This window comes from Engystomops pustulosus, chromosome 6, assembly GCF_040894005.1.
Source record: "Engystomops pustulosus chromosome 6, aEngPut4.maternal, whole genome shotgun sequence".
NCBI classification, from domain to species: Eukaryota; Metazoa; Chordata; class Amphibia; order Anura; family Leptodactylidae; genus Engystomops; species Engystomops pustulosus.
This window is the reverse complement of record NC_092416.1, coordinates 335309-479487: the sequence shown is the minus strand read 5'-3', so window position 1 is coordinate 479487 and position 144179 is coordinate 335309. Positions and strand designations below refer to the sequence as shown.

The following is a 144179-nucleotide window of genomic DNA, read 5'->3' as shown; positions in this document are numbered from 1 at the left end:
CTGCATCACATTTATTACTGACTGCTCCACATTTATTACTGACTGCTCCACATTTATTACTGACTGCATCACATTTATTACTGACTGCTCCACATTTATTACTGACTGTATCACATTTATTACTGACTGCATCACATTTATTACTGACTGCTCCACATTTTTTACTGACTGCTCCACATTTATTACTGACTGCTCCACATTTATTACTGACTGCTGCATATTTATTACTGACTGTATCACATTTATTACTGACTGCTTCGCATTTATTACTGACTGCTCCACATTTATTACTGACTACTCCACATTTATTACTGACTGCTCCACATTTATTACTGGCTGCTCCACATTTATTACTGACTGCATCACATTTATTACTGACTATATCACATTTCTTACTGACTGCTTCACATTTATTACTGACTGTATCACATTTATTACTGACTGCTTCACATTTATTACTGACTTCTCCACATTTATTACTGACTGCATCACATTTGTTACTGACTGCTTCACATTTATTACTGACTGTATCACATTTATTACTGACTGCATCACATTTGTTACTGACTGCTTCACATTTATTACTGACTGTATCACATTTCTTACTGACTGCTTCACATTTATTACTGACTGTATCACATTTATTACTGACTTCTCCACATTTATTACTGACTGCATCACATTTTTTACTGACTGCTCTAAATTTATTACTGACTGTATCACATTTATTACTGACTGCATCACATTTATTACTGACTGTATCACATTTATTACTGACTGCTTTACATTTATTACTGACTGCTTTACATTTATTACGGACTGCATCACATTTATTACTGACTGCTTCACATTTATTACTGACTGTATCACATTTATTACTGAATGCTCCACATTTATTACTGACTGTATCACATTTATTATTGACTGTATCACATTTATTACTGACTGCTTCACATTGATTACTGACTGCTCCACATTTATTACTGACTGCTCCACATTTATTACTGACTGCTCCACATTTATTACTGACTGCTTCACATTTATTACTGACTGCTCCACATTTATTACTGACTGCTCCACATTTATTACTGACTGCATCACATTTATTACTGACTGCTCCACAATTATTACTGACTGCTTCACATTTATTACTGACTGCTCCACATTTATTACTGACTGCTCCACATTTATTACTGACTGCATCACATTTATTACTGACTGCTCCACATTTATTACTGACTGCTCCACATTTATTACTGACTGCATCACATTTATTACTGACTGCTCCACATTTATTACTGACTGTATCACATTTATTACTGACTGCATCACATTTATTACTGACTGCTCCACATTTTTTACTGACTGCTCCACATTTATTACTGACTGCTCCACATTTATTACTGACTGCTGCATATTTATTACTGACTGTATCACATTTATTACTGACTGCTTCGCATTTATTACTGACTGCTCCACATTTATTACTGACTACTCCACATTTTTTACTGACTGCTCCATATTTATTACTGACTGCTCTACGTTTTTTACTGACTGCTCCACATTTATTACTGACTGCTCCACATTTATTACTGACTGTATCACATTTATTACTGACTGCTTCACATTTATTACTGACTGCTCCACATTTATTAATGACTGCATCACATTTATTACTGACTGCTCCACATTTATTTTTGACTGCTCCACATTTATTACTGACTGCATCACATTTATTACTGACTGCTCCACATTTAATACTGACTGCTCCATATTTATTACTGACTGCTCCATATTTATTACTGACTGCTCCACATTTATTACTGACTGCATCACATTTACTACTGACTGCTCCACATTTATTACTGACTGCTCCACATTTATTACTGACTGTATCACATTTATTACTGACTGCTTCACATTTATTACTGACTGCTCCACATTTATTACTGACTGTATCACATTTATTACTGACTGCTCCACATTTATTACTGACTGCATCACATTTATTACTGACTGCATCACATTTATTACTGACTGCTTCACATTTATTACTGACTGCATCACATTTATTAATGACTGCTCCACATTTATTACTGACTGCTCCACATTTATTAATGAGTACTCCACATTTTTTACTGACTTCTCCACATTTATTACTGACTGTAACACATTTATCACTGACTGCTCCACATTTATTACTGACTGCTCCACATTTATTCTGACTGTATCACATTTATTACTGACTGCTTCACATTTATTACTGACTGCTCCACATTTATTACTGACTGTATCACATTTATTACTGACTGCTTCACATTGATTACTGACTGCTCCACATTTATTACTGACTGCTCCACATTTATTACTGACTGCTCCACATTTATTACTGACTGCATCACATTTATTACTGACTGTATCACATTTATTACTGACTGCTCCACATTTATTACTGACTGCACCACATTTATTACTGGCTGCTCCACCTTTATTACTGACTGCTCCACATTTTTTACTGACTGCTCCACATTTATTACTGACTGCTCCACATTTATTACTGACTGCTTCACATTTATTACTGACTGCTCCACATTTATTACTGACTGCTTCACATTTATTACTGACTGCTCCACATTTATTACTGACTGCTCCACATTTATTACTGAATGCTACACATTTATTACTGACTGCATCACATTTATTACTGACTGCTCCACATTTATTACTGACTGCTCCACATTTATTACTGACTGCTCCACATTTATTACTGACTGCTCCACATTTATTACTGACTGCATCACATTTATTACTGACTGCTCCACATTTTTTACTGACTGCTCTACATTTATTACTGACTGTATCACATTTATTACTGAATGCTCCACATTTATTACTGACTGTATCACATTTATTACTGACTGCTCAACATTTATTACTGACTGCTCCACATTTATTACTGACTACTCCACATTTTTTACTGACTCCTCCACATTTATTACTGACTGTATCACATTTAACACTGACTGCTCCACATTTAACACTGACTGCTCCACATTTATTACTGAATGCTACACATTTATTACTGACTGCATCACATTTATTACTGACTGCTCCACATTTATTACTGACTGTATCACATTTATTACTGACTGCTCCACATTTATTACTGACTGCTCCACATTTATTACTGACTGCTCCACATTTATTACTGACTGCATCACATTTATTACTGACTGCTCCACATGTATTACTGACTGCATCACATTTATTACTGACTGTATCACATTTATTACTGACTACATCACATTTATTACTGACTGCTCCACATTTATTACTGACTGTATCACATTTATTACTGACTGCCCCACATTTATTACTGACTGTATCACATTTATTACTGACTGCATCACATTTATTACTGACTGCTCCACATTTATTACTGACTGCATCACATTTATTACTGACTGCTTCACATTTATTACTGACTGCTTCACATTTATTACTGACTGCTCCACATTTATTACTGACTGCATCACATTTATTACTGACTGCTCCACATTTATTACTGACTGCTCCACATTTATTACTGACTGCTTCACATTTATTACTGACTGCTACACATTTATTACTGACTGCCCCACATTTATTACTGACTGCATCACATTTATTACTGACTGCACCACATTTATTACTGACTGTATCACATTTATTACTGACTGCTCCACATTTATTACTGACTTCACCACATTTATTACTGACTGCTCCACATTTATTACTGACTGCATCACATTTATTACTGACTGCTCCACATTTATTACTGACTGCATCACATTTATTACTGACTGTATCACATTTATTACTGACTACATCACATTTATTACTGACTGCTCCACATTTATTACTGACTGTATCACATTTATTACTGACTGCCCCACATTTATTACTGACTGTATCACATTTATTACTGACTGTATCACATTTATTACTGACTGTATCACATTTATTACTGACTGCCCCACATTTATTACTGACTGTATCACATTTATTACTGACTGCATCACATTTATTACTGACTGCTCCACATTTATTACTGACTGCATCACATTTATTACTGACTGCTCCACATTTATTACTGACTGCTTCACATTTATTACTGACTGCTTCACATTTATTACTGACTGCTCCACATTTATTACTGACTGCATCACATTTATTACTGACTGCTCCACATTTATTACTGACTGCTCCACATTTATTACTGACTGTATCACATTTATTACTGACTGCTCCACATTTATTACTGACTGCATCACATTTATTACTGACTGCTCCACATTTATTACTGACTGCTTCACATTTATTACTGACTGCTTCACATTTATTACTGACTGCCCCACATTTATTACTGACTGCTCCACATTTATTACTGACTGCTCCACATTTATTACTGACTGCTCCACATTTATTACTGACTGCATCACATTTATTACTGACTGTATCACATTTATTACTGACTGCTCCACATTTATTACTGACTGTATCACATTTATTACTGACTGCTCCACATTTATTACTGACTGCATCACATTTATTACTGACTGCACCACATTTATTACTGACTGTATCACATTTATTACTGACTGCTCCACATTTATTACTGACTGCTCCACATTTATTACTGACTGCTCCACATTTATTACTGACTACTCCACATTTATTACTGACTGGGCCATGATTTTGTCCTGGGTCCTAGATACATATGTCAGCTGCTGCAGAACTTCATATTATTGCAGAAATGCATTGGTGGGGTAAGATAAGAGGGGATGATGCAAAGCGGTCTGCAAGTGTTTAAGGGACACACTGGGAGAGGTGAGGAGAGCTTCTTAGCTGCTCCTGCACACAGGAGACTAAGGGGGACATTAATCATAGTCTGTTAGACTGTTTTGAGCGTCTTTTAGCGCAAAAATCTCGCATCTCTTTAATTAGGCGCATTTATGAGCCATTTTCTGGCGCACGGCAAAGTTCGGCACTTAGTGGTTTTGAGTCCCTGCGCCTTATCTGACATATTGGGGCAGATTTATCAAGCTGTCTGAAAGTCAGAATATTTCTAGTTGCCCATGGCAACCAATCACAGCTCAGCTTTTATTTTACCAGTGCTCATGAATATTTTAAAGGGAAGCTGTGATTGGTTGCCATGGGCAACTAGAAATATTCTGACTTTCAGACAGCTTGATAAATCTGCCCCAGTGAGTGCGTCCTAAACAGATGTTTGCACGGGATCTATCACTATTTGGGGCCTTAAAAGGCACAAAATAGGCGCAGAAAATGCACCTCCTCTTAGCAGCTGCACTTCCAAAAAACTTCCCTTTTCATTACTAAAAACATAAATTTTAGGTTCCCTAATGAAGAATAACCTCTATGCAACATGGAAAATCCTTCGGAGCAGTTTTAAAATGTAAAATTTCTCCAGTAACGACTTCATCATTGTCTATGGGATCATCTCTGGGAGTGATTATTGTCTTATTGTACAGATCTGAGAATATTATCAGTCTCCATTTACTGTAAATTATAATAAAAAAGGAAAAGACTCATTTCAGCAAGAATTTTTTTTTTTTTTTTACATCTCTGTCACTTTTAGTCCCTGCAGTTACATCACAATGATAGGTTTTGTGCAGAGATGACGCCCTGAACGTTCTGTCACATTTTCTCAGTCTCCTTTCATTATTAGTCACAAATGAGATCCAACAATTGTGCAAATGAATCGGACAAGCGACAATTCCAGTGCATTTACTAAGCCAGAACTAGATCCATCATAGATCAGGAGCCAAAAAGAAGAGCAAACCAGGCGCAAAAACAGGCGAACCTGAGACCCACTATGATTAATGTCCCCCTATGTTGTTAAGGCAGAGTGTTAGGAGACACTGAGGGGAGGGTGGACTTATCTCTGGCTGATTCTGGCTCTGCCATGGATGAGGCTGCTGCTTCTTTGCAGCTGCTGGATGCTCTCCCTCCCGTGCTGCTGACATGCAGAGCGTGGATTGGCTGCAGGCAGGCTCCTCCCCTCCCTCTCTCCCTCCTGATAGCCTGCAGGAGCTTGCTACAAGGAGCAAGAGGATGGTGCCCAACCCTAAATCCTACCCTGCACTCAGCGGTACCGCTGCGCTTCTCATTACATGGAGGGGCGTAACTACAGCAAGGGGGAAAGTGGAGCCCGGGTCACACAGAGGAGTACGGGCCCATGACCCTGCCGGGGCTGGCAACTGATACGTCTGCTCCGGCTGTAGTTACGCCCCTGCTCTGTTGCTTCTCAACAGTTGGATCCCTAGTCTCTGTTGCTTCTTGGCACTCGGTGCCCCAGAGTCCTTTGGTTCCTGGCACTTGGTGCCGCAGTCCATGTTGGTTCCTGGCACTTGGTGCCCCAGTCCCTGTTGGTTCCTGGCACTTGGTGCCCCAGTCTCTGTTACTTCTCAGCAGTTGGAGCCCCAGTCTCTGTTGCTTCTCGGAAGTGGGTGCCCCAATCTCTGTTGCATCTCAGCAGTGGGTGTCCCAGTCTATGTCGCTTCTCGGCACTTGGTGCCCCAGTCGCTGTTGCTTCTCAGCAGATGGTTCCCCAGTCTCCATTGCGTCTTAGCACTTGGTACCCCAGTCACTGTTACTTCTCAGCAGTTGGAGCCCCAGTCTCTGTTGCTTCTCGGAACTTGGTGCCCTAGTCTCTGTTGCATCTCAGCAGTGGGTGTCCCAGTCTATGTCGCTTCTCGGCACTTGGTTCCCCAGTCTCCATTGCGTCTTAGCACTTGTTACCCCAGTCTCTATTACTTCTCAGCAGTTGGAGCCCCAGTCTCTGTTGGTTCCTGGCACTTGGTGCCCCAGTCTCTGTCGCTTCTCGGCACTTGGTGCCCCAGTCGCTGTTGTTTTCAGCAGTTGGTGCCCCAGTCTCTTTTGGTTCCTGGCACTTGGTGCCCCAGTCTCTGTCGCTTCTCGGCACTTGGTGCCCCAGTCTGTGTTACTTCTCAGCAGTTGGTGCCCCCGTCTCCATTGCGTCTTAGCACTCGGTGCTCCATTCTCTGTTTTTCCTAAGCAATTGGTGTCCTAAGGTGTCCCAGTCTCTGTTGCGTCTCAGCAGTGGGTGCCCCAGTCTCTTTTGCTTCTCAGCAGTTGGTGTCCCAGCAGTCTCTTTTGCTTCTCAGCAGTTGGTGTCCCAGTCTCTGTTGCTTCTTAGCAGTGGGTGCTCCAGTCTCTTCTGCTTCTCAGCAGTTGGTACCCAATTGTCTCTGTTGTTTCTCATTACTTGGTGCCCCAGTCTCATTTGCTTCTCAGCAGTTGGTGCCCCAGTCTCATTTTCTTCTCAGCACATGGTGGCCCTACCTCTGTTGCTTTTCAGCAGTTGGTGCCCCAGTCTCTGTTGCTTCGCAACGCTCGGTGCCCCAATCTCTGATGCTTCTCAGCAGTTGGAGCCCAAGTCTCTGTTGCATCTCAGCAGTGGGTGTCCCAGTCTCTGTTGCTTCTTAGCACTCAGTTCCCCAATCTCTGTTGATTCTCAGCAGTCGGTGCCCCAGTTTTTGTTGCGTCTCAGCAGTTGTTGCCCCAGTCTCTGTTGCTTCTCAACACTCGGTGCCCCATTCTCTGTTTCTTCTCAGCAGTTGGAGCCCCAGTCTCTGTTACTTCTCAGCAGTTGGTGCCCCAGTCTCTGTTGCTTCTCTGCAGTGGGTGTCCCAGTCTCTGTTGCGTCTCAGCAGTGGGTTTCCCAGTCTCTGTTGCTTTTTAGCACTCGGTGCCCCAATCTCTGTTGATTCTCAGCAGTCGGTGCCCCAGTTTTTGTTGCGTCTCAGCAGTTGTTGCCCCAGTCTCTGTTGCTTCTCAACACTCGGTGCCCAATTCTCTGTTACTTCTCAGCAGTTGGTGCCCCAGTCTCTGTTGCATCTCAGCAGTGGGTGTCCCAGTCTCTGTTGCGTCTCAGCAGTGGGTGTCCCAGTCTCTGTTGCGTCTCAGCAGTGGGTGTCCCAGTCTCTGTTGCTTCTCTGCAGTGGGTGTCCCAGTCTCTGTTGCTTCTTAGCAGTGGGTGTTCCAGTCTCTGTTGCTTCTCTGCAGTGGGTGTCCCAGTCTCTGTTGCTTTTTAGCACTCGGTGCTCCAATCTCTGTTGATTCTCAGCAGTCGGTGCCCCAGTTTTTGTTGCGTCTCAGCAGTTGTTTCCCCAGTCTCTGTTGCTTCTCAACACTCGGTGCCACATTCTCTGTTACTTCTCAGCAGTTGGAGCCCCAGTCTCTGTTGCTTCTCAGTAGTTGGTGCCCCAGTCTCTGTTGCGTCTCAGCAGTGGGTGTCCCAGTCTCTGCTGCTTTCCAGCAGTCGGTGGCCCAGTTTCTGTTGCATCTTAGCAGTTCTTTCCTTAATCTCTGTTGCTTCTCAGCAGTTGGTGCCCCTGTCTCTGTTGCTTCACAGTAGTTGGTGCCCCAGTCTCTGTTGCTTCTCAGCAGTGGGTGTCCCAGTCTCTTTTGCTACTCAGCAGTTGGTGCCCCAGTCTCTGTTACTTCTTAACAGTGCTGGCCCCAGTCTTAGTTGCTTCACACGACTCAGTGCCCCAGTCTCTGTTGCTTCTCGGCACTTAGTGCCCCAGTCTCTGTTGCTTCTCGCCACTTAGTGCCCCAGTCTTTGTTGCGTCCCAGCAGTTGGTGTTCCAGTCTCTGTTGCTTCTCAGCAGTTGGTGCCCCAGTCTCTGTTGCTTCTCAGCAGTGGGTGTCCCAGTCTCTTTTGCTACTCAGCAGTTGGTGCCCCAGTCTCTGTTACTTCTTAACAGTGCTGGCCCCAGTCTTAGTTGCTTCTCACGACTCAGTGCCCCAGTCTCTGTTGCTTCACGGCACTTAGTGCCCCAGTCTCTGTTGCTTCTCAGCAGTTGGTGCCAAATGTCTCTGTTGTTTCTCATCACTTGGTGCCCCAGTCTCATTTGCTTCTCAGCAGTTGGTGCCCCAGTCTCATTGGCTTCTCAGCACTTGGTGGCCCTACCTCTGTTGCTTTTCAGCAGTTGGTGCCCCAGTCTCTGTTGCTTCGCAACGCTCGGTGCCCCAATCTCTGTTGCTTCTCAGCAGTTGGAGCCCAAGTCTCTGTTGCGTCTCAGCAGTGGGTGCCCCAGTCTCTGTTGCGTCCCAGCAGTGGGTGTCCCAGTCTCTGTTGCTTCTTAGCACTCGTGCCCCAATCTCTGTTGATTCTCAGCAGTCGGTGCCCCAGTTTTGGTTGCGTCTCAGCAGTTGTTGCCCCAGTCTCTGTTGCTTCTCAACACTCGGTGCCCCATTCTCTGTTACTTCTCAGCAGTTGGAGCCCCAGTCTCTGTTACTTCTCAGCAGTTGGTGCCCCAGTCTCTGTTGCGTCTCAGCAGTGGGTGTCCCAGTCTCTGTTGCTTCTCTGCAGTGGGTGTCCCAGTCTCTGTTGCTTCTCTGCAGTGGGTGTCCCAGTCTCTGTTGTGTCTCAGCAGTGGGTTTCCCAGTCTCTGTTGCTTTTTAGCACTCGGTGCCCCAATCTCTGTTGATTCTCATCGGTCGGTGCCCCAGTTTTTGTTGCGTCTCAGCAGTTGTTGCCCCAGTCTCTGTTGCTTCTCAACACTCGGTGCCCAATTCTCTGTTACTTCTCAGCAGTTGGAGCCCCAGTCTCTGTTACTTCTCAGCAGTCGGTGCCCCAGTCTCTGTTGCTTCTCTGCAGTGGGTGTCTCAGTCTCTGTTGCGTCTCAGCAGTGGGTGTCCCAGTCTCTGTTGCTTCTCTGGAGTGGTTGTCCCAGTCTCTGTTGCATCTCAGCAGTGGGTTTCCCAGTCTCTGTTTCTTTTTAGCACTCGGTGCCCCAATCTCTGTTGATTCTCAGCAGTCGGTGCCCCAGTTTTTGTTGCGTCTCAGCAGTTGTTGCCCCACTCTCTGTTGCTTCTCAACACTCGGTGCCACATTCTCTGTTACTTCTCAGCAGTTGGAGCCCCAGTCTCTGTTGCTTCTCAGCAGTTGGTGCCCCAGTCTCTGTTGCGTCTCAGCAGTGGGTGTCCCAGTCTCTGCTGCTTCCCAGCAGTCGGTGCCCCAGTTTCTGTTGCGTCTTAGCAGTTTTTCCCTTAATCTCTGTTGCTTCTCAGCAGTTGGTGCCCCTGTCTCTGTTGCTTCACAGCAGTGGGTGTCCCAGTCTCTTTTTCTACTCAGCAGTTGGTGCCCCAGTCTCTCTTGCTTCTAAACAGTTGGTGCCCCAGTCTCTGTTGCTTCTCAGTAGTTGGGGCCCCAGTCTTTGTTGCGTCCCAGCAGTTGGTGCTCCAGTCTCTGTTGCTTCTCAGCAGTTGGTGCCCCAGTCTCTGTTGCTTCTCCGCAGTGGGTGTCCCAGTCTCTTTTGCTACTCAGCAGTTGGTGCCCCACTCTCTGTTACTTCTTAACAGTGCTGGCCCCAGTCTTAGTTGCTTCTCACGACTCAGTGCCCCAGTCTCTGTTGCTTCTCGGCACTTCGTGCCCCAGTCTCTGTTGCTTCTCAGCAGTTGGTGCCCCAGTCTCTCTAGCTTCTTGGTACTTGGTGCCCCAGTCTCTGTAACTTCTCAGCACTCAGTGCCCCAGTCTCTGTTGCTTCCCAGCACTCAGTGCCCCAGTCTCTGTTTCTTCTCAGCACTCAGTGCACCAGTCTCTGTTTTTTCTCAGCACTCAGTGCACCAGTCTCTGTTGCTTCTCAGCATTCGGTGTCCCAGTCTCTGTTGCTTCTCAGTAGTTGGAGCCCCAGTCTCTGTTTCTTCTCAGCAGTTGGAGCCCCAGTCTCTGTTGCTTTTCAGTAATTGGTGCCCCAGTCTCGGTTACATCTCACTAGTGGGTGTTCTAGTCTCTTTTGCTTCTTAACAGCTGGTGCCAGAGTCTCTGTTGCTTCCTGGCACTTGGTGCCCCAGTCTTTGTTGCTTCTCAACAGTTGGTGCTACACCTTGGGATTGAGTTTGTGCAGTTTCCTTTATTTTTCAGTAGTACCACTGACACAGATATAACATGGATACACATAACATGAGTGACCAGTTTATTATACCAACTACAGACAAGTAAGTGCCCCTCTGTGTGTACCCTGGTTTAACACATTGGGGCTTAATTAACAAACATCTATTCTTGCAAATTAATATCACACAGCAGAATCCAGTAGGTCATTATTTATCGGGGAGGAATAAAGTGTCCCCCATTACTCTGTAGGACATCTGTGTATTACTCACAGGATAGTCATAGTTTTCTGCAGCTTCTGTTGTGTCCTGATGATACAACCCATTACACTCCTAATGCATTGAGTAATTACAGTGACACACGTGAGGATTTGGGAAAGTCACAGATGATTTCATGTTACAAATAGTAAACTTCAAGATTCTCCAAGTCTTGCTCATAGTCCAGGATTAATGCTCAGCTTGATGAGCAAATATTACAGCAGATAATCCTGCAGTGAAAGGGATGAGTAACCAGCCCTGATGTCAAGTTATAGGGGAGGCAGAGGGTGACTTACCCCTGGGGGAGCGGGAACCAGGCAGCTGCTTTATTACATGACTTTACAATCACTGGATGAAAGCAGAGAAGTGGAGAAAGAAAAAAAAAGAAGAGAGAAAAGAAAGAAGAGAGAAGAGAGAGAGGAGAGAGAAGAGAAGAGAGAGAGGAGAGAGAAGAGAGTAAAGATAGGAGAGAAAAGAGAGAAGGGAGAAGAGAGAGGAGAGAGAAAAGAGAGGAGAGAGAAGAAAGAGAAGAGAGAGAGGAGAGAGAAGAAAGAGAAGAGAGAGAGGAGAGAGAAGAAAGAGAAGAGAGAGGGGAGTAAGAAGAGAAAGAGAAGAGAGAGGAGAGAGAGAACAGAGAGAGGAGAGAGAAGAAAGAGAAGAGAGAGAGGAGAGAGAAGAGAGAGAGAAGAGAGAGGAGAAAAAAGAGAGAGGAGAAAAAAGAGAGAGGAGAAAGAGGAGAGAGAGGAGAAAGAGGAGAGAGAGGAGAAAGAGGAGAAGAGAGAAGATGAGAAAGAAGAGAGAGAAGAGAGAGAAGAGAAAGAGGAGAAGAGAGAGGAGAGAGAGAAGAGAGAAGAGGAGAGAGAGAGAGAGAGAGAGAGAGAGAGAGAGAAGAGGAGAAGAGAGAGAAGGGAGAGGAGAAAGAAGAGAGAGGAGAGAGAGAAGGGAGAAGAGAGAGCAGGCGGCTGCTGGTGGTTGTAGTCCTGTGGGGGGGGGGGGGGGGGTTAGTTCTAAAGTTTCCTTATACACTCAGAAATTTTCTATAGATGAAATCTTCTTATCTCATCAGGATGAAGCTGGAGACCCTTCTGTACCCAAGAGATGAAGGAGGGCTCCCCTACACGATAACAGAGTTGATTAAACAATGGACACTATTCAATAAATGGACATTTATCCAAAATATCAAGAAAGACTCGGGGTTGAAAAATGTACATATAATTTTTTGAAGACAGAGGTTCTAGTGACAGCCTATGTATGACAGGGGGGTCCGGCCCACCAGAGACAGAGGTTCTAGTGACAGCCTATGTATGACAGGGGGGTCCGGCCCACCAGAGACAGAGGTTCTAGTGACAGCCTATGTATGACAGGGGGGTCCGGCCCACCAGAGACAGAGGTTCTAGTGACAGCCTATGTATGACAGGGGGGTCGGGGGCACCGGAGACAGAGGTTCTAGTGACAGCCTATGTATGACAGGGGGGACCGGGCCACCGGAGACAGAGGTTCTAGTGACAGCCTATGTATGACAGGGGGGTCCGGGCCACCGGAGACAGAGGTTCTAGTGACAGCCTATGTATGACAGGGGGGACCGGGCCACCGGAGACAGAGGTTCTAGTGACAGCCTATGTATGACAGGGGGGACCGGGCCACCGGAGACAGAGGTTCTAGTGACAGCCTATGTATGACAGGGGGGTCCGGGCCACCGGAGACAGAGGTTCTAGTGACAGCCTATGTATGACAGGGGGGTCCGGCCCACCAGAGACAGAGGTTCTAGTGACAGCCTATGTATGACAGGGGGGTCCGGGCCACCGGAGACAGAGGTTCTAGTGACAGCCTATGTATGACAGGGGGTCCGGGCCACCAGAGACAGAGGTTCTAGTGACAGCCTATGTATGACAGGGGGGTCCGGGCCACCGGAGACAGAGGTTCTAGTGACAGCCTATGTATGACAGGGGGTCCGGGCCACCAGAGACAGAGGTTCTAGTGACAGCCTATGTATGACAGGGGGGTCCGGGCCACCGGAGACAGAGGTTCTAGTGACAGCCTATGTATGACAGGGGGGTCCGGGCCACCGGAGACAGAGGTTCTAGTGACAGCCTATGTATGACAGGGGGTCCGGGCCACCAGAGACAGAGGTTCTAGTGACAGCCTATGTATGACAGGGGGGTCCGGGCCACCGGAGACAGAGGTTCTAGTGACAGCCTATGTATGACAGGGGGGACCGGGCCACCGGAGACAGAGGTTCTAGTGACAGCCTATGTATGACAGGGGGGACCGGGCCACCGGAGACAGAGGTTCTAGTGACAGCCTATGTAAGACAGGGGGGACCGGGCCACCGGAGACAGAGGTTCTAGTGACAGCCTATGTATGACAGGGGGTCCGGGCCACCGGAGACAGAGGTTCTAGTGACAGCCTATGTATGACAGGGGGGACCGGGCCACCGGAGACAGAGGTTCTAGTGACAGCCTATGTATGACAGGGGGGTCCGGCCCACCAGAGACAGAGGTTCTAGTGACAGCCTATGTATGACAGGGGGGTCCAGGCCACCGGAGAGAGGTTCTAGTGACAGCCTATGTATGACAGGGGGGACTGGGCCACCGGAGACAGAGGTTCTAGTGACAGCCTATGTATGACAGGGGGGTCCGGGCCACCGGAGAGAGGTTCTAGTGACAGCCTATGTATGACAGGGGGGTCCAGGCCACCGGAGAGAGGTTCTAGTGACAGCCTATGTATGACAGGGGGGACTGGGCCACCGGAGACAGAGGTTCTAGTGACAGCCTATGTATGACAGGGGGGTCTGGGCCACCAGAGACAGAGGTTCTAGTGACAGCCTATGTATGACAGGGGGGTTTGGGCCACCGGAGACAGAGGTTCTAGTGACAGCCTATGTATGACAGGGGGGACCGGGCCACCGGAGACAGAGGTTCTAGTGACAGCCTATGTATGACAGGGGGGTCCGGGCCACCAGAGAAAGAGGTTCTAGTGACAGCCTATGTATGACAGGGGGGTCCGGGCCACCGGAGACAGAGGTTCTAGTGACAGCCTATGTATGACAGGGGGGACCGGGCCACCAGAGACAGAGGTTCTAGTGACAGCCTATGTATGACAGGGGGGTCCGGGCCACCAGAGACAGAGGTTCTAGTGGCAGCCTATGTATGACAGGGGGGACCGGGCCACCAGAGACAGAGGTTCTAGTGACAGCCTATGTATGACAGGGGGGTCCGGGCCACCAGAGACAGAGGTTCTAGTGACAGCCTATGTATGACAGGGGGGACTGGGCCACCGGAGAGAGGTTCTAGTGACAGCCTATGTATGACAGGGGGGTCCGGGCCACCGGAGAGAGGTTCTAGTGACAGCCTATGTATGACGGGGGGACTGGGCCACCGGAGAGAGGTTCTAGTGACAGCCTATGTATGACAGGGGGGACCGGGCCACCGGAGACAGAGGTTCTAGTGACAGCCTATGTATGACAGGGGGGACCGGGCCACCGGAGACAGAGGTTCTAGTGACAGCCTATGTATGACAGGGGGGACCGGGCCACCGGAGACAGAGGTTCTAGTGACAGCCTATGTAAGACAGGGGGGACCGGGCCACCGGAGACAGAGGTTCTAGTGACAGCCTATGTATGACAGGGGGTCCGGGCCACCGGAGACAGAGGTTCTAGTGACAGCCTATGTATGACAGGGGGGACCGGGCCACCGGAGACAGAGGTTCTAGTGACAGCCTATGTATGACAGGGGGGTCCGGCCCACCAGAGACAGAGGTTCTAGTGACAGCCTATGTATGACAGGGGGGTCCAGGCCACCGGAGAGAGGTTCTAGTGACAGCCTATGTATGACAGGGGGGACTGGGCCACCGGAGACAGAGGTTCTAGTGACAGCCTATGTATGACAGGGGGGTCCGGGCCACCGGAGAGAGGTTCTAGTGACAGCCTATGTATGACAGGGGGGTCCAGGCCACCGGAGAGAGGTTCTAGTGACAGCCTATGTATGACAGGGGGGACCGGGCCACCGGAGACAGAGGTTCTAGTGACAGCCTATGTATGACAGGGGGGTCCGGGCCACCAGAGAAAGAGGTTCTAGTGACAGCCTATGTATGACAGGGGGGTCCGGGCCACCGGAGACAGAGGTTCTAGTGACAGCCTATGTATGACAGGGGGGTCCGGGCCACCGGAGACAGAGGTTCTAGTGACAGCCTATGTATGACAGGGGGGTCCGGGCCACCAGAGACAGAGGTTCTAGTGACAGCCTATGTATGACAGGGGGTCCGGGCCACCGGAGACAGAGGTTCTAGTGACAGCCTATGTATGACAGGGGGGACCGGGCCACCAGAGACAGAGGTTCTAGTGACAGCCTATGTATGACAGGGGGGACTGGGCCACCGGAGAGAGGTTCTAGTGACAGCCTATGTATGACAGGGGGGTCCGGGCCACCGGAGAGAGGTTCTAGTGACAGCCTATGTATGACAGGGGGGACTGGGCCACCGGAGAGAGGTTCTAGTGACAGCCTATGTATGACAGGGGGGACCGGGCCACCGGAGACAGAGGTTCTAGTGACAGCCTATGTATGACAGGGGGGACCGGGCCACCGGAGACAGAGGTTCTAGTGACAGCCTATGTATGACAGGGGGGTCCGGGCCACCAGAGAAAGAGGTTCTAGTGACAGCCTATGTATGACAGGGGGGTCCGGGCCACCGGAGACAGAGGTTCTAGTGACAGCCTATGTATGACAGGGGGTCCGGGCCACCGGAGACAGAGGTTCTATTGACAGCCTATGTATGACAGGGGGGTCCGGGCCACCGGAGACAGAGGTTCTAGTGACAGCCTATGTATGACAGTGTGTCTGGGCCACCGGAGACAGAGGTTCTAGTGACAGCCTATGTATGACAGGGGGTCCGGGCCACCGGAGACAGAGGTTCTATTGACAGCCTATGTATGACAGGGGGGACTGGGCCACCGGAGAGAGGTTCTAGTGACAGCCTATGTATGACAGGGGGGACCGGGCCACCAGAGACAGAGGTTCTAGTGACAGCCTATGTATGACAGGGGGGTCCGGGCCACCAGAGAAAGAGGTTCTAGTGACAGCCTATGTATGACAGGGGGGTCTGGGCCACCGGAGACAGAGGTTCTAGTGACAGCCTATGTATGACAGGGGGGACCGGGCCACCGGAGACAGAGGTTCTAGTGACAGCCTATGTATGACAGGGGGGACCGGGCCACCGGAGACAGAGGTTCTAGTGACAGCCTATGTATGACAGGGGGGACCGGGCCACCGGAGACAGAGGTTCTAGTGACAGCCTATGTATGACAGGGGGGTCCGGGCCACCGGAGACAGAGGTTCTAGTGACAGCCTATGTATGACAGGGGGTCCGGGCCACCGGAGACAGAGGTTCTGGTCACAGCCTATGAATGACAGGGGGGTCCGGGCCACCGGAGACAGAGGTTCTAGTGACAGCCTATGTATGACAGGGGGTCCGGGCCACCGGAGACAGAGGTTCTAGTGACAGCCTATGTATGACAGGGGGGTCCGGGCCTCCGGAGACAGAGGTTCTAGTGACAGCCTATGTATGACAGGTGGTCCGGGCCACCGGAGACAGAGGTTCTAGTGACAGCCTTGGTCTGGGCCCACTCCTTCTGACGGGCCCGGTCGCAATAGCACCCCCCAAGACTGCAATCGTTATGTTCCTGTCTATAGAACATTGTCCTATAAACAGAGAAATCTGCTGCTCATACATTGAGCAAATATGTGTCACATCCATGATTATCCAATTCACTGGGGGTCATTTACTAAGGGCCCGATCCGCGTTTTCCCCGACGTGTTACCTGAATATTTCCGATTTGCGCTGATTTTCCATGAATTGCCCCGGGATTTTGGCGCACGCGATCGGATTGTGGCGCATCGGCGCTGTCATGCACGCAACGAAAATCGGGGGGCGTGGCCGAACGAAAACCCGACGGATTCAGAAAAACCGCCGCATTTAAAACAAAAAATTGGTCGCACGGGCCATACTCACATGCACCAGGAAGAGATCAGCGAACTCCGACGCAACGAGTGGACCACGCCGCAGCCGAGACACCTGGTGGACATCGGGCGCAGGACCTTCATGAATTGCCGGAAGACCCAACGCTCAACCGAGAAGCCGCCGCTGGAACGCGAATGGACCGGGTAAGTAAATCTGCCCCAAAGTGTCACCAGACTCCAACCAGAGTCCTGCCCCAGAGTGAACATCTGTAAAGAGACCCCCAGTATCTGTCTGTGTGCCAGGGCCCTGGAGGTTCCGTCCATACGACCGTCCAGGTATCACCCGTCTCTCATGATAATATGATCGCTCAGAACGTGCCAGGAATGTGCTCAGTAGGAACATCCCGATGCCTCATGGCAGGGTGAGGTCCACATCAGTAAATAAAAGGACCTCATCCATGTCATGCAATGTCATCATTCACACCCACAGGCTCAGGGCGTCCATATCCTGAAATCTGTTGTGTTTGTTTATGTGGGACATGTTTATCTGATGACGCGTCCAGGTCCCTGACATTTCCACCTCTCACAGCATCTTCCACTGGGTCCTAAAACTCATTGGACAAGGACACAAAACTACAAACTCTTCTCCACCAGTGATGACGCTCTGGTCTGTGGTCTTCATGGTTATTACTGGTTTTATGGTGAGTTTCGTAGATTCCTCCTCCAGAACATCGATCTGAGATGATTGAGCCCCTGATCAGCAGCTTCTTCTCTGGTGGACTTCAATATATTGTCCCAACAATAAGGGTCAAATTGTAAGATCAGTCAACAGGTAGACAAAGCCTCCACCATGTCCTTGTATTTGTGCCGTCCAGCGGCTTCATGTCTGTCTCCTCCTGGATCAGAACCAGCTGGATCTGAACGCTGAGCAGATTCTAGGATCTCTCTTAGGATTTTGCTTCTCTCAGATCTGTGGACACCCGTGAGGAATCGCCAGTAGAAGAGTAAATGACCTGAACCCCCGGCTGACTGCATGTGTCACGTCCATGGCTGTACTCAGTGTAGCGGCTGTTATCCTCAAGCAAATGCCTCTACCCCCCCTCCCCCCCCCCCCCCCAGTGATCAGTGTCCAGCATGTGGGGGAATGAGGCAAACGACATAAGAGCCGGGCCCTATTGTTAGCCAATGAAAAAGACTTTCACTAACCCACTTACCATTAAGCCAGTACTCACCGCAACCAGAAGAGATCGGTACAATCCAGACACCGACCATCCATCAATCGGGGTAGCTGAAGGTTGGGATTGTCAGTCAAAACGAAGGGCTTCCCCACATCAGTAATATCAGCCTCCTGCTGCAGTATTATTCTATCTGACTGCTTATAGGTGGGCTTCCCCACATCAGTAATATCAGCCTCCTGCTGCAGTATTATTCTATCTGACTGCTTATAGGTGGGCTTCCCCACATCAGTAATATCAGCCTCCTGCTGCAGTATTATTCTATCTGACTGCTTATAGATGGGTTTCCCCACATCAGTAATATCAGCCTCCTGCTGCAGCATTATTCTATCTGACTGCTTATAGGTGGGCTTCCCCACATCAGTAATATCAGCCTCCTGCTGCAGTATTATTCTATCTGACTGCTTATAGGTGGGCTTCCCCACATCAGTAATACCAGCCTCCTGCTGCAGCATTATTCTATCTGACTGCTTATAGATGGGTTTCCCCACATCAGTAATATCAGCCTCCTGCTGCAGCATTATTCTATCTGACTGCTTATAGATGGGTGTCCCCACATCAGTAATATCAGCCTCCTGCTGCAGTATTATTCTATCTGACTGCTTATAGATGGGTTTCCCCACATCAGTAATATCAGCCTCCTGCTGCAGTATTATTCTATCTGACTGCTTATAGATGGGTTTCCCCACATCAGTGATATCAGCCTCCTGCTGCAGCATTATTCTATCTCACTGCTTATAGATGGGCTTCCCCACATCAGTAATATCAGCCTCCTGCTGCAGTATTATTCTATCTGACTGCTTATAGATGGGTTTCCCCACATCAGTAATATCAGCCTCCTGCTGCAGCATTATTCTATCTGACTGCTTATAGGTGGGCTTCCCCACATCAGTAATATCAGCCTCCTGCTGCAGTATTATTCTATCTGACTGCTTATAGGTGGGCTTCCCCACATCAGTAATACCAGCCTCCTGCTGCAGCATTATTCTATCTGACTGCTTATAGATGGGTTTCCCCACATCAGTAATATCAGCCTCCTGCTGCAGCATTATTCTATCTCACTGCTTATAGATGGGCTTCCCCACATCAGTGATATCAGCCTCCTGCTGCAGCATTATTCTATCTGACTGCTTATAGAAGGGCTTCCCCACATCAGTAATATCAGCCTCCTGCTGCAGCATTATTCTATCTGACTGCTTATAGATGGGTTTCCCCACATCAGTAATATCAGCCTCCTGCTGCAGTATTATTATATCTGACTGCTTATAGATGGGTTTCCCCACATCAGTAATATCAGCCTCCTGCTGCAGCATTATTCTATCTGACTGCTTATAGATGGGTTTCCCCACATCAGTAATATCAGCCTCCTGCTGCAGTATTATTATATCTGACTGCTTATAGAAGGGTTTCCCCACATCAGTAATATCAGCCTCCTGCTGCAGCATTATTCTATCTGACTGCTTATAGATCGGTTTCCCCACATCAGTAATATCAGCCTCCTGCTGCAGCATTATTCTATCTGACTGCTTATAGGTGGGCTTCCCCACATCAGTAATATCAGCCTCCTGCTGCAGCATTATTCTATCTGACTGCTTATAGGTGGGCTTCCCCACATCAGTAATATCAGCCTCCTGCTGCAGTATTATTCTATATGACTGCTTATAGATGGGTTTCCCCACATCAGTAATATCAGCCTCCTGCTGCAGCATTATTCTATCTGACTGCTTATAGATGGGTTTCCCCACATCAGTAATATCAGCCTCCTGCTGCAGCATTATTCTATCTGACTGCTTATAGATGGGTTTCCCCACATCAGTAATATCAGCCTCCTGCTGCAGCATTATTCTATCTGACTGCTTATAGGTGGGCTTCCCCACATCAGTAATATCAGCCTCCTGCTGCAGCATTATTCTATCTGACTGCTTATAGGTGGGCTTCCCCACATCAGTAATATCAGCCTCCTGCTGCAGCATTATTCTATCTGACTTCTTATAGATGGGTTTCCCCACATCAGTAATATCAGCCTCCTGCTGCAGCATTATTCCATCTGACTGCTTATAGATGGGTTTCCCCACATCAGTAATATCAGCCTCCTGCTGCAGCATTATTCTATCTGACTGCTTATAGATGGGTTTCCCCACATCAGTAATATCAGCCTCCTGCTGCAGCATTATTCTATCTGACTGCTTATAGGTGGGCTTCCCCACATCAGTAATATCAGCCTCCTGCTGCAGCATTATTCTATCTGACTGCTTATAGATGGGCTTCCCCACATCAGTAATATCAGCCTCCTGCTGCAGCATTATTCTATCTGACTGCTTATAGGTGGGCTTCCCCACATCAGTAATATCAGCCTCCTGCTGTAGTATTATTCTATCTGACTGCTTATAGGTGGGCTTCCCCACATCAGTGATATCAGCCTCCTGCTGCAGTATTATTCTATCTGACTGCTTATAGGTGGGCTTCCCCACATCAGTAATATCAGCCTCCTGCTGCAGCATTATTCTATCTGACTGCTTATAGATGGGCTTCCCCACATCAGTGATATCAGCCTCCTGCTGCAGCATTATTCTATCTGACTGCTTATAGATGGGTTTCCCCACATCAGTAATATCAGCCTCCTGCTGCAGTATTATTCTATCTGACTGCTTATAGATGGGCTTCCCCACATCAGTAATATCAGCCTCCTGCTGCAGTATTATTATATCTGACTGCTTATAGATGGGTTTCCCCACATCAGTAATATCAGCCTCCTGCTGCAGCATTATTCTATCTGACTGCTTATAGGTGGGCTTCCCCACATCAGTAATATCAGCCTCCTGCTGTAGTATTATTCTATCTGACTGCTTATAGATGGGTTTCCCCACATCAGTAATATCAGCCTCCTGCTGCAGCATTATTCTATCTGACTGCTTATAGATGGGCTTCCCCACATCAGTAATATCAGCCTCCTGCTGCAGCATTATTCTATCTGACTGCTTATAGATGGGTTTCCCCACATCAGTGATATCAGCCTCCTGCTGCAGCATTATTCTATCTGACTGCTTATAGATGGGCTTCCCCACATCAGTAATATCAGCCTCCTGCTGCAGCATTATTCTATCTGACTGCTTATAGGTGGGCTTCCCCACATCAGTAATATCAGCCTCCTGCTGCAGCATTATTCTATCTGACTGCTTATAGATGGGCTTCCCCACATCAGTAATATCAGCCTCCTGCTGCAGCATTATTCTATCTGACTGCTTATAGATGGGCTAGCCCACATCAGTAATATCAGCCTCCTGCTGCAGCATTATTCTATCTGACTGCTTATAGATGGGCTTCCCCACATCAGTGATATCAGCCTCCTGCTGCAGCATTATTCTATCTGACTGCTTATAGATGGGCTTCCCCACATCAGTAATATCAGCCTCCTGCTGCAGCATTATTCTATCTGACTGCTTATAGGTGGGCTTCCCCACATCAGTAATATCAGCCTCCTGCTGCAGCATTATTCTATCTGACTGCTTATAGATGGGCTTCCCCACATCAGTGATATCAGCCTCCTGCTGCAGCATTATTCTATCTGACTGCTTATAGATGGGTTTCCCCACATCAGTGATATCAGCCTCCTGCTGCAGCATTATTCTATCTGACTGCTTATAGATGGGCTTCCCCACATCAGTAATATCAGCCTCCTGCTGCAGCATTATTCTATCTGACTGCTTATAGGTGGGCTTCCCCACATCAGTAATATCAGCCTCCTGCTGCAGCATTATTCTATCTGACTGCTTATAGATGGGCTTCCCCACATCAGTAATATCAGCCTCCTGCTGCAGCATTATTCTATCTGACTGCTTATAGATGGGTTTCCCCACATCAGTGATATCAGCCTCCTGCTGCAGCATTATTCTATCTGACTGCTTATAGATGGGTTTCCCCACATCAGTAATATCAGCCTCCTGCTGCAGAATTATTCTATATGACTGCTTATAGATGGGTTTCCCCACATCAGTAATATCAGCCTCCTGCTGCAGTATTATTCTATATGACTGCTTATAGATGGGTTTCCCCACATCAGTAATATCAGCCTCCTGCTGCAGTATTATTCTATCTGACTGCTTATAGGTGGGCTTCCCCACATCAGTAATATCAGCCTCCTGCTGCAGCATTATTCTATCTGACTGCTTATAGGTGGGCTTCCCCACATCAGTAATATCAGCCTCCTGCTGCAGCATTATTCTATCTGACTGCTTATAGATGGGCTTCCCCACATCAGTGATATCAGCCTCCTGCTGCAGCATTATTCTATCTGACTGCTTATAGATGAGTTTCCCCACATCAGTGATATCAGCCTCCTGCTGCAGCATTATTCTATCTGACTGCTTATAGATGGGTTTCCCCACATCAGTAATATCAGCCTCCTGCTGCAGCATTATTCTATCTGACTGCTTATAGATGGGCTTCCCCACATCAGTGATATCAGCCTCCTGCTGCAGCATTATTCTATCTGACTGCTTATAGATGGGTTTCCCCACATCAGTGATATCAGCCTCCTGCTTCAGTATTATTCTATCTGACTGCTTATAGAAGGGCTTCCCCACATCAGTAATATCAGCCTCCTGCTGCAGTATTATTCTATATGACTGCTTATAGATGGGTTTCCCCACATCAGTAATATCAGCCTCCTGCTGCAGTATTATTCTATCTGACTGCTTATAGATGGGTTTCCCCACATCAGTGATATCAGCCTCCTGCTGCAGCATTATTCTATCTGACTGCTTATAGGTGGGTTTCCCCACATCAGTAATATCAGCCTCCTGCTGCAGCATTATTCTATCTGACTGCTTATAGGTGGGTTTCCCCACATCAGTAATATCAGCCTCCTGCTGCAGTATTATTCTATCTGACTGCTTATAGATGGGCTTCCCCACATCAGTAATATCCGGCTGCTGCAGCATTATTCTATCTGACTGCTTATAGATGGGTTTCCCCACATCAGTAATATCAGCCTCCTGCTGCAGCATTATTCTATCTGACTGCTTATAGATGGGTTTCCCCACATCAGTAATATCAGCCTCCTGCTGCAGTATTATTCTATCTGACTGCTTATAGGTGGGCTTCCCCACATCAGTAATATCAGCCTCCTGCTGCAGCATTATTCTATCTGACTGCTTATAGATGGTTGTGATCATGTCCCAATTGTTCAATAAAAAAAAATGTCAATCGAGCCCCCAAATTTCTGGTGGGGGGTTCTGGGCTGTATCTGGCACCTCCGCTGGTTGGGGGTTCTGGGCTGTTCCTGCCACCTCCGCTGGTTGGGGGTTTGGGGCTGTACCCGGCACCTCCACTGGTTGGGGGTTCGGGGCTGTACCCGGCACCTCCGCTGGTTGGGGGTTCGGGGCTGTACCCGGCACCTCCACTGGTTGGGGGTTTGGGGGTGATGGTAAAGTTATTGTCTGCCTCTATTCCGGAATCACTTATTATTGGATGCTGTGTATCATTAGGGGAAATCCGAGTCATAAAAACGCACATTTATTTAAGTAAAATCTCCCTAACCCCCTGATTAACCCTTTAAACAAATCCTGGTGACTGTCCACTGATTTACTCATCTGTTATAGAAGAAATTGTGACCTTTATTGCGAGACGTTTAATTCTCCTGGAATATTCTCCGTCTCCGGGATTTCTTATGGAGTTTTCAAAGCCAAAACCAGCGAATGATACGACGGATCCGGAGAAGCGGCCGATCCATCAATCATCTCCTCATCCCCCTCGGCTGTGGTCACTCCGTGTGTCTTCTTCGTGTTCTGAATCTCTTTAAGCGAAATCCGTCATCACACGGAGATACATTTTCTATTTTGCCGCCACCGATGGGATCCGTCACTTTTTTCTCCTTTTTTACCAAGTGTCTGGTGATGTGTTACCCCAATGCGGAACTTATACAGACACAACATCACACCCCCCCCCCCCGCTTCTGCTCACTTCCTGCAACTCGAGCACCGGGGGCGGAGCTTCTCCTGATCACGTCCATGTTTAAGGCGTTTTCTTCCCATCAGTGAATTGTCACTGGGCCCTTTGTGGCTTATTTACTAAGAGTCCACGGATCGCATTTTCGCCAGATTGTTCACAGTTTTCAGGATTTGCGCCGCCGTGACAGGGATTTGGGAGGGGATTGTATCACAAGCAATCAAATTTCATATAATGGGGCAGATTTACTTACCTGGTCCATTAGCGATCCAGTGGCGTGTTCTGTGCGGTGGATTTGGGTCATCCACCGATTCACTAAGGTAGTTCCTCCGACGTCCACCGGGTGTCGCTGCTGCACTGAAGTCCGCCAAGGTCCGCCGGAGTACACGCTCCTATACTTGGTGAAGGTAAGTGCAAGTCCAGCGACACATTTTTTTCTTGTGGCGGTTTCTCCAAATCCATCGGGTTATTGTTAGGCCACGCCCCCTTATTTCCGTTGTGTGCATGCCGGCGCCGATGCTCCACAATCCGATCTCATGCGCCAAAAACCCGGGGCACTACATGGAAAATTGGCGCAAATCGGAAATATTCGGGTAACATGTCAGGAAAACACGAATCGGGCTCTTAGTAAATGACGCCCAAAGTGTTGGCTTTAATGGAACAGAAATGGGGGGGGGGGGGGGGGCGTGCCGCCGTATAATCCCACTGATTCAGAGTGAGGGCAGTATTTAATATTCAAATTGTGTCGCATCCAGGAAGAAGAAGGTGAACTCCAGGGACCTGAGCGGGGAAGTGACACATGCAAGATATCGGGTGCAGGATCTCAGTGACTCCCCGCACAGCGCATTATACACAGACAATGCACTTACATGCACCAGGAAGAAGAAGGTGAACTCCAGGGACCTGAGCGGGGAAGCGACACATGCAGGATATCGGGTGCAGGATCTCAGTGACTCCCCGCACAGCGCATTATACACGGACAATGCACTTACATGCACCAGGAAGAAGAAGGTGAACTCCAGGGACCTGAGCGGGGAAGCGACACATGCAGGATATCGGATTCAGGATCTTAGTGAATCCCCGCACAGCACATTATACACGGACAATGCACTTACATGCACCAGGAAGAAGAAGGTGAACTCCAGGGACCTGAGCGGGGAAGCGACACATGCAGGATATCGGATTCAGGATCTTAGTGACTCCCCGCACAGCGCATTATACACGGACAATGCACTACATGCACCAGGAAGATGAAGGTGAACTCCGGGGATCTGAGCGGGGAAGCGACACATGCAGGATATCGGGCGCAGGATCTTAGTGACTCCCCGCACAGCGCATTATACACGGACAATGCACTTACATGCACCAGGAAGAAGAAGGTGAACTCCAGGGACCTGAGCGGGGAAGCGACACAGGCAGGATATCGGGTGCAGGATCTTAGTGACTCCCTGCACAGCGCATTATACATGGACAATGCACTTACATGCACCAGGAAGAAGAAGGTGAACTCCAGGGACCTGAGCGGGGAAGTGACACATGCAGGATATCGGGGGCAGGATCTTAGTGACTCCCCGCACAGCGCATTATACACGGACAATGCACTTACATGCACCAGGAAGAAGAAGGTGAACTCCAGGGACCTGAGCGGGGAAACGACACATGCAGGATATCGGGTGCAGGATCTTAGTGACTCCCCGCACAGCACATTATACACGGACAACGCACTTACATGCACCAGGAAGAAGAAGGTGAACTCCAGGGACCTGAGCGGGGAAACGACACATGCAGGATATCGGACGCAGGATCTTAGTGACTCCCTGCACAGTGCATTATACACAGACAATACACTTACATGCACCAGGAAGAAGAAGGTGAACTCCGGGGACCTGAGCGAGGAAGTGACACATGCAGGATATCGGGTGCAGGATCTTAGTGACTCCCCGCACAGCGCATTATACACAGACAATGCACTTACATGCACCAGGAAGAAGAAGGTGAACTCCAGGGACCTGAGCGGGGAAGAGACACATGCAGGATATCGGGTGCAGGATCTTAGTGACTCCCCACACAGCACATTATACACGGACAATGCACTTACATGCACCAGGAAGAAGAAGGTGAACTCCGGGGACCTGAGCGGGGAAGCGACACATGCAGGATATCGGGGGCAGGATCTTAGTGACTCCCCGCACAGCGCATTATACACGGACAATGCACTTACATGCACCAGGAAGAAGAAGGTGAACTCCAGGGACCTGAGTGGGGAAGCGACACATGCAGGATATCGGGCGCAGGATCTTAGTGACTCCCCACACAGCGCATTATACACGGACAATGCACTTACATGCACCAGGAAGAAGAAGGTGAACTCCAGGGACCTGAGCGGGGAAGTGACACATGCAGGATATCGGATGCAGGATCTTAGTGACTCCCCGCACAGCGCATTATACACGGACAATGCACTTACCAGGAAGAAGAAGGTGAACTCCAGGGACCTGAGCGGGGAAGAGACACATGCAGGATATCGGGCGCAGGATCTTAGTGACTCCTCGCTTAGCACATTATACACGGACAATGCATTTACATGTACCAGGAAGAAAAAGGTGAACTCCAGGGACCTGAGCGGGGAAGCGACACATGCAGGATATCGGGCGCAGGATCTTAGTGACTCCTCGCTTAGCACATTATACACGGACAATGCACTTACATGTACCAGGAAGAAGATGGTGAACTCCGGGGACCTGAGCGGGGAAGCGACACATGCAGGATATCGGGCACAGGATCTAAGTGACTCCCCGCATAGCGCATTATACACGGACAATGCACTTACATGCACCAGGAAGAAGAAGGAAAACTCCAGGGACCTGAGCGGGGAAGTGACACATGCAGGATATCGGATGCAGGATCTTAGTGACTCCCTGCACATCACATTATACACGGACAATGCACTTACATGCACCAGGAAGAAGAAGGTGAACTCCGGGGACCTGAGCGGGGAAGCGACACATGCAGGATATCGGGTGCACGATCTTAGTGACTCCCTGCACATCACATTATACACGGACAATGCACTTACATGCACCAGGAAGAAGAAGGTGAACTCCGGGGACCTGAGCGGGGAAGTGACACATGCAGGATATCAGGAGCACGATCTTAGTGACTCCCTGCACAGCGCATTATACATGGACAATGCACTTACATGCACCAGGAAGAAGAAGGTGAACTCCAGGGACCTGAGCGGGGAAGTGACACCTGCAGGATATCGGGTGCAGGATCTTAGTGACTCCCTGCACAGCGCATTATACACGGACAATGCTCTGACATGCACCAGGAAGAAGAAGGTGAACTCCAGGGACCTGAACGGGGAAGTGACACATGCAGGATATCGGGTGCAGGATCTTAGTGACTCCCTGCACAGCGCATTATACACGGACAATGCTCTGACATGCACCAGGAAGAAGAAGGTGAACTCCGGGGACCTGAGCGGGGAAGTGACACATGCAGGATATCGGGTGCAGGATCTTAGTGACTCCCTGCACAGCGCATTATACACGGACAATGCTCTGACATGCACCAGGAAGAAGAAGGTGAACTCCAGGGACCTGAACGGGGAAGCGACACATGCAGGATATCGGGTGCAGGATCTTAGTGACTCCCCGCACAGCGCATTATACACGGACAATGCACTTACATGCACCAGGAAGAAGAAGGTGAACTCCAGGGACCTGAGCGGGGAAGTGACACATGCAGGATATCGGGCGCACGATCTTAGTGACTCCCCGCACAGCGCATTATACACGGGCAATGCTCTTACATGCACCAGGAAGAAGAAGGAGAACTCCAGGGACCTGAGCGGGGAAACAACACATGCAGGATATCGGGCACAGGATCTTAGTGACTCCCCGCACAGCGCATTATACACGGACACTGCACTTACATGCACCAGGAAGAAGAAGGTGAACTCCGGAGACCTGAGCGGGGAAGTGACACATGCAGGATATCGGGCGCAGGATCTTAGTGACTCCCCGCACAGCGCATTATACATGGATAATGCACTTACATGCACCAGGAAGAAGAAGGTGAACTCCGGGGACCTGAGCGGGGAAGCGAGACATGCAGGATATCGGGTGCACGATCTTAGTGACTCCCCGCACAGCACATTATACACGGACAATGCACTTACATGCACCAGGAAGAAGAAGGTGAACTCCGGGGATCTGAGCGGGGAAGCGACACATGCAGGATATCGGGCGCAGGATCTTAGTGACTCCCCGCACAGCGCATTATACACGGACAATGCACTTACATGCACCAGGAAGAAGAAGGTGAACTCCGGGGACCTGAGCGGGGAAGCGACACATGCAGGATATCGGGCGCAGGATCTTAGTGACTCCCCGCACAGCGCATTATACACAGACAATGCACTTACATGCACCAGGAAGAAGAAAGTGAACTCCGGGGACCTGAGCGGGGAAGCAACACATGCAGGATATCGGGTGCAGGATCTTAGTGACTCCCCGCACAGCGCATTATACATGGACAATGCACTTACATGCACCAGGAAGAAGAAGGTGAACTCCAGGGACCTGAGCGGGGAAGCGACACATGCAGGATATCGGGCGCAGGATCTTAGTGACTCCCCGCACAGCACATTATACACGGACAATGCACTTACATGCACCAGGAAGAAGAAGGAGAACTCCAGGGACCTGAGCGGGGAAACGACACATGCAGGATATCGGGCGCAGGATCTTAGTGACTCCCCGCACAGCGCATTATACACGGACAATGCACTTACATGCACCAGGAAGAAGAAGGTGAACTCCAGGGACCTGAGCGGGGAAGAGACACATGCAGGATATCGGGTGCAGGATCTTAGTGACTCCCCGCACAGCGCATTATACACGGACAATGCACTTACATGCACCAGGAAGAAGAAGGTGAACTTCTGGGACCTGAGCGGGGAAGCGACACATGCAGGATATCGGGTGCAGGATCTTAGTGACTCCCCGCACAGCGCATTATACACGGACAATGCACTTACATGCACCAGGAAGAAGAAGGTGAACTCCAGGGACCTAAACGGGGAAGAGACACATGCAGGATATCGGGCGCACGATCTTAGTGACTCCCTGCACAGCGCATTATACACGGACAATGCTCTTCTAAACTCACCAGGAAGAAGAAGGTGAACTCCAGGGACCTGAGCGGGGAAGCGACACATGCAGGATATCGGGCGCAGGATCTTAGTGACTCCCCGCACAGTGCATTATACATGGACACTGCACTTACATGCACCAGGAAGAAGAAGGTGAACTCCGGGGACCTAAGCGGGGAAGCGACATATGCAGGATATCGGGTGCAGGATCTTAGTGACTCCCCGCACAGCGCATTATACACGGACAATGCACTTACATGCACCAGGAAGAAGAAGGTGAACTCCGGGGACCTGAGCGGGGAAGTGACACATGCAGGATATCGGGTGCAGGATCTTATTGACTCCCCGCACAGCACATTATACACGGACAATGCACTTACATGCACCAGGAAGAAGAAGGTGAACCCCGGGGACCTGAGCGGGGAAGTGACACATGCAGGATATCGGGCGCAGGATCTTAGTGACTCCCCGCACAGCGCATTATACACGGACAATGCACTTACATGCACCAGGAAGAAGAAGGTGAACTCCAGGGACCTGAGCGGGGAAGTGACACATTCAGGATATCGGGCACAGGATCTTAGTGACTCCCTGCACAGCGCATTATACACGGACAATGCACTTACATGCACCAGGAAGAAGAAGGTGAACTCCAGGGACCTGAGCGGGGAAGCGACACATGCAGGATATCGGGTGCAGGATGTTAGTGACTCCCCGCACAGCGCATTATACACGGACAATGCACTTACATGCACCAGGAAGAAGAAGGTGAACTCCGGGGACCTGAGCGGGGAAGCGACACATGCAGGATATCGGGTGCAGGATCTTAGTGACTCCCCCGCACAGCGCATTATACACGGACAATGCACTTACATGCACCAGGAAGAAGAAGGTGAACTCCAGGGACCTGAACGGGGAAGCGACACATGCAGGATATCGGGTGCAGGATCTTAGTGACTCCCCGCACAGCACATTATACACGGACAATGCACTTACATGCACCAGGAAGAAGAAGGTGAACTCCAGGGACCTGAGCGGGGAAGTGACACATGCAGGATATCGGGCGCAGGATCTTAGTGACTCCCCGCACAGCGCATTATACACAGACACTGCACTTACATGCACCAGGAAGAAGAAGGTGAACTCCAGGGACCTGAGCGGGGAAGCGACACATGCAGGATATCGGGCGCAGGATCTTAGTGACTCCCCGCACAGCGCATTATACACGGACAATGCACTTACATGCACCAGGAAGAAGAAGGTGAACTCCAGGGACCTGAGCGGGGAAGTGACACATGCAGGATATCGGGCGCAGGATCTTAGTGACTCCCCGCACAGCGCATTATACACAGACACTGCACTTACATGCACCAGGAAGAAGAAGGTGAACTCCAGGGACCTGAGTGGGGAAGTGACACATGCAGGATATCGGGCTCAGGATCTTAGTGACTCCCCGCACATCGCATTATACACGGACAATGCACTTACATGCACCAGGAAGAAGAAGGTTTACTCCGGGGACCTGAGCGGGGAAGCGACACAAGCAGGATATTGGGCGCACGATCTTATTGACTCCCCGCACAGCGCATTATACACGGACAATGCACTTACATGCACCAGGAAGAAGAAGGTGAACTCCGGGGACCTGAGCGGGGAAGTGACACATGCAGGATATCGGGCGCAGGATCTTAGTGACTTCCCGCACAGCGCATTATACACGGACAATGTACTTACATGCACCAGGAAGAAGAAGGAGAACTCCGGGGACCTGAGCGGGGAAGTGACACATGCAGGATATCGGGTGCAGGATCTTAGTGACTCCCCGCACAGCACATTATACACGGACAATGCACTTACATGCACCAGGAAGAAGAAGGTGAACTCCAGGGACCTGAGCAGGGAAGGGGCACATGCAGGATATCGGGTGTAGGATCTTAGTGACTCCCCGCACAGCACATTATACACGGACAATGCACTTACATGCACCAGGAAGAAGAAGGTGAACTCCAGGAACCTGAGCGGGAGGCGACACATGCATGATATTGGGTTCAGGATCTTAGTAACTCCCCACACAGTACATTATGCAGGAAGAAGAAGGAGAACTCCAGGGACCTGAGCGGGGAAGCGACACATGCAGGATATCGGGTACAGGATCTTAGTGACTCCCCGCACAGCACATTATACACAGACAATGCACTGTTCGGTGAACTCCTCCGGACGGGTAAGTAAATGTGCCTTTCTGTGTGTATCTGCTGTATGTGTGTATATATGATGCGTATATGTTTAGGTTTATAAGTCTTATCTCCATCTCATTAGAGCAGAGAATCTTATTCCTCATAGTCAGGATCCTTCATGTGTGTTGCACCCTGTATGCGGCTTTCATTTGTCTTGCACTGAGGAGAAGCTTCCAGACTCTGCCATAAAGCCCCGACTACTAGAGGCTGCAGTGATAGGTGACTCCTATCTCCCTCCTGCATCTCTGAAGCACAGAAACAGGGATCTTGGTGTCTTTTTAACCTCTCACCAAGGCTCCAAGAGTTGTGGTCATTACAAACTTCTTCCATGTAAGGATTATAGAGGCCACTGTGCTCTTAGGAACCTTTAGTGCTAAAGATTATTTTGTAACCTTGGCCAGATCTGGACCTTGCCACAATTATGTCTCTGAGCTCCTTGGGCAGTTCCTTGACCTCTGTGATTCTCATGTGCTCTGACATGTACTGTGAGCTTTGAAACCTTGATAAAGACAGGTGTGGCCTTTCCAAATCAAGTCTAATCAGTTTAAGTACACACAACTGGACTCCAATGAAGTAGTAGAACCATCTCAGGGAGGATCATAATGTACGTTAATAGATTACTAAAAATACCTACATTTTTGTTTTTTTTTCTGTCAAGATGGGGCACTGTGCACATTACTGGGGGGAAGAGTGCACATTACTGGGGGGGATGAAGGCACATTACTGGGGGGCAGAGGGCACATTACTGGGGGGCAGAGGGCACATTACTGAGGGGCAGAGGGCACATTACTGTGGGGGGCAGAGAGCACACATTACTGGAGGGCAGAATGCACATTACTGGGGAGGCAGAGTGTACAATACTGGGGGAGGGCACATTACTGGGGACAGAGTGCACATTACTGGGGGACAGAGGGCACATTACTGGGGGTTTAGTGGACATTACTGGGGGCAGAGTGCACATTACTGGGGGACAGAGAGCACATTACTGGGGGTTTAGTGGACATTACTGGGGGCAGAGTGCACATTACTGGGGGGGGGCTGAGCACACATTACTGTGGGCGAGAGGGAACATTACTGGGAGGCCGAGGACACATTACTGGGAAGAGGCAGAGTGCACATTACATGGGGGGCAGAGTGCACATTACTGGGGGCAGAGTGCACTTTAGGGGGGGGCAGAGGGCACATTACTGGAGGGGTCGAGTGCTCATTGCTGGAGGGGCACAGGGCACATTACTGGGGGGAGGCAGAGGCCACATTACTGGGGGGGAGGCAGAGGCCACATTACTGGGGGGGGCAGAGGGCACATTACTGGGGGGGAGGCAGAGGGCACATTACTGGGGGGAGGCAGAGGCCACATTACTGTGGGGGGCAGAGAGCACATTACCGGGGCAGATAGCACATTACTGAGGGGCAGAGTGCACATTACAGGAGGGGCAGAGGGCACATTACTGTGGGGGGCAGAAAGCTTAATACTGGGGGCAGAGAGCACATTACTGGGGGGGCAGAGTGCACAATACTGGATGGCAGAGTGCTCATTACTGGGGGGGTGAGCAGAGGGCACATTACTGGGGGGCAGAGGGCACATTATTGGGGAGCAGAGGGCACATTACTGGGGAGGGCAGTGGGCACATTACTGGGGAGGGCAGTGGGCACATTACTGGGGAGTGCAGTGGGCACATTATTGGGAGGCAGAGGGCATATTACATATAGTTACGTTCCCACTGTATATGTGTGAGTATTTGATGTGTAGCTAATGTGTGTGTGTATATAATGTGTGTATATTTTTTGTAGAAATGTATGTATGTGTGTAGGAGAGTATAAGTCTGTATGTTTGTATAAACCTGAGTGTACAGATGTGTATGATTTTTAAGGGGATTGACTTTGGGGCCCCATCTTTCCTTGTTACGCCCCTGTGGCAGCCTCCATGTATCTAGTCATTCTCAGCAATGTGGTTGATGTGAGGAGAAGCTTCTACGTGGTGGATTCTTCTCCATCTGTAGTCACTGCAACTTCTCTACAGCAGATCAGAAGAACCACAGAGGAGACATAGGGGCAGATTTACTTACCCGGTCCTGTCGCGATCCTGCGGTGCGTTGTCCGATGAGGATTCGGGTCTGGCGTAATTCACGTAGCTTGTGCGCCCGATTTCCTGCATCGGTCTCTTCTGCGCTGAGGTCCGCCGCAGTTCACCTGCTTCTTCCTGGTGCTTGATCTTGCGACACAATTAGCTTTTTAAATTCGGCGGTTTGTCCAAATCCTTTGGGTTGTCCGACGGCCAGGCCCCCGATTTCTGTTGCATGCAAGCCGGTGCCGATGTGGCACAATCTGTCCGCATGCGCCAAAAATCCAGGGCAATTCAGCCCAAACCGGAAATAATCGCGAAACCCAACGAAAGTGCGGCGTTTGAACCCTTAGTAAATAAGTCCTATTATATTGTAGACCTTATATCCAGAGAAAGTAAACCTTGATTGTAGACTTTATATACAGAGAGAGGAGACATTGGGGGGTCATTTACTAAGGGCCCGATTTGCGTTTTCTCGATGTGTTACCCGAATCCGATTTGCGCCGATTTTCCCTGTATTGCCCTGGGATTTTGGCGCACGCGGTCGGATTGTGGCGCAAAAAAAAAGTGTTGCGGAGCTTGCACTTACCTTCACTAGGAATAGGCCGGTGAACTTCAGTGCATTCCGGGGAACTTTAGCGCAGCAGCGCCACCTGGTGGACGTCAGAGGAACTGCCTTAATGAATCCCGGCCGGACCTGAATCCACCGCAGAGAACGTGCCGCTGGATCGCAAATGGACCGGGTAAGTAAATTTGCCCCATTATATTGTAGACCTTATATACAGAGAGAGGAGACATTATATTGTAGACCTTATATGCTGTAGGCTGCAGACCGTCCTATAGCTAGAGTGTCCTATAGATCGAGTGTCACACAATACTTTGAGAATGGCAATTATAAAAGCGGCAATTAGAAAGGGCAAGAGAAAGGTAAACTTGCAAAGAAATGCAAACAAATCATCGATTTTCAAAGCTGTTATGTCTGTCTACCTCTTCAATGGCTTTGTACTATTGCTACCTGTTCTTCTCCTCTCCTTTCATCCATCCCATCAGTGTCCTCCGTGCTAACCTCATCAATATCCAATGCATCCCCTCTACTATCTCCCCTTCCCGTCTTACAACTCCTTTCACATGTGCCCTCTGGAACGCCCGCTCTGTGTGCAATAAACTGGAGTCCATTCACGACCTGTTTCTTTCCAAGTCCTTTGACCTGCTGGCTATCACCGAAACATGGATCCAGCAGGATGACACTGCCTCCCCCGCTGCACTGGGCTATGATGGTTTGCACTTCTCGCACTTCTCCAGACCTGAGAATAGGCAGGGAGGAGGGGTAGGCATACTGCTCTCTCCGCCTTGCACCTTCCAGGTCATTCCTCCTGTCTCCTCTCTTACTTTCCCATCTCTTGAGGTTCACACCCTCAGAATTTTCCGCCCATTCTCTCTTCGTGTGGCTGTAGTATACCGTCCTCCTGGATCACCCTATCAGTTCCTTGACAACTTTGCTTCCTGGCTCCCTCACTTTCTATTGTGTGAGATCCCAACACTCATCATGGGAGACTTTAACATCCCTATGAACACCCCCATCTCCTCTTCAGCCTCTCAGCTTTTATCACTGATTCTCCTACTGCTCAACATCCTTGACTTGGTCTTTGCCCGACTCTCTTCTGTCTCTGACTTTACTAAAAATGACTTTCCACTTTCAGACCATAACCTTCTCTCTTTTACTGTAAATGGTTCTTGTCCTGGACAGAATAAGTCCATTTATCACACATACTGGAACCCACGTGCCACGTGCCATCAGTCGCACCTCGCAGAAACTGTGCAGCCATCGCTGTCCCCCATCTGCTCTCTCTCCTGTCCTAACCTGGCTACTAATCATTATAATCATGTTCTCAAAAGTGCCCTAGATAAGATGGCACCACCATCAGTTCGAGCCTTTCGACACAAATGTAGGCAACCTTGGCAGGAGTGCCGAACGTCTGTGGAGAAAATCGGGCACTTCCTCTGACTTTCTTCACTTTAAATTTATGCTGAAATCCTATAACTCCGCTCTCCATCTTGCTAAACAGGTCTATTTACTAATCTAATATCTCCCTTTCTAACAACCCCAAAAGGCTCTTCAATACTCTTCACTCCTTACTAACACCAGAAGTACAGCCACCGGGCACAGACATTGGGGCTGAAGATCTGGCCACCTACTTTAAAGATAAAATCGACTGCATTCACCAGGAAATAATTTCTCAGGCCACTAACTCCATAATTCCCCTTTACTCTCTTCCTTAGAGCCAGTCACAGAGGAAGAAGTGTCTAGGCTCCTTTCCTCTGCTCGCCCCACTACCTGCATCAGTGACCCCATCCCCTCTCCCCACTACCTGCATCAGTGACCCCATCCCCTCGCCCCACTACCTGCATCAGTAACCCTATCCCCTCACCCCACTACCTGCATCAGTGACTCCATCCCCTCGCCCCACTACCTGCATCAGTGACCCCATCCCCTCGCCCCACTACCTGCATCAGTGACCCCATCCCCTCGCCCCACCACCTGTATCAGTGACCCCATCCCCTCGCCCCACTACCTGCATCAGTGAACCCATCCCCTCGCCCCACTACCTGTATCAGTGACCCCATCCCCTCGCCCCACTACCTGTATCAGTGACCCCATCCCCTCGCCCCACTACCTGCATCAGTGACCCCATCCCCTCGCCCCACTACCTGCATCAGTGACCCCGTTCCCTCACATCTTGTACAGTCTCTCTCCCCAGCAGTCACTTTTCACCTCGCTAAAATCTTCAACCTCTCTCTCTCTTCTGGTGTCTTTCCCTCATCTTTCAAGCTGTTACCCCATTACTAAAGACCCTTCCCTGGACCCATCCAGTGCTGCTAACTACAGACCAGTCTCTAATCTCACTTTCCCGTTTTCTCTCAGCTAACTCCCTCCTTGACCCCCTGCAATCTGGTTTCCGCTCTATGTATTCTACTGAAACTGCACTTTCTAAAGTCTCCAATGATCTCCTCACTGCAAAATCCAAAGGTGACTCTTCTCTCCTCATTCTCCTGGATCTATCGGCAGCGTTCAATACTGTGGACCACCAGCTCCTCCTCAGGGGGCTTCGCTCCATTGGCCTGAAGGACCTTATATACAGAGAGAGGAGACCTTTTATCGTAGACCTTATATCCAGAGAGGGGAGACATTATATTGTAGACCTTATATACAGAGAGAGGAGACATTATATTGTAGACCTTATATCCAGACGTTATGTCCAGGAAAAGAAGTTTAATGATGCTGATATAATTAAATAATGAGAGTTCTGGTGTCCATATAACAATCCAGTTTATATCCTATAAATACCAGTCCCGGGGTCACCCAGAGACCATGGATGAGATCCTGACCACAGCAAGTGTCCTACATGTTCTTCTCCTTTATACATAACCAGTAGAAGTTGCCGTTCTGGATCTTTGTACCCATTGGGTCGGGATGGGGTCGGGATGGGGTCGGGATGGGGTCGGGATGATGCCGGGATGGGGTCGGGATGGGGTAGGGTTTGGTTCAGGAAGTGCTCAGGTTACAGATGAGCTGCTGATCTTCGATTTGCTGAAATGATTGGATATTTTCTCTCCTCTGATGAATCTGAGGCTCCTGGTAGAGAACAAAGTGCAGTTATTAGTCCTACAGAACAGTCCTGGTCCCCTAACAGCTGCTGTGGTGGAGCTTTGTCCTCCATGATGGTTCATTTATGGAGACATTACTGGTTGGACAATTGTCTCCAGAGTAACATTCCCACAAGATGGGGGATATTCAGACGCCAGGTAGTCCTGAAGTCTGCGGTGTCGGGGGGTTTGCACAGTGAAGGAGCTCGTAGAGGAGTCAGGACTGAAGGCTCCATCACTGATTCCAGGACCACTGGATGTTTTAGGGTTTTCACTTACCGAGTATTAGAGCACAGGACAAGGTCTCCCCGAAGTATTCTCCGATGCAGGTCAGGTTTGATCCAAGGCTGGTTTGCTCTAGTGACACATTTCTGGTAACTTTGGTCTTTCCCTTCTCTGTGATGTCATCAAATATCATGGTGACATTGGGGGCCGGTCGTCCTCCGGGCCAGGAGCAGTCCAGCTGCAAGACCCCATCATGCCCCCGTTCAGTACAGGAAATCTGCCCTTCTGGACGCCCTGTCACATGGGAGGAGCCAATGTTTAGGTCCAGACAGGACTATGTTTACATTCTTGTCATTATTATCCTATTGTCTATTAGCAGCGAGATACAAAGGAGACAAAGAAATCAGTCATGTTACTCACAGTTCATATTGAGGCTGAGCTCATTGCTGGTCTCTGTATTGAGCAGGTTGGTGGCTGTACAGGTGAAGGGTCCGGTGTCCCCCCTAGAGACAGGGCTGATGGTGAGAGTGGAGCTTGGAGGAGAATCGCTCTGGGTGATGGAATATGAAGGATGTGGGGACAATGGTTCTCCTTTAAGGCTCCAGGAGAAGGTGACGGCTGAACCCCGAGCGGAGCAATAGAGAGACACCGAGTCCTGTCCTGCCCAGAGCGCGGCCGATGTGTTACTGGTCAGTGTCACCGCCGAGACTCCAACTGTGAACCAGAACACAACCCTATGTCAGTCACCTTCCCCAAGAAGAATACGAGGAGATGCAGTTTATCATCACTTAAAGGAATTGTCCAGGAATTCTATAAAAGAAATTGGCTCCCGATTTAAACATCACACTGGACCTCTGCAGAACATTGACCACCGGAGAATCTCAGACACTTACTGCAGAGCATTGACCACTGGAGGATCTCATACACTTACTGCAGAACATTGACCACTGGAGGATCTCAGACACTTACTGCAGAGCATTGACCACTGGAGGATCTCAGACACTTACTGCAGAGCATTGACCACTGGAGGATCTCAGACACTTACTGTAGAGCATTGACCACTGGAGGATCTCATACACTTACTGTAGAGCATTGACCACTAGAGGATCTCAGACACTTACTGCAGAGCATTGACCACTGGAGGATCTCAGACACTTACTGTAGAGCATTGACCACTGGAGGATCTCAGACACTTACTGCAGAACATTGACCACTGGAGTATCTCATACACTTTCTGCAGAACATTGATCACTAGAGGATCTCATACACTTACTGCAGAACTTTGACCACTGGAGGATCTCAGACACTTACTGCAAAACATTGACCACTGGAGGATCTCAGACACTTACTGCAGAACATTGACCACTAGAGGATCTCAGACACTTACTGCAGAACATTGACCACTAGAGGATCTCAGACACTTACTGTAGAGCATTGACCACTGGAGGATCTCATACACTTACTGTAGAGCATTGACCACTGGAGGATCTCATACACTTACTAAAGAGCATTGACCACTCCTACACTTACTAAAGAGCATTGACCACTAGAGGATCTCATACACTTACTGCAGAACATTGACCACTGGAGGATCTCATACACTTACTGCAGAACATTGACCACTGGAGGATCTCATACACTTACTGCAGAAAATTGACCACTAGAGGATCTCATACACTTACTGCAGAACATTAATCTCTGGAGGATCCCAGACACTTACTGCAGAACATTGACCACTAGAGGATCTCAGACACTTACTGCAGAACATTGACCACTGGAGGATCTCATACACTTACTGCAGAACATTAATCTCTGGAGGATCTCAGACACTTACTGCAGAACATTGACCACCGGAGAATCTCAGACACTTACTAAAGAGCATTGACCACTGGAGGATCTCATACACTTACTGTAGAGCATTGACCACTGGAGGATCTCATACACTTACTAAAGAGCATTGATCACTAGAGGATCTCATACACTTACTGCAGAACATTGACCACTGGAGGATCTCATACACTTAATGCAGAACATTGACCACTGGAGGATCTCATACACTTACTGCAGAACATTGACCACTGGAGGATCTCATACACTTAATGCAGAACATTGACCACTGGAGGATCTCATACACTTACTGCAGAACATTGACCACTAGAGGATCTCATACACTTACTGCAGAGCATTGATCACTGGAGGATCTCAGACACTTACTGCAGAGCATTGACCAATTGATGATCTCATACACTTACTGTAGAGCATTGACCACTGGAGGATCTCAGACACTTACCGCAGAGCATTGACCACTGGAGGATCTCATACACTTACTGCAGAACATTGATCACTGGAGGATCTCATACACTTTCTGCAGAACATTGATCACTAGAGGATCTCATACACTTACTGCAGAACTTTGACCACTGGAGGATCTCAGACACTTACTGCAAAACATTGACCACTGGAGGATCTCAGACACTTACTGCAGAACATTGACCACTAGAGGATCTCAGACACTTACTGCAGAACATTGACCACTAGAGGATCTCAGACACTTACTGTAGAGCATTGACCACTGGAGGATCTCATACACTTACTGTAGAGCATTGACCACTGGAGGATCTCAGACACTTACTGCAGAACATTGACCACTGGAGTATCTCATACACTTACTGCAGAACATTGATCACTGGAGGATCTCATACACTTACTGTAGAGCATTGACCACTGGAGTATCTCATACACTTACTGCAGGACATTGACCACTGAAGGATCTCAGACACTTACTGCAGAACATTGACCACTGGAGGATCTCATACACTTACTGCAGAACATTGACCACTAGAGAATCTCATACACTTACTGCAGAACATTGACCACTGGAGTATCTCATACACTTACTGCAGAACATTGACCACTGGAGGATCTCATACACTTACTGCAGAACATTGACCACTGGAGGATCTCATACACTTACTGCAGAACATTGACCACTGGAGGATCTCATACACTTTCTGCAGAACATTGATCACTAGTGGATCTCATACACTTACTAAAGAGCATTGATCACTAGAGAATCTCATACACTTACTGCAGAACATTGACCACTGGAGGATCTCAGACACTTTCAGCAGAACATTGATCACTAGAGGATCTCAGACACTTACTAAAGAGCATTGATCACTAGAGAATCTCAGACACTTACTGCAGAACATTGACCACTGGAGGATCTCATACACTTACTGCAGAACATTAATCTCTGGAGGATCTCAGACACTTTCAGCAGAACATTGATCACTAGAGGATCTCAGACACTTACTAAAGAGCATTGATCACTAGAGAATCTCAGACACTTACTGCAGAACATTGACCACTGGAGGATCTCAGACACTTTCAGCAGAACATTGACCACTGGAGGATCTCATACACTTACTGTAGAGCATTGATCACTGGAGGATCTCAGACACTTACTGTAGAGCATTGATCACTAGAGGATCTCAGACACTTACTGCAGAACACTGACCACTGGAGGATCTCATACACTTACTGTAGAGCATTGATCACTACAGGATCTCATACACTTACTGTAGAGCATTGATCACTGGAGGATCTCAGACACTTACTGCAGAACACTGACCACTGGAGGATCTCATACACTTACTGTAGAGCATTGATCACTAGGAGACCACAGACATCTTCTAGCTTCCCTGGTGGTGGCTGCTTCTGTTACTTGTGATGTGTGTATACGGTACAGTGGTAGTGGTAGTAGTATTATTATTAGTAGTGGTAGTAGTAGTAGTGGTAATAGTAGTAGAAGTAGTAATAGTAGTAGTAGAAATAGCAGTAGTGGTAGCAGTAATACTACTACTAATACTACTACTACTAGTAGTAGTAGTAGTAGTAGTAGTAGTAGTAGTAGTGGTGGTGGTAGTAGTAGTAGTAGTAATGGTAATAGTAGTAATAGTAGTATTAGTAGTAGTGGCAGTGGTGGTGGTGGTAGTAATAGTAGTTGCAGTAGTGGTAGTAATAGTAGTAGCAGTAGTAATAGAAGTAGTAATAGTGGTAGTAATATTAGTAGTAGTAGTGGTAGTAGTAGTAGTAATAGTAGTAGTAGTAGTGGTAGTGGTAATGGTAGTAGTAATAGTAGAAGTAGTAGTAGTAGTAGTATTGGTAGTAGCAGAGGTAGTGTGGTAGTATTTGTTGTAACAATGGTATCATCATCATTGAAGCTACTTAATGGCCAGGTAGAGTCTGTAGTAGTAGTAGGGGTGGTGTGGTAGTATTTATAGTAGCAGTAGTATCATTATCATTATTGATACTTACCGTCCAGGTAGAGTCTGTAGTAGTAGTGGGGGTAGTGTGGTAGTATTTGTAGTAACAATGGTATCATTATCATTGCAGCTAATTACCGGCCAGGTAGAGTCTGTAGTAGTAGTGGTAGAATTTGTAGTAACAGTAGTATCATTATCATCACAGCTACTTACCAGCTAGGTAGAGTCTGTAGTAGTAGTAGGGGTGGTGTGGTAGTATTTGTAGTAACAGTAGTATAATTATAATAGAGGCTACTTACCAGCCAGGTAGAGGTTGTAGTAGTAGTAGGGTTAGTGTGGTAGTATTTGTATTAACAGTAGTATAATTATCATAAAAGCTACTTACCGCCCGGGTAGAGTCTGTAGTAGTAGTGGGGGTAGTGTGGTAGTATTTGCAGTAACAATGGAATAATTATCATCACAGCTACTTACCGGCCAGGTAGAGCCTGTAGTAGTAGTGGGGGGGGGGGGTAGTGTGGTAGTATTTGCTGTAACAATGGAATCATTATCATCACAGCTACTTACTGGCCAGGTAGAGCCTGTAGTAGTAGTGGGGGTAGTGTGGTAATATTTGTAGTAACAATGGTATCATTATCATCGCAGCTACTTACCGGCCAGGGTGAGGTGTAGTCCAGAGCTGTTCTCACTGTTGATCCGGTTTCTCGCTGAGCAGATGAAATGTCCATCATCATTAGAGGAGATGGGTTTGATGCTGAGCGTGGAGCCACTGGTGGAGAGCTGGTACCGGGGGTCCGGAGGTACTGGTGCTCCATCCAGACTCCAGGAGTATCTGACATCAGTACCAGTAGATGAACACTGTAAGGACACCGAGTCCCTTCCCGGCCACAATAACCGGTCAGAAATGTTACTGGTCAGGGTCACCGCAGATACAGGAACTGCCAATACAAGACACCAGGTCAGTATCTCATGGAGGTCGTTACATGGAGGTCGTTATATGGAGGTCGTTACATGGAGGTCGTCACATGGAGGTTGTCACATGGAGGTTGTCACATGATGGATATTACATGGAGGTCGTCAAATGAAAGTTGTGACATGGAGGTCATCACATGGAGGTCATTACATGTTGGTCGTCACATGAAGGTCATCACATGGAGGTCATTACATGTTGGCCGTCACATGGAGGTCATCACATGGAGGTCGTCACATGGAGGCCATCACATGGAGGTCATTACACCTTGGTCGTCACATGGAGGTCAATACATGGAGGTTATTACATGGAGGTCATTACATGTTGGTCCTCACATGGAGGTCATTACATGTTGGTCACCACATGGAGGTCATTACATGAAGGTCGTCACATGGAGGTCATTACATGTTGGTCACCACATGGAGGTCATTACATGAAGGTCGTCACATGGAGGTCGTCACATGGAGGTCATCACGTGGAGGTAATTACATGTTGGTCGTCACATGGAGGTCATTACATGTTGGTCGTCACATGGAGGTCATTACTTGGAGGTCATTACATGTTGGCTGTCACATGGAGGTCGTCACATGGAGGTCATTACATGGAGGTCATCACATGTTGGCCGTCACATGGAGGTCATCACATGGAGGCCGTCACATGGAGGTCGTCACATGGAGGTCATTACATGTTGGCCATCACATGGAGGTCATTACATAGAGGTCACCACATGGAGGTTGTCACATGGAGGTCATCACATGGGTCCCTGTTCTCCAGTGACAGTACCTGCTCTATAATGTTCTCTCTCTGTACAGTTCTGGTCACTGATGCTGCATTTTGTCATCTGGTCATGTCCTGTAGCTCAGTCCTGGCTCATTGTTGGTTTTTAGAGGTTCCCAGGCCCCATATAAGACATGGACTATTCTCAGGAGAACATCCCATGTTGGGATCCCAGTGTGTAGATGTCAAGGAAAACTCTTTACATTACTTCTATTTTATGTAATTAACTGGATTATTATTTTTTCTTTTAGAAACTTTCATGTGATGAGTTTTATTTTTATCATGTATTTGCCTTCTGTACAGGGTGGAATGGAGGAAGCCTATCGTGTAGAGCAGCACCTGCTGATCTTGTGTAGTCCTTGGGCTACTCTGCATATAATATGTGGCATATGGAGGAACATATGTGGACTCGGATACACATGTTGGTCCATATGTGGGAGTTGTGAGGACAAGATGATCCTCGTCTCTAAGAATGAGCTTTTGAGGGTGGCGCATTGAGTGACTGGTCCCATTAGTGGACGTTTGGTGTCTCTATTGTTATTCTTGTGTCTGATGAAGGGTCTGAGTGAATAAGGTGAGAGAATCCACACCATGGCCCATCCCCTCCAGCATCAGTCATATCATTGTGTAGAGACTTTGTCCAAAATACAATCATAAAGTTCTTTCTCATGTGTGAGAAGGAAAAATAAAGCAAACACAAGCAAAGTTCAGAACGTACTCACCAGATACGGTCACATTCAGGAAGTTGCTGGAGCTGGAGCTGACCGGGTTCTGGATGGAGCAGGTGTAGATCCCATTATCATTCTCAGTTATTGGGGTGAAGTCCAGGTATCGCCCCCTGCAGGTCACATGGGGCTCGGAGCAGATCGTCTTCTCATCACGGTAGAAAGTGTAAGAAGTCACATTCTGGCTCCCGGTCTCACATTCGATGGTCAATTTGGTTCCATCAACAGCAGGTCCAGAGATGATGGTGAGAGATGGTGGCTGGAGGATGTCTACACACAGGAGATAGAAGTGGTGATTATATTATACAGATATAATGGAGGGAATTTATAATGACTGACTCATGCCAAACCCTGATCTACTAGGAGGGTCAGGACACTCTAGCAAAGACTTCAACTATAATAACTGCTGGACCATGGATGAAGGGGGAGGTCATCATGTAGAGGCATTTCACCAGCAGGGTAGACAATTCTAGAAAAGTTCTGAATAATTAACATTCAAGATGTGATATAAACGTTCATAATAAAAATGATCCACATGGTCCCAGTCAGATGTGGAATGTACAACAAGAAGAAGGATGAAGAACATTTGTATAGTCAACATTTATATAAAATCTTTTCTGTCCTCAAGGAAAATGGTGTTTCCGGATGAATATGATGTAGAATAAGAAACAAGTAGAAGAACTTTTTGAAGATCTTCATTTCATCCCGTAAACAACATTTTTAGAAGATCTTTTCATCCTGTGGAGACGCAACTTTACAAGATGAGATGAGCCACAACACGAGATGGGACCTTCACTCCCTACAGTATAAAGTGTTTGGTCAGATTTGTGTGGTAAGGAAATGATGGCTCATGTTATAGTAATGAGATGTGGCTCCTAAATGTCCCTACGACAACTGAAAATCCACGAGGACAGTGATTTAAGAAGAAGATTCACGTCCTCAAAGAAGATGCCACCATCCTAGTCCCTGGAAGAAGATACTAAGTAAACAAGAAAGAATCTACAAAGAACTTCTCCAAAAAGGAGACACAAGGGGGAAGATTTATTAAGGTGTCACGTAATAGACCAGAGCAGAGTCACATCCCACCACATATCTGGAGGAGTTCAAGACTATGGAGTCTCTCTAGTTTACAGATCAATTTTCTGCCCTTCTTTTTGGACAACTCAGAAAACTGCCTAAAAGCGGTCTGAAATGTGATTCAAGGTATTGAGGTGCAAATTATTCGAGAATTCTGATGTAGACACTTTGATAAATCTCCCCCAATAAGTGTAAACAGTGAAGTAAGTGCAGTAAATCACTTACATGCTGCAAAGATTAACTCTCATGGTCAATTGAGACCATGAGACCAGAAATGTATCCACGACAAGTACCGAGTGTCCAGTGACCCTGCTTCTCATTGGCCTCATTAGATACATGTGACCTGATAGCGTGGTTACAATGTATTCCTTACCTGTTATTGGTTGTCTACAGATGCTACAAATCTGATTGGCCATTACTTGTGTGGTTTTCTAGTATTTACAATTGATGACTTCTCCTCAGGACAGACCATCAATGTCAGTGGAAGATCTGATTCCCTTCCTATGCACCAAGCAGACTGTTTCTATGATGGTTCCACCTACCTTAAGGTTTGTGACCCTGGGGAGGTGGAACATCTGCTCTACCCCAGTGACCAGGACTATTGTCCCCACACCACAAAGTCTCTTACCGTAGACATTCAGCTGATAGGGTACGATAGTAGTGGTGAAGTGTTCATCATCATACACATAGAGGCAGTAATGTCCTCCATCTGCGTACGTCAGGTTCCTCAGTATTAGGGTCCCGTTATGAAGCAGGTCACTTCGGCCCCGGTATTGGAAGTTGTAGATAGGATCACTAACATTGGAGCCAAACATAACCACGGTGACATTTCCAATCTCTCCAAAGTTCCACATGATGCGATAATCTTCTGGGAGGGGAACAGAGACATCGAAGTGTCCAAGTCCTGCAAGAGGTCCATTCACGACCTCCGTAGATGATGCCAGAGCTGTGAGAGGGAGATAAGTAGTAGAAGAGAGACCATACAGATTATACTAAGCCTATGATATAATATAACAATGCATTCTCCAGCTCCGTCCTCTCACCCAGGCTGAGGAGGATCAGCATCCAGCACAGAGGCTCCCGGCCGCTCTCCATGTCTCTGTGATGTTCCTCTAAGATGATCTGCACCAGGTAGCTGTGTACACACTGAGGACCGTGCACCTGTGCCGCAGGATTATATCACTGCCTCCAGATCCCGCCAGCAGGGGAGTGGTGGTACTGCAGCAGATCCACCAATAGTCACCTTTATCTCTGCAAATCCCTTCCTATTGTAGGATAAATTCTTATATAACACTATTTCTATGTTCTCCAAGATTTATAAGATGTACAGCTCCCTTATGGTCTTTGTGGGATGGGTGCAAATACATTTTCCAAGGTGTAAAATGTAAAACAATGCCTCCTTTAGCTACCTTGAAAGGAAGCCTCCTTACCACCAAGTATGACCTACAAGAAGTCTCAGAACCTAGAATTACCTGGTGGAGCATCTATAGCTTTTAGTCTCCACACGCCTATAATGCGGCCATAATTGACAACCTCTCCATAAGGAGAACTCTTACCTTCCGGCCCTAGTTAATATCCTCTCACACAGCCAAACGAGTTCCCTACCTGTACTGGGAAGATTCTGCCAGGGTGATACAGCGGTGTCTACAGTTGGGAGTCTGTTCCTTCTGGAATTGATAGACTGGTTTTGCTTAATCCCACATCATGTTATTAGACTTCTTGTAGGTCATACTTGGTGGTAAGGGGGTGGCCTTTCAAGGATGCAAAAGGAGGTATTGTTTTCCATTTAATACATTGGAAAATGTATTTGCATACTTCCCATATTTCCCTAGTTCAACATCTATGGCCTCAAGTCTCCACACACCTATAAGGTGGCCTTATATGGCAAAGTCTCCATAATGTGAACTCTTACCTTCTGACTCTTATGGTCATTTTATGACTCTTTAACAAGCCTTTAATCTGGACTAAGCATAGACAAAACCTAATGGAAGATGTTCTTCAGTATCATGTATCTGCAGGTTGTGTTCTAGGGTTCTTCTAGGACTCCCTCCAGTAAAGACACACATTAAGTCAATGGTTGGCCATTGACTAGTGAAGATTCCCATCCTACACGGCCTGCACATGGGTTGACCATTGAATACAGGGAAGATTCCAATCCTACAATGCCTGTACATGGGATGGCCATTGACTACAGGAAGATTCCCATCCTGTAAGGCCTGCACATGGGTTTGCCATTGACTACAGGGGAGATTCCCATCCTACAAGGCCTGCACATGGGTTGGCCATTGGCTACAGTGAAGATTTCTGTCCTACAAGGCCTGCACATGGGTTGGCCATTGACTACAGGGAAGATTCCCATCCTGTAAGGCCTGCACATGGGTTGGCCATTGACTACAGGGAAGATTCCCATTCTGTAAGGCCTGCATATGGGTTGACCATTTACTACAGGGAAGATTCCCATCCTACAAGGCCTGCACATGGGTTGGCCATTGACTACAGGGAAGATTCCCATCCTACAAGGTCTGCACATGGGTTGACCGCTGACTACAGTGAAGATTCCCATCCTACAAGGCCTGCACATGGGTTGGCCATTGGTTACAGTGAAGATTTCTGTCCTACAAGGCCTGCGCATGGGTTGACCATTGACTACAGTGAAGATTCCCATCCTACAAGGTCTGCACATGGGTTGGCCATTGGTTACAGTGAAGATTTCTGTCCTACAAGACCTGCACATGGGTTGACCATTGACTACAGTGAAGATTCCCATCCTGCAAGGCCTGCACATGGGTTGACCGTTGACTAGAGGGAAGATTCCCATCCTACAAGGCCTGCACATGGGTTGACCGTTGACTAGAGGGAAGATTCCCATCCTGCAAGGCCTGCACATGGGTTGACCATTGACTACAGTGAAGATTCCCACCCTACAAGGCCTGTACATGGGTTGACCGTTGACTAGAGGGAAGATTCCCATCCTGCAAGGCCAGCACATGGGTTGACCATTGACTACAGTGAAGATTCCCATCCTACAAGGCCTGCACATGGGTTGACCATTGACTAGAGGGAAGATTCCCATCCTGTAAGGTCTGAACATGGGTTGGCCATTGGTTACAGTGAAGATTTCTGTCCGACAAGGCCTGCACATGGGTTGACCATTGACTACAGTGAAGATTCCCATCCTACAAGGTCTGCACATGGGTTGGCCATTGGTTACAGTGAAGATTTCTGTCCTACAAAACCTGCACATGGGTTGACCATTGACTACAGTGAAGATTCCCATCTTGCAAGGCCTGCACATGGGTTGACCGTTGACTAGAGGAAAGATTCCCATCCTACAAGGCCTGCACATGGGTTGACCGTTGACTAGAGGGAAGATTCCCATCCTGCAAGGCCTGCACATGGGTTGACCATTGACTACAGTGAAGATTCCCATCCTACAAGGCCTGTACATGGGTTGACCGTTGACTAGAGGGAAGATTCCCATCCTGCAAGGCCTGCACATGGGTTGACCATTGTCTACAGTGAAGATTCCCATCCTACAAGGCCTGTACATGGGTTGACCGTTGACTAGAGGGAAGATTCCCATCCTGCAAGGCCTGCACATGGGTTGACCATTGACTACAGTGAAGATTCCCATCCTACAAGGCCTGTACATGGGTTGACCGTTGACTAGAGGGAAGATTCCCATCCTGCAAGGCCTGCACATGGGTTGACCATTGACTACAGTGAAGATTCCCATCCTACAAGGCCTGCACATGGGTTGACCATTGACTACAGGGAAGATTCCCATCCTACAAGGCCTGCACATGGGTTGACCATTGACTACAGGGAAGATTCCCATCCTGTAAGGCCTGCACATGGGTTGACCATTGACTACAGTGAAGATTCCCATCCTACAAGGCCTGTACATGGGTTGACCGTTGACTAGAGGGAAGATTCCCATCCTGTAAGGCCTGCACATGGGTTGACCGTTGACTAGAGGGAAGATTCCCATCCTGTAAGGCCTGCACATGGGTTGACCGTTGACTACAGGGAAGATTCCCATCCTACAAGGCCTGTAAATGTCAATGATTACAGGAAACCTTCCCTTCATACAAGGCCTACATATGTGTTGCATGCTGACTACAGAGAAGGTTCTCCTGCGATGTGTCACTACAGGGTCATATTCAGGGGAATGTAGCTGCTCGTTTCGAAGTCTTTGTGGTACCATCCACCTGACGTAAGATCCCAGTGTCTTCTTAAATTGAATGTGGTCATATTTCATGACCTAAAATGCCACCAGATTCATCTTCTGTCTCTTATCACATCACAGGTTAATGTGACTTGTGCCAATATGTTCTGCAGAGTGACTCCAGCGGTGACGCACAACGCGTGGCCTAAGCCTCTTGCGTGGGTCGTGTTTATGGTTGAGGTGGAGACGCGCCTCACATAATTCCACATTAGGTGTGTTTCTGGCAGAGATCACCAGGAATGTAAGTCCTAATCTTTGGACTACAGAACATGAGACGGAACATTCTGTGAGAGGACACCTGCCGAGGAGACACAGACTCAGCTCCTGGTCACCAACAATGATGAGACTTCTCCTCACCCTCCCGGTCACTGCATTTCTGGTGGCTTCAGGTAAAGACCCTCTCTTACAGTGTGACGTGTGTGTCCTCCTGGGCTGGATCTATGATCTGCTCTAGTGTCAGTGTACGATCAGGGAAGTTTCTACTCATATTATGTGATGTCGATGTCCTCCAGGGGATGGTGCTATGATCTGCCTCAGTGTATAGTCAGGTGACTATTGTAACATGTAGTCATATTAGCTCAATTATATGGTCTTCATGGTCTTCCATGGCATCCTGGTCCTGGTTCCTTCTGATCCTTGTTTCCGGGTCCCATGTGGTCATGGTCTTCAGGTCCTTGTTTCCTGCTCCCTACTGGTCACTCCTGGCCTCCTGTTCCCAATCTCTTGGTCCCTTCTGGTCCTTGTCCTCGTCTCCTTGTCCTCGTCTCCTTGTCCTCATCTCCTTGTCCTTGTTTCCTGGTACCTCCTTGTTCTCGTCTCCTTGTCCTCGTCTCCTTGCCCTCGTCTCCTTGTCCTCATCTCCTTGTCCTTGTTTCCTGGTACCTCCTTGTTCTCGTCTCCTTGTCCTCGTCTCCTTGCCCTCGTCTCCTTGTCCTCGTCTCCTGGTCCTTGTTTCCTGGTCCTGGTCCCTCCTGTCACTTTGTGATTCTCTAGTTTTATATAGATATTCTGCACCTTAAGCTTTTAGAATGTGCGGCAGATACTGGGGCCACGGCTGCCGGATGGGTATTTGCTGCTGTTATATAATATAATAGAAGCCTCTCAGGTCCTCCAGGAAGGTCTTCACAAAGACAACTGATAGGACACAATGTACAATGTACGGGAGAAGTGTAGGACACTGATCACACTGCGTATTCTGCATTTTAAGTGTTCATAATATCATCTATAATTGTATATATCGCCATCATATTCCACAGCGCTGTAGAGACCATAGGGAACATTTACATTACAGAGTACAAACAGTCATATGGAGGGAGGTTCCTGATCACAAGAGCTTACAGTCTATGAGGATGAGGGGTGACACAAGAGCTTACAGTCTATGAGGATGAGGGGGGACACAAGAGCTAACAGTCTATGAGGATGAGGGGGGACACAGGAGCTTACAGTCTATGAGGATGAGGGAGACACAAGAGCTTACAGTCTATGAGGATGAGGGGGTGACACAAGAGCTTACAGTCTATGAGGATGAGGGGTGACACAAGAGCTTACAGTCTATGAGGATGAGGGGGGACACAAGAGCTTACAGTCTATGAGGATGAGGGGGTGACACAAGAGCTTACAGTCTATGAGGATGAGGGGATGACACAAGAGCTTACAGTCTATGAGGATGAGGGGGTGACACAAGAGCTTACAGTCTATGAGGATGAGGGGGGGGGCACAAGAGCTTACAGTCTATGAGGATGAGGGGGTGACACAAGAGCTTACAGTCTATGAGGATGAGGGGGGACACAAGAGCTTACAGTCTATGAGGATGAGGGGGTGACACAAGAGCTTACAGTCTATGAGGATGAGGGGGGACACAAGAGCTTACAGTCTATGAGGATGAGGGGGGACACAGGAGCTTACAGTCTATGAGGATGAGGGAGACACAGGAGCTTACAGTCTATGAGGATGAGGGGAGGACACAAGAGCTTACAGTCTATGAGGATGAGGGGGTGACACAAGAGCTTACAGTCTATGAGGATGAGGGGGTGACACAAGAGCTTACAGTCTATGAGGATGAGGGGGTGACACAAGAGCTTACAGTCTATGAGGATGAGGGGGTGACACAAGAGCTTACAGTCTATGAGGATGAGGGGGGACACAGGAGCTTACAGTCTATGAGGATGAGGGAGACACAGGAGCTTACAGTCTATGAGGATGAGGGGAGGACACAAGAGCTTACAGTCTATGAGGATGAGGGGGTGACACAAGAGCTTACAGTCTATGAGGATGAGGGGGTGACACAAGAGCTTACAGTCTATGAGGATGAGGGGAGACACAAGAGCTTACAGTCTATGAGGATGAGGAGGACACAAGAGCTTACAGTCTATGAGGATGAGGGGGTGACACAAGAGCTTACAGTCTATGAGGATGAGGAGGACACAAGAGCTTACAGTCTATGAGGATGAGGGGGTGACACAAGAGCTTACAGTCTATGAGGATGAGGGGGTGACACAAGAGCTTACAGTCTATGAGGATGAGGGGAGACACAAGAGCTTACAGTCTATGAGGATGAGGGGAGACACAAGAGCTTACAGTCTATGAGGATGAGGAGGACACAAGAGCTTACAGTCTATGAGGATAAAGGGGTGACACAAGAGCTTACAGTCTATGAGGATGAGGGGGGACACAAGAGCTTATAGTCTATGAGGATGAGGGGGGACACACGAGCTTACAGTCTGTGAGGATGAGGGGGGACACAAGAGCTTATAGTCTATGAGGATGAGGGGGGACACAAGAGCTTATAGTCTATGAGGATGAGGAGGGACACAAGAGCTTACAGACTATGAGGATGAGGGGGGGACACAAGAGCTTATAGTCTATGAGGATGAGGGGGGACACAAGAGCTTACAGTCTATGAGGATGAGGGGGGACACAAGAGCTTACAGTCTATGAGGATGAGAGGGACACAAGAGCTTACAGTCTATGAGGATGAGAGGGACACAAGAGCTTACAGTCTATGAGGATGAGGGTTACACAAGAGCTTACAGTCTATGAGGATGAGAGGGACACAAGAGCTTACAGTCTATGAGGATGAGGGGGGACACAAGAGCTTACAGTCTATGAGGATGAGGGGGTGACACAAGAGCTTACAGTCTATGAGGATGAGAGGGACACAAGAGCTTACAGTCTATGAGGATGAGGGAGGACACAAGAGCTTACAGTCTATGAGAATGAGGGGAGGACACAAGAGCTTACAGTCTATGAGGATGAGGGGGGACACAAGAGCTTACAGTCTATGAGGATGAGGGGATGACACAAGAGCTTACAGTCTATGAGGATGAGGAGTGACACAAGAGCTTATAGTCTATGAGGATGAGGGGGGACACAAGAGCTTATAGTCTATGAGGATGAGGGGGGACACAAGAGCTTACAGTCTATGAGGATGAGGGGGTGACACAAGAGCTTACAGTCTATGAGGATGAGGGGAGACACAAGAGCTTACAGTCTATGAGGATGAGGGGGGGCACAAGAGCTTACAGTCTATGAGGATGAGGGGGTGACACAAGAGCTTACAGTTTATGAGGATGAGGGGTGACACAAGAGATTACAGTCTATGACAGTGATGGCGAACCTTTGGCACGGGTGCCAGAGGTGGCACTCTGAACCCCTTCTGTTGGCACCCAGGCTGTCACCCTAGGATAGATTCATCAGACAGGACCAAAATGTTCCTGCAGTTCTCAATGTTATTTTAAGGTGACACATCTTTGACTGATTGCAAATGCAGGAAGAGTGAAAGTCAAGATTATCTTTTGAGGTCCCCTTTCTGGCCCCATGATTCTTCTTGTACAGAGAGACACTGGAGAGAAGCTACAATGATGTCCGAATTTGTCCTCCTGCTTTCAACTATATTGGTGGCCTCAGGGGGCCAATATGATTGAATGTTGTGGAAGAACAAGGAGCAATAAGTTACTGTTTAAGTTGTCATGTTGGCACTTCTTGGTAAATAAGTAGGATTCGGTTGTAATTTGGGCACCCGGTCTCTAAAAGGTTCGCCATCACTGGTCTATGAGGATGAGGGGAGGACACAAGAGCTTACAGTCTATGAGGATGAGGGGGTGACACAAGAGCTTACAGTCTATGAGGATAAGGAGGTGACACAAGCGCTTACAGTCTATGAGGATGAGGGGGGGACACAAGAGCTTAGAGTCTATGAGGATGAGGGGTGTCTTAAGAGCTTACAGTCTATGAGGATGAGGGGGGGCACAAGAGATTACAGTCTATGATAACGTACCTCTCTTATATACTCGAGTATAAGCAGAGATTCCTAATTTTAACACAAAAACTTGAAAAGCCTATTGATTTGAGTATAAGCTGAGGGTAGGAAATGCATTTGTCACAGCCCCAGTATATAGCTAGCAATCCCCCTGTAGTATATAGCCAGCCCCTGTAGTATATAGCCACCCTGCCCCTGTAGTATATAGCCAGCCCCTGTAGTATATAGCCTGCCAGCCCCTGTAGTATATAGACTGCCAGCTTCCTGTAGTATATAGCATGGCAGCCCTCTGTAGTATATAGACTGCCATTACCCTGTAGTTTATAGCCTGCCACCACCTGTAGTGTATAGTCACCAGCCCCCTGTAGTATATAGCCAGCCCCTGTAGTATATAACCTGCCAGCCCCTGTAGTATATAACCTTCCAGCCCCCTGTAATATATAGCGGGCCAACCCCTGTAGTATATAGTCACTCCACCCCTGTAGTATACAGCCTGTCAGCCCCTGTAGTATATAGCCGGCCATACCCTGTAGTATATAGCCTGCCATCCCCCTGTAGTATATAGCCTGCCAGTCCCCTGTAGTATATAGCCTGCCACCCACAGTAGTGTATAGCCAGTCATCCTCCTGCAGTATTTAGCCTGCCAGCCCCCTGTAGTATACAGCCACTCATCCTCCTGCAGTATTTAGCCTGCCAGCCTCCTATAGTATATAGCCTGCCAGACCCTTTAGTATATACCCAGCCATACCCTGTAGTATATAGCCTGCCACCCCTTTAGTATATAGCCTGCCAGTCCCCTGTAGTATGTAGCCTTCCAACCCCTGTAGTATATAGCCTGCCACCCCCTTTAGTATATAGCCTGCCAGTCCCTTGTAGTATGTAGCCTTCCAACCCCTGTAGTATATAGTCAACAGTCCCCTGTAGTATGTAGCCTGCCAACCCCTGTAGTATATAGTCACCAGCCCCCTGTAGTATGTAGCCTGCCAGCCCCTGTAGTATATATAGACAGCCGCTGTCACTGACCCACTGCGAACATGGAGATAGAAGAGGAGCTCCTCGTGCCATCAGAATGGTGAGTATTCAGTCTATATTTTTTATATACCTGAGTATAAACCGATTGGGGAATTTTCAGCATAAAACTCGGCTTATACTCGAGTGTATTTGGAATTCAGTATGAAAGAAAAAGAAAGTGTCGGACGGCGCCGGACGGCTGTCGCATTGCTCAATCCCCTGCTCCTACCTCTACCCAACTTTGGCTAAATATACCGCAATCATTTCTTTTTCTACTTATCACCCATCAGATTGCAGTTTTGTAGCACCCATCAGATTGCAGAACTGTGGCACCCATCAGATTGTAGCTCGGCAGCACCCACCAGATTCCAACTCTGTAGTACCCATCAGATTGGAGCTCTGTAGCACCCATCAGATTGCATCTCTGTAGCACCCATCAGATTGCATCTCTGTAGCACCCATCAGATTGCAGTTCTGTAGCATCCATCAGTTTGCAGCTCTGTAGCACCCATCAGATTGGAGCTCTGTAGCACCCATCAGATTGCATCTCTGTAGCACCCATCAGATTGGAGCTCTGTAGCACCCATCAGATTGCATCTCTGTAGCACCCATCAGATTGGAGCTCTGTAGCACCCATCAGATTGCATCTCTGTAGCACCCATCAGTTTGCAGCTCTGTAGCACCCATCAGATTGCAGCTCTGTAGCACCCATCAGATTGCAGCTCTGTGCCGGCTCACGGTCTGGTATTGTGTGTTGCAGGTATGGTATCACCTGTCCTCTCCATGGATCTTGTGGACGGGACGCTGGGACATCCGGTATATTTCTCCATACCCATATCCTTGCCCAGTCAGTACCGAATAGACTGGAACTGTGGCCACGCTGGGAAGGTGATTGTCATCGCGCGGCTGAATGGAGCAGGAAGATCCCCACAGTACAATCCTCTCTACAGGGGATACTGTGAACTGTTTGAGAATGGGACCTTGAGACTGAACAACGTCTCGTATGCAGATGAGGGAACATATAAAGTGAAAGTATTCAACCCCGAAACCTTCACCTCCTACATTCAGCGCTACCAGCTGATGATCTACGGTGAGTCCTGGCGTCACGCGAGGAGCCGCTCAACAACTGGTGCTAAAAGTACAATGGGGCAGATTTATCAAGAGTAAGAATGTGCCCAAGGTAACCAATCACAGCTCAGCTTTACAATATTCCTCACCATTGGTGAAAGCTGAGCTGTGATTGGTTACCATGGGCCACTTAGCACATTCTTACTCTTAGACAGCTTGATAAATCTCCCCCAATATTGTCCCTACGATGGAGATTATAATAAATTAGTCCTGATTGGAGCTGCTTTAGCCATGGACTCACGCAGGGCAATAGAGATGATAAAAAACACAGATACTTTATCATCAGCAGAACCAGGCTGTGCAACCTTCCACATTGATAGCGTGCAAAAAACTTCCCGTTTTGGCTTAGCTGTACTGCCGGCTATTGTCTTCCCTTGTTACAGGAGTCGGAACAAGTTCCTCAGACCTGAAACAATGGTAAAAGAAAAAAAAAAGAAATCTCAGACAGAGGCGCAGGACCCAGAGCTGAACCTAAACTTATAGATTCTAGGTCTCAGCCTCTGGAAAGTTCCAGGGAGTTAGCCAATCACAGCTTGTAGCAACACCAGGGGATTAACACATGAGATACATTGAAGATAGATAAAACACATTAACCATTTAAGAGAAGAACATAATCCATACAAATAACAGACCTACTTCTAGAACTAAGTGGTGCTGTTTTTATTCTACACAACGCAGCCGCTAGGGGGGATTCCCATGGGAAAGGAGCTTAATTGGCTATTACACCCGCACCTTCTTTATGCGGTTATTGTTCTGTTTTACACCTCATTCTTTTGCGGATTCATTTTTCTTGATTTCCTTTTATAGCTATACTTGGGACACCAGTTCTCAGATCCAGCAGTACTCCTGTTAGTGGCACCAATACCACCCTCTATTGTGACACCGGGAGTCAGAATGTGACTTCTTACACTTTCTATCGTGATGGGAAGACGATCTGCTCCGAGCCCCATGTGACCTGCAGGGGGCGATACCTGGACTTCACCCCAATAACTGAGAAGGACAGTGGATCCTACACCTGCTCCATCCAGAACCCGGTCAGCACCAGCACCAGCCTCTCCCTGAGTCTGACTGTATCAGGTGAGTATATAATATTGTATGAAAACGCGGCTCTGGTGTCTATGTCCAGTCTTATCTCTGTCGGTGCTGAGGGAGAAGGTCACATACAACCTGCGGTCAGGGATAGAAACCTTTTTGCCATGTTTTTCCAAATCCTGTAAAACCTCTTTAAGTATGTGGTGAATCCCCCAGCTATCCCAGTAGACAGGTCAGATGTTCTCCTGGTCGGGTCTTCTGAAGCTCTATACCAGGGTCCACTACAACCTGGTCCATGGTGCAGGGACTACTATGTGCGTGGAGGTCAGTATACAGCTGGTATATGCCGTATTCTCTCTTCTCCTCCTGGCAGTGCCGGTGTCATCTGTGACTCTCTCCAGTAACACGTCATCAGGACTGCTGTGGCCAGGAAGGGATTCTGTGTCTCTACAATGTGCAGCCCATGGTACGGATGTCAGCTACTCCTGGAATCTGGGGGATGTGGCACTTCCTGAGGACCCCAGATATCAATATCTCCAAAATAATGGCACCCTCATCATCAACCCCATCTTCTCCAGCGACATCAGGTCTGTAACATGTACAGCCTCTAACTGGATAAATAAGGAGACCAGCGACAAACTGGACGTCAAACTGGCGGGTAAGTACCAGAATTATAAGGGCAGCAGACAAAATCAGGTCAAGACACCAAAACCACTGCCCAACCACCAACATCATCACTCGAGAGAATACTGATCCATCATTAGAGAGACCACGCCTCCATCATTAGAGAGACCACACCTCCATCATTAGAGAGACCACACCTCCATCTTTAGAGAGACTATGCCTCCATCATTAGAGAGACCATGCCTCCATCATTGGGGATACTATGCCTCCATCATTAGAGAGACAATGCCTCCATCATTAGAGAACCCATGCCTCCATCATTAGAGAGACCACACCTCCATCATTAGAGAGACCACGACTCCATCATTAGAGTGACCCCGCCTCCATCATTAGAGAGACCACGCCTCCATCATTAGAGCAACCCTGCTTCCATCATTAGAGAGCCATGCCTCCATCATTCGAGAGACCACACCTCCATCATTAGAGAGACCACGCCTCCATCATTAGAGACCACGCCTACATCATTAGACAGACCACACCTCCATCATTAGAGAGACCACACCTCCATCATTAGAGGGACCACTAAAGTAATATCATGGAGAGATCGGTGCCTCAAGTTGTTTGAGGGGAACATACGGCTCAGAGAGGGGACTGAGGTGCCTCAGGGGAACATACGGCTCGGAGAGGGGACTGAGGTGTGTCAGGGGAACATACGGCTCGGAGAGGGGACTGAGGTGTGTCAGGGGAACATACGGCTCGGAGAGGGGACTGAGGTGTCTCAGGGGAACATACGGCTCGGAGAGGGGACTGAGGTGTGTCAGGGGAACATACGGCTCGGAGAGGGGACTGAGGTGTGTCAGGGGAACATACGGCTCGGAGAGGGGACTGAGGTGTGTCAGGGGAACATACGGCTCGGAGAGGGGACTGAGGTGTGTCAGGGGAACATACGGCTCGGAGAGGGGACTGAGGTGTCTCAGGGGAACATACGGCTCGGAGAGGGGACTGAGGTGTCTCAGGGGAACATACGGCTCGGAGAGGGGGCTAAGGTGTCTTGAGAGTCAGGGGGTCCAGAGGGAACACAGTAGGTGACTGTTTGCTTTTGGAGAGATCAGGAGTCGGCTAGAGGAGGTACATGGAGCCAGGATGGGGATTAGATGGGGAGTCAGATGAGGAGAATTCAGACTTACTTATCAATAAATTTTGTAATTCATCTTCTAGAACTGGATTGCAGGTTTTTAATGTTCATTGTAGTGAAGGACCAGTAATAAAAGGAGGACAGGAAGTAACGGACTAAAGTTTAGACAATTGTTTTGTTCCCTGTTATAACCTGGAGAAAATGTTAGTATCTAGTTGCCATAGACATGTGACCTGTTAGGACTGTAGGGAGTAACAAACCCAACCTTATTAAATCTGGTATTTGCCCCTGTACTTAAACCCAACATGATAATAAAGAACCGGGAAACTTACTGTTTGGGTAACGTGTAAAGGCCACAGCATTTATTTTTAACAGAAAACATAAATTATTAAATAACATAATAAACTCAACAACATGGTAGGCCCATAGACTTCTTCAAATCTTGAGACAGGACTTCACCCGAATGGCGGCTGTGGCCCGGTAGCTGGCATGTGGGAAACCTCCAAACGCCTTTGGGCCTGTGTCAAACTCCACCTATGCTTTGACATGAATAAAAATAATTTATTCTGAGGGCAGGGTGGGAGGGAGACTTCACACCTCTCCGATCCTGAGGGCAGAAGGAAAAAGGCCCCCCACGTGCGCTCAAGCTTTTTAAAACACCCAGGCGGGTCCTTACCCGCCCCCAAAGACCGCCTCCAGTGACCTCACTCAGGGAGGGGTAAAGGGCCAACCACCAAGAGCCTTCTAGAAGCCCTGAAACAACCCCCCCCCCCCCCCTTAGTTTGGGAGACCAGAAGGAGATGACGTTTAGATGATACTTCTGGCCCTGGATATTCATTGGTGACATTGTCTTAACTTGATATTGTCTAAGACATTAGATGTGTCTTCCCTCTACAGCTCGGGTCTCGGCGGTGACACTGACCAGAAACACATCGGCCGCGCTCTGGGCAGGACAGGACTCAGTGTCTCTCTATTGCTCCGCTCGGGGTTCAGCCGTAACCTTCTCCTGGAGCCTTAAAGGAGAACCATTGTCCCCACATCCTTCATATTCCATCACCCAGAGCGATTCTCCTCCAAGCTCCACTCTCACCATCAGCCCTGTCTCTAGGGGGGACACCGGACCCTTCACCTGTACAGCCACCAACCTGCTCAATACTGACACCAGTGATGTCCTCAACCTCAACATCAACTGTGAGTTTTGTGATGTGGGTGACAGCTCTGCAGTATTTATTCTAAACTTGTTTCAAGTATTGTCTTGTGTCATCTCACAGGGCGTCCAGAAGGGCAAGTTGCGTGTACATCACAGGGCAATGACAACTGGTTACAGCTGGACTGCTCCTGGCCCGGAGGACGACCGGCCCCCAATGTCACCATGATATACGATGACATCACAGAGAAGCGACAGGGTAAAGTCACCAGAAATGTGTCACAAGAGCAAATCTCCCGCCGATCCAACCTGACCTGCATCGGAGAATACTTCGGGGAGAGCTTCTCTTGTGCTCTGATACTCGGTAAGACAAGACGCATCATGGGACAAAAGTTTTCACTTGGCCGTTTCTTCAATATGGCCCCTTTAGGGAAGCAGTTAGAGATAAAGCGTTGACCACTATACTAGAAAGTCTGAGTAAACGATCGGCTGTAGTTGTTGTCAGGAAACCTAGGACTGTTCTCTGCGACTGATGGCCACATTTCTTTTACTAGGGACGTCACAATCACTTCAGAGCAAAAATTATCGTAAAACCCCAGGAAATCCATAAACCTGAGATCCTGACGGCTCCATGGTGGGATCTCCAGGACTATGGGACATGAAGATCCAACAACATGAATGTGGACTGATTATATGTGAAATCTGGGGAGAAGATTAGCAAAATCTGAATGGGAAACCCAAGGACGTTGTGCGGGGACCAGCAGCTCATCCACGTTCTCCGGATGAGGCGGAGCCGGTGTATTAGATGCTGCACAATGTTGTGGTGTACAGATACTAGAGAGTCCCATCAATGTTATTATACTGCAATTATTGTGATCTGAACAAAGATATTATCCAAATGATCTCTACAATAAAAGTCTCCTCTCACTGGATTAAAGGTCTACAATAAAATGGCTTCTCCCAAGTTGTGAAGATGTATGTACATAGACTGCACCCACAACCAGCTGGGTATTATAAAGGGGGGTGTGATGGGTATTATAAAGGGGGGTATCATGGGTATTATAAAGGGGGGTATGATGGGTATTATAAAGGGGGGTATGATGGGTATTATAAAGAGGGTATATGGTGGGTATTATAAAGGGGGGTATGATGGGTATTATAAAGGGGGGTATCATGGGTATTATAAAGAGGGGATATCATGGGTATTATAAAGGGGGGTATCATGGGTATTATAATGGGGGGTATCATGAGTATTATAAAGGGGGGCATCATGGGTATTATAAAGGGGGGCATCATGGGTATTATAAAGGGGGGCATCATGGGTATTATTAAAGTGGGATATCATGGGTATTATCATGGGGGGATATCATGGGTGTTACAAAAGAGGGTATGATGGGTATTATAATGGGGGGATATCATGGCTGTCATAGAGGGAGGTATGGTTGATATTATAATGGGGGGATATCATGGCTGTCATAGAGGGAGGTATGGTTGATATTATAATGGGGGGATATCATGGCTGTCATAGAGGGAGGTATGGTTGGTATTATAATGGGGGGATATCATGGCTGTCATAGAGGGAGGTATGGTTGATATTATAATGGGGGGATATCATGGGTATCACATTGTCTTGTAGCTTCTGTTATAAACAGAGGATTTTAGCTGTTATGAAACCACAGACAACACTATAAGAACAAAATAAAAAGCATAGAAAATCATCTATCTCAGCAGCCAGTGATAGAATCATTTAAAAGGGAACATGTTATCAGAAATGAACCTAATAAGCCGCAGCCAGTAGGTGACAAGACTTTGAGCAGCTTCTACGTCTTGTTTCTTTCATGGGTAAGTTTGGTGGCATCATCCAGAAAGTCAACATTGAAGTGAGATGTAAGTTGGATGTATTACCGTATATACTCGAGTATAAGCCGACCCAAGTATAAGCCGAGACCCCTAATTTTACCACCAAAAATCTGGGAAAAACTATTGACTTGAGTATAAGCTGAGGGTGGGAAATGCAGTGGTCACAGAGCCCCACCCCAGTATATAGCCAAACAGCCCCCTATAGTATACAGCCCGCCCCCAGTAGTATACAGCCTGCCCCCAGTAGTGATCAGCCTGCCCCCAGTAGTATACAGCACTGCCCCCAGTAGTATACAGCTTGCCCCCAGTAGTATACAGCCTGCCCCCAGTAGTATACAGCACTGCCCCCAGTAGTATACAGCTTGCCCCCAGTAGTGATCAGCCTGCCCCCAGTAGTATACAGCACTGCCCCCAGTAGTATACAGCTTGCCCACAGTAGTATACAGCCTGCCCCCAGTAGTGATCAGCCTGCCCCCAGTAGTATACAGCACTGCCCCCAGTAGTATACAGCTTGCCCCCAGTAGTATACAGCCAGCCCCCAGTAATATACAGCTTGCCCCCAGTAGTATACAGCCTGCCCCCAGTAGTATACAGCACTGCCCCCAGTAGTATACAGCTTGCCCCCAGTAGTATACAACCTGCCCCCAGTAGTATACAGTTTGCCCCCAGTGGTATACAGTTTGCCCCCAGTGATATACAGTGTGCCCCCATTGGTATACAGCCTGCCCCCAGTGGTATACAGTTTGCCCCCAGTGGTATACAGTTTGCCCCCAGTGGTATACAGCGTGCTCCCAGTGGTATACAGCCTGCCCCCAGTGGTATACAGCCTGCCCCCAGTGGTAAACAGCCTGCCCCCAGCATTAAAAAAAAAAAAAAAACGTATATACTCACCCTCCGGTGGCCCCGATGTGCAGCGCTGCTCCCCCCATGTCCGCGCCGCTTGTCTTCATGCTTCCGCGCCCGTCTTCTTACTTCTGTTGGGCGCCGCCATTGCTCTCTCCCAGCCGGCGCCTAGTATGAAGCGCCGCTGCTGATGTCATACTAGGCACCGCCCGGGGGAAAGACATGGCGGCGCCCAGCAGAAGAAAGAAGACAGGCGCGGAAGCATGAAGACAAGCGGCGCGGAAGCCTGAAGACAAGCGGGGGAGCAGCGCTGCACATCGGGGCCGGTATTTTTTACTGTTATATTGACTCGTGTATAAGCCGAGGGGACGTTTTTCAGCACATTTTTTGTGCTGAAAAACTCGGCTTATACATGAGTATATACGGTACATCAGTGAAGAATTTAACACTGAAGTCCAGCTCTCCTCTAAACACCTCCTTCCCTGTGATTTACTCCATGTGCCAGACTTCAGGAGATCTGACCAATGGTGTCCCCGGATGCAGGGCAATTAATAACAGAGGAGGGGCGTTCTAAGGCAGGAAAAGCTGGACTTCTGTGTTAAACTCTCCACCTCCTTGACTTTATAACACTAATATACATCTCACTTCAAAGTTGATTTGGTAGAAGATGGTCATCTCCTTGACAACGTATTGCTAGTGGTTTATTAGGCCAATTTCTGGTGACAGGTTCCCTTTATGTACCTCACAGGACTACGGGGGAGGGGGTGTAGCACATATACAGCCAGAGCAGAGAAGCCACATGTCAGCCATCGGGGTCAGTCTCCTCTCTAGGAAGCTGAAGGGGCTTCATGCACTCGGACCCCTCCAGCAGCTCTAGAATATGACTGCTCAGAACAGCATATTCTAGAGAAAGAGGACAGAGTGTGCAGAGACAGGACAGAGAGTGCAGACAGAGGTCAGAGAGTGCAGAGAGAGGACAGAGAGAGGACAGAGAGCGCAGAGAGAAAACAGAGAGTGCAGAGAGAGGACAGAGAGTGCAGAGAGAGGACAGAGAGTGCAGAGAGAGGACAGAGAGTGCAGAGAGAGAACAGAGAGCGCAGAGAGAGGACAGAGAGTGCAGAGAGAGGACAGACAGTGCAGACAGAAGACAGAGAGTGCAGACAGAGGTCAGAGAGCGCAGAGAGAGGACAGAGAGTGCAGACAGAGGTCAGAGAGTGCAGAGAGAGGACAGATAGGACAGAGAGAGGACAGAGAGTGCAAAGAGAGGACAGAGAGTGCAGAGAGAGGACAGAGAGCGCAGAGAGAGGACAGAGAGTGCAGACAGAGGTCAGAGAGTGCAGAGAGAGGACAGAGAGGACAGAGAGAGGACAGAGAGTGCAAAGAGAGGACACATAGTGCAGAGAGAGGACATAGAGTGCAGAGAGAGAACAGAGAGAGGGCAGAGTGTGCAGAGAGAGGACAGAGAGTGCAGAGAGAGGACAAAGAGAATACAGAGAGTGCAGAGAGAATAAGGAGGGTGCAGAGAGAGGACAGAGAGTGCAGAGAGAGGACAGAGAGTGCAGACAGAGGTCAAAAAGTGCAGAGAGAGGACAGAGAGTACAGAGAGAGGACAGAGAGGACAGAGAGAGTACAGAGAGTACAGAGAGAGGACAGAGAGCACAGAGAGAGGACATAGAGTGCAGAGAAAGGACACATAGTGCAGAGAGAGGACAGAGAGTGCAGAGAGAGGACTCATAGTGCACAGAGAGGACAGAGAGAGGACAGAGAGAGGGCAGAGTGTGCAGAGAGAGGACAGAGAGTGCAGAGAGAGGACAGAGAGTGCAGACAGAGGTCAGATAGTGCAGAGAGAGGACAGAGAGAGGACAGAGAGTGCAGAGAGAGGACAGAGAGTGCAGAGAGAGGACAGAGAGTACAGAAAGAGGACAGAGAGCACAGAGAGAGTGCAGAGAGAGGACAAAGAGAATACAGAGAGTGCAGAGAGAATAAGGAGGGTGCAGAGAGAGGAGAGAGAGTGCAGAGAGAGGACAGAGAGTGCAGACAGAGGTCAAAAAGTGCAGAGAGAGGACAGAGAGTACAGAGAGAGGACAGAGAGTGCAGACAGAGGTCAGAGAGTGCAGAGAGAGGACAGAGAGTGCAGAGAGAGGACAGAGAGTGCAGAGAGAGGACTGAGAGGACAGAGAGAGTACAGAGAGTACAGAGAGAGGACAGAGAGCACAGAGAGAGGACATAGAGTGCAGAGAGAGGACACATAGTGCAGAGAGAGGACAGAGAGTGCAGAGAGAGGACACATAGTGCAGAGAGAGGACAGAGAGTGCAGAGAGAGAACAGAGAGAGGGCAGAGTGTGCAGAGAGAGGACAGAGAGTGCAGAGAGAGGACAGAGAGTGCAGACAGAGGTCAGATAGTGCAGAGAGAGGACAGAGAGAGGACAGAGAGTGCAGAGAGAGGACAGAGAGTACAGAAAGAGGACAGAGAGCACAGAGAGAGGACACATAGTGCAGAGAGAGGACAGAGAGTGCAGAGAGAGGACAGAGAGTGCAGAGAGAGAACAGAGAGAGGGCATAGTGTGCAGAGAGAGGACAGAGAGTGCAGAGAGAGGACAGAGAGCGCAGAGAGAGGACAGAGAGTGCAGAGAGAGGAGAGAGAGTGCAGGGAGAGGACAGAGAGCGCAGAGAGAGGACAGAGAGAAGACACAGTGCAGAGAGAGGACAGAGAGTGCAGAGAGAGAACAGAGAGAGGGCAGAGTGTGCAGAGAGAGGACAGAGAGTGCAGAGAGAGGACAGAGAGTGCAGATAGAGGACAGAGAGAGGACATAGAGAGTACAGACAGTGCAGAGAGAGGACAGAGAGAGGACATAGAGAATACAGAGAGTGCAGAGAGATGCAGAGAATGCAGAGAGAGGACAGAGAGTGCAGAGAGAAAACAGAGATTGCAGAGAGAGGACAGAAAGTACAGGGAGAATACAGAGATTGCAGAGAGAGGACAGAGAGAACAGAGAGAGGACAGAGAGAGCAGAGAGAGGACAGAGAGAGCAGAGAGAGGACAGAGAGTACAGAGAGAGGACAGAGAGCACAGAGAGAGGACAGAGAGTGCAGAGAGAGGACACATAGTGCAGAGAGAGGACAGAGAGTGCAGAGAGAGAATAGAGAGAGGGCAGAGTGTGCAGATAGAGGTCAGAGAGTGCAGAGAGAGGACAGAGAGTGCAGAGAGAGGACAGAGAATGCAGAGAGAGGACAGAGAGAGGGCAGAGTGTGCAGAGAGAGGACAGAGAGTACAGAGAGAGGACAGAGAGTGCAGATAGAGGACAGAGAGAGGACATAGAGAATACAGAGAGTGCAGAGAGATGCAGAGAATGCAGAGAGATGACAGAGAGTGCAGAGAGAGGACAGAGAGTGCAGAGAGAGGACAGAAAGTACAGAGAGAGGACAGAGAGAGCAGAGAGAGGACAGAGAGAGCAGAGAGAGGACAGAGAGTACAGAGAGAGGACAGAGAGAGCAGAGAGAGGATAGAGAGAGCAGAGAGAGGACAGAGAGTACAGAGAGAGTACAGAGAGCACAGAGAGGACAGAGAGTGCAAAGAGAGGACACATAGTGCAGAGAGAGGACAGAGAATGCAGAGAGAATACAGAGAGTGCAGAGAGAGGACAGAGAGAGCAGAGAGAGGACATAGAGAGCAGAGAGAGGACAGAGAGAGCAGAGAGGGGACAGAGAGAACAGAGAGAGGACAGAGAGAACAGAGAGAGGACAGAGAGAGCAGAGAGAGGACAGAGAGAGCAGAGAGAGGACAGAGAGAGCAGAGAGAGGACAGAGAGCACAGAGAGAGGACAGAGAGTGTAGAGAGAGGACAGAGAGCACAGAGAGAGAACAGAGTGTGCAGAGAGAGGACAGAGAGTGCAGAGACTATAAAGAGAGTGCAGAGATAGGGCAGAGAGAGGAAAGAAAGTGCAGAGAGACGACAGGACAAACAATGTCAGAAAAAAGGGATAAAAAAACAAAAGAAGAAGAAGACACTCCTTTTTCCAGCCCGGGGGCATTACTATGTCATTACAGTGTCGTGCCCGCGGGACGTCATAGTGTAAGGGTCATCGTGGCGCATATAATATGACATTATGCGTCCACAACATTGCTGTGTCATAGTGATGCGTCCGTGCTGAAAGAGCAGAAGTCGAAAGGTGAGTATAGATTTTTTTTTTTCTCATTTAGGGCCCGGGAATTGGGTGTTAATGGGTACTTGGAGCCCCTCAGGCCCCCTTTTTGATAGGAAAACAGGGGGCCCTTGAACACACTCCCACTAGACCTCCTCACGATGGTGGCCCTGGTTGCCGCTATAGAGTTGAAGTAAGTAGTGCCCCCTGCGCACCGAATGCCCCCAGCCTCCTCAGCAGGTATAGCCGTCTCTGACTCTTCGTGTGAAGTTCTTTTATGTTCTCTGCCCACTCCAGTTTATTGTTGAGGAGGACACCCAAATACTTATAGGACTTCTCTGCCTCAATGTCCGTCCCCTGGATGACCACTGGCTGAGACGGAAGTCCACCACCATCTCCTTGGTCTTCCCAGCAAACCCTAAAGTGGTTTTTCTGGCACCAGTCTACAAATTCCCGGATCAGTTCTTTGTACTCCCTGCTGTTGTCACCTGTAATGAGGCCGACTATAGCAGAGTCATCAGAGAAACTTGTACTTGAAATCTGCTGTGTACATTTTAACTTTTATCACTAGAGCACATGGTCCACCCCTAATTCTACTTGTGCGGCCTAATAGAATCCAGAGGCTTGTGAGAAGACAACGCTTTGCTTTTCAACAGCCTCCTGGAAGTATTGGGAAAAAGCAGAGCCGTTCTACATTTATAATCTTTATAACCGTAAACAACAACTAGAGATGAGCAAGTATAATCGTCCGAGCTTGATGATCGTTCGTGGGTATTAGGCTTGAGATCGAGCATTTAATTAAGAAAACAAAGTGAAGAACAGTGAAGAATACAATGAAAACAGTGAAAACAGTGAACACAGGATCATTTAAGTGAAGAACACAGTGAAGAACACAGCGAAGAATAGATTACAGATGTTCCGAAAATCTGCTAACTTAGCCGAAAACACGAGCGCCGACGCTGGATCAGGCATGCAGGAGGGAGGCTGAAGATGAGTGGAGTGGGGGCTGGAGCGGGCATGGAGGAGCGGGCATGGAGGAGCGGAGCGGGGGCTGGAGTGGGCATGGAGGAGCAGAGCGGGGGCTGGAGTGGGCATGGAGGAGCGGGCATGGAGGAGCGGAGCGGGGTCTGGAGCGGGCATGGAGGAGCGGGCATGGAGGATCGGGCATGGAGGAGTGGAGCGGGGTCTGGAGCGGGCATGGAGGAGCGGGCATGGAGGAGCGGAGCGGGGTCTGAAGCGGGCATCACGTAGCGGGCATGGAGGAGCGGAGTGGGGGCTGGAGAGGGCATCACAGAGCGGGCAAGGAGGAGCGGGGGCTGGAGCGGGCATCACGGAGCGGGCATGGAGGAGCGGGGGCTGGAGCGGGTATCACGGAGCGGGCATGAAGGAGCGGAGCGGGGGCTGAAGTGGAGGCTGGAGCGGAGCGGGCTGGAGCAGGACCAACAGTCCGATCCAGTGAAGAACAGATTTTTAGATGTTCCGAACATCTGCTAACTTATCGGAAGACACGCACGCTGAACGGTGTTCTTCACAATAGTATATGAAGAACATTATGTGTGAAGAACACATTGCAGATGTCTGGAAACATCTGCAATGTGTTCTTCAGTGTTCTTCTTTCAATGTGTTCTTTCAGTGAAAAATGCTCCAGTCTGTCATTGACTTCAATGGGGTTCGTTATTCGATACGAGCACTCGAGCATTTTAGTGCTCGCTCATCTCTAATAACAACGTGTTCCCACCTTAGAGGTCCAGTATAGCGATGGTAGAGCCGGTGCTGGGACTCTGCACTACACTCATACAACAGCGATGAAGAACAGAGGGAGGATCCATGGAACTATCTCCCGGTAATGTACTGTGATACATAGCTGCACACAGAAGACCCAACGTAATGTCAGAGGACACAGAAGAACCACAAACTCCGACTGTACTGAGCCCACGTGCACTGGAGTCCTCCTGATGAAGACCTGGATCTGGGCCTGTGTCAGCGTTTGTACTGCAGCTTTGTCGGCTAAAAGTCTTAAATTTGGCACAAAGCCAGGAATTGCGCCCATCTCTCCCCTTATACCACCTCTGGTTATGTAGTGGAGTGTTTGACCGACTACGACCTCAGGATAGGGTGAAGCTGGACGTATCTGCCCTGCACCTACGTACTAGAGACACACCTGCGGGATGGTCCCTGCCATGCATTATACTTTAGAGTAAATTTTCCGGGTTCATGCACTTTCCACACTCAGAGTTATGTCAAGAACTTGTCAAACCCCAATTTAAACCAAACTCTCTCTGACCTTGACCTGTATGGAGCATCTTCGCTGATGACCGTGGGCTCCATACATTCAGGACCTCCAGGTTTCCGTGGCCGCACGTTACGTAATTCTATCCCGTATATTGTAAGCAGAGATGTTATCCTCACGTTCCGCATGAGATGAGTAAGTAAACTTCTCCGCACCTCACAGAAGGTCGAGACATTTCACTAAGATTAAACCAAGTGATTCAGAAGCTCCAGCCCCATTAACCCCTTACATCCAGATTGTTCTATTATATTGAGTTATTAGTTGTAACATGTGGATTCCTGCTCATATATGAAATTTCTTTTTTTTGTCAAGAAAGGCAACTGGGGATGTTAAAACCAAAGCCATTACTGACTAACTACATCCCTAATTACAAAGACCAAATTGTGCCCAATTGTCCATTCCTCCCCCACAGTAGAATATGATTGGTGAGTATTACAATGTCCCAGGTGTGAATGGGGAGACATTGGGGAGAATGGTTCAATGATATCACTTTCACTCATATATACCAGCAGTAGACTGACCCCATATACCAGCAGTAGACTGACCCCATATACCAGCAGTAGACTGACCCCATATACCAGCAGTAGACTGACCCCATATACCAGCAGTAGACTGACCCCATATACCAGCAGTAGACTGACCCCATATACCAGCAGTAGACTGACCCCATATACCAGCAGTAGACTGACCCTATATACCAGCAGTAGACTGACCCCATATACCAGCAGTAGACTGACCCCATATACCAGAAGTAGACTGACCCTATATACCAGCTGTAGACTGACCCCATATACCAGCAGTAGACTGACCCTATATAACAGCTGTAGACTGACCCCATATACCAGCAGTAGACTGACCCTATATACCAGCAATAAACTTACCCTATATACCAGCAGTAGACTGACCCTATATACCAGCTGTAGACTGACCCCATATACCAGCAGTAGACTGACCCTATATACCAGCTGTAGACTGACCCCATGTACCAGCAGTAGACTGACCCTATATACCAGCAATAAACTTACCCTATATACCAGCAGTAGACTGACCCTATATACTAACAATAAACTTACCCTATATACCAGCAGTGGTCTGAGCCTATATAATAGCAATGGAATGAGCCCATGTATCAGAAGTTGTCTGATATACCAGCAATGGTCTAACCAATATGCCAGCAGTGGTCTGACCCTATATACCAGCAGTGGTTTCACTCTATACACCTGAGCCTATATACTAGCAGTAGACTGAGCCTATATACCAGCAGTGGTCTGACCCTATATACCAGCAGTGGTTTCACTCTATACACCTGAGCCTATATACTAGCAGTAGACTGAGCCTATATACCAGCAGTGGTCTGACCCTATATACCAGCAGTGGTTTCACTCTATACACCTGAGCCTATATACTAGCAGTAGACTGAGCCTATATACCAGCAGTGGTCTGACCCTATATACCAGCAGTGGTTTCACTCTATACACCTGAGCCTATATACTAGCAGTAGACTGAGCCTATATGCCAGCAGTGGTCTGACCCTATATACCAGCAGTGGTTTCACTCTATACACCTGAGCCTATATACTAGCAGTAGACTGAGCCTATATACCAGCAGTGGTCTGACCCTATATACCAGCAGTGGTTTCACTCTATACACCTGAGCCTATATACTAGCAGTAGACTGAGCCTATATACCAGCAGTGGTCTGACCCTATATACCAGCAGTGGTTTCACTCTATACACCTGAGCCTATATACTAGCAGTGGATTACCTTTATATACCATCAATGGACTGCTGAACAAGATCCTCATCCTCAGGTTACAGGTTATGGGTGGTAGAGATGTAGGTCTCAATGCATAAATCCGGAAATCGGCAGCACTCCGTAGTAGGTGGTAAAAGGTGAATCTTTATTCCATCAGTGCAACGTTTCGGTGTAAACACACACCTTTGTCAAGCTAGATAGAAGGTAATGAGATTTGGTTTTGTAAGTCCACCATGACCCACCCCACCTGGAGGTTGCTCCTATTACCTGTAGGGACAGGAAGTCGAGAGAGTTTTCATTCTCCTCCCTAGCAGCCTCTCACCGGTGCCTACCAACTAACACCAGGAAAGCTTGTCAATGTTATATCCCATCAGCATATTAATATAGTAGAGGAGGGAATAATCGGGGGCTGTCATGGTGAAACTGATATGGATTACTGGTGGGTCTAATTCTCATTTTCCCTGCGTCCCTCATGACAGCCCCACCTGGAGATCTACCAGATTATTACTTAGGGAGGGATCACGGCCTGGAGAAGGTCAATGGGTCAGACCCGGTGGCTGCTGTGGAAGAGTCGCCCCTATTCTTTCTGCCTAGGATGTTGCAAGTGCTCTCGTTGATTGGGCTTTAACCGATTCTGGACTCGGAGTATTTGCAATTGTCTAGCCCTGAGAAGTGGTGGCAGTCAGTCACCTCACAAGCTTTCAGTCCCCTGTTTTATCCCCTCAATGGAATAAGCGGGTTACAATCTATGCACCATCTATTAGTAACGCCAAGATATTGAATAACTGCTCTTCTTACATCTAATGTCTTACAATCTCTTTCTTTGCTATTTTTTGGGGTTCACACAGAAAGAGGTTAAGACTATGGGGCTCATTTACTAAGGGTCCGCGGAGCGCATTTTCTTCGGGTTTCCTGACGATTTCTGTTTTGCACCACATTTAACAGGGGTTTTTGGCGCATGAGATCGGATTTGGCGCATCGGCACCCGCTTGCACGCAACACAATTCAGACGTGGCACAGATTCAGACTACGCACGGGATTCAACATTTTGAATTGTGTCACAAGACACGCACTTACAAGCACCGGGAAGAAGAAGGTGATCTCCGGGGACCTCGGCGGGGAAGGGACGGATGCAAGAACTTGGGTGCCTGAGCTTCGTGACTCGCGCTGGACTTCATCTTCGTCGGACCGTCCAAATCGGGGATCTGGACAGGACAGGGGAAGTAAATTTGCCCCTATATCCTGATTTTTGTGAAAGTCTGTTACCACTTTCGGAAGAAATACTTAAATAATAGCTTTAAGATGATTCTGTCATCTAAAATGGTGAGAAGGTTCCTTACATGACCGGGCCTGGATTTCCTCTACTCTACGAGCAGATGTAGTTGCTATCAGGAAGGCCACCTGCATTGTTACTACTAGTCTGGAGGGGTACAAAGAGGGGTTAATACAAGAGACAAATCCCGCAGAGGTGTAGGCACTCTTATCGAAGGTCTAAGTCTAGTACAACCCTTAATAAACCTACAAATCCACAGATGTTCTGCAAGAGAGGGGTCAAAGCAGATAAAGGCTGATGCTTGAACCTTTAGAGTATTTGGTTTTAGACACTTAAATTCGGTTTCTTCTGGTCAGGACGTTATCAGCAGCTACAGGATCTCTTCCAAGTCTTGATATAACCATTTGTCACTGGTTTTCTATTGGCCACCGGGGTGTCCATTACTCTGCCTGTAAGGCCTCTGCTATTTAGTATCTTCCTTCCAGGATCCATGCAGTCAGTTTCAGGTTGATGATGTTTGGGTGATAAAATGGTCCTTGTGAAAGAAGATCATGTCCGACAGGTAGCGTCATAGGTTCTTCCAACGACGAGCTCCTGATTACAGAGAATCAACTCCTTTTGGGCCAGAATGGAGCAATTAGTATTATTTTTTTTTCTGGCTTTGTCTTTGTAGGAATTTGGGTATCAACAGAATCAGAGGGAAGGATCGTCTGCCAGTGGTCTTGTGAGATGTGAACAGGTCTATCTGAGGGTTATCTGATGATACATTTCTAAGTTCAAAGCCCTCTCGTAGGAATCCACTGGAAGTACGACTGAGATATTCTGCTTTCCTGTTTTCTGTACCTTTCAAATATATTTCTGAAAGAGACAAGACCCACACAAAAATTTTCTTTGAAAGGTGGCTCAGGTGCTGAGACTTTGGGGGTCATTTACTAAGGGCCCGATTTGCGTTTTCCCAACGCGTTACCCGAATATTTCCGATTTGCAACGATTTTCCCTGAATTGCCCCGGGATTTTGGCGCACACGATCGAATTGTGGAGCATCGGCGCCGGCATGCATGGGACGGAAATCAAGGGGCGTGGCCGTAAAAAAAAAAAAAACAACGGATTCGGAAAAACCAAAGCATTTAAAAAAAGAAAAAGTGCCGCTCCACACGCGCTTACCTTCACCCACAATAGGTCGGTGAACTTCAGTGCATTCCGATGCTCTTCAGCGCAGCAGCGACACCTGGTGGACGTCGGAGGATCTGCCTTAATAAATCCCGGCCGGACTCGAATCCATCGCAGAGAACGCGCCGCAGGATCGCGAATGGACCGGGTAAGTAAATCTGCCCCTTTGTGTTCCCCCGATGTTGAAGGTGGCAACAACTGTCCTGTTGTCTGACATTATCCGGTGTTGTTTCCTGATCCTGTCCGTAGACTGTAACACAATTTTCCAAACGGCTTTCAATTGCCTGAAATTTGGTGATTTGTCCCGGGTAATCTGGTCCCATTGTCCTGCAGGATCGCTCCACGACCTGAAAGGCTGGCAACTGTGCGTATGACTGCCACCGGATTGGGATCCCAAATACCCCCCCTTTAAGGAGATTTTCTTTCCTTTCACACCAGGACAGATGTCATTTGCTCTGGAAGGGATGGATATTTTAAGATCTAAATGTAGATGGTTCTTGTCACATACCGACAGGATCCAGGCCTTAAGAGATCTGGTGCGACACTGACACCATCTTACGCTCTAGATAAGGGATGTCAGTGTCAGGCTTCTGGGGTAGGGAACCCCCTGGTCCACCATGGACGATGACACAAGCCAAAACCTGGAACCAGAATCTAAGTGGCACCCGGTCTTCACCAGAGCCCTCCACAAAGCAGGATAATCTTACTGCAGCATGGTACCACCGGGTCGCTCCACAGACGCGACATGTCCACGGTGGCAGCCGAGGACGAAATACAGAATGAGCAGGCAATCTCGTAGTCGGGGACAGGCAGTTGGTCAGGGAAGGCGGCAATGAATCTAGGTCAGGGATGGAGCACGAGGTCAGGGCTGGCAGCGAAGGAGCAAAGTCAGGAACAGGTCTGGGGTCATAACAGGAAATCAAAACACCAGTACGAGGGACAGGGAACAGCTTTATCATCGGCAATAGCACAAATATCCAGCGGGGAATGCTGGGAGAAGTCGGCCTTTATGAACATTCGGGAAGTGGCCAGCGCCAATCAGCGGTGCGCTGGTCCATTAATACTGTGAGTGCCGGCAAGCAGACCTTAGGGAGGGGGTACACGCGCCCTGACCAGCCAGGATGGGAGTAGGAATGCAAAGAGGTAAGTGAGGTCCAGGGGAGCGGGAAAGGTCGGCTCCACAGAGAGGGACCCAGGTGTGCATGCGATCCGAGATGGGGACCACAGGGGTAGCCGTGACAGTCACAGACCCTAGTGGACTCTCTGCGGAACTAATGGTACAGATCTTCTCCCTGTGAAAGGATTTTATCTGAAGAATTGTCTAGAATGACCCCTAGGGATGTTTTCCGTTTGCTTGGAACTAGATCTGACTTCTAAATGTTTACTATCCAACCTTCTTCTGATGGTATTTGTATGGTTAGATTTAGACATTCCGTTAACTTGTCTTTGGAATTGGAGGTCCAAATTAACGCTGAGTTTTCCTCTCTGAGATGGGCCACTAGCTCTGCCATCACTTTGTTGAAGCTTGTGAGGGCTGATGATATTCCAAAGTGCAAAGCCTGAAATTGGAAATGCATTATGGGGCACATTTACTTACAATGTCACTGGAGTTCACAGAAAGTGCATTGTCCGTGTATAATGCGCTGTGCGGGGAGTCACTAAGATTGTGCACCCGATATCCTGCATGTGTCCCTTCCCCGCTCAGGTCCCCGGAGTTCACCTTCTTCTTCCTGGTGCATGTAAGTGCATTGTCCGTGTATAATGCGCTGTGCGGGGAGTCACTAAGATCCTGCCCCCGATATCCTGCATGTGTCACTTCAGGTCCCTGGAGTTCACCTTCTTCCTGGTGCATGTAAGTGCATTGTCCGTGTATAATGTCCTGTGCGGGGAGTCACTAAGATCCTGCACCCGATATCCTGCATGTGTCTCTTCCCCGCTCAGGTCCCCGGAGTTCACCTTCTTCTTCCTGGTGCATGTAAGTGCATTGTCCGTGTATAATGTCCTGTGCGGGGAGTCACTAAGATCCTGCGCCCGATATCCTGCATGTGTCACTTCCCCGCTCAGGTCCCCGGAGTTCACCTTCTTCTTCCTGGTGTATGTAAGTGCATTGTCCGTGTATAATGCGCTGTGCAGGGAGTCACTAAGATCCTGCGCCCGATATCCTGCATGTGTCGTTTCCCCGCTCAGGTCCCCGGAGTTCACCTTCTTCTTCCTGGTGCATATAAGTGCATTGTCCATGTATAATGTGCTGTGCGGGGAGTCACTAAGATCCTGCGCCTGATATCCTGCATGTGTCTCTTCCCCGCTCAGGTCCCCGGAGTTCACCTTCTTCTTCCTGGTGCATGTAAGTGCATTGTCCGTGTATAATGTGCTGTGCAGGGAGTCACTAAGATCCTGCGCCCGATATCCTGCATGTGTTGCTTCCCCGCTCAGGTCCCCGGAGTTCACCTTCTTCTTCCTGGTGCATGTAAGTGCATTGTCCGTGTATAATGTGCTGTGCGGGGAGTCACTAAGATCCTGCACCCGATATCCTGCATGTGTCGCTTCCCCGCTCAGGTCCCCGGAGTTCACCTTCTTCTTCCTGGTGCATGTAAGTGCATTGTCCGTGTATAATGCGCTGTGCGGGGAGTCACTAAGATCCTGCACCCGATATCCTGCATGTGTCACTTCCCCGCTCAGGTCCCTGGAGTTCACCTTCTTCTTCCTGGTGCATTGTAAGAGCATTGTCCGTGTATAATGCGCTGTGCGGGGAGTCACTAAGATCCTGCGCCCGATATCCTGCATGTGTCACTTCCCCGCTCAGGTCCCCGGAGTTCACCTTCTTCTTCCTGGTGCATGTAAGTGCATTGTCCGTGTATAATGCGCTGTGCGGGGAGTCACTAAGATTGTGCACCCGATATCCTGCATGTGTCCCTTCCCCGCTCAGGTCCCCGGAGTTCACCTTCTTCTTCCTGGTGCATGTAAGTGCATTGTCCGTGTATAATGCGCTGTGGGGGGAGTCACTAAGATCCTGCCCCCGATATCCTGCATGTGTCACTTCCCCGCTCAGGTCCCTGGAGTTCACCTTCTTCTTCCTGGTGCATGTAAGTGCATTGTCCGTGTATAATGCGCTGTGCAGGGTGTCACTAAGATCCTGCACCCGATATCCTGCATGTGTCGCTTCCCCGCTCAGGTCCCTGGAGTTCACCTTCTTCTTCCTGGTGCATGTAAGTGCATTGTCCGTGTATAATGCGCTGTGCGGGGAGTCACTAAGATCGTGCGCCCGATATCCTGCATGTGTCGCTTCCCCGCTCAGGTCCCCGGAGTTCACCTTCTTCTTCCTGGTGCATGTAAGAGCATTGTCCGTGTATAATGCACTGTGCGGGGAGTCACTAAGATCATGCACCCGATATCCTGCATGTGTCACTTCCCCGCTCAGGTCCCCGGAGTTCTTCTTCTTCTTCCTGGTGCATGTAAGTGCATTGTCCGTGTATAATGTGCTGTGCGGGGAGTCACTAAGATCCTGCGCCCGATATCCTGCATGTGTTGCTTCCCCGCTCAGGTCCCTGGAGTTCCCCTTCTTCTTCCTGGTGCATGTAAGTGCATTGTCCGTGTATAATGCGCTGTGCAGGGAGTCACTAAGATCCTGCGCCCGATATCCTGCATGTGTCTCTTCCCCGCTCAGGTCCCCGGAGTTCACCTTCTTCTTCCTGGTGCATGTAAGTGCATTGTCCGTGTATAATGCGCTGTGCGGGGAGTCAATAAGATCCTGCACCCGATATCCTGCATGTGTCGCTTCCCCGCTCAGGTCCCTGGAGTTCACCTTCTTCTTCCTGGTGCATGTAAGTGCATTGTCCGTGTATAATGCGCTGTGCGGGGAGTCACTAAGATCCTGCGCCCGATATCCTGCATGTGTCGCTTCCCCGCTCAGGTCCCCGGAGTTCACCTTCTTCTTCCTGGTGCATGTAAGTGCATTGTCTGTGTATAATGCGCTGTGCGGGGAGTCACTAAGATCCCGCACCCGATATCCTGCATGTGTCACTTCCCCGCTCAGGTCCCTTGAGTTCACCTTCTTCTTCCTGGTGCATGTTAGTGCATTGTCCGTGTATAATGCGCTGTGCGGGGAGTCACTAAGATCCTGCACCCGATATCCTGCATGTGTCGCTTCCCCGCTCAGGTCCCCGGAGTTCACCGTCTTCTTCCTGGTGCATGTAAGTGCATTGTCCATGTATAATGCGCTGTGCTGGGAGTCACTAAGATCCTGCGCCTGATATCCTGCATGTGTCGCTTCCCTGCTCAGGTCCCTGGAGTTCACCTTCTTCTTCCTGGTGCATGTAAGTGCATTGTCCATGTATAATGCGCTGTGCTGGGAGTCACTAAGATCCTGCGCCTGATATCCTGCATGTGTCGCTTCCCTGCTCAGGTCCCTGGAGTTCACCTTCTTCTTCCTGGTGCATGTAAGTACATTGTCCGTGTATAATGCGCTGTGCGGGGAGTCACTAAGATCCTGCGCCTGATATCCTGCATGTGTCGCTTCCCTGCTCAGGTCCCTGGAGTTCACCTTCTTCTTCCTGGTGCATGTAAGTACATTGTCCGTGTATAATGCGCTGTGCGGGGAGTCACTAAGATCGTGGCCCGATATCCTGCATGTGTCGCTTCCCTGCTCAGGTCCCCGGAGTTCACCTTCTTCTTCCTGGTGCATGTAAGTACATTGTCCGTGTATAATGTGCTGTGCGGGGAGTCACTAAGATCCTGCACCCGATATCCTGCATGTGTCGCTTCCCCGCTCAGGTCCCCGGAGTTCACCTTCTTCTTCCTGGTGCATGTAAGTGCATTGTCCGTGTATAATGAGCTGTGCGGGGAGTCACTAAGATCCTGCACCCGATATCCTGCATGTGTCGCTTCCCTGCTCAGGTCCCTGGAGTTCACCTTCTTCTTCCTGGTGCATGTAAGTGCATTGTCCGTGTATAATGCGCTGTGCAGGGAGTCACTAAGATCCTGCACCCGATATCCTGCATGTGTCACTTCCCTGCTCAGGTCCCTGGAGTTCACCTTCTTCTTACTGGTGCATGTAAGTGCATTGTCCGTGTATAATGCGCTGAGCGGGGAGTCACTAAGATCCTGCGCCCGATATCCTGCATGTGTCGCTTCCCTGCTCAGGTCCCCGGAGTTCACCTTCTTCTTACTGGTGCATGTAAGTGCATTGTCCGTGTATAATGCGCTGTGCGGGGAGTCACTAAGATCCTGCACCCGATATCCTGCATGTGTCGCTTCCCCGCTCAGGTCCCCGGAGTTCACCTTCTTCTTCCTGGTGCATGTAAGTGCATTGTCTGTGTATAATGCGCTGTGCGGGGAGTCACTAAGATCCCGCACCCGATATCCTGCATGTGTCACTTCCCCGCTCAGGTCCCTTGAGTTCACCTTCTTCTTCCTGGTGCATGTTAGTGCATTGTCCGTGTATAATGCGCTGTGCGGGGAGTCACTAAGATCCTGCACCCGATATCCTGCATGTGTCGCTTCCCCGCTCAGGTCCCCGGAGTTCACCGTCTTCTTCCTGGTGCATGTAAGTGCATTGTCCATGTATAATGCGCTGTGCTGGGAGTCACTAAGATCCTGCGCCTGATATCCTGCATGTGTCGCTTCCCTGCTCAGGTCCCTGGAGTTCACCTTCTTCTTCCTGGTGCATGTAAGTGCATTGTCCATGTATAATGCGCTGTGCTGGGAGTCACTAAGATCCTGCGCCTGATATCCTGCATGTGTCGCTTCCCTGCTCAGGTCCCTGGAGTTCACCTTCTTCTTCCTGGTGCATGTAAGTACATTGTCCGTGTATAATGCGCTGTGCGGGGAGTCACTAAGATCGTGGCCCGATATCCTGCATGTGTCGCTTCCCTGCTCAGGTCCCCGGAGTTCACCTTCTTCTTCCTGGTGCATGTAAGTACATTGTCCGTGTATAATGTGCTGTGCGGGGAGTCACTAAGATCCTGCACCCGATATCCTGCATGTGTCGCTTCCCCGCTCAGGTCCCCGGAGTTCACCTTCTTCTTCCTGGTGCATGTAAGTGCATTGTCCGTGTATAATGAGCTGTGCGGGGAGTCACTAAGATCCTGCACCCGATATCCTGCATGTGTCGCTTCCCTGCTCAGGTCCCTGGAGTTCACCTTCTTCTTCCTGGTGCATGTAAGTGCATTGTCCGTGTATAATGCGCTGTGCAGGGAGTCACTAAGATCCTGCACCCGATATCCTGCATGTGTCACTTCCCTGCTCAGGTCCCTGGAGTTCACCTTCTTCTTACTGGTGCATGTAAGTGCATTGTCCGTGTATAATGCGCTGAGCGGGGAGTCACTAAGATCCTGCGCCCGATATCCTGCATGTGTCGCTTCCCTGCTCAGGTCCCCGGAGTTCACCTTCTTCTTACTGGTGCATGTAAGTGCATTGTCCGTGTATAATGCGCTGAGCGGGGAGTCACTAAGATAGTGCCTCTGGGTTATTTAGGGTTTGGCGCCTTCTAGTGACCACTTCTGGTCGGGTGGCATATTGTTTCCGATTACAAGCCGCACATGCCGGCAAGGTTTCACAGTCCCGGACCTGCTTTGGGAAATTGGCAGGAGAACCTAATGCATCGCCCCACTTCCAGACACCCAATGTCCCTCTGCATTGGCCCCCGAATGCCACCAGAAGGGGACCGTGTCCAGATGGCTACCATGACCTGGAGATCTCGGGAGCCCATGAATGTATCTTCCCCCCCAATCTGGAGGAGAGGTTGACTCTCTCTGCCTATCCCCTGTAGGGACAGGAAGCTCTGGTGAGGGGCATTAAAACTATCTCAACTTCCTGTCTCTACAGGTAATGGGAGCAACCAGGTGGGGGGGGGGGGTGTCATGGTGGAGGCAATGGAAAAATAGGAAATAGATAGATAGGAGATAGATACTTCAGGAACGCTCCAAAATTCAAGTGTGAGAGCCGGGTGTCTTTATTCTATGTTGCGACGTTTCGGTGGCATAGAACCTTTTTCCAGCATCTGCTGCCTTGTTCCTGAAGTGTCTATTGTGGATTACATTGCCAATAGTCTGACGGATCTGCACCCACATTTTTGTGTCATGTTCTATGGCCTCAGGATTGAGACTTGTGATTTACAACATTAGAATGTGATTATTTGGGAATCTCTTCCAGAAACACACCTAATATATTTATATAAGGAGCGTCTCCACCTGAACCGTAAGTACACACTACGTCAGTGTGAGGGAAGTGAAGCAGAACCAGTGACACATCAGAGATCTAGGATGCGAGGTCACCTCCCCAGAACACTATGAGTGGCAGGGGGGGCATTGATGTCCTCATCGGAGGTCCCTGCCAGTGATCAAAAACTCAATTGGACCCCACAGATCCTGAAACATAACACATTTGAAAACTGCTAGAACGATTCTATATCGTTACTTATCTCCAGTAAGACTGAGCAGCATCTTCCCTCTTCCCATGTGCTGGAGACTAATGGAAGTGTTCTTTACATGTTGTGAAAATGCCCCAAGTGCAGAATATCTGGGCCCTCGTTATGTGACTCCTCACCAGCATTAGCCTTACGATCCCTAGTGTCCATACATTACCAATACCTCAGGTAATCCTCAATCATGTAATTAGTGTTGTCAATGATCCCTCAGCACAGGACACATATAACACCTCCGCCCCCTCACCCCCCCCCCCCCCCCGCCCCCAAGTGGTAATGATGTCTCCCCGAACATTCACTCTCTCTCCTATCGGTCTTTTGGATAATCTGAAGAACCTTTCAGCTTCCTCGCCTTTTATTGCTCCTTTGTATCCCCTTTCCCCCTTTCCTCGTGTAAACTATTTCACCATTTCTGCTACGTAACAGGGCGAATTATGCACAAATGTAAAAACGGAAAAAAGGAAATACTGGATCTGCTCCAACCATTTGGAGAGACTCAAGTCCCAACAATAAGAGGCCGCAAGTCCCAAGAAGAAGATACTGTGAGTCCCAAGGTGAAGAGAGATTGCAAGTCCCAAGGTGAAGAGAGATTGCAAGTCCCAAGGAGGAGGGACCACAAGTCCCAAGGAGGAGAGAGCACAAGTCCTAAGGAAGGGAGACTGCAAGTCCCAAGGAGTAGAGACCGCAAGTCCCAAGGAGAAGAGACCGCAAGTCCCAAGGAGAGGAGACCGCAAGTCCCAAGGAGAAGAGACCGCAAGTCTCAAGGAGGAGAGAGAACAAGTACAAAGGAGGGGAGACCGCAAGTCCCAAGGAAGGAAGACCACAAGTCTCAAGGAAGGAAGACCACAAGTCCCAAGGAGGAGAAACCGCAAGTCCCAAGGAGGAGAGAGCACAAGTCCCAATGAGCAGAGGCCACAAGTCCCAAGGAGGAGAGACTGCAAGTCCCAAGGAGAAGAGACTGCAAGTCCCAAATAGAAGAGACTGCAAGTCCCAAGGAGAAGAGACCGCAAGTCCCAAAGAGAAGAGAGACTGCAAGTCCCAAGGAGAAGAGACTGCATGTCCTAAGGAGAAGAGAGACTGCAAGTCCCAAGGTGAAGAGAGATTGCAAGTCCCAAGGAGAAGAGACTGCAAGTCCCAAGGAGAAGAGACTGCAAGTCCCAAAGAGAAGAGAGACTGCAAGTCCCAAGGAGAAGAGAGACTGCAAGTTTCAAGGTGAAGAGAGACTGCAAGTCCCAAGGAGGAGAGAGTACAAGTCCCAATGAGCAGAGGCCACAAGTCCCAAGAGGAGAGACTGCAAGTCCAAAGGAGGAGAGAGCAAAAGTCCCAAGGAAGGTAGACCACAAGTCCCAAGGAGGAGAGACCACAAGTCCCAAGGAAGGGAGACCGCAAGTCCCAAGGAGCAGAGATAGAGGAGAGACACAGAGAGAGGCTGCTGGAGATAATAATAAGCTTTGTTCTCACCAAAGGGCTTTCTTATGATGAGTACACATTAGGACCTGCACTGCTAGGCCTGATAATGTCATCACATGGCGCCTGCAGGCTCTAGAGCTGTTCCGCAGCTGAGAAGAGAAGAGGACCACAGCAGAAAGGTGAAGCATTGGATTATTATATTCTTTCACAGCAGAGAGTAGGTGGGTAGCATATATATAGGGTGGGGGCTCAGTAAGTGGGGAATATCACTTTGTTGGCCCCCATGGAGGTGAGATAAAGCACAGAGTAAGTTCAGGGAACATAAATTACATTTTTGGCAATCCCCACCAGTTCTTAATATGATCTTTGTGAGTGGGAGCGAGCAGTGTATGGGAGACCTGGTAACAGCTGGTCACCTGGGAGAGACAGGCGGCAGAGGTGAAAACTTGTAATGTTTTTCCTAAACCTTACAGATAATCTATAGTAGAATATTGAGTCCTCCTACTGTAAAAGGTGTTTTGCAAGGGTGCGCCAGTTATGAGGAGAGTTGAGCCTCTTGCCTCAGGTAGCAACATAATGGGGGCAACATCAGTAGTGCAGTCACCTACTACAAAGCAGAACCTGACTAAAAATAGTCTCTTCACACCTGATGTCAGGTTGGATGTGAGATCCTGCATGGAGAACCCAGTTACTAAAAATAACCTGATATATCGGAATGGGGCGGAGGTGATGCATGGGGCGGAGTGATATAATCCTGCGGCACTGGTGCACGGTCCTCAGTGTGTACACAGCTACCTGGTGCAGATCATCTTAGAGGAACATCACAGAGACATGGAGAGCGGCCGGGAGCCTCTGTGCTGGATGCTGATCCTCCTCAGCCTGGGTGAGAGGACGGAGCTGGAGAATGCATTGTTATATTATATCATAGGCTTAGTATAATCTGTATGGTCTCTGTATATCACTTTCACCTATCACAGGAGTCGTGACGCCGATCCATGTGGTCAATGGAACATTTGGAGGATCTGTAACTTTCGATGTATCCGTCCCTTTCCCAGAAGATCACCGGCTCATATGGAACTTCGGAGAGATTGGAAATGTGACTGTGGTTATGGAATTAGCTGATAGCAACAATCCTGTGTACAACCAGCAGTACCGGAGCCGGAGCCAGCTCTACGATAACGGGACCCTGAGACTGGACAACCTGACGTACGCAGACGAAGGACATTACAGTCTCTATGTGTATGATGACCATGACTTCTCCACCACTATCGTACCCTACGAGCTTTACGTCTATGGTAAGTGTATGTATAATACACACAGTGAGGTTAGTGATCAATATAATCCATGGATGAGAGTCATACCATCCCAGGATGACCACCATACAACCAAGGGTGGGTGACTGCAATTAACTTCACCTTATGACATTGTGTAGGGACCCAGTTACATAATAGGAAGCTGCTGACTGTTTTCCTCATACTGTTGCTCTACACAGTGAGGCAGGGGCCATTCTTTCTCAGGGACTGTGCGTTCTGTGCCGGAACCTTGATTCCGGAAAGATACATTCCAGGACCCCATCACATACTCCAGGCCTCCAAACTACACTCCAGCCCCCACAACATAAACTTCGGACCCCTATCATACACTCCAGGTCTCCATCATAAACTCTATGCCCCATTTTACACTCCAAATCTTCATCATACATTCCAACTCCCCAACACAAACGTCCGGCCCCATTACACACTCCAGGCCCCCAGCCTACACTCCAGACTCCATTCACATACTCTAGGCCACCAACATACTCCGGGTCCCATTTTAAACCGCAGGTTCCCAATCCTCATTCTAGGCCCCATTACATACTCCAGGCCCCTGTCACATACTCCATGCCCCGGTCACGCACTCTAGGACCCAATCCAGGACCACAGGGCTCCATCACTCTAGGCCCTAATCACACACACCAGCCCTCAACCACATACCAATATCCCAGACCCTCCATTACTTACTCCCGGCCCCTGTAACACACTCTGGGCCCCTGTCAAATACTCTAGGACCTGCAGCCACATTCCTAGTATATGTTATAATGTAAGTTATAAGAGATGCAGCATCAGGCTGTAGGAAGTTGTCAGATTCTTGGTGAACTTCTTTATCCAAAGAATATCTTAATGATGGAATATTGAATTTAGGTACAACTTACACTTGTGTCTCTCATCTACCACTAGAAGAACAATATCTGACATTATAAAGCATTACTAATCTGCAGTAATGGGAATAAAGCACTGGGGGTGAGATAGGAACCTCCTCTTATCTCCAGTAGATTCTGTATGGCCCTCTGCTTATTTCTTCCTTCTCCACAGACTCCAAGCAGGAGGGAAACTTCACAGCTGAATTTTTGGGGGTATTTTTAGGTATATTTTTGTATCCATTACCTTAATGATTTATTGTCTGTGTTTTCTCTGTGTAGCTGCCTTTTATCCACCATCTCTCAGCATCTCCTCTGATCTCCTGGTCAATGGCTCCGATGTGACCCTGGACTGTGATGCCAGGGATCAGAATGTGACTTCTTACACTTTCTACCGGGATGAGAAGACGATCTGCTCCGAGCCCCATGTGACCTGCAGGGGGCGATACCTGGACTTCACCCCAATAACTGAGAAGGACAGTGGATCCTACACCTGCTCCATCCAGAACCCGGTCAGCACCAGCACCAGCAACTCCCTGAATCTCACTATATACGGTAACATATAACTACATTATAAACAATTTCAATATATGGAGCTTCGTTACCAAACTGTCACACACTGGGGCACTGTGTAGTCGTAGTAGCAGTTGTCACAGGGAAGGATATGTAGTTGTACCATTATACCCTCGAGTTCATTAAGAAACTATAATCTGGAAATCTCGCTGGAGTGGACCCAGTAGGACTGATCACCATACTGGTCTCTGTAACTCTGAGATCCAGCTCCTTTATCCCTAGAATCTCTCTTAGTAAATACACTAACATAAGCACCACCTAGTGCTAGAAGTTGGACCATGTACAGACCCCTTTACATTTTTCACTCTTTGTTTCATTGCAACCAATTGGCACAATCAAAAAAGTTTTTGGCTGCCCTCTGCCACCAAGTAATGTGCACTCTGCCCCCACAGTGGCTCTACTTCTTCATTGGAGTCCACACAAAAGGCGCACACCTGTCTATGTAAGACCTCACAGCTCACAGTGCATGTCAGAGCAAGTGAAAATTGTGAGGTCTAAAGAACTGCCCAAGGAGCTCAGAGACAGAATTGTGGCAAGGCATAGCTGGCCAAGGTTACAAAAGAATTTCTGTAGACTCAAGGATGAGAACCTCTTCCAGATGCTCTGGACCTCAGACGGGCTGAGCCTTTTAACAAGACAACTACCCTAGGCCCACAGCTAAAATAACACAGCAGAGGCTTCAGAACATCTCTGTGACCATTCCTGACCGGCCTAGCCAGAGCCTGGACCTAAACCCAATGGAGCATCTCTGGAGAGACTGGAAAATGTCTCCACCAACTCTCACCATCCAACCTGACGGAACTGGAGAGGATCTGCATGGAGGACAAAGAGGATCCCTAAATCCAGGGGTGAGGAACTTGTAGCATCTTCCCAAGAAGACCCCGGGCTGCACCAGCTCCAAAGCTGCTTCTACTCAACACTGAGCAAAGGGGCCGAATACTCATCACCAGGGGCTGAATACTCATCACTGGGGGCCGAAATACTTATCACCGGGGACCGAATAATTATCACCGGGGGCCGAATACTCATCACTGGGGCCAAATACTTATCACCGTGGGCCTAATACTCATCACTGGGGGGCGAATACTTATCACCGGGGGCCGAATACTTATCACCAGGGGATGAATACTTATCACCTGGGGCCGATTACTTATCACCAGGGGCCGAATACTCATCACCGGGGGCCGAATACTTATCACCGGGGGCCGAATACTTATCACCTGGGGATGAATACTTATCACCGGGGGCCGAATACTTATCACCGGGGGCTGAATACTTATCACCGGGAGCTGAATATTCATCACTGGGGGCCAAATACTTATCACTGGGGGCCGAACACTTATCACCGGGGGCTGAATACTTATCACCGGGGGCTGAATACTTATCACCGGGGGCTGAATACTTATCACCAGAGGATGAATACTCATCACCGGGGGTCGAATACTCATCACCAGGGGCCGAATACTCATCACCAGGGGCCGAATACTCATCACCAGGGGCTGAATACTTATCACCAGGGGCTGAATACTTATCACCGGGGGCTGAATACTTATCACCGGGGGCCGAATACTTATCACCAGGGGCTGAATACTTATCACCGGGGGCTGAATACTTATCACCAGGGGCTGAATACTTATCACCAGGGGATGAATACTTATCACCGGGGGCCGAATACTTATCACCAGGGGCTGAATACTTATCACCGGGGGCTGAATACTTATCACTGGGGGCTGAATACTTATCACCAGGGGATGAATACTCATCACCGGGGGCCGAATACTCATCACCAGGGGCCGAATACCCATCACCAGGGGCCGAATACTCATCACCAGGGGCCGAATACTCATCACCAGGGGCTGAATACTTATCACTGGGAGCTGAATACTTATCACCAGGGGATGAATACTCATCACCGGGGGCCGAATACTTATCACCGGGGGCTGAATACTCATCACCGGGAGCCGAATACTCATCACCTGGGGCTGAATACATATCACTGGGGGCTGAATACTCATCACCGGGGGCTGAATACTTATCACCGGGGGCCGAATACTTATCACCAGGGGCTGAATACTTATCACCGGGGGCTGAATACTTATCACCGGGGGCCGAATACTTATCACCAGGGGCTGAATACTTATCACCAGGGGCTGAATACTTATCACCGGGGGTTGAATACTCATCACCGGGGGCTGAATACTCATCACCGGGGGCTGAATACTTATCACCAGGGGCTGAATACTTATCACCAGGGGCTGAATACTTATCACCGGGGGCTGAATACTTATCACCGGGGGCCGAATACTTATCACCAGGGGCTGAATACTTATCACCGGGGGCTGAATACTTATCACCAGGGGCCGAATACTCATCACCAGGGGCTGAATACTTATCACCAGGGGATGAATACTTATCACCGGGGGCTGAATACTTATCACCAGGGGCTGAATACTTATCACCGGGGGCTGAATACTTATCACCAGGGGCTGAATACTTATCACCGGGGGCTGAATACTTATCACCAGGGGCCGAATACTTATCACCTGGGGCTGAATACTTATCACCAGGGGCCGAATACTTATCACCGGGGGCCGAATACTTATCACCAGGGGCCGAATACTCATCACCTGGGGCTGAATACTTATCACCAGGTGCTGAATACTTATCACCGGGGGCCGAATACTTATCACCGGGGGCTGAATACTTATCACCGGGGGCTGAATACTTATCACCGGGGGCTGAATACTTATCACCAGGTGCTGAATACTTATCACCAGGTGCTGAATACTTATCACCAGGGGCTGAATACTTATCACCGGGGGCTGAATACTCATCACCGGGGGCTGAATACTTATCACCGGGGGCTGAATACTCATCACCAGGGGATGAATACTTATCACCGGGGGCCGCATACTCATCACCGGGGGCTGAATACTTATCACCGGGGGCCGAATACTCATCACCAGGGGATGAATACTTATCACCGGGGGCTGAATACTCATCACCTGGGGCTGAATACTTATCACCGGGGGCTGAATACTCATCACCAAGGGCCGAATACTTATCACCTGGGGCTGAATACTCATCACCGGGGGCTGAATACTTATCACCGGGAGCTGAATACTTATCACCAGGGGCTGAATACTTATCACCAGGGGCTGAATACTTATCACCAGGGGCCGAATACTCATCACCAGGGGCCGAATACTTATCACCAGGGGATGAATACTTATCACCAGGGGCCGAATACTTATCACCAGGGGATGAATACTTATCACCGGGGGCTGAATACTTATCACCGGGGGCTGAATACTTATCACCGGGGGCTGAATACTTATCACCGGGGGCTGAATACTTATCACCAGGGGCTGAATACTTATCACTGGGAGCTGAATACTTATCACCGGGGGCTGAATACTTATCACCAGGGGATGAATACTCATCACCAGGGGCCGAATACTTATCACCAGGTGCTGAATACTTATCACCAGGTGCTGAATACTTATCACCAGGGGCTGAATACTTATCACCGGGGGCTGAATACTCATCACCGGGGGCTGAATACTTATCACCGGGGGCTGAATACTCATCACCAGGGGATGAATACTTATCACCGGGGGCCGCATACTCATCACCGGGGGCTGAATACTTATCACCGGGGGCCGAATACTCATCACCAGGGGATGAATACTTATCACCGGGGGCTGAATACTCATCACCTGGGGCTGAATACTTATCACCGGGGGCTGAATACTCATCACCAAGGGCCGAATACTTATCACCTGGGGCTGAATACTCATCACCGGGGGCTGAATACTTATCACCGGGAGCTGAATACTTATCACCAGGGGCTGAATACTTATCACCAGGGGCTGAATACTTATCACCAGGGGCCGAATACTCATCACCAGGGGCCGAATACTTATCACCGGGGGCCGAATACTCATCACCGGGGGCTGAATACTTATCACCGGGGGCTGAATACTTATCACCAGGTGCTGAATACTTATCACCGGGGGCTGAATACTTATCACCGGGGGCTGAATACTCATCACCAGGGGCTGAATACTTATCACCGGGGGCTGAATACTTATCACCGGGGGCTGAATACTTATCACCTGGGGCTGAATACTTATCACCAGGTGCTGAATACTTATCACCAGGTGCTGAATACTTATCACCGGGGGCTGAATACTCATCACCAGGGGATGAATACTTATCACCGGGGGCTGAATACTCATCACCTGGGGCTGAATACTTATCACCGGGGGCTGAATACTCATCACCAAGGGCCGAATACTTATCACCTGGGGCTGAATACTCATCACCTGGGGCTGAATACTTATCACCAGGGGCTGAATACTTATCACCGGGGGCCGAATACTTATCACCGGGGGCTGAATACTTATCACCGGGGGCTGAATACTTATCACCGGGGGCCGAATACTTATCACCAGGGGCTGAATACTTATCACCGGGGGCTGAATACTCATCACCAGGGGATGAATACTTATCACCGGGGGCTGAATACTTATCACCGGGGGCTGAATACTTATCACCGGGGGCTGAATACTCATCACCGGGGGCTGAATACTCATCACCGGGGGCTGAATACTTATCACCGGGGGCTGAATACTTATTACCGGGGGCTGAATACTTATCACCGGGGGCTGAATACTCATCACCGGGGGCTGAATACTCATCACCGGGGGCTGAATACTTATCACCGGGGGCTGAATACTTATCACCGGGGAATATTTAAGGTTTTCTTGGTTAATATATTAGCAGAATTATTTAGAAAAAATAACTCAGCTATTGGCTGCAATGAAACAAAGAGTAAAAGATGTAAAGGGAATCTGAATACTTTATGGATTTCATTCTGCTCTTAAACAGTTAATGGCCCAACTATATGAGAACGGTGGCTCTCCTCCAGTGTGCAATTATCTGTTGCAATCGGTGCTGCTCAGGTAAGTGTGGGCACAGTTTCGGTCGCTTTCATTTTACAGCGTCCACCTTTATTGTGTCGGTCTTTTAACAGAAATGTTATGTAAACTCCGACCAAGCACCAGCACGATCCTTCTAAAGTGTCAGACAAAGTGCAGACTTCATAGATACATGTGGGAGGACAAAATGGGGCACATTTACCAAGGATCCGCAGCCGCGAATCCGTCGGGTTTTTCCCGAATATTTCCGCTTTGCGCTGTATTTCACCGGATTGTGGCGCACGCAATCGATTTTTGGAGCAATCGCGCCGACTTTCGCGTGACAGAAATCGGGGGGCGTGGCCACCGGACAACCCGAAGGATTCGGAAAAAACGCGGAATTTAAAAAGCCATTTGTGTCGCAAGATCAAGCACTCACATACACTAGAAAAAAGCAGGTGAACTTCGGCGGACCTCGGCGCAGCAGCGAAACATGGTGAATATCGGTGCACGGACCTTATTGAATCCCGGCAGAACTCGAATCAGCGTCGGAGAACCCGCCGCTGGATCGCGACTGGACCGGGTAAGTAAATGTGATCCAATATCTTCTTTTTAGTGCAAACATACACAAAAGACGCGTGCAGACACGATGATATATCTGCCCAATGGGTTTTGTTTATTGTAATGTACTTTATGTGTAACCATCCGAGGTAATGCGGTCTGTTCATGGCTAGCTGCCTGGAACCTTCCAGAGGCTGAGACCTCTTTTAAATATAAATTCTGGGATACCGGGTTTCTGTACATATAAATCATTATACACTCTATATACATCATTATACATTGTATAGAATCTCATGCCTGCCTTACTATTCCTTAAATCACTCTCACAGTCTGTGAATTTCCCATTAAGATAGATAGATAGATAGATAGATAGATAGATAGATAGATAGATAGATAGTAGATGTCCTGTCCTCCTCCGCAATATTCTGTCCTCCTCCGCAATGTCCTGTCCTCCTCCGCAATGTTATGTCCTCCTCCTCCGCAATGTTCTGTCCTCCTCCACAATGTTCTGTCCTCCTCCCCCGCAAAGTTCTCTCCTCCTCCCCCGCAATGTCCTGTCCTCCTCCACAATGTCCTGTCCTCCTCCGCAATGTTCTGTCCTCCTCCACAATGTTCTGTCCTCCTCCCCCGCAAAGTTCTCTCCTCCTCCCCCGCAATGTCCTGTCCTCCTCCACAATGTTCTGTCCTCCTCCGCAATGTTCTGTCCTCCCCGCAATGTTCTGTCCTCCTCCTCCGCAATGTTCTGTCCTCCTCCGCAATGTTCTGTCCTCCTCCGCAATGTTCTGTCCTCCCTGCAATGTTCTGTCCTCCTCCGTAATGTTCTGTCCTCCTCTGTAATGTTCTGTCCTCCTCCTCCGCAATGTCCTGTCCTCCTCCGCAATGTTCTGTCCTCCTCCTCCACAATGTTCTGTCCTCCTCCGCAATGTTCTATCCTCCCCGCAATGTTCTGTCCTCCTTCGCAATGTTCTGTCCTCCCCGCAATGTTCTGTCCTCCTCCCCCGCAATGTTCTGTCCTCCTGCCCCGCAATGTTCTGTCCTCCTCCGCAATGTTCTGTCCTCCCCGCAATGTTCTGTCCTCCTCCGCAATGTTCTGTTCTCCTCCGCAATGTTCTGTCCTCCTCCGCAATGTTCTGTCCTCCCCGCAATGTCCTGTCCTCCTCCGCAATGTTCTGTCCTCCTCCGCAATGTTCTGTCCTCCTCCGCAATGTTCTGTCCTCCTCCTCCGCTATGTTCTGTCCTCCTCGCAATGTTCTGTCCTCCTCCGTAATGTTCTGTCCTCCTCCGCAATGTTCTGTCCTCCTCCGCAATGTTCTGTCCTCCCCGCAATGTTCTGTCCTCCTCCGTAATGTTCTGTCCTCCTCTGTAATGTTATGTCCTCCTTCGCAATGTTCTGTTCTCCTCCGCAATGTTCTGTCCTCCTCCGCAATGTTCTGTCCTCCCCGCAATGTCCTGTCCTCCTCCGCAATGTTCTGTCCTCCTCCGCAATGTTCTGTCCTCCTCCGCAATGTTCTGTCCTCCTCCTCCGCTATGTTCTGTCCTCCTCGCAATGTTCTGTCCTCCTCCGTAATGTTCTGTCCTCCTCCGCAATGTTCTGTCCTCCTCTGCAATGTTCTGTCCTCCCCGCAATGTTCTGTCCTCCTCCGTAATGTTCTGTCCTCCTCCCCCGCAATGTCCTGTCCTCCTCCGCAATGTTCTGTCCTAACCGCAATGTTCTGTCCTCCTCCCCCGCAATGTTCTGTCCTCCTCCACAATGTTTTGTCCTCCTCCCCCGCAATGTTCTGTCCTCCTCCCCCGCAATGTCCTGTCCTCCTCCGCAATATGCTGTCCTCCTCCGCAATGTTCTGTCCTCCTCCGCAATGTGCTGTCCTCCTCCGCAATGTTCTGTCCTCCTCGCAATGTTCTGTCCTCCTCCGTAATGTTCTGTCCTCCTCCCCCGCAATGTCCTGTCCTCCTCCGCAATGTTCTGTCCTCCTCCTCCGCAATGTTCTGTCCTCCTCCGTAATGTTCTGTCCTCCCTGCAATGTTCTGTCCTCCTCCACAATGTTCTGTCCTCCTCTGTAATGTTCTGTCCTCCTCCCCCGCAATGTCCTGTCCTCCTCCGCAATGTGCTGTCCTCCTCCGCAATGTTATGTCCTCCCTGCAATGTTCTGTCCTCCTCCGCAATGTCCTGTCCTCCTCCGCAATGTTCTGTCCTCCTCCCCCGCAATGTTCTGTCCTCCTCCACAATGTTCTGTCCTCCTCCTCCGCAATGTTCTGTCCTCCTCCGTAATGTTCTGTCCTCCCTGCAATGTTCTGTCCTCCTCCACAATGTTCTGTCCTCCTCTGTAATGTTCTGTCCTCCTCCCCCGCAATGTCCTGTCCTCCTCCGCAATGTGCTGTCCTCCTCCGCAATGTTATGTCCTCCCTGCAATGTTCTGTCCTCCTCCGCAATGTTCTGTCCTCCTCCGCAATGTTCTGTCCTCCTCCGCAATGTTCTGTCCTCCTCCTCCGCAATGTTCTGTCCTCCCCGCAATGTTTTGTCCTCCTCCCCCGCAATGTTCTGTCCTCCTCCGTAATGTTCTGTCCTCCTCCCCCGCAATGTCCTGTCCTCCTCCCCCGCAATGTTCTGTCCTCCTCCACAATGTTCTGTACTCCTCCCCCGCAATGTTCTGTCCTCCTCCGCAATGTTTTGTCCTCCTCCCCCGCAATGTTCTGTCCTCCTCCACAATGTTCTGTCCTCCTCCCCCGCAATGTTCTGTCCTCCTCCGCAATGTTCTGTCCTCCTCCGCAATGTTCTGTCCTCCTCCGCATTGTTCTGTCCTCCTCCGCAATGTTCTGTCCTCCCCGCAATGTTCTGTCCTCCTCTGTAATGTTCTGTCCTCCTCCCCCGCAATGTCCTGTCCTCCTCCACAATGTTCTGTCCTACCCGCAATGTTCTGTCCTCCTCCACAATGTTCTTTCCTCCTCCCCCGCAATGTCCTGTCCTCCTCCGCAATGTTCTGTCCTCCTCCTCCGCAATGTTCTGTCCTCCTCCGTAATGTTCTGTCCTCCTCCACAATGTTCTATCCTCCTCTGTAATGTTCTGTCCTCCTCCCCCGCAATGTCCTGTCCTCCTCCGCAATGTGCTGTCCTCCTCCGCAATGTTATGTCCTCCCTGCAATGTTCTGTCCTCCTCCGCAATGTGCTGTCCTCCTCTGCAATGTTATGTCCTCCCTGCAAAGTTCTGTCCTCCTCCGCAATGTTCTGTCCTCCTCCGCAATGTTCTGTCCTCCTCCGCAATGTTCTGTCCTCCTCCGCAATGTTCTGTCCTCCTCCCCCGCAATGTCCTGTCCTCCTCCGCAATGTTCTGTCCTCCTCCACAATGTTCTGTCCTCCCCGCAATGTTCTGTCCTCCTCCCCAGCAATGTCCTGTACTCCTCCGCAATGTTTTGTCCACCCAGCAATGTTTTGTCCTCCTCCCCCGCAATGTTCTGTCCTCCTCCACAATGTTCTGTCCTCCTCCCCCGCAATGTTTTGTCCTCCTCCACAATGTTCTGTCCTCCTCCCCCGCAATGTTCTGTCCTCCTCCGCAATGTTTTGTCCTCCTCCCCCGCAATGTTCTGTCCTCCTCCGCAATGTTCTGTCCTCCTCCGCAATGTTCTGTCATCCTCCGCAATGTTCTGTCCTCCTCCGCAATGTTCTGTCCTCCTCTGTAATGTTCTGTCCTCCTCCGCAATGTTCTGTCCTCCCCGCAATGTTCTGTCCTCCTCTGTAATGTTCTGTCCTCCTCTGTAATGTTCTGTCCTCCTCCGCAATGTTCTGTCCTCCCCCGCAATGTCCTGTCCTCCTCCGCAATGTTCTGTCCTCCTCCGCAATGTTCTGTCCTCCCCGCAATGTCCTGTCCTCCTCCGCAATGTTCTGTCCTACCCGCAATGTTCTGTCCTCCTCCGCAATGTTCTGTCCTCCTCCGCAATGTTCTGTCCTCCTCCGCAATGTTTTGTCCTCCTCCCCCGCAATGTTCTGTCCTCCTCCACAATGTTCTGTCCTCCTCCCCCGCAATGTTCTGTCCTCCTCCCCCGCAATGTCCTGTCCTCCTCCGCAATGTTCTGTCCTCCTCCTCCGCAATGTTCTGTCCTTCTCCGTAATGTTCTGTCCTCCTCCGCAATGTTCTGTCCTCCTCTGTAATGTTCTGTCCTCCTCCGCAATGTTCTGTACTCCTCCGCAATGTTCTGTCCTCCTCCGCAATGTTCTGTCCTCCTCCTCCGCAATGTCCTGTCCTCCTCCGCAATGTGCTGTCCTCCTCCGCAATGTTATGTCCCCCCCGCAATGTTCTGTCCTCCTCCGCAATGTCCTGTCCTCCTCCGCAATGTTCTGTCCTCCTCCGCAATGTCCTGTCCTCCTCCGCAATGTTCTGTCCTCCTCCTCCGCAATGTCCTGTCCTCCTCCGCAATGTGCTGTCCTCCTCCGCAATGTTATGTCCCCCCCGCAATGTTCTGTCCTCCTCCGCAATGTCCTGTCCTCCTCCGCAATGTTCTGTCCTCCTCCGCAATGTCCTGTCCTCCTCCGCAATGTTCTGTCCTCCTCCGCAATGTTCTGTCCTCCCCGCAATGTTCTGTCCTCCTCTGTAATGTTCTGTCCTCCTCTGTAATGTTATGTCCTCCTTCGCAATGTTCTGTCCTCCTCCGCAATGTTCTGTCCTCCTCCGCAATGTTCTGTCCTCCTCTGCAATGTTCTGTCCTCCTCCGCAATGTCCTGTCCTCCTCCGCAATGTTCTGTCCTCCTCCTCCGCAATGTCCTGTCCTCCTCCGCAATGTTCTGTCCTCCTCCTCCGCAATGTCCTTTCCTCCTCCGCAATGTCCTGTCCTCCTCCGCAATGTTCTGTCCTCCTCCTCCGCAATGTCCTTTCCTCCTCCGCAATGTTCTGTCCTCCTCTGCAATGTCCTGTCCTCCTCCGCAATGTTCTGTCCTCCTCCGCAATGTTCTGTCCTCCTCCCCCGCAATGTTATGTCCTCCTCCTCCGCAATGTTTTGTCCTCCCTGCAATGTTCTGTCCTCCTCCGCAATGTTCTGTCCTCCTCCGCAATGTCCTGTCCTCCTCCGCAATGTTCTGTCCTCCTCCTCCGCAATGTCCTGTCCTCCTCCGCAATGTGCTGTCCTCCTCCGCAATGTTATGTCCCCCCCGCAATGTTCTGTCCTCCTCCGCAATGTCCTGTCCTCCTCCGCAATGTTCTGTCCTCCTCCGCAATGTCCTGTCCTCCTCCGCAATGTTCTGTCCTCCTCCGCAATGTTCTGTCCTCCCCGCAATGTTCTGTCCTCCTCTGTAATGTTCTGTCCTCCTCTGTAATGTTATGTCCTCCTTCGCAATGTTCTGTCCTCCTCCGCAATGTTCTGTCCTCCTCCGCAATGTTCTGTCCTCCTCTGCAATGTTCTGTCCTCCTCCGCAATGTCCTGTCCTCCTCCGCAATGTTCTGTCCTCCTCCTCCGCAATGTCCTGTCCTCCTCCGCAATGTTCTGTCCTCCTCCTCCGCAATGTCCTTTCCTCCTCCGCAATGTTCTGTCCTCCTCTGCAATGTCCTGTCCTCCTCCGCAATGTTCTGTCCTCCTCCGCAATGTTCTGTCCTCCTCCCCCGCAATGTCCTGTCCTCCTCCGCAATGTTCTGTCCTCCTCCGCAATGTTCTGTACTCCTCCGCAATGTTCTGTCCTCCTCCGCAATGTCCTGTCCTCCTCCGCAATGTTCTGTCCTCCTCCGCAATGTTCTGTCCTCCTCCCCCGCAATGTCCTGTCCTCCTCCGCAATGTCCTGTCCTCCTCCGCAATGTTCTGTCCTCCTCCGCAATGTTCTGTACTCCTCCGCAATGTTCTGTCCTCCTCCGCAATGTCCTGTCCTCCTCCGCAATGTCCTGTCCTCCTCCGCAATGTTCTGTCCTCCTCCTCCGCAATGTTCTGTCCTCCTCCTCCGCAATGTTCTGTCCTCCTCCTCCGCAATGTTCTGTCCTCCTCCGCAATGTTCTGTCCTCCTCCGCAATGTTCTGTCCTCCTCCCCCGCAATGTCCTGTCCTCCTCCGCAATGTCCTGTCCTCCTCCGCAATGTTCTGTCCTCCTCCGCAATGTCCTGTCCTCCTCCGCAATGTCCTGTCCTCCTCCGCAATGTTCTGTCCTCCTCCTCCGCAATGTTCTGTCCTCCTCCGCAATGTTCTGTCCTCCTCCTCCGCAATGTCCTGTCCTCCTCCTCCGCAATGTCCTGTCCTCCTCCGTAATGTTCTGTCCTCCTCCGCAATGTTCTGTCCTCCTCCCCCGCAATGTTTCCCACCACAATAGTCCTTGGAGAGATGCTGCATGCAGCAATTCTCTGAACTGTATGTAAAATCAATTAAAAATGATGGAAGGCGCATCCGCAATGAGCCGATAGGAAGTGTGCAGAAGGAATACCGGGGTCTCTAGTATAACGGATGAGGATAAACACACCGCAATACTTATGGCGTCAGGGCAAGTCTGAGCAAAGGCTGATTCATACACAATTACAAATGTAAAAAGATTTCCCCACAGTAGTGGGACCACAAACATATAGAAAATAAAGAATACAAATAAAAATAAAATACTCATATGTCCACAAACATGTGCCCCAATATAACATGTGCCCCAATATAACATGTGCCCCAATATAACATGTGCCCCAATATAACATGTACCCCAATATAACATGTGCCCCAATATAACATGTGCCCCAATATAACATGTGCCCCAATATAACATGTGCCCCAATATAACATGTACCCCAATATAACATGTGCCCCAATATAACATGTGCCCCAATATAACATGTGCCCCAATATAACATGTACCCCAATATAACATGTGCCCCAATATAACATGTGCCCCAATATAACATGTACCCCAATATAACATGTGCCCCAATATAACATGTGCCCCAATATAACATGTACCCCGATATAACATGTGCCCCAATATAACATGTGCCCCAATATAACACGTACCCCAATATAACATGTACCCCAATATAACATGTGCCCCAATATAACATGTGCCCCAATATAACATGTACCCCAATATAACATGTGCCCCAATATAACATGTGCCCCAATATAACATGTGCCCCAATATAACATGTGCCCCAATATAACATGTACCCCAATATAACATGTACCCCAATATAACATGTGCCCCAATATAACATGTGCCCCAATATGTCTGTTAGAGGGGAAGGTCCAAACTATAGTTTTCGGCACTTTAATTGCATCAAAATACAACTATACATCCAGGTTTGTAAATCCAACCAACTAGAATGCTTGTGTTGGTGTAGACAAGGTTGTATATACTCCCTGCTCACGTCTCCAGCAACTCCCCATAAGTCCTTGGCATTCCCAAGTTTATATATGGATTTCCGGAAATGGCTAGAGAGTCCCAGAAGTGAATGGGATCATAGCCCCGCCATGGTCTTCTCTTCTAGCAGACTATGTATTCCTCAAGGTGCGGTCTACAAGGTGCGGACTAGAGGAATGGGAATGGCATTCCCTGAAACATCCCGCCTAGTGCCGGCACATAGACAATGCTCAGAAAACAGACTGATGCTGAGAAACCAACAATGGGGCAGATTTACTTACCCGGTCCATTCGCGATCCAGCGGTGCGTTCTCTGCGCTGGATTCGGGTCCGGCCGGGATTCATTAAGGTAGTTCCTCCGCCGTCCACCAGGTGGCGCTGCTGCGCTGAAAAGCATCGGAATGCACTGGAGTTCACCGGCTCAGGCTGAGTGAAGGTAAGTGCAAGCTCCGCGACAGATTTTTTTTTTTAAATGCGGCGGTTTTTCCGAATCCGTCAGGTTTTTGTTCGGCCACGCCCCCCGATTTCCGTCGCGTGCATGCCAGCGCCGATGCGCCACAATCCGATCGCGTGCGCCAAAATCCCGGGGCAATTCAGGGGAAATCGGAAATATTCGGGTAACACGTTGGGAAAACGCGAATCGGGCCCTTAGTAAATGACCCCCAATCTGTATTCCCCTCATCTCCCTCATCAGGGTAAGATGTATATCCCTTGCAGTATCTGACGGCCATTGGATTACATACCCCCCCCCCCCTTCTCCAGAGAGAAGGACTGCACATTAGTGACCATGCAGTGGACCTTTGACAGGGCATCAGCAATTCCCAGTAACTTCCCTGGTCTGTGCTCTACAGTGAACACAACATTTTGTAAGGTCAGAAACCATCTGGTAGCCCTGACATTCCCTGTGGCACTCCCATCTGGTAACCCTGTCATTCCCTGTGGCATTCCCATTTAGTAACCCTGGCATTCCCTGTGGCATTCCCAACTGGTATCCCTGGCATTCCTGTGGCATTCCCATTTGGGAACCCTGGCTTTCCCTGTGCCATTCCCATCTGATAACCCTGGCATTCCCTGTGGCATTCCCATTTGGGAACCCTGGCTTTCCCTGTGCCATTCCCATCTGATAACCCTGGCATTCCCTGTGGCATTCCCATCTAGTAACCCTGGCATTCCCTGTGGCATTCCCATCTGGTAACCCTGGCATTCCCTGTGGCATTCCCATCTGGTAACCCTGGCATTCCCTGTGGCATTCCCATCTGGTATCCCTTGCATTCCTGTGGCACTCCCATCTGGTAACCCTGTCATTCCCTGTGGCATTCCCATTTGGGAACCCTCTCTTTCCCTGTGCCATTCCCATCTGATAACACTGGCATTCCCTGTGGCATTCCCATCTGGTATCCCTGGCATTCCCGTGGCATTCCCATCTGGTAACCCTGGCATTCCCTGTGGCATTCCCATCTGGTATCCCTGGCATTCCCTGTGGCATTCCCATCTGGTATCCCTGGCATTCCCGTGGCATTCCCATCTGGTAACCCTGTCATTCCCTGTGGCATTCCCATTTGGGAACCCTCTCTTTCCCTGTGCCATTCCCATCTGATAACACTGGCATTCCCTGTGGCATTCCCATCTGGTATCCCTGGCATTCCCGTGGCATTCCCATCTGGTAACCCTGGCATTCCCTGTGGCATTCCCATCTGGTATCCCTGGCATTCCCTGTGGCATTCCCATCTGGTATCCCTGGCATTCCCGTGGCATTCCCATCTGGTAACCCTGTCATTCCCTGTGGCATTCCCATTTGGGAACCCTGTCTTTCCCTGTGCCATTCCCATCTGGTAACCCTGGCATTCCCTGTGGCATTCCCATCTAGTAACCCTGGCATTCCCTGTGGCATTCCAATCTGGTAACCCTGGCATTCCCTGTGGCATTCCCATCTGGTAACCCTGGCATTCCCTGTGGCATTCCCATCTGGTATCCCTGGCATTCCCGTGGCATTCCCATCTGGTAACCCTGGCATTCCCTGTGGCATTCCCATCTGGTAACCCTGGCATTCCCTGTGGCATTCCCATCTGGTATCCCTGGCATTCCCGTGGCATTCCCATCTGGTAACCCTGGCATTCCCTGTGGCATTCCCATCTGGTAACCCTGGCATTCCCTGTGGCATTCCCATCTGGTATCCCTGGCATTCCCGTGGCATTCCCATCTGGTAACCCTGGCATTCCCTGTGGCATTCCCATCTGGTAACCCTGGCATTCCCTGTGGCATTCCCATCTGGTATCCCTGGCATTCCCGTGGCATTCCCATCTGGTAACCCTGGCATTCCCTGTGGCATTCCCATCTGGTAACCCTGGCATTCCCTGTGGCATTCCCATCTGGTATCCCTTGCATTCCTGTGGCACTCCCATCTGGTAACCCTGTCATTCCCTGTGGCATTCCCATTTGGGAACCCTCTCTTTCCCTGTGCCATTCCCATCTGATAACACTGGCATTCCCTGTGGCATTCCCATCTGGTATCCCTGGCATTCCCGTGGCATTCCCATCTGGTAACCCTGTCATTCCCTGTGGCATTCCCATCTGGTAACCCTGGCATTCCCTGTGGCATTCCCATCTGGTATCCCTGGCATTCCCGTGGCATTCCCATCTGGTAACCCTGGCATTCCCTGTGGTATTCCCATCTGGTAACACTGGCATTCCCTGTGGCATTCCCATCTGGTATCCCTGGCATTCCCGTGGCATTCCCATCTGGTAACCCTGGCATTCCCTGTGGCATTCCCATCTGGTATCCCTGGCATTCCCTGTGGCATTCCCATCTGGTATCCCTGGCATTCCCGTGGCATTCCCATCTGGTAACCCTGTCATTCCCTGTGGCATTCCCATTTGGGAACCCTGGCTTTCCCTGTGCCATTCCCATCTGGTAACCCTGGCATTCCCTGTGGCATTCCCATCTAGTAACCCTGGCATTCCCTGTGGCATTCCAATCTGGTAACCCTGGCATTCCCTGTGGCATTCCCATCTGGTAACCCTGGCATTCCCTGTGGCATTCCCATCTGGTATCCCTGGCATTCCCGTGGCATTCCCATCTGGTAACCCTGGCATTCCCTGTGGCATTCCCATCTGGTAACCCTGGCATTCCCTGTGGCATTCCCATCTGGTATCCCTTGCATTCCTGTGGCACTCCCATCTGGTAACCCTGTCATTCCCTGTGGCATTCCCATTTGGGAACCCTCTCTTTCCCTGTGCCATTCCCATCTGATAACACTGGCATTCCCTGTGGCATTCCCATCTGGTATCCCTGGCATTCCCGTGGCATTCCCATCTGGTAACCCTGGCATTCCCTGTGGCATTCCCATCTGGTAACCCTGGCATTCCCTGTGGCATTCCCATCTGGTATCCCTGGCATTCCCGTGGCATTCCCATCTGGTAACCCTGGCATTCCCTGTGGCATTCCCATCTGGTATCCCTGGCATTCCCTGTGGCATTCCCATCTGGTATCCCTGGCATTCCCGTGGCATTCCCATCTGGTAACCCTGGCATTCCCTGTGGCATTCCCATCTGGTAACCCTGGCATTCCCTGTGGCATTCCCATCTGGTATCCCTGGCAATTCCTGTGGCATTCCCATCTGGTAACCCTGTCATTCCCTGTGGCATTCCCATTTGGGAACCCTGTCTTTCCCTGTGCCATTCCCATCTGATAACACTGGCATTCCCTGTGGCATTCCCATCTGGTATCCCTGGCATTCCCGTGGCATTCCCATCTGGTAACCCTGGCATTCCCTGTGGCATTCCCATCTGGTAGCCCAGGAATTTCCAGCTGGTAACTCTGGCAATTCCTGTGGCATTCTCAGGAGTGAGAGGGGCAGGGTCAGTTACCAGCTTAAACCTTCTGCATATCAAGTAATATTTCAGGGCATCCAGTGCCCTCCCTTTCCACAATGGCTTAGGGGACAGTTTCCAGCTCAGATCCATCTCTGGATGCTCCTCACCACTTACAGCCTAGGACCGCGCTGCACCTGCATCCAAAGCATCTGTCCGCACCAGGAAGTCCTTCCTAAAATCAGGGGGTATCAGCGCTGGCTACTGGCATAGGGATAACTTTAACCTTTGGATTGTCTTCTCTGCCTCTGGAGTCCAGTAGATCATCACTGACCTGATGATCCTCCTGTCATTAGGTCAGTGATAGGAGCCACAATACAGGCAATATCTGGCACAAACCTACGATAATAGCCAGAAATCCCAAGACATCCCGGACTTTTTTTGTTGTGAGTGGTCTGGGGCAGTTCTTTATTGCCTCCACCTTGATTTGTGGTTTTAATACCCATTTGCCGAGAACATATCCAAAGCACTTGGCTTCCTCTAGTCCCAACGCATGGTTCTCTGGGTGAATAGTAAGGCCACCCTCACTGATGGAGTCTAGTACTGCTTACAGACAGGGCCGGATTAAGGTTGGTGCAATCCCCTGGGCGAAAACTGGTGGAGGTCCTTCCAACAATGTTTTTGGAAGTAGCCAGCTCCTGTAGTATATAGCCTGCCAGCCTCTGTATATAGCCTAATAGCTGCCTGTAGTATATAGCCTGCTAGCCCCCTGTAGTATAAAGCCTGCTAGCCCCCTGTAGTATATAGCCTTCCAGACCCCTGTAGTATATAGCCTTCCAGACCCCTGTAGTATATAGCCTGCCAGCCCCCCGTAGAATATAGCCCTCCAGCCTTCTGTAGTATAAATTCTGCCACCCCCTGTAGAATATAGCCTGCCAGCCCCTGTAGTATATAGCCTGCCAGCCCCTGTAGTATATAGCCTGCCAGCCCCTGTAGTATATAGCCTGCCAGTCCCCTGTAGAATATAGCCTGCCAGCCCCCTGTAGAATATAGCCTGCCAGCCCCCTGTAGAATATAGCCTGCCAGTCCCTGTAGTTTATAGCCTGTCAGCCCCCTGTAGTATATAGCCTGCCAGCCCCCTGTAGTATATAGCCTGCCAGCCCCTGTAGTATATAGCCTGCCAGCCCCCTGTAGAATATAGCCTGCCAGTCCCTGTAGTTTATAGCCTGTCAGCCCCCTGTAGTATACAGCCACCAGCCCCCTGCAGTATATAGCCTGCCAGCCCCCTGTAGTATATAGCCTGCCAGCCCCTGTAGTATATAGCCTGCCAGCCCCTGTAGTATATAGCCTGCCAGCCCCTGTAGTATATAGCCTGCCAGCCCCTGTAGTATATAGCCTGCCAGTCCCCTGTAGAATATAGCCTGCCAGCCCCCTGTAGAATATAGCCTGCCAGACCCCTGTAGTATATAGCCTGCCAGTCCCTGTAGTATATAGCCTGCCAGCCCCTGTAGTATATAGCCTGCCAGTCCCCTGTAGAATATAGCCTGCCAGCCCCCTGTAGAATATAGCCTGCCAGCCCCCTGTAGAATATAGCCTGCCAGTCCCTGTAGTTTATAGCCTGTCAGCCCCCTGTAGTATACAGCCACCAGCCCCCTGCAGTATATAGCCTGCCAGCCCCTGTAGTATATAGCCTGCCAGCCCCTGTAGTATATAGCCTGCCAGCCCCTGTAGTATATAGCCTGCCAGTCCCCTGTAGAATATAGCCTGCCAGCCCCCTGTAGAATATAGCCTGCCAGCCCCCTGTAGAATATAGCCTGCCAGTCCCTGTAGTTTATAGCCTGTCAGCCCCCTGTAGAATATAGCTGCCAGACAGTCCTTGTAGAATATTGCCTGCTAGTCTCTGTAGTATATAGCCAGCCAGGGAAGGGAAGCCTTTGTATGGGCCAGTCTCTGTAAGGGGCAGCCTTTGTATGGGCAGCCTTTGTATGGACAGCCTTTGTACGGGGCAGCCTCTGTATGGGGCAGCCTCTGTATGGGGTAGCCTCTGTATGGGGTAGCCTCTGTATGGGGCAACCTCTGTATGGGGTAGCCTCTGTATGGGGCAGCCTCGGTATGGGGTAGCCTCTATATTGGGTAGCCTCTGTATGGGGTAGCCTCTGTATTGGATAGCCTCTTTATGGGGCAGCCTCTGTATTGGGTAGCCTCTGTATGGGGCAACCTCTGCATGGGGTAGCCTCTGTATGGGGCAGCCTTTGTACGGGGCAGCCTCTGTATGGAGCAGCCTCTGTATGGGGTAGCCTCTGTATGGGGTAGCCTCTGTATGGGGCAACCTCTGTATTGGGTAGCCTCTGTATGGGGCAGTCTCTGTATGGGGCAACCTCTGTATGGGGTAGCCTCTGTATTGGGTAGCCTCTGTATGGGGCAACCTCTGCATGGGGTAGCCTCTGTATGGGGCAGCCTTTGTACGGGGCAGCCTCTGTATGGAGCAGCCTCTGTATGGGGTAGCCTCTGTATGGGGCAACCTCTGTATGGGGTAGCCTCTGTATGGGGTAGCCTCTGTATGGGGTAACCTCTGTATTGGGTAGCCTCTGTATGGGGCAGTCTCTGTATGGGGCAACCTCTGTATGGGGTAGCCTCTGTATTGGGTAGCCTCTGTATGGGGCAACCTCTGCATGGGGTAGCCTCTGTATGGGGCAGCCTTTGTACGGGGCAGCCTCTGTATGGAGCAGCCTCTGTATGGGGTAGCCTCTGTATGGGGTAGCCTCTGTATGGGGCAACCACTGTATGGGGTAGCCTCTGTATGGGGTAGCCTCTGTATGGGGTAACCTCTGTATTGGGTAGCCTCTGTATGGGGCAGTCTCTGTATGGGGCAACCTCTGTATGGGGTAGCCTCTGTATTGGGTAGCCTCTGTATGGGGCAGCCTCTGTATGGGGCAACCTCTGTATGGGGTAGCCTCTGTATTGGGTAGCCTCTGTATGAGGCAGTCTCTCTATGGGGCAGTCTCTCTATGGGGTAGCCTCTGTATTGGGTAGCATCTGTATGGGGCAGTCTCTGTATGGGGCAGCCTCTGTATGGGGTAGCCTCTGTATTGGGTAGCCTCTGTATGGGGCAGCCTCTGTATGGGGCAACCTCTGTATGGGGTAGCCTGTGTATTGGGTAGCCTCTGTATGGGGCAGCCTCTGTATGGGGCAGCCTCTGTATGGGGTAGCCTCTGTATTGGGTAGCCTCTGTATGGGGCAGCCTCTGTATGGGGTAGCCTCTGTATTGGGTAGCCTCTGTATGGGGCAGCCTCTGTATGGGACAACCTCTTTATGGGGAAAGCTCTGTATGGGGTAGACACCATTTCTCTATTTAGTAGCCTCTGTTTCCTATGTTTCCTCAGATAGCAAGTAGCATAATCTAATACCACCAGGATATAGCGGTGACGTGACTGTTGTACCCACCAAAATCCATATCCATCATTTCAAAAGATACTTCCATAATTGGCAGTGGAACCGAGGGGCTACGGAAATGTGGGCTTGGGGCATGTACCTGTCATGTAGGACAGGACACACAACAGTCCTTCACTTCCCTAAACACGCCTGGCCAATAAAACCTTGGGAGAATCTTGTCCTGTGTCTTCTCAGTCCCTAGGTGTCCCCCACGTGCACGGTTGTGAGCCATGTGCCATACGGTGGGATGGGCAGGTACAAGAAGCTGCTCCACAATTTCTTCACTGTTGTAACTCGTTACTGTCACTTTCCTGATCATCAGCGATAGAAGGGTCTCTGATCTGTGCCCCCCCAAAATGATTGCGTGACCTCTAATTCAGGGACATTGTGCTCAGGAGCACAAGGTCCAGAGAGTCACGATTGTCTCTAGCAGCAGCAGCCACCTCTTCTAGCAGACATCTTATTCCCCAGGTGCGCCCCCTGGCGTGAGCTGATGGAATGGTAAGTCCCACTAGCCGTCTGCCTGCCATTCCCTAAAAATCTACCTGTGATGTTTCCTGCAGAGGTCTCTCCATCGCTATCAAATAATCTTTCCTTTCTGTCTCTGAAAGACACATTGAGATAATGTGAGGAGGTCATCTAGACCTGAGCTGTGCCCTCTGCTCCCGCCTGGATCTTATCCCGGAGATACAACTTTTATACTGATCCCTCATATTTATCCTTACACATTGCAATCAATTTAAAGAATTGACCAAAACAAACTCCAAAAAATCCAGATTTCTCAAAACCCAAATTAGTTGACCTCAATGTGACGACCTCCATGTGAATACCTCCATGTGACGACCTCCATGTGATGACCTCCATGTGACGACCTCCATGTGACGACCTCCATGTGATGACCTCCATGTGACGACCTCCATGTGACGGCCTCCATGTGACGACCTCCATGTGATGACCCCCATGTGACGGCCTCCATGTGATGACCTTCATGTGACGGCCTCCATGTGATGACCAACATGTGATGACCTCCATGTGATGACCTCCATGTGACGGCCAACATGTAATGACCTCCGTGTGACGGCCTTTATGTGACGGCCTCCATGTGATGACCTCCATGTGACGGCCAACATGTAATGACCTCCGTGTGACGGCTTCCATGTGATGACCTCCATGTGACAGCTTTCATTTGACAACCTCCATGTGATGGCCTCCATGTGACGACCTCCATGTGACAGCTTTCATTTGACAACCTCCATGTGACGGCCTCCATGTGACGACCTCCATGTGATGACCTCCATGTGACGACCTCCATGTGACGGCCTCCATGTGACGACCTCCATGTGATGACCCCCATGTGACGGCCTCCATGTGATGACCTTCATGTGACGGCCTCCATGTGATGACCAACATGTGATGACCTCCATGTGATGACCTCCATGTGACGGCCAACATGTAATGACCTCCGTGTGACGGCCTTTATGTGACGGCCTCCATGTGATGACCTCCATGTGACGGCCAACATGTAATGACCTCCGTGTGACGGCTTCCATGTGATGACCTCCATGTGACAGCTTTCATTTGACAACCTCCATGTGATGGCCTCCATGTGACGACCTCCATGTGAAGACCTCCATGTGATGGCCAACATGTAATGACCTCCATGTGATTATCTCCATGTGATGACCTTCATGTGACGACCTCCATGTGATGACCTCCATGTGACGGCCAACATGTAATGACCTCCGTGTGACGGCCTTTATGTGACGGCCTCCATGTGATGACCTCCATGTGACGGCCAACATGTAATGACCTCCGTGTGACGGCCTTTATGTGACGGCCTCCATGTGATGACCTCCATGTGACGGCCAACATGTAATGACCTCCGTGTGACGGCCTTTATGTGACGGCTTCCATGTGATGACCTCCATGTGACGACATCCATGTGATATCCTCCATGTGACAGCTTTCATTTGACAACCTCCATGTGATGGCCTCCATGTGATGGCCAACATGTAATGACCTCCATGTGACGACCTCCATGTGATGACCTTCATGTGATGACCTTCATGTGATGACCTTCATGTGATGACCTCCATGTAATGACCTCCATGTGACAACCTCCATGTGACAGCTTCCATGTGACGACCTCCATGTGACAACCTCCATGTGACGACCTCCATGTGACAACCTCCATGTGATGACCTCCATGTAACGACCTCCATGTGACAACCTCCATGTAACGACCTCCATGTGATGACCTCCATGTGACAACCTCCATGAGATACTGACCTGGTGTCTTGTATTGGCAGTTCCTGTATCTGCGGTGACCCTGACCAGTAACATTTCTGACCAGTTACTGTGGCCGGGAAGGGACTCGGTGTCCTTACAGTGTTCATCTACTGGTACTGATGTCAGATACTCCTGGAGTCTGGATGGAGCACCAGTACCTCCGGACCCCCGGTACCAGCTCTCCCCCAGTGGCTCCACGCTCAGCATCAGCCCCATCTCCTCTAATGATAATGGACATTTCATCTGCTCAGCGAGAAACCGGATCAACAGTGAGAACAGCTCTGGACTACACCTCACCCTGGCCGGTAAGTAGCTGATAATTATACCATTGTTACTACATATACTACCACACTACCCCCACTACTACTACAGGCTCTACCTGGCGGGTAAGTGGCTGTAATGATAATGATACCATTGTTACTGCAAATACTACCACACTACCCCCACTACTACTACAGGCTCTACCTGGCCGGTAAGTAGCTGTAATGATAATTATAGTACTGTTGCTGCAAATACTACCACACTACCCCCCACTACTACTACAGGCTCTACCTGGCCGGTAAGTAGCTGCGATGATAATTATAGTACTGTTACAACAAATACTACCACACTACCCCCCCCCCCACTACTACTACAGGCTCTACCTGGCCGGTAAGTAGCTGCGATGATAATTATACTACTGTTACAACAAATACTACCACACTACCCCCACTACTACTACAACTACAACTACTAAGGCTACTACAACTACAACTGCAGGACTATAATCACTACTACTACTTCTACTACTAATACTACTACTACTACTACTTCTACTACTACTACTATGGCTACTACAACTACAGTACTACAATCACTACTACTACTACTACTACTACTACTACTACTACTACTATGGCTACTATAACTACTGCTACAGGACTATAATCACTACTACTACTTCTACTACTACTACAGGACTACAATCACTACTACTACTACTACTACAACTACTACCAACAATACTACCAGTATCATTGGCACTAGTTATACTACCAGTACTACAGATAATAATTTACAACCTCTATTACCACTAGTAGTACTGGACCTAATGTACTGGTAGTCACCTAATGTACTGGTCACCACTTGCTGTTCTTCAATGGAGGAACATGTGCTGACATTGTGGTCTTAGCCGCTGTTATATCGTCACTCTGCTGCATGTGCTGAGTGTTCTCTACTAGTATTCTGCTCCCTACAGGCTCCCGTAGGGGGATTGTAGGAGCTCACTGAATACTCTATTACCATTGAGGTTAGTGTACAGACTGTCTGCTATAGGCTCACAAGCTCCCCCTAGTGGTGCCTGCAGGAGAACATAAAATTATATGTGATTGATGTGGATTTGGAGCCTTGTATGAAAAACATGGAGCAAATAATTCAGAATTTTTGTTGACCTAAAAGATTTCTAGATATTCAGGATTCAGGTTGTGTTCTGGTTCTGATCCACAGATCGGGTCTCGGCGGTGACACTGACCAGTAACACATCGGCCGCGCTCTGGGCAGGACAGGACTCGGTGTCTCTCTATTGCTCCGCTCAGGGTTCAGCCGTCACCTTCTCCTGGAGCCTGAATGGATCCTCAGTGTCCTCCAACCCTCCATATTCCATCACCCACAGTGATTCTCCTCCAAGCTCCAATCTCACCATCAGCCCCGTCTCCAGGGGGGACACCGGACCCTTCACCTGTACAGCCACCAACCTGCTCAATACTGACACCAGCAATGACCTCAACCTCAATGTGGCTTGTGAGTATTATGAGACATTATGATGCCATATAAGACACAAGGCGCCCCCCTTTGCCAGGGGCCACGGGTGGTATTGCAGCTGGGACCGAGGATGAGAAGTGAATATTTACAGAAGTGACATCTAAGGTGTCAGTGACAGGAGAATTTGCTGTGCAGAGACCGGGGTTTAGCTTCTGAATGTCCCCACCCGTGTGGGGCAGATCCAGGCAGTGCCCTGGTAATAGGACATACCTGAGGATTAGGTCCCAGTGCCCTGGTAATAGGACATACCTGAGGATTAGATCCCAGTGCCCTGGTAATAGGACATACCTGAGGATTAGGTCCCAGTGCCCTGGTAATAGGACATACCTGAGGATTAGGTCCCAGTGCCCTGGTAATAGGACATACCTGAGGATTAGGTCTCAGTGCCCTGGTAATAGGACATACCTGAGGATTAGGTCCCAGTGCCCTGGTAATAGGACATACCTGAGGATTAGGTCCCAGTGCCCTGGTAATAGGACATACCTGCGGATTAGGTCCCAGTGCCCTGGTAATAGGACATACCTGAGGATTAGGTCCCAGTGCCCTGGTAATAGGACATACCTGAGGATTAGGTCCCAGTGCCCTGGTAATAGGACATACCTGAGGATTAGGTCCCAGTGCCCTGGTAATAGGACATACCTGCGGATTAGGTCCCAGTGCCCTGGTAATAGGACATACCTGAGGATTAGGTCCCAGTGCCCTGGTAATAGGACATACCTGAGGATTAGGTCCCAGTGCCCTGGTAATAGGACATACCTGAGGATTAGGTCCCAGTGCCCTGGTAATAGGACATACCTGAGGATTAGGTCCCAGTGCCCTGGTAATAGGACATACCTGCGGATTAGGTCCCAGTGCCCTGGTAATAGGACATACCTGAGGATTAGATCCCAGTGCCCTGGTAATAGGACATACCTGCGGATTAGGTCCCAGTGCCCTGGTAATAGGACATACCTGAGGATTAGGTCCCAGTGCCCTGGTAATAGGACATACCTGCGGATTAGGTCTCAGTGCCCTGGTATTAGGACATACCTGAGTATTAGGTCCCAGTGCCCTGGTATTAGGACATACCTGAGGATTAGGTCCCAGTGCCCTGGTAATAGGACATACCTGAGGATTAGGTCCCAGTGCCCTGGTAATAGGACATACCTGAGGATTAGGTCCCAGTGCCCTGGTAATAGGACATACCTGAGGATTAGGTCCCAGTGCCCTGGTATTAGGACATACCTGAGGATTAGGTCCCAGTGCCCTGGTATTAGGACATACCTGAGGATTAGGTCCCAGTGCCCTGGTAATAGGACATACCTGAGGATTAGGTCCCAGTGCCCTGGTAATAGGACATACCTGAGGATTAGGTCCCAGTGCCCTGGTATTAGGACATACCTGAGGATTAGGTCCCAGTGCCCTGGTAATAGGACATACCTGAGGATTAGATCCCAGTGCCCTGGTAATAGGACATACCTGAGGATTAGGTCCCAGTGCCCTGGTAATAGGACATACCTGAGGATTAGGTCCCAGTGCCCTGGTAATAGGACATACCTGAGGATTAGGTCCCAGTGCCCTGGTATTAGGACATACCTGCGGATTAGGTCCCAGTGCCCTGGTATTAGGACATACCTGCGGATTAGGTCTCAGTGCCCTGGTAATAGGACATACCTGAGGATTAGGTCCCAGTGCCCTGGTATTAGGACATACCTGAGGATTAGGTCCCAGTGCCCTGGTAATAGGACATACCTGAGGATTAGGTCTCAGTGCCCTGGTATTAGGACATACCTGAGGATTAGGTCCCAGTGCCCTGGTAATAGGACATACCTGAGGATTAGGTCCCAGTGCCCTGGTAATAGGACATACCTGCGGATTAGGTCCCAGTGCCCTGGTAATAGGACATACCTGCGGATTAGGTCCCAGTGCCCTGGTATTAGGACATACCTGAGGATTAGGTCCCAGTGCCCTGGTAATAGGACATACCTGAGGATTAGGTCCCAGTGCCCTGGTAATAGGACATACCTGAGGATTAGGTCTCAGTGCCCTGGTAATAGGACATACCTGAGGATTAGGTCACAGTGCCCTGGTAATAGGACATACCTGCGGATTAGGTCCCAGTGCCCTGGTAATAGGACATACCTGAGGATTAGGTCCCAGTGCCCTGGTAATAGGACATACCTGAGGATTAGGTCCCAGTGCCCTGGTAATAGGACATACTCGAGGATTAGGTCCCAGTGCCCTGGTAATAGGACATACCTGAGGATTAGGTCTCAGTGCCCTGGTAATAGGACATACCTGAGGATTAGGTCCCAGTGCCCTGGTATTAGGACATACCTGCGGATTAGGTCCCAGTGCCCTGGTATTAGGACATACCTGAGGATTAGGTCCCAGTGCCCTGGTAATAGGACATACCTGAGGATTAGGTCTCAGTGCCCTGGTAATAGGACATACCTGAGGATTAGGTCCCAGTGCCCTGGTAATAGGACATACCTGAGGATTAGGTCTCAGTGCCCTGGTAATAGGACATACCTGCGGATTAGGTCCCAGTGCCCTGGTATTAGGACATACCTGAGGATTAGGTCACAGTGCCCTGGTATTAGGACATACCTGAGGATTAGGTCCCAGTGCCCTGGTAATAGGACATACCTGAGGATTAGGTCTCAGTGCCCTGGTATTAGGACATACCTGAGGATTAGGTCCCAGTGCCCTGGTAATAGGACATACCTGAGGATTAGGTCCCAGTGCCCTGGTAATAGGACATACCTGAGGATTAGGTCCCAGTGCCCTGGTAATAGGACATACCTGCGGATTAGGTCCCAGTGCCCTGGTAATAGGACATACCTGAGGATTAGGTCCCAGTGCCCTGGTATTAGGACATACCTGAGAATTAGGTCCCAGTGCCCTGGTAATAGGACATACCTGAGGATTAGGTCCCAGTGCCCTGGTAATAGGACATACCTGAGTATTAGGTCTCAGTGCCCTGGTAATAGGACATACCTGAGGATTAGGTCCCAGTGCCCTGGTAATAGGACATACCTGAGGATTAGGTCCCAGTGCCCTGGTAATAGGACATACCTGAGGATTAGGTCCCAGTGCCCTGGTATTAGGACATACCTGAGGATTAGGTCCCAGTGCCCTGGTAATAGGACATACCTGAGGATTAGGTCCCAGTGCCCTGGTATTAGGACATACCTGTGGATTAGGTCCCAGTGCCCTGGTATTAGGACATACCTGCGGATTAGGTCTCAGTGCCCTGGTAATAGGACATACCTGAGGATTAGGTCCCAGTGCCCTGGTATTAGGACATACCTGAGGATTAGGTCCCAGTGCCCTGGTAATAGGACATACCTGAGGATTAGGTCTCAGTGCCCTGGTAATAGGACATACCTGAGGATTAGGTCCCAGTGCCCTGGTATTAGGACATACCTGAGTATTAGGTCCCAGTGCCCTGGTAATAGGACATACCTGAGGATTAGGTCCCAGTGCCCTGGTATTAGGACATACCTGAGGATTAGGTCTTAGTGCCCTGGTAATAGGACATACCTGAGGATTAGGTCCCAGTGCCCTGGTAATAGGACATACCTGAGTATTAGGTCCCAGTGCCCTGGTAATAGGACATACCTGAGGATTAGGTCCCAGTGCCCTGGTAATAGGACATACCTGCGGATTAGGTCCCAGTGCCCTGGTAATAGGACATACCTGAGGATTAGGTCCCAGTGCCCTGGTATTAGGACATACCTGCGGATTAGGTCCCAGTGCCCTGGTAATAGGACATACCTGAGGATTAGGTCCCAGTGCCCTGGTATTAGGACATACCTGAGGATTAGGTCCCAGTGCCCTGGTAATAGGACATACCTGCGGATTAGGTCCCAGTGCCCTGGTAATAGGACATACCTGAGGATTAGGTCCCAGTGCCCTGGTAATAGGACATACCTGAGGATTAGGTCCCAGTGCCCTGGTATTAGGACATACCTGAGGATTAGGTCCCAGTGCCCTGGTATTAGGACATACCTGAGGATTAGGTCCCAGTGCCCTGGTAATAGGACATACCTGCGGATTAGGTCACAGTGCCCTGGTAATAGGACATACCTGAGGATTAGGTCTCAGTGCCCTGGTAATAGGACATACCTGAGGATTAGGTCCCAGTGCCCTGGTAATAGGACATACCTGAGGATTAGGTCCCAGTGCCCTGGTAATAGGACATACCTGCGGATTAGGTCCCAGTGCCCTGGTAATAGGACATACCTGCGGATTAGGTCCCAGTGCCCTGGTAATAGGACATACCTGCGGATTAGGTCTCAGTGCCCTGGTAATAGGACATACCTGCGGATTAGGTCCCAGTGCCCTGGTAATAGGACATACCTGCGGATTAGGTCTCAGTGCCCTGGTAATAGGACATACCTGAGGATTAGGTCCCAGTGCCCTGGTATTAGGACATACCTGAGGATTAGGTCCCAGTGCCCTGGTATTAGGACATACCTGAGGATTAGGTCACAGTGCCCTGGTAATAGGACATACCTGAGTATTAGGTCCCAGTGCCCTGGTAATAGGACATACCTGAGGATTAGGTCCCAGTGCCCTGGTAATTGGACATACCTGAGGATTAGGTCTCAGTGCCCTGGTAATAGGACATACCTGCGGATTAGGTCCCAGTGCCCTGGTAATAGGACATACCTGAGGATTAGGTCTCAGTGCCCTGGTAATAGGACATACCTGAGGATTAGGTCCCAGTGCCCTGGTAATAGGACATACCTGAGGATTAGGTCCCAGTGCCCTGGTAATAGGACATACCTGAGGATTAGGTCCCAGTGCCCTTGTATTAGGACATACCTGAGGATTAGGTCTCAGTGCCCTGGTAATAGGACATACCTGAGGATTAGGTCTCAGTGCCCTGGTAATAGGACATACCTGAGGATTAGGTCTCAGTGCCCTGGTATTAGGACATACCTGAGGATTAGATCCCAGTGCCCTGGTAATAGGACATACCTGAGGATTAGGTCCCAGTGCCCTGGTAATAGGACATACCTGCGGATTAGGTCCCAGTGCCCTGGTAATAGGACATACCTGAGGATTAGGTCCCAGTGCCCTGGTAATAGGACATACCTGCGGATTAGGTCCCAGTGCCCTGGTAATAGGACATACCTGCGGATTAGATCCCAGTGCCCTGGTAATAGGACATACCTGAGGATTAGGTCCCAGTGCCCTGGTAATAGGACATACCTGAGGATTAGGTCTCAGTGCCCTGGTATTAGGACATACCTGAGGATTAGGTCTCAGTGCCCTGGTAATAGGACATACCTGAGGATTAGGTCCCAGTGCCCTGGTAATAGGACATACCTGCGGATTAGGTCTCAGTGCCCTGGTAATAGGACATACCTGAGGATTAGGTCCCAGTGCCCTGGTAATAGGACATACCTGAGGATTAGGTCCCAGTGCCCTGGTAATAGGACATACCTGAGGATTAGGTCCCAGTGCCCTGGTATTAGGACATACCTGAGGATTAGGTCCCAGTGCCCTGGTAATAGGACATACCTGAGGATTAGGTCCCAGTGCCCTGGTAATAGGACATACCTGAGGATTAGGTCCCAGTGCCCTGGTAATAGGACATACCTGCGGATTAGGTCCCAGTGCCCTGGTAATAGGACATACCTGCGGATTAGGTCCCAGTGCCCTGGTAATAGGACATACCTGCGGATTAGGTCCCAGTGCCCTGGTAATAGGACATACCTGAGGATTAGGTCCCAGTGCCCTGGTAATAGGACATACCTGAGGATTAGGTCCCAGTGCCCTGGTAATAGGACATACCTGAGGATTAGGTCTCAGTGCCCTGGTAATAGGACATACCTGAGGATTAGGTCCCAGTGCCCTGGTATTAGGACATACCTGAGGATTAGGTCCCAGTGCCCTGGTAATAGGACATACCTGAGGATTAGGTCCCAGTGCCCTGGTAATAGGACATACCTGCGGATGAGGTCCCAGTGCCCTGGTAATAGGACATACCTGAGGATTAGGTCCCAGTGCCCTGGTAATAGGACATACCTGAGGATTAGGTCTCAGTGCCCTGGTAATAGGACATACCTGAGGATTAGGTCCCAGTGCCCTGGTAATAGGACATACCTGCGGATTAGATCCCAGTGCCCTGGTAATAGGACATACCTGAGGATTAGGTCCCAGTGCCCTGGTAATAGGACATACCTGAGGATTAGGTCCCAGTGCCCTGGTAATAGGACATACCTGAGGATTAGGTCTCAGTGCCCTGGTAATAGGACATACCTGAGGATTAGGTCCCAGTGCCCTGGTATTAGGACATACCTGAGGATTAGGTCCCAGTGTCCTGGTAATAGGACATACCTGAGGATTAGGTCCCAGTGCCCTGGTATTAGGACATACCTGAGGATTAGGTCCCAGTGTCCTGGTATTAGGACATACCTGAGGATTAGGTCCCAGTGCCCTGGTAATAGGACATACCTGAGGATTAGGTCCCAGTGCCCTGGTATTAGGACATACCTGAGGATTAGGTCCCAGTGTCCTGGTAATAGGACATACCTGAGGATTAGGTCTCAGTGCCCTGGTATTAGGACATACCTGAGGATTAGGTCCCAGTGCCCTGGTAATAGGACATACCTGAGGATTAGGTCCCAGTGCCCTGGTAATAGGACATACCTGAGGATTAGGTCCCAGTGCCCTGGTAATAGGACATACCTGAGGATTAGGTCCCAGTGCCCTGGTATTAGGACATACCTGAGGATTAGGTCCCAGTGCCCTGGTAATAGGACATACCTGAGGATTAGGTCCCAGTGCCCTGGTATTAGGACATACCTGAGGATTAGGTCCCAGTGCCCTGGTATTAGGACATACCTGAGGATTAGGTCCCAGTGCCCTGGTAATAGGACATACCTGAGGATTAGGTCCCAGTGCCCTGGTAATAGGACATACCTGAGGATTAGGTCCCAGTGCCCTGGTAATAGGACATACCTGAGGATTAGGTCCCAGTGCCCTGGTAATAGGACATACCTGAGGATTAGGTCCCAGTGCCCTGGTAATAGGACATACCTGCGGATTAGGTCCCAGTGCCCTGGTAATAGGACATACCTGCGGATTAGGTCCCAGTGCCCTGGTAATAGGACATACCTGCGGATTAGGTCCCAGTGCCCTGGTAATAGGACATACCTGCGGATTAGGTCCCAGTGCCCTGGTATTAGGACATACCTGAGGATTAGGTCCCAGTGCCCTGGTATTAGGACATACCTGCGGATTAGGTCCCAGTGCCCTGGTAATAGGACATACCTGAGGATTAGGTCCCAGTGCCCTGGTAATAGGACATACCTGCGGATTAGGTCTCAGTGCCCTGGTAATAGGACATACCTGAGGATTAGGTCCCAGTGCCCTGGTAATAGGACATACCTGAGGATTAGGTCCCAGTGCCCTGGTATTAGGACATACCTGAGGATTAGATCCCAGTGCCCTGGTAATAGGACATACCTGCGGATTAGGTCCCAGTGCCCTGGTAATAGGACATACCTGAGGATTAGATCCCAGTGCCCTGGTAATAGGACATACCTGCGGATTAGGTCCCAGTGCCCTGGTATTAGGACATACCTGAGGATTAGGTCCCAGTGCCCTGGTATTAGGACATACCTGAGGATTAGGTCTCAGTGCCCTGGTAATAGGACATACCTGAGGATTAGGTCCCAGTGCCCTGGTAATAGGACATACCTGAGGATTAGGTCCCAGTGCCCTGGTAATAGGACATACCTGAGGATTAGGTCCCAGTGCCCTGGTAATAGGACATACCTGAGGATTAGGTCCCAGTGCCCTGGTATTAGGACATACCTGAGGATTAGGTCCCAGTGCCCTGGTAATAGGACATACCTGCGGATTAGGTCCCAGTGCCCTGGTATTAGGACATACCTGAGGATTAGGTCCCAGTGCCCTGGTAATAGGACATACCTGAGGATTAGATCCCAGTGCCCTGGTAATAGGACATACCTGAGGATTAGGTCCCAGTGCCCTGGTAATAGGACATACCTGAGGATTAGATCCCAGTGCCCTGGTAATAGGACATACCTGCGGATTAGGTCCCAGTGCCCTGGTATTAGGACATACCTGAGGATTAGGTCCCAGTGCCCTGGTATTAGGACATACCTGCGGATTAGGTCCCAGTGCCCTGGTATTAGGACATACCTGAGGATTAGGTCCCAGTGCCCTGGTAATAGGACATACCTGAGGATTAGGTCCCAGTGCCCTGGTAATAGGACATACCTGAGGATTAGGTCCCAGTGCCCTGGTAATAGGACATACCTGAGGATTAGGTCCCAGTGCCCTGGTATTAGGACATACCTGAGGATTAGGTCCCAGTGCCCTGGTATTAGGACATACCTGCGGATTAGGTCCCAGTGCCCTGGTATTAGGACATACCTGAGGATTAGGTCCCAGTGCCCTGGTAATAGGACATACCTGAGGATTAGGTCCCAGTGCCCTGGTAATAGGACATACCTGAGGATTAGGTCCCAGTGCCCTGGTATTAGGACATACCTGAGGATTAGGTCCCAGTGCCCTGGTAATAGGACATACCTGAGGATTAGGTCCCAGTGCCCTGGTATTAGGACATACCTGAGGATTAGGTCCCAGTGCCCTGGTAATAGGACATACCTGAGGATTAGGTCCCAGTGCCCTGGTATTAGGACATACCTGAGGATTAGGTCTCAGTGCCCTGGTAATAGGACATACCTGCGGATTAGGTCCCAGTGCCCTGGTAATAGGACATACCTGAGGATTAGGTCCCAGTGCCCTGGTATTAGGACATACCTGTGGATTAGGTCCCAGTGCCCTGGTAATAGGACATACCTGAGGATTAGGTCTCAGTGCCCTGGTATTAGGACATACCTGCGGATTAGGTCTCAGTGCCCTGGTAATAGGACATACCTGAGGATTAGGTCTCAGTGCCCTGGTAATAGGACATACCTGAGGATTAGGTCCCAGTGCCCTGGTATTAGGACATACCTGCGGATTAGGTCCCAGTGCCCTGGTAATAGGACATACCTGAGGATTAGGTCCCAGTGCCCTGGTAATAGGACATACCTGAGGATTAGGTCCCAGTGCCCTGGTAATAGGACATACCTGAGGATTAGGTCCCAGTGCCCTGGTAATAGGACATACCTGAGGATTAGGTCCCAGTGCCCTGGTAATAGGACATACCTGAGGATTAGATCCCAGTGCCCTGGTAATAGGACATACCTGAGGATTAGGTCCCAGTGCCCTGGTAATAGGACATACCTGAGGATTAGGTCTCAGTGCCCTGGTAATAGGACATACCTGAGGATTAGGTCTCAGTGCCCTGGTATTAGGACATACCTGAGGATTAGGTCTCAGTGCCCTGGTAATAGGACATACCTGAGGATTAGGTCCCAGTGCCCTGGTAATAGGACATACCTGCGGATTAGATCCCAGTGCCCTGGTAATAGGACATACCTGAGGATTAGGTCCCAGTGCCCTGGTATTAGGACATACCTGAGGATTAGGTCTCAGTGCCCTGGTAATAGGACATACCTGCGGATTAGGTCTAAGCCTTTATGTATACTGAGCCGCTATATGTACAGAATGACGGTCCCTCCCTGTATACAGAATGACGGTCCCTCCCTGTATACAGAATGACGGTCCCTCCCTGTATACAGAATGACGGTCCCTCCCTGTATACAGCAGCCATGACCTTTAATGTTCCATCCAAGAATGTTTTGCAAATCCTACGGAGCTTTAAGGGATGTTCCTATTTCAATTTAATGGATATTGTTTGTATGATAAAAAATAATACAACTTTCCATTATACTTTCACTATTAATTCCTTACAATTTTCTAGATCTCTGCTTGCTGTCCTGCTATAGAAACTTCATTGTTTATTTCCAGTGGCAGAAATCTGACCCTGGTCCCACAGGTGCACGGCTTGTTATATCACACAGGTGCACAGCTCGTTATATAACACAGGTGCACGGCTCATTATATCACACAGGTGCACAGCTCGTTATATCACACAGGTGCACTGCTCATTATATCACAGAGGTGCACGGCTCCTTATATCACACAGGTGCACCGCTCGTTATATCACAGAGGTCCACGGCTCGTTATATCACACAGGTGCACCGCTCGTTATATCACAGAGGTCCACGGCTCGTTATATCACAAAGGTGCACGGCTCATTATATCACACAGGTGCACGGCTCGTTATATAACACAGGTGCACGGCTCATTATATCACAGAGGTGCACCGCTCGTTATATCACACAGGTGCACAGCTCGTTATATCACACAGGTGCACTGCTCATTATATCACAGAGGTGCACGGCTCCTTATATCACACAGGTGCACCGCTCGTTATATCACAGAGGTGCACGGCTCGTTATATCACAAAGGTGCACGGCTCATTATATCACACAGGTGCACCGCTCGTTATATCACAGAGGTGCACGGCTCGTTATATCACACAGGTGCACGGCTCGTTATATCACACAGGTGCACGAATATTGTAGGGAACCAAACCTTCATCTTCAGTATCAAGGTGACATCACAAGGTAACGGTCATCAGCTCTAAGGATCCATGTATTCTTCCCAACATAGTCATAAAGCCAAGTGCTGTGTTTTTTGTATTTATTCTATTAATACATTCTATCCCTTCCTGACATCTGATTCCATGATATTGCTTCTCTGTTTCCACCACAAACAGTAACATATGAGAAGAGACCACAACAAATATTTAGAAACATGTGGAACTTTTTGGAAATCCGTCTTTGTCTGGATTCAGCTTATTGTTTGACTCTTTGTCCTTTCTAAGTTGTTTCAGAGAGTCCAAAGGGAGATGTTAGATGTCTGGCCATTCCTGGTGATGATAAGTATGTGGTGCTGGGCTGCTCCTGGCCGGGGGGAAGTCCTCCTGCTAACGTCACCATGAGGTTCAACCACATATTCCACACAGCGAGGGACAATGTGACCAGGAATGTGACCAGAGATGATATTGTTCCTGGATCAAACCTTACCTGCCTCGGAGAACAAGTGGGGAAAACATCTTCCTGTTCTGTGGTTTTCGGTGAGATTCATCTTTGTTATGGCAGAGATTTTTAGAATCAATCTTAAAAAGCAAAAAACTTGTCCTGAATATGTAAGTGAGATGTCTTCTTGCCGCTGTAACATCTGTGCCCTTACAAGGTTCAGCACCATCCTCTCCCCATAAAGCAGGGACATTATTTCTACTTTGTTTACATTCTGTCCTGCCCGACTATAACTCTGCCTTATTCCTCTTTGCATTGTCTTAATTGATTTGCATCACATCATTCTGTCTCCTGCTGACTCAGTTCTGGGCTGCAGATGGTTAAGCTAGTTGTGATGGACAGAAGCCTTCTCCACTCAGTTCTTCCACTCAATTCCTCTGGATTGTCTGGATGTCAGGGGGACATTTCAATACCTATGAGAAAAAGGTCTCTGATATCTCATAATAAGATTGTCTGCCCACTTCCCATTGCTTGCTATCAGTCTTACAAGGGGGTCGCTAGTATATTGTGGACTTCCATATTTTGAATATTCTGACCTTGCCTCTTCTGACCATCCTTTTCACTTGATTCTTTACTACAAGGTCTTGTGAGATGTGTTTGAGGTGCTTATATGTGTTGATCTTTCTTTTCTTCCATCAGAGCCTCCACGGTCTTCAAAACACAACAACAATGACATCATTGCCATAGAAGAAGGAAAGACAGCTGACATGACAGTGACTCTTCAGCCTGGGCTACCTGCTGACTTCTCCTGGTTCTATTATAATCCAGATCCAGTTCCTATTCAGAATGGAGGGAAATTCACAGTGGAGTCGAATAGCTCCAGATCCAGTCTTCTGGTCTCTCAGGTGACTGTGAGCGAGTCTGGATTATATGAATGCCGAGCAACGAATATTGTAGGGAACCAAACCTTCATCTTCAATATCAAGGTGACATCACAAGGTAACGGTCATCTGCTCTAAGGATCCATGTATTCTTCCCAACATAGTCATAAAGCCAAGTGTTGTGTTTTTTGCATTAATTCGTTTAATGATTTCTATCCCTTCCTGACATCTGATTCCATGATATTGCTTCTCTGTTTCCACCACATACAGTAACATATGAGAAGAGACCACAACAAATATTTTGAATAATGGGGAACTTTTTGGAAATCCGGCTTTGTCTGGATTCAGCTTATTGTTTGACTCTTTGTCCTTTCTAAGTTGTTTCAGAGAGTCCAAAGGGAGATATTAGATGTCTGGCTATTCCTGGTGATGATGAGGATGTGGTGCTGGGCTGCTCCTGGCCGGGGGGAAGTCCTCCTGCTAACGTCACCATGAGGTTCAACCGCATATTCCAGACAGCGAGGGACAATGTGACCAGGAATGTGACCAGAGATGATATTGTTCCTGGATCAAACCTTACCTGCCTCGGAGAACAAGTGGGGAAAACATCTTCCTGTTCTGTGGTTTTCGGTGAGATTCATCTTTGTTATGGCAGAGATTTTGAGAATCAATCTTAAAAAGCAAAAAACTTGTCTTGAATATGTAAGTGAGATGTCTTCTTGGCGCTGTAACATCTGCGCCCTTACAAGGTGCAGCACCATCCTCTCCCCATAAAGCAGGGACATTATTTGTACTTTGTTTACATTCTGTCCTGCCCGACTATAACTCTGCCTTATTCCTCTTTGCTTTGTCTTAATTGATTTGCATCACATCATTCTGTCTCCTGCTGACCCAGTTCTGGGCTGCAGATGGTTAAACTAGTTGTGATGGACAGAAGCCTTCTCCACTCAGTTCTTCCACTCAATTCCTCTGGATTGTCGGGATGTCAGGGGGACATTTCAATCCCTCTGAGAAAAAGGACAATGATATCTCATAATAAGATTGTCTGCCCACTTCCCATTGCTTGTTATCAGTCTTACAAGGGGGTCGCTAGTATATTGTGGATTCTATATTTTGAATATTCTGACCTTGCCTCTTCTGACCATCCTTTTCACTTGATTCTTTACTACAAGGTCTTGTGAGATGTGTATAAGGAGCTTATATGTGTTGATCTTTCTTTCCTTCCATCAGAGCCTCCACGGTCTCCAAAACACAACAACAATGACATCATTGCCATAGAAGAAGGAAAGACAGCTGACATGACAGTGACTCTTCAGCCGGGGCTACCTGCTGACTTCTCCTGGTTCTATTATAATCCAGATCCAGTTCCTATTCAGACTGGAGGGAAATTCACAGTGGAGTCGAATAGCTCCAGATCCAGTCTTCTGGTCTCTCAGGCGACTGTGAGCGAGTCTGGATTATATGAATGCCGAGCAACGAATATTGTAGGGAACCAAACCTTCATCTTCAATATCAAGGTGACATCACAAGGTAACGGTCAGCAGCTCTAAGGATCCATGTATTCTACCCAACATAGTCATAAAGCTGAATGTTGTGTTTTTTGCATTAATTTGTTTAATGATTTCTATCCCTTCCTGACATCTGATTCCATGATATTGCTTCTCTGTTTCCACCACATACAGTAACATATGGGAAGAGACCACAACAAATATTTTGAATTATGGGGAAATTTTTGGAAATCCGGCTTTGTCTGGTTTCAGCTTATTGTTTGACTCTTTGTCCTTTCTAAGTTGTTTCAGAGAGTCCAAAGGGAGATGTTAGTTGTCTGGCCATTCCTGGTGATGATGAGGATGTGGTGCTGGGCTGCTCCTGGCCGGGGGGAAGTCCTCCTGCTAACGTCACCATGAGGTTCAACCACATATTCCAGACAGCGAGGGACAATGTGACCAGGAATGTGACCAGAGATGATATTGTTCCTGGATCAAACCTTACCTGCCTCGGAGAACAATTCTGGAAAACATCTTCCTGTTCTGTGGTTTTCGGTGAGATTCATCTTTGTTATGGCAGAGATTTTGAGAATCAATCTTAAAAAGCAAAAAACTTGTCTTGAATATGTAAGTGAGATGTCTTCTTGGCGCTGTAACATCTGTGCCCTTACAAGGTTCAGCACCATCCTCTCCCCATAAAGCAGGGACATTATTTGTACTTTGTTTTATTTCTGTCCTGCCTGACTATAACTCTGCCTTATTCCTCTTTGTGTTGTCTTAATTGATTTGCATTACATCATTCTGTCTCCTGCTGACTTAGTTCTGGGCTGCAGATGGTTAAGCTAATTGTGATGGACAGAAGCCTTCTCCACTCAGTTCTTCCACTCAATTCCTCTGGATTGTCTGGATGTCAGGGCAACATTCCAATCTCTATGCGAAATAGGACAATGATATCTCATAATAAGATTGTCTGCCCACTTCCCATTGCTTGTTATCAGTCTTACAAGGGGTTCGCTAGTATATTGTGGACTTCCATATTTTGAATATTCTGACCGTGCCTCTTCTGACCATCCTTTTCACTTGATTCTTTACTACAAGGTCTTGTGAGATGTGTTTGAGGTGCTTATATGTGTTGATCTTTCTTTCCTTCCATCAGAGCTTCCACGGTCTCCAAAACACAACAACAATGACATCATTGCCATAGAAGAAGGAAAGACAGCTGACATGACAGTGACTCTTCAGCCGGGGCTACCTGCTGACTTCTCCTGGTTCTATTATAATCCAGATCCAGTTCCTATTCAGACTGGAAGGAAATTCACAGTGGAGTCGAATAGCTCCAGATCCAGTCTTCTGGTCTCTCAGGTGACTGTGAGCGAGTCTGGATTATATGAATGCCGAGCAACGAATATTGTAGGGAACCAAACCTTCATCTTCAATATCAAGGTGACATCACAAGGTAACGGTCAGCAGCTCTAAGGATCCATGTATTCTTCCCAACATAGTCATAAAGCTGAATGTTGTGTTTTTTGCATTAATTTGTTTAATGATTTCCATCCGTTCCTGACATCTGATCCCATGATATTGCTTCTCTGTTTCCACCACATACAATAACATATGAGAAGAGACCACAAAAAATATTTTGAATTATGGGGAAATTTTTGGAAATCCGGCTCGGTCTGGTTTCAGCTTATTGTTTGACTCTTTGTCCTTTCTAAGTTGTTTCAGAGAGTCCAAAGGGAGATGTTAGATGTCTGGCCATTCCTGGTGATGATGAGGATGTGGTGCTGGGCTGCTCATTGCCGGGGGGAAGTCCTCCTGCTAACGTCACCATGAGGTTCAACCACATATTCCACACAGTGAGGGACAATGTGACCAGGAATGTGACCAGAGATGATATTGTTCCTGGATCAAACCTTACCTGCCTCGGAGAACAAGTGGGGAAATCATCTTCCTGCTCTGTGGTTTTCGGTGAGATTCATCTTTGTTATGGCAGAGATTTTGAGAATCAATCTTAAAAAGCAAAAAACTTGTCTTGAATATGTAAGTGAGATGTCTTCTAGCCGCTGTAACATCTGCGCCCTTACAAGGTGCAGCACCATCCTCTCCCCATAAAGCAGGGACATTATTTCTACTTTGTTTACATTCTGTCCTGCCCGACTATAACTCTGCCTTTTCCTCTTCGCATTGTCTTAATTGATTTGCATCACATCATTCTGTCTCCTGCTGACTCAGTTCTGGGCTGCAGATGGTTAAGCTAGTTGTGATGGACAGAAGCCTTCTCCACTCAGGTCTTCCACTCAATTCCTCTGGATTGTCGGGATGTCAGGAGAACATTTTTATCTCTATGAGAAAAAGGTCTCTGATATCTCATAATAAGATTGTCTGCCCACTACCCGTTGCTTGCTATCAGTCTTACAAAGGGTTCGCTAGTATATTGTGGACTTCCATATTTTAAATATTCTGACCTTGCCTCTTCTGACCATCCTTTTCACTTGATTCTTTACTACAAGGTCTTGTGAGATGTGGTTGAGGTGCTTATATGTGTTGATCTTTCTTTTCTTCCATCAGAGCTTCCACAGTCTCCAAAACACAACAACAATGACATCATTGCCATAGAAGAAGGAAAGACAGCTGACATGACAGTGACTCTTCAGCCTGGGCTACCTGCTGACTTCTCCTGGTTCTATTATAATCCAGATCCAGTTCCTATTCAGACTGGAGGGAAATTCACAGTGGAGTCGAATAGCTCCAGATCCAGTCTTCTGGTCTCTCAGGTGACTGTGAGCGAGTCTGGATTATATGAATGCCGAGCAAAGAATATTGTAGGGAACCAAACCTTCATCTTCAATATCAAGGTGACATCACAAGGTAACGGTCATCAGCTCTAAGGATCCATGTATTCTACCCAACATAGTCATAAAGCTGAATGTTGTGTTTTTTGCATTAATTTGTTTAATGATTTCCATCCCGTCCTGACATCTGATTCCATGATATTGCTTCTCTGTTTCCACCACATACAGTAACATATGAGAAGAGACCACAACAAATATTTTGAATTATGGGGAAATTTTTGGAAATCCGGTTTTGTCTGGATTCAGCTTATTGTTTGACTCTTTGTCCTTTCTAAGTTGTTTCAGAGAGTCCAAAGGGAGATGTTAGATGTCTGGCCATTCCTGGTGATGATGCGGATGTGGTGCTGGGCTGCTCCTGGCCGGGGGGAAGTCCTCCTGCTAACGTCACCATGAGGTTCAACCACATATTCCAGACAGCGAGGGACAATGTGACCAGGAATGTGACCAGAGATGATATTGTTCCTGGATCAAACCTTACCTGCCTCGGAGAACAAGTGGGGAAAACATCTTCCTGTTCTGTGGTTTTCGGTGAGATTCATCTTTGTTATGGCAGAGATTTTTAGAATCAATCTTAAAAAGCAAAAATCTTGTCTTGAATATGTAAGTGAGATGTCTTCTAGCCGCTGTAACATCTGTGCCCTTACAAGGTTCAGCACCATCCTCTCCCCATAAAGCAGGGACATTATTTGTACTTTGTTTTATTTCTGTCCTGCCTGACTATAACTCTGCCTTATTCCTCTTCGCATTGTCTTAATTGATTTGCATCACATCATTCTGTCTCCTGCTGACTCAGTTCTGGGCTGCAGATGGTTAAGCTAATTGTGATGGACAGAAGCCTTCTCCACTCAGTTCTTCCACTCAATTCCTCTGGATTGTCGGGATGTAAGGGCAACATTCCAATCTCTATGCGAGATAGGACAATGATATCTCATAATAAGATTGTCTGCCCACTTCCCATTGCTTGCTATCAGTCTTACAAGGGTTCGCTAGTATATTGTGGACTTCCATATTTTGAATATTCTGACCGTGCCTCTTCTGACCATCCTTTTCACTTGATTCTTTACTACAAGGTCTTGTGAGATGTGTTTGAGGTGCTTATATGTGTTGATCTTTCTTTCCTTCCATTAGAGCTTCCACGGTCTCCAAAACACAACAACAATGACATCATTGCCATAGAAGAAGGAAAGACAGCTGACATGACAGTGACTCTTCAGCCTGGGCTACCTGCTGACTTCTCCTGGTTCTATTATAATCCAGATCCAGTTCCTATTCAGGCTGGAGGGAAATTCACAGTGGAGTCGAATAGCTCCAGATCCAGTCTTCTGGTCTCTCAGGTGACTGTGAGCGAGTCTGGATTATATGAATGCCGAGCAACGAATATTGTAGGAAACCAAACCTTCATCTTCAATATCAAGGTGACATCACAAGGTAACGGTCATCAGCTCTAAGGATCCATGTATTCTACCCAACATAGTCATAAAGCTGAATGTTGTGTTTTTTGCATTAATTTGTTTAATGATTTCTATCCCTTCCTGACATCTGATTCCATGATATTGCTTCTCTGTTTCCACCACATACAGTAACATATGGGAAGAGACCACAACAAATATTTTGAATTATGGGGAAATTTTTGGAAATCCGGCTTTGTCTGGTTTCAGCTTATTGTTTGACTCTTTGTCCTTTCTAAGTTGTTTCAGAGAGTCCAAAGGGAGATGTTAGATGTCTGGCCATTCCTGGTGATGATGCGGATGTGGTGCTGGGCTGCTCCTGGCCGGGGGGAAGTCCTCCTGCTAACGTCACCATGAGGTTCAACCACATATTCCAGACAGCGAGGGACGATGTGACCAGGAATGTGACCAGAGATTATATTGTTCCTGGATCAAACCTTACCTGCCTCGGAGAACAATTCTGGAAAACATCTTCCTGTTCTGTGGTTTTCGGTGAGATTCATCTTTGTTATGGCAGAGATTTTGAGAATCAATCTTAAAAAGCAAAAAACTTGTCTTGAATATGTAAGTGAGATGTCTTCTTGGCGCTGTAACATCTGTGCCCTTACAAGGTTCAGCACCATCCTCTCCCCATAAAGCAGGGACATTATTTGTACTTTGTTTTATTTCTGTCCTGCCTGACTATAACTCTGCCTTATTCCTCTTTGTGTTGTCTTAATTGATTTGCATCACATCATTCTGTCTCCTGCTGACTCAGTTCTGGGCTGCAGATGGTTAAGCTAATTGTGATGGACAGAAGCCTTCTCCACTCAGTTCTTCCACTCAATTCCTCTGGATTGTCGGGATGTCAGGGCAACATTCCAATCTCGATGAGAAATAGGACAATGATATCTCATAATAAGATTGTCTGCCCACTACCCTTTGCTTGCTATCAGTCTTACAAGGGGTTCGCTAGTATATTGTGGACTTCCATATTTTGAATATTCTGTCCGTGCCTCTTCTGACCATCCTTTTCACTTGATTCTTTACTACAAGGTCTTGTGAGATGTGGTTGAGGTGCTTATATGTGTTGATCTTTCTTTCCTTCCATCAGAGCTTCCACGGTCTCCAAAACACAACAACAATGACATCATTGCCATAGAAGAAGGAAAGACAGCTGACATGACAGTGACTCTTCAGCCTGGGCTACCTGCTGACTTCTCCTGGTTCTATTATAATCCAGATCCAGTTCCTATTCAGACTGGAGGGAAATTCACAGTGGAGTCGAATAGCTCCAGATCCAGTCTTCTGGTCTCTCAGGTGACTGTGAGCGAGTCTGGATTATATGAATGCCGAGCAACGAATATTGTAGGGAACCAAACCTTCATCTTCAATATCAAGGTGACATCACAAGGTAACGGTCAGCAGCTCTAAGGATCCATGTATTCTACCCAACATAGTCATAAAGCTGAATGTTGTGTTTTTTGCATTAATTTGTTTAATGATTTCCATCCGTTCCTGACATCTGATCCTATGATATTGCTTCTCTGTTTCCACAACATACAATAACATATGAGAAGAGACCACAAAAAATATTTTGAATTATGGGGAAATTTTTGGAAATCCGGCTCGGTCTGGTTTCAGCTTATTGTTTGACTCTTTGTCCTTTCTAAGTTGTTTCAGAGAGTCCAAAGGGAGATGTTAGATGTCTGGCCATTCCTGGTGATGATGAGGATGTGGTGCTGGGCTGCTCATGGCCGGGGGGAAGTCCTCCTGCTAATGTCACCATGAGGTTCAACCACATATTCCAGACAGTGAGGGACAATGTGACCAGGAATGTGACCAGAGATGATATTGTTCCTGGATCAAACCTCACCTGCCTCGGAGAACAATTGGGGAAAACATCTTCCTGTTCTGTGGTTTTTGGTGAGATTCATCTTTGTTATGGCAGAGATTTTGAGAATCAATCTTAAAAAGCAAAAAACTTGTCTTGAATATGTAAGTGAGATGTCTTCTAGCCGCTGTAACATCTGTGCCCTTACAAGGTTCAGCACCATCCTCTCCCCATAAAGCAGGGACATTATTTGTACTTTGTTTTATTTCTGTCCTGCCCGACTATAACTCTACCTTATTCCTCTTTGCTTTGTCTTTATTGATTTCAATCACATCATTCTGTCTCCTGCTGACTCAGTTCTGGGCTGCAGATGGTTAAGCTAGTTGTGATGGACAGAAGCCTTCTCCACTCAGGTCTTCCACTCAATTCCTCTGGATTGTCGGGATGTCAGGAGAACATTTTTATCTCTATGAGAAAAAGGTCTCTGATATCTCATAATAAGATTGTCTGCCCACTACCCGTTGCTTGCTATCAGTCTTACAAAGGGTTCGCTAGTATATTGTGGACTTCCATATTTTAAATATTCTGACCTTGCCTCTTCTGACCATCCTTTTCACTTGATTCTTTACTACAAGGTCTTGTGAGATGTGTTTGAGGTGCTTATATGTGTTGATCTTTCTTTTCTTCCATCAGAGCCTCCACAGTCTCCAAAACACAACAACAATGACATCATTGCCATAGAAGAAGGAAAGACAGCTGACATGACAGTGACTCTTCAGCCGGGGCTACCTGCTGACTTTAACTGGTTCTATTATAATCCAGATCCAGTTCCTATTCAGACTGGAGGGAAATTCACAGTGGAGTCGAATAGCTCCAGATCCAGTCTTCTGGTCTCTCAGGTGACTGTGAGCGAGTCTGGATTATATGAATGCCGAGCAAAGAATATTGTAGGAAACCAAACCTTCCTCTTCAATATCAAGGTGACATCACAAGGTAACGGTCAGCAGCTCTAAGGATCCATGTATTCTTCCCAACATAGTCATAAAGCTGAATGTTGTGTTTTTTGCATTAATTTGTTTAATGATTTCCATCCCGTCCTGACATCTGATTCCATGATATTGCTTATCTGTTTCCACCACATACAGTAACATATGAGAAGAGACCACAACAAATATTTTGAATTATGGGGAAATTTTAGGAAATCCGGTTTTGTCTGGATTCAGCTTATTGTTTGACTCTTTGTCCTTTCTAAGTTGTTTCAGAGAGTCCAAAGGGAGATGTTAGATGTCTGGCCATTCCTGGTGATGATGCGGATGTGGTGCTGGGCTGCTCCTGGCCGGGGGGAAGTCCTCCTGCTAACGTCACCATGAGGTTCAACCACATATTCCAGACAGCGAGGGACAATGTGACCAGGAATGTGACCAGAGATGATATTGTTCCTGGATCAAACCTTACCTGCCTCGGAGAACAAGTGGGGAAAACATCTTCCTGTTCTGTGGTTTTCGGTGAGATTCATCTTTGTTATGGCAGAGATTTTGAGAATCAATCTTAAAAAGCAAAAAACTTGTCTTGAATATGTAAGTGAGATGTCTTCTAGCCGCTGTAACATCTGTGCCCTTACAAGGTGCAGCACCATCCTCTCCCCATAAAGCAGGGACATTATTTGTACTTTGTTTTATTTCTGTCCTGCCTGACTATAACTCTGCCTTTTCCTCTTCGCATTGTCTTAATTGATTTGCATCACATCATTCTGTCTCCTGCTGACTCAGTTCTGGGCTGCAGATGGTTAAGCTAATTGTGATGGACAGAAGCCTTCTCCACTCAGTTCTTCCACTCAATTCCTCTGGATTGTCGGGATGTCAGGGCAACATTCCAATCTCTATGCGAGATAGGACAATGATATCTCATAATAAGATTGTCTGCCCACTTCCCATTGCTTGCTATCAGTCTTACAAGGGTTCGCTAGTATATTGTGGACTTCTATATTTTGAATATTCTGACCGTGCCTCTTCTGACCATCCTTTTCACTTGATTCTTTACTACAAGGTCTTATGAGATGTGGTTGAGGTGCTTATATGTGTTGATCTTTCTTTCCTTCCATCAGAGCTTCCACGGTCTCCAAAACACAACAACAATGACATCATTGCCATAGAAGAAGGAAAGACAGCTGACATGACAGTGACTCTTCAGCCGGGGCTACCTGCTGACTTCTCCTGGTTCTATTATAATCCAGATCCAGTTCCTATTCAGGCTGGAGGGAAATTCACAGTGGAGTCGAATAGCTCCAGATCCAGTCTTCTGGTCTCTCAGGTGACTGTGAGCGAGTCTGGATTATATGAATGCCGAGCAACGAATATTGTAGGGAACCAAACCTTCATCTTCAATATCAAGGTGACATCACAAGGTAACGGTCAGCAGCTCTAAGGATCCATGTATTCTTCCCAACATAGTCATAAAGCTGAATGTTGTGTTTTTTGCATTAATTCGTTTAATGATTTCCATCCCGTCCTGACATCTGATTCCATGATATTGCTTCTCTGTTTCCACCACATACAGTAACATATGAGAAGAGACCACAACAAATATTTTGAATTATGGGGAAATTTTTGGAAATCCGGCTCGGTCTGGTTTCAGCTTATTGTTTGACTCTTTGTCCTTTCTAAGTTGTTTCAGAGAGTCCAAAGGGAGATATTAGATGTCTGGCCATTCCTGGTGATGATGAGGATGTGGTGCTGGGCTGCTCCTGGCCAGGGGGAAGTCCTCCAGCTAACGTCACCATGAGGTTCAACCACATATTCCAGACAGCGAGGGACAATGTGACCAGGAATGTGACCAGAGATGATATTGTTCCTGGATCAAACCTTACCTGCCTCGGAGAACAAGTGGGGAAAACATCTTCCTGTTCTGTGGTTTTCGGTGAGATTCATCTTTGTTATGGCAGAGATTTTGAGAATCAATCTTAAAAAGCAAAAAACTTGTCTTGAATATGTAAGTGAGATGTCTTCTAGCCGCTGTAACATCTGTGCCCTTACAAGGTTCAGCACCATCCTCTCTCCATAAAGCAGGGACATTATTTGTACTTTGTTTTATTTCTGTCCTGCCCGACTATAACTCTGCCTTATTCCTCTTTGCGTTGTCTTACTTGATTTGCATTACATCATTCTGTCTCCTGCTGACTCAGTTCTGGGCTGCAGATGGTTAAGCTAGTTGTGATGGACAGAAGCCTTCTCCACTCAGGTCTTCCACTCAATTCCTCTGGATTGTCGGGATGTCAGGGCAACATTTTTATCTCTATGAGAAAAAGGTCTCTGATATCTCATAATAAGATTGTCTGCCCACTACCCGTTGCTTGCTATCAGTCTTACAAAGGGTTCGCTAGTATATTGTGGACTTCCATATTTTAAATATTCTGACCTTGCCTCTTCTGACCATCCTTTTCACTTGATTCTTTACTACAAGGTCTTGTGAGATGTGGTTGAGGTGCTTATATGTGTTGATCTTTCTTTTCTTCCATCAGAGCCTCCACGGTCTCCAAAACACAACAACAATGACATCATTGCCATAGAAGAAGGAAAGACAGCTGACATGACAGTGACTCTTCAGCCGGGGCTACCTGCTGACTTCTCCTGGTTCTATTATAATCCAGATCCAGTTCCTATTCAGGCTGGAGGGAAATTCACAGTGGAGTCGAATAGCTCCAGGTCCAGTCTTCTGGTCTCTCAGGTGACTGTGAGCGAGTCTGGTTTATATGAATGCCGAGCAACGAATATTGTAGGGAACCAAACCTTCATCTTCAATATCAAGGTGACATCACAAGGTAACGGTCATCAGCTCTAAGGATCCATGTATTCTTCCCAACATAGTCATAAAGCTAAATGTTGTGTTTTTTGCATTAATTCGTTTAATGATTTCCATCCCGTCCTGACATCTGATTCCATGATATTGCTTCTCTGTTTCCACCACATACAGTAACATATGAGAAGAGACCACAACAAATATTTTGAATTATGGGGAAATTTTTGGAAATCCGGCTTTGTCTGGTTTCAGCTTATTGTGTGACTCTTTGTCCTTTCTAAGTTGTTTCAGAGAGTCCAAAGGGAGATGTTAGATGTCTGGCCATTCCTGGTGATGATGAGGATGTGGTGCTGGGCTGCTCCTGGCCAGGGGGAAGTCCTCCAGCTAACGTCACCATGAGGTTCAACCACATATTCCAGACAGCGAGGGACAATGTGACCAGGAATGTGACCAGAGATGATATTGTTCCTGGATCAAACCTTACCTGCCTCGGAGAACAAGTGGGGAAATCATCTTCCTGTTTTGTGGTTTTCGGTGAGATTCATCTTTGTTATGGCAGAGATTATGAGAATTAATCTTAAAAAGCAAAAAACTTGTCTTGAATATGTAAGTGAGATGTCTTCTAGCCGCTGTAACATCTGTGCCCTTACAAGGTGCAGCACCATCCTCTCCCCATAAAGCAGGGACATTATTTGTACTTTGTTTTATTTCTGTCCTGCCTGACTATAACTCTGCCTTATTCCTCTTTGTGTTGTCTTAATTGATTTGCATCACATCATTCTGTCTCCTGCTGACTCAGTTCTGGGCTGCAGATGGTTAAGCTAGTTGTGATGGACAGAAGCCTTCTCCACTCAGTTCTTCCACTCAATTCCTCTGGATTGTCGGGATGTCAGGGCAACATTTTTATCTCTATGAGAAAAAGGTCTCTGATATCTCATAATAAGATTGTCTGCCCACTACCCGTTGCTTGCTATCAGTCTTACAAGGGGTTCGCTAGTATATTGTGGACTTCCATATTTTGAATATTCTGACCTTGCCTCTTCTGACCATCCTTTTCACTTGATTCTTTACTACAAGGTCTTGTGAGATGTGTTTGAGGTGCTTATACGTGTTGATCTTTCTTTCCTTCCATCAGAGCCTCCACGGTCTTCAAAACACAACAACAATGACATCATTGCCATAGAAGAAGGAAAGACAGCTGACATGACAGTGACTCTTCAGCCTGGGCTACCTGCTGACTTCTCCTGGTTCTATTATAATCCAGATCCAGTTCCTATTCAGGCTGGAGGGAAATTCACAGTGGAGTCGAATAGCTCCAGATCCAGTCTTCTGGTCTCTCAGGTGACTGTGAGCGAGTCTGGATTATATGAATGCCGAGCAACGAATATTGTAGGGAACCAAACCTTCATCTTCAATATCAAGGTGACATCACAAGGTAACGGTCATCAGCTCCAAGGATCCATGTATTCTTCCCAACATAGTCATAAAGCCAAGCGTTGTGTTTTTTGCATTAATTTGTTTAATGATTTCCATCCGTTCCTGACATCTGATTCCATGATATTGCTTCTTTGTTTCCACCACATACAGTAACATATGAGAAGAGACCACGACAAATATTTATAAACATGTGAAACTTTTTGGAAATCCGGCTTTGTCTGGCTTCAGCTTATTGACTCTTTGTCCTTTCTAAGTTGTTTCAGAGAGTCCAAAGGGAGATGTTAGATGTCTGGCCATTCCTGGTGATGATGAGGATGTGGTGCTGGGCTGCTCCTGGCCGGGGGGAAGTCCTCCAGCTAACGTCACCATGAGGTTCAACCACATATTCCAGACAGCAAGGGACAATGTGACCAGGAATGTGACCAGAGATGATATTGTTCCTGGATCAAACCTTACCTGCCTCGGAGAACAAGTGGGGAAAACATCTTCCTGTTCTCTCGTGTTTGGTAAGCTCCATCACACTTACATAATAAATGTCTTATAACATTTAGAAAAATTCCTCCTGGAAATGTTCCCATTTGATTTTGATGTTTTTCATTGGAACACTGCTAATGTTTCTGATGGGAGTCAGTCTTTTGGCACAAGTTATGCAGGACGATCTATGTGCTCTGTCATGGGGAAGCTCTCTTCTATTTGGTGGCACTTTTTTGGCAGTATAACATCGGGAGCTCACTGATGGCTCTGGTTTATTGGGAGCTCACTGATGGCTCTGGTTTATCGGGAGCTCACTGATGGCTCTGGTTTATCGGGAGCTCACTGATGGCTCTGGTTTATCAGGAGCTCACTGATGGCTCTGGTTTATCGGGAGCTCACTGATGGCTCTGGTTTATCGGGAGCTCGCTGATGGCTCTGGTTTATCGGGAGCTCACTGATGGCTCTGGTTTATCGGGAGCTCACTGATGGCTCTGGGTTATCGGGAGTTCACTGATGGCTCTGGTTTATCGGGAGCTCACTGATGGCTCTGGTTTATCGGGAGCTCACTGATGGCTCTGGTTTATCGGGAGCTCACTGATGGCTCTGGTTTATCAGGAGCTCACTGATGGCTCTGGTTTATCGGGAGCTCACTGATGGCTCTGGTTTATCGGGAGCTCACTGATGGCTCTGGTTTATCGGGAGCTCACTGATGGCTCTGGGTTATCGGGAGCTCACTGATGGCTCTGGGTTATCGGGAGTTCACTGATGGCTCTGGTTTATCGGGAGCTCACTGATGGCTCTGGTTTATCGGGAGCTCACTGATGGCTCTGGTTTATCGGGAGCTCACTGATGGCTCTGGGTTATCGGGAGTTCACTGATGGCTCTGGTTTATCGGGAGCTCACTGATGGCTCTGGTTTATCGGGAGCTCACTGATGGCTCTGGTTTATCGGGAGCTCACTGATGGCTCTGGTTTATCAGGAGCTCACTGATGGCTCTGGTTTATCGGGAGCTCACTGATGGCTCTGGTTTATCGGGAGCTCACTGATGGCTCTGGTTTATCGGGAGCTCACTGATGGCTCTGGGTTATCGGGAGCTCACTGATGGCTCTGGGTTATCGGGAGTTCACTGATGGCTCTGGTTTATCGGGAGCTCACTGATGGCTCTGGTTTATCGGGAGCTCACTGATGGCTCTGGTTTATCGGGAGCTCACTGATGGCTCTGGTTTATCAGGAGCTCACTGATGGCTCTGGTTTATCGGGAGCTCACTGATGGCTCTGGTTTATCGGGAGCTCACTGATGGCTCTGGTTTATCGGGAGCTCACTGATGGCTCTGGGTTATCGGGAGCTCACTGATGGCTCTGGGTTATCGGGAGTTCACTGATGGCTCTGGTTTATCGGGAGCTCACTGATGGCTCTGGTTTATCGGGAGCTCACTGATGGCTCTGGTTTATTGGGCGCCTTACCTTCTTAAACTTTTTGATGGACTACCAGTGGAAAAAGATGCACACTTGTCAAGTATTGATGCAGAGGCCCCTATACTACTCCATTCCCCAAAATCGGGCTCATAACAAACTGATTTTAGACTTGATAAATTCTCTCTTACTGGGAACTTTTTCCTTTTTGATTGGCCATTCTACCCCCAGGTCAGGCGCACTGCGATGGGGAGCTCATGGGCTGCCACATACTCAAACTTGCTCCTGGGCTGGTGGGAGGCCTCATGCATTTTTTGAGATAACTTTCCACCAGGTATTGAATGCATTAACCTCTTTCTTTGCTTAATTGATGACATATTTATAGTCTGGAGATTAAGGGCCGATGCACTAAGCTTGTAGGAACATTAAATCATAATCACATTTGACTTAGATTTCCATGCATAATTCCTGAATGTTCTCTTCCTTTCTTGGATGTGTTAATTAGGAAATCCACAGATGGAATCCTTCAGACAACCATCTACCAAAAACCTAAGGCCTTTAAATCCCTCATCCATTTCCCTTGCACAGGGGAATACCTAAGGGGCAGTACCTCCGAGCACAGGGGGTGGGGGCTGTAGAATTGAGAGGGAGTTCAAAAGACAAAACTCTAAATTCCTTAGGGAGACCAAATCTCTCTATGATGTTAACGGGCGATTTAGGACAGGGGGAGCCCAATAACTCTGGTCAGAGAACAGAAGACAAAAACCTCATTATTGCTACAAATAAAAATGGGGGTCAAAAAGCCAAATGGTTATTAGAAATATATTGGCACATGCTCCATATGGATAACGACATAAAGGATATCTTTGTGCCAAAACCCCTTTTATACAAGATCATCCAGTTAAAATTCTGCCTCCAAGAAGATAAGTAGATAAGTACATGGCTTGATAGGAGGGTTAAAGGTCACTATCGGGGGATGCAGAGCATGCCGACATCTTCAAACTGCAAATCATGAGTAACGTCACAAAACCTTTTGCTATCAAGGACTGTGTCAATTGTAAAAGTTGTGGCGTAATCTAAATTCCAACCTAGAGGATGTGGGGAAGACATTTAGGGAGCTTTGGAGAAGAATTGGGGACCACCTACAAGACATCACCCATTATAGAAACAAACCCCTCTCGAAACATGTTGTCACTCACCATGGGGTCTCATGGGGACTGACCTTATACCGTATCCAGAATGAGGAGTGAGTTAGGATAAAATTATCCTCCAATGGGAGACGAGGTGGATTTACACCATCAATACCAAATGGTCTAAATGACCAGCAGCATTTGGCCCCTTGTCTATAGCCCCCCCCCCCCCCCTTAATGTTTTATGTCATAGGATGTCATACAGGAGGATTAATTAATAGGGGGATTTTTTTTTTTGTTTTTTTTTATTAATCAGTATGCAAAGTGTACATCAATATAAAACGTGACAATAATTATCAACAGTTCTTTCTTCCATTGTTAAATACATAGCAAATTTACATTTTCTATTTTTATTACCCGTATATTCCCTCCCCTCCCCACCCTTTTTTCCCCCCCAGTGCAACATAGTATGCTCATGTCTTTGTACAAATAAATTTTCGAATAAATACAAAAATCCAAATCACTGTCCCTTACCGATATAGCTACATACATACTGCCAAATCCCGATACTTTTTCTTTCTTTTTTTTTTTTTCCCCCTCCCCTCCCCCCCCTCCTTCCCTTCTCTCTATCTTTTCCTCCAAACAAGAGCTGTAACAAAGAGGATAAATACACCACAATAGGGGTCTGGGCAGCGAAAGAAAAAAGCACATAAAAAAAGAAAAAGAAGGTATGTACATGAAATCTAAAGTGCCTATTTTTAGTGCATAACGCTTAATTGCCCTAAGGGACAACATATAGCAACAGGGTCATGAATATGCATAGAACTTAGTATATATCCGAGTATACACCTACAGCCCAACAACATCAATCACAAAGACCTGCTGCCCAGCACCCACTCTAACAAATGTTATGGTTATTTTTTGCAATTCAAAACAGCATACAAATATATATCAAAACTGCCTATGGCATAGAAAAATCTTAATTACAATCCAAATAGTTATTATAAAACCATTATTAATACCCACGAATATACAAATATCCCCTATGGAACAAACAAAAAAAAAAAAGAAAAAGTCCCTTATTATCCCCCCACCCACTCCCTTACCCAAAGCCCTCAGCTGGGAGAAGCCAGAGAAAGAAGAGAAGAAAAGAAAAAAAAAAAAAGAAAAAGTCCCTTATTATCCCCCCACCCACTCCCTTACCCAAAGCCCTCAGCTGGGAGAAGCCAGAGAAAGAAGAGAAGAAAAAAAAAAAAAAAAAAGAAAAAGTCCCTTATTATCCCCCCACCCACTCCCTTACCCAAAGCCCTCAGCTGGGAGAAGCCAGAGAAAGAAGAGAAGAAAAGAAAAAAAAAAAAAAAAAAAGTCCCTTATTATCCCCCCACCCACTCCCTTACCCAAAGCCCTCAGCTGGGAGAAGCCAGAGAAAGAAGAGAAGAAAAGAAAAAAAAAAAAAAGAAAAAGTCCCTTATTATCCCCCCACCCACTCCCTTACCCAAAGCCCTCAGCTGGGAGAAGCCAGAGAAAGAAGAGAAGAAAAGAAAAAAAAAAAAAGAAAAAGTCCCTTATTATCCCCCCACCCACTCCCTTACCCAAAGCCCTCAGCTGGGAGAAGCCAGAGAAAGAAGAGAAGAAAAGAAAAAAAAAAAAAAAGAAAAAGTCCCTTATTATCCCCCCACCCACTCCCTTACCCAAAGCCCTCAGCTGGGAGAAGCCAGAGAAAGAAGAGAAGAAAAGAAAAAAAAAAAGAAAAAGTCCCTTATTATCCCCCCACCCACTCCCTTACCCAAAGCCCTCAGCTGGGAGAAGCCAGAGAAAGAAGAGAAGAAAAGAAAAAAAAAAAAAGAAAAAGTCCCTTATTATCCCCCCACCCACTCCCTTACCCAAAGCCCTCAGCTGGGAGAAGCCAGAGAAAGAAGAGAAGAAAAGAAAAAAAAAAAAAAAGAAAAAGTCCCTTATTATCCCCCCACCCACTCCCTTACCCAAAGCCCTCAGCTGGGAGAAGCCAGAGAAAGAAGAGAAGAAAAGAAAAAAAAAAAGAAAAAGTCCCTTATTATCCCCCCACCCACTCCCTTACCCAAAGCCCTCAGCTGGGAGAAGCCAGAGAAAGAAGAGAAGAAAAGAAAAAAAAAAAAAAAGAAAAAGTCCCTTATTATCCCCCCACCCACTCCCTTACCCAAAGCCCTCAGCTGGGAGAAGCCAGAGAAAGAAGAGAAGAAAAGAAAAAAAAAAAAAAAGAAAAAGTCCCTTATTATCCCCCCACCCACTCCCTTACCCAAAGCCCTCAGCTGGGAGAAGCCAGAGAAAGAAGAGAAGAAAAGAAAAAAAAAAAGAAAAAGTCCCTTATTATCCCCCCACCCACTCCCTTACCCAAAGCCCTCAGCTGGGAGAAGCCAGAGAAAGAAGAGATGAAAAAAAAAAAAAGGATAAATTGATAGGTGTAATACTGCTCATGCCTCTCAGAGGTCCTGGCCCCTTTGTCTCCCTACCAACCAAATCTTTTCCCAAATGTGTAGGCAGCCCCTTCTATGGTAGTTGATCCTCTCCCAGGCCTTCACTTTCCTAATCATCTCCTGCCATTCCTTACAGGATGGCCTTTGGATACTGCCCCATTTTTTTGCTATTCCCAGTCTTGCCAGGAACAAGATTTTAGTAATAATTTGTTTTTTACAAAAATCATGCTTATCCAGTTCCAGCACCCCAAGGATAGCAACCTGTACGGACCCGGGTAGGGCTATAGAGAACTCATCATCTATAAACTGAAAAACTTCCCTCCAGAAAGGGCCTATCTCTGGACATGACCAGGCTACATGAATAAAGTCCGCTCCAGGTTCCGAGCATCTAAGACATTCAGAATTAGCTCTTAGCTTCATATTATGTAGCATCTTAGGGGTATAGTAAAGCTGATGCAAAAAATTAAACTGGGTCATCCTGTGATTCCAGGACATGGATGAGCAAAGAACTCCTTTATAGCAATTTTTCCAAAATTCCTTGGTTGCTTTCCCAATGTCCTTTTCCCATTTATTGCAAGATGGAATAGCTACATTTTCAGCCCAAGCTTGCAAAATTAATTTATATATATGTGATATCACTTTCTTCCTAGTGGTGGAGTTTATTAATAATTCAATGCAAAAATGTGTTCCTACTGTAAATTTACCCTTATCCCTTGTTCTAATATATGCATAATACAATTGAAGAAATTTAAAGTAAAAACTCCTATCTCCTTCCCCGAACTGTGCCCTCATTTCTTCTAAATTTAGCATCCGTGTTTCTGAGAAAATTTGTGAAAGAAAAAACAGTCCCCTCCCTCTCCAATATTCCTTCTCTGTGATACCCCAAACTTCTCAAAATTAAAATTGTCCCAAATAGGAGAAAATTCTAATATCCCCTTAAAATGTAATATCTTTTTTAGTGCTCGCCAGACTTTGTCCAGCTGTCCCGCCATACTTAAGTGTCTATAAGATACTTGTGCCAATTCTCCACTCTCTAACAATGCGAAAATCGAATCTCTGTGTCCTACGCTCATATTAATTAACTTATGGAATGCACTACAATTCCGTCTAGTGATTAAAAATTTCAGTTGGGCTGCAATATAATAACCGAACATCCACGGGATCCCCAGTCCGCCTTGGTCTACCGTTCTGCACATAATGGGAAATTTCAACCTTGCCCTTTTCTTATTCCAGATGAGCTCTGTAAACAGGGAGTCTATTAGTTTAAAAATCCTTTTCGGAATCCAGACTGGACAGACCGCCAACGGATATAATACTTGTGGTAGTAAAATCATTTTTAGCAGTCCAATTCTGTCGGCTCTTGAAAATGGCAATTTTAACCAATTGGAGATAGTGTGTCGCATTTTGTTTATGACTGGGATGATGTTCAAATCCAAATATCTGGAAGGGTCAGTTGTAACCATCACCCCGAGGTATTTAAATGCCCCATCTGTGTTCAGAACATCTACCTGGATCCCGGAATCAGAAAATTCCCCATCTAATGGTAATAGAACCGTCTTCTCCCAGTTAATTTTAAGGCCAGAGAAATGCCCATATTTTGATACCAGGCTAAAGATTCCAACCAGCGTGTCCTTTGGTTTCTGTATGGTCATCAAGATATCGTCAGCGTAAAGGGAGATCTTGTCCCCCTCGCCCCCGCTTCCCCACCCCCTAATCCATTCTGCTTGTCTTATCATTATCGCCAAAGGCTCTATAAAAAGGGCAAAGAGAAGCGGGGAGAGGGGGCACCCCTGCCGTGTACCGCGAGATAGAGGAATGGGGTCTGAGAGATCACCATTAATGCTTATCCTTGCCAGTGGGGCGCTGTAGAGAGTACCAACCCATTTAACAAAATCATTCCCTAGGCCAAACTTTAGGAGTACTTTCCAGAGGAACGGCCACTCCACCCTGTCGAAGGCCTTAACGGCATCTAGCGACAGGATGGAGCAGTCCCCCCCCTCTCTGAGTTGTATATCAGAGAACAGCCTGTGCAGGTTATAGTCTGTTCCTCTTGCCGGAATAAACCCGTTCTGGTCCGGGTGTATCAGGTCTGTTATAACCCCTTTCAACCTAGAGGCCAATATTTTTATATCACAATTAAGAAGAGAAATGGGTCTGTAGGCCCCCATATCCATGTGATCTTTACCTTCTTTTAGAAAGAGAACTATGGAGGCTTCCCCCATTGACTCCGTAATCCATACCTCCTTAAATATCGCAGAAAAAACTTGACCCAAGATAGGAATCAATGTGGTGCCCAAGGATTTATAAAAAGCGAAAGGTAAGCCGTCTAACCCTGGTGCGGAATCCATTGGGGCCTCCTGTATAGCTTGCCGGATTTCCTCCCCCGACACCAGACCCCCCAACTCCCGCCCCCTATCCTCTGAGAGTTGGGGAAAGGGAATGGTGTCGAGGAAGTCATCCAGATCACCACCCGAGGCGGTCAATTCTGATTGATATATGACGGAATAGAATTGCCTAAAGGCCTCTACAATGTCCCCTTGTTCCCGAATCACAGTTCCCTGTTGGTTTTGAATACAAAAAATTCCCTCCTTTGTATTGCCCCTAGAGACCCTGGCTGCTAATAGTTTCCCTGGTTTTCCCCCTTCTGAAAAGTTTTTTTGGCCGGAAAAGAAGATTTTATGTTGGGCTTTCTTTTGGGCAAAGGCATTATAGGCCGTCTGGGCTTTAAGCAATGCTTCCTTATTCTGCGAGGATGGATCTATCATCACCTGATCTTGTTTCACTTCAACCTCCTTCCTCAGTGAATCCTCCTCCCTCCTAAATAATTTTTTAGCCCAAGAAATATCATTATAGTACATCCCTCGTACAAACGCCTTTAACGCATCCCAAACCAATAATGGATCGCTACTGCCTCCATTTTGATCCCAAAATTGAGTTATTAATGTCGACATTTTAGCCGTATTGTCCAGGACTACCAACCAGTGAGGGTTTAGGCGGAAGGGTTTACCCCGTCTGCCCTCGATCCTATCCGCCAGATTAACTAATACGTTAACCGGTGCGTGATCCGAGATCACTATTGATTCATATTTCATCTTCTTAACATAGATCAAAAATGCATCATTTGCCAAACATGAGTCAATCCTGGACAAGGTGGAATGTGTTTTACTTATACAGGAAAATGCTTTTTTATCCTGATATTTAATTCGCCAAACATCTTTAAGATTCCATTCCTCACAGAAATCTCTCAACCCCATTCTCCTTCCCTCAGTTTGAGGTCCCTTCATATTCAGCCTATCCTTTGAGTTATCCATGCAGGCATTGAAATCTCCTAGAACCAAAATCGGATAATTCAGTTTATCAGAAATAAACTGAATCAAAACTTTCAAAACTTCATATGTGAATGGAGGGGGGGGGGGGGAACGCATGTTATATAAGTCACAAAAAATGAAAATAAACCTACCCTGTTTGTCTATTTTGGTCGATAAGATCGGTTTGTTTGCTCGGTTAAATGAGTTTCAGTAAGACAGATTATTCCTGGAAGGTGACGAATAATAACATCTTCCACCATACACCTTTTCTTACGATTATTTAGCCCCCTGACATTCCATGTCAAAAATTGAACCGCCATGTTGGTTTAAAGCGAGGGGAAAAAAATTGGAAAAAAAAAAAGAGAGAATGAAAAAAAAAAAAAAAAAAAGGGGAGAAAAAGAACAAAAAAAGAACAAAAACAGAAAAAACAAACAACCAAAGAAAAAAAAACGCCTGACTCCCGGCTGGGTGCCCTCCCCTTACCCCCGACCTTCCCTTCCCCTTAGCCCCCCCCCTCCCCGCCCCTCCTACCTGACCTGAACATACTCACAGGTCTCCAAACTCCTGCGTAACCCCTCCCCCCTCCATGGAGCCCCCAAATAGAAAAATATAGAAATGCTTTATTTCATTTTGCCGAGAGCCAGAGGCTGGGCCCCTAATTCAGAACCCCTTTGACTCCAACCAGCCCGCTGCTTCCTCTGCGTTCTCAAAAAAATGAGTCTGGTCCTGCAATACAATTCTTAAGCGGGCTGGGTACATCAAAGCAAATTTAATTCCGGCCTCTTTCAGGCGGTTTTTTACCTCCCGGAATTTGACCCGTTTCTGTTGAGTACTATAGGAGTAATCGGGGAAAAAAAATACCTTGTTACCATTATACCTGAATTCCTCATTCCCACGAGAGAATCTAATAATTGCCTCCCTATCCTGGAAACACAATAACTTAGCCAGTATTGCCCGGGGAGTAGCACCCGGGGGGGTTTTTTTACTGGGCACGCGGTGAGCTCTTTCCACTGCGAACAAGTTAGAGAGCTTCTCCTTGCCTATTACTTCTAACAGCCATGTCTGTAGAAAGCTTTCGAGCCCCTCTGAGCCCACCTCTTCCGGCAACCCCAGGATTCTAACATTAGATCGGCGAGACCGATCTTCTAAGTCCGTTAGTTTGTCTTTCAAAAATTTATTTTCCCTGAGGATGCCTGCTACCTCTTTTTTAATAGCTTTTGTATCCACCTCTAGGACCTTGACCTGGGCCACTGTATTTGAGATTTTCTCTCGAATCTTAGTCATCTCTTCCTTAATTAAGCCTGTTTCTAAGGTGAGAGTACTCACCTGGGTTGCCAGATCCTCTACTGTCGACCCTGTTTTTTGAACGGTGGCTAAAATTTCTGTCAAGATAAGACTGGAGTTCTCTACCCCCACCGGTATATCTGTCTCCACCGGTCCCTGTGCCTCTGACCCATCTACTACCTCCTGAGACCCCTTCACTGTCTGTCTTGTTTTAGTAACTGGGGAGTTCCAGATTTTCTCCAATCTAGCAGATGTGCCATTCTTAGATCCAGTACGATCTTTAGCTTCCTTGGGGGAACCCCCTCCAGCCGATTTCCGATTTTTTGGCGGCATTTTAGGGAACAGGGCTCAGCTCCCAGTGTTTTAGGCCTCCGAGCACTAGTACATTTAATGTATAAGGTATCA

General features: G+C 48.3%; 3 protein-coding genes and 1 long non-coding RNA gene across 4 annotated transcripts; 3 read left to right on the top strand and 1 right to left on the bottom strand.

The window, feature by feature from the left end:
* Positions 1-36989: 36989 nt before the first annotated feature.
* On the bottom strand, positions 36990-46618 carry LOC140066212 (cell adhesion molecule CEACAM1-like). The gene is made up of 7 exons (XM_072113738.1): positions 46495-46618; positions 46080-46397; positions 44372-44644; positions 42556-42840; positions 38058-38351; positions 37692-37931; positions 36990-37401 (listed from the first exon to the last, which is right to left on the bottom strand). The coding sequence occupies exons 1-7, from the start codon at positions 46544-46546 to the stop codon at positions 37328-37330; spliced, it is 1536 nt and encodes a 511-aa protein (XP_071969839.1). The 5' UTR covers positions 46547-46618; the 3' UTR covers positions 36990-37327.
* A 3282-nt stretch (positions 46619-49900) lies between these two features.
* On the top strand, positions 49901-60054 carry LOC140065247 (cell adhesion molecule CEACAM1-like; the record flags this gene model as incomplete). The annotated part of the gene is made up of 5 exons (XM_072112845.1): positions 49901-50068; positions 55709-56038; positions 56884-57153; positions 57482-57766; positions 59765-60054. Coding segments are annotated over exons 1-5 (1227 nt in total), but the record flags the coding sequence as incomplete, so codon positions are not given.
* On the top strand, positions 60055-60978 carry LOC140066211 (uncharacterized). Its single transcript, XR_011848165.1, has 2 exons — positions 60055-60378; positions 60569-60978. It is a non-coding gene; the product is annotated as an uncharacterized lncRNA (long non-coding RNA).
* A 21980-nt stretch (positions 60979-82958) lies between these two features.
* On the top strand, positions 82959-136529 carry LOC140065246 (hemicentin-1-like). The gene is made up of 27 exons (XM_072112844.1): positions 82959-83060; positions 83155-83472; positions 84636-84908; positions 107258-107542; positions 108723-109016; positions 119845-120096; positions 120698-120997; positions 121258-121509; positions 122110-122409; positions 122670-122921; positions 123523-123822; positions 124083-124334; positions 124935-125234; positions 125495-125746; positions 126347-126646; positions 126907-127158; positions 127760-128059; positions 128320-128571; positions 129173-129472; positions 129733-129984; positions 130584-130883; positions 131144-131395; positions 131997-132296; positions 132557-132808; positions 133410-133709; positions 133966-134217; positions 136279-136529. Exons 1-27 carry the CDS (start codon positions 83009-83011, stop codon positions 136527-136529), a joined length of 7245 nt encoding a protein of 2414 aa, XP_071968945.1. The 5' UTR covers positions 82959-83008.
* The last annotated feature ends 7650 nt before the right edge of the window (positions 136530-144179 follow it).

Excerpts from the sequence above, each read along its gene's own strand:
- LOC140065246 (XM_072112844.1), top strand. The coding sequence starts at position 83,009 with ATGGAGAGCGGCCGGGAGCCTCTGTGCTGGATGCTGATCCTCCTCAGC. Across the intron at positions 132,297-132,556 it reads TATCAAGGTGACATCACAAG|TTGTTTCAGAGAGTCCAAAG; the intron begins GTAACGGTCATC and ends GTCCTTTCTAAG. Across the intron at positions 134,218-136,278 it reads TTCCTGTTCTCTCGTGTTTG|GGAGACCAAATCTCTCTATG; the intron begins GTAAGCTCCATC and ends TAAATTCCTTAG.
- LOC140066212 (XM_072113738.1), bottom strand. The coding sequence starts at position 46,546 with ATGGAGAGCGGCCGGGAGCCTCTGTGCTGGATGCTGATCCTCCTCAGC. Across the intron at positions 38,352-42,555 it reads ACTACACCTCACCCTGGCCG|TTGGAGTCTCGGCGGTGACA; the intron begins GTAAGTAGCTGC and ends TCTGGTTCACAG. Across the intron at positions 37,402-37,691 it reads GTCCTGTGCTCTAATACTCG|GAGCCTCAGATTCATCAGAG; the intron begins GTAAGTGAAAAC and ends GTTCTCTACCAG.